The sequence below is a fragment of the Xyrauchen texanus genome, chromosome 7, assembly GCF_025860055.1.
Source record: "Xyrauchen texanus isolate HMW12.3.18 chromosome 7, RBS_HiC_50CHRs, whole genome shotgun sequence".
NCBI classification, from domain to species: Eukaryota; Metazoa; Chordata; class Actinopteri; order Cypriniformes; family Catostomidae; genus Xyrauchen; species Xyrauchen texanus.
In genome coordinates this window covers 34482540-34626718 of record NC_068282.1, presented here as the reverse complement: position 1 = coordinate 34626718, position 144179 = coordinate 34482540, and the positions used below count along the sequence as shown (strand labels likewise).

Sequence of the window (144179 nt, the reverse complement as noted above, 5' to 3'; positions counted from 1 at the left end):
GCCTCTGTGACATTCAGAATGGAAGATATCCCTCTATGGATTTTGGTTGTTAAGGTGCTCGACAATGGTTGCTAGGGAGGGGCTAGGAAGTGTTGATTTGATGCATGATTGGCTGTTTGCTGTCCGAGTAAAGCGAGACCACCCTTGTGTTTCTATGACACTTCTATCCGGAGATATCCCTTTGATCTGTTTCAATAGAAGTCTATGGGACTTGTTGCTAAGGTGCTCTTAATGGTTGCTAGGGCGTGGCTTGATAGCTTCACAATGATCCTGAGAGACTGATTGGTCGTCTGAGTAAAATGAGCCCACCCCTCGTCTCTATGACACTGTGATCCAGAGCTATGTTCAATACAAATCCCTATGCCTTTTCATTTCATGGGCAGTCCTACACCATTATAAGTCAATTGGGGCATTTTTGGGCAGCTCCTGCCCCCAGGAGTGCAGCTTTTACCCCATATTGAGGTATGCTCTTACAGAGCCTGCCAGCCTCTTCAAATGTGGCAAATCACTGCGTTTCTCTGAAATCCTAAGCTTGGAGCTGTGGCGTCAAAGTTTGTCTCAATGTTAAGTCTATGGGATTTTTAGGCTGCTTTTTTGCCCCTGGGGCAAGTACCGTACCCGATAAGCTTATAAAAGTCATAGCACACGTGTCCTCAATAGGCCGTTCGATTTGACACCTCATTAGGTGGGTCTCACTAAGCGGTCTGTGGAGCGAGTTAGGTGCGAAGTTTTGTTAAGAGATATAAAAATAAGAAAAATAAAAATAAGAAAATAACTAGATAGGTACATTTCCTGAAGAAAATGTGAGTGGTGCTTGCCGTGGCAAAACTACGTCAAACAGCATGTTGTAACTTGAAAAGAACAAAAATTGTGGTCATAAATAAATCAACCCAGAAGTCTGTACGATTTTCTGGTGCAGAAATATGTGATTTGTTACTCGGTTGCTAGGGTAAGCCCATGTGGTTGCTATGCAGTTACCATAGGTAATACAATAAATGGCTCCTTTCCATCCTGAGTGAAATAAGTCAACCCGGAAGTCTGTAGTGTTTTCTGGTGCAGAGATATGTGATTTGTTACTCGGTTGCTAGGGTAACCCCATCTGGTTGCTAGGCAGTTACCATAGTGATACTAATCAAGTGTCCTTGCCATCCTGATTGAAATAAGTCAACCCGGAAGTCTCTACGTTTTTCTGATGCAGAGATATGTGATTTGTTACTTCGGTTGCTAGGGTAACCCCATCTGGTTGCTAGGCAGTTACCATAGTGATACTAATCAAGTGTCCTTGCCATCCTGATTGAAATAAGTCAACCCGGAAGTCTCTATGTTTTTGTGATGCAGAGATATGTGATTTGTTACTTCGGTTGCTAGGGTAAGCCCATCTGGTTGCTAGGCAGTTACCATAGTGATACTAATGAAGTCTCCTTGCCATCCTGATTGAAATAAGTCAACCCGGAAGTCTCTACTGTTTTCTGGTGCAGAGATATGTGATTTGTTACTCGGTTGCTAGGGTAACCCCATCTGGTTGCTAGGCAGTTACCATAGTGATACTAATCAAGTCTCCTTGCCATCCTGATTGAAATAAATCAACCCAGAAGTCTCTCTGATTTTCTGGTGCAGAGATATAGTTACTGCTAAGCGGTTGCTAGGGTACTCTGTGTAGTTGCTAGGGAGTGGCTTGGCAGCTGCCAATCATGAATCTCCAAAGGCTGCTTGTCAGTATGAATGATATAAACCAACTCCCATGCCTCTGTGACATTCAGAATGGAAGATATCCCTCTATGGATTTTGGTTGTTAAGGTGCTCGACAATGGTTGCTAGGGAGGGGCTAGGAAGTGTTGATGTGATGCATGATTGGCTGTTTGCTGTCCGAGTCAAGCGAGACCACCCTTGTGTTTCTATGACACTTCTATCCGGAGATATCCCTTTGATCTGTTTCAATAGAAGTCTATGGGACTTGTTGCTAAGGTGCTCTTAATGGTTGCTAGGGCGTGGCTTGATAGCTTCACAATGATCCTGAGAGACTGATTGGTCGTCTGAGTAAAATGAGCCCACCCCTCGTCTCTATGACACTGTGATCCAGAGCTATGTTCAATACAAATCCCTATGCCTTTTCATTTCATGGGCGTCCTACACCATTATAAGTCAATTGGGGCATTTTTGGGCAGCTCCTGCCCCCAGGAGTGCAACTTTTACCCCATATTGAGGTATGCTCTTACAGAGCCTGCCAGCCTCTTCAAATGTGGCAAATCACTGCGTTTCTCTGAAATCCTAAGCTTGGAGCTGTGGCGCGTCAAAGTTTGTCTCAATGTTAAGTCTATGGGATTTTTAGGCGCTTTTTTGCCCCTGGGGCAAATACCGTACCCGATAAACATAAAAGTCATAGCACACGTGTCCTCAATAGGCCGTTCGATTTGACACCTCATTAGGTGGGTCTACGCCAAGCGGTCTTGGGGCGAGTTAGGTGCGAAGTTTTGTTAAGAGATATAATAAAAATAAAAATAAAAATAACTAGATAGGTACATTTCCTGAAGAAAATGTGAGTGGTGCTTGCCGTGGCAAAACTAGATCAAACAGCATGTTGTAACTTGAAAAGAAAAAAAATTATGGTCATAAATAAATCAGCCCAGAAGTCTGTACGATTTTCTGGTGCAGAAATATGTGATTTTTACTTTCGGTTGCTAGGGTAAGCCCATGTGGTTGCTATGCAGTTACCAAGGTAATACAATACATGGGTCCTTTCCATCCTGAGTGAAATAAGTCAACCCGGAAGTCTGTAGTGTTTTCTGGTGCAGAGATATGTGATTTGTTACTTTCGGTTGCTAGGGTAACCCCATCTGGTTGCTAGGCAGTTACCATATTGATACTAATGAAGTGTCCTTGCCATCCTGGTTGAAATAAATCAACCCGGAAGTCTGTACTCTTTTCTGGTGCGAGATATGTGATTTGTTTCTCGGTTGCTAGGGTAACCCCATCTGGTTGCTAGGCAGTTACCATAGTGATAGTAATCAAGTGTCCTTGCGATCCTGAGTGAAATAAATCAACCCGGAAGTCTGTACTCTTTTCTGGTGCGAGATATGTGATTTGTTTCTCGGTTGCTAGGGTAACCCCATCTGGTTGCTAGGCAGTTACCATAGTGATAGTAATCAAGTGTCCTTGCGATCCTGAGTGAAATAAATCAACCGGAAGTCAGTACTATTTTGTGGTGCAGAGATATGTGATTTGTTACTTCGGTTGCTAGGGTAACCCCATCTGGTTGCTAGGCAGTTACCATAGTGATAGTAATCAAGTGTCCTTGCCATCCTGATTGAAATAAGTCAACCCAGAAGTATCTACGTTTTTCTGATGCAGAGATATGTGATTTGTTACTTTCGGTTGCTAGGGTAACCCCATGTGGTTGCTAGGCAGTTACCATATTGATACTAATGAAGTGTCCTTGCCATCCTGGTTGAAATAAATCAACCTGGAAGTCTGTACTCTTTTCTGGTGCCGAGATATGTGATTTGTTTCTCGGTTGCTAGGGTAACCCCATCTGGTTGCTAGGCAGTTACCATAGTGATAGTAATGAAGTGTCCTTGCCATCCTGAGTGAAATAAATCAACCCGGAAGTCAGTACTATGTTCTGGTGCAGAGATATGTGATTTGTTACTTCGGTTGCTAGGGTAACCCCATCTGGTTGCTAGGCAGTAATCATAGTGATACTAATCAAGTGTCCTTGCCATCCTGATTGAAATAAGTCAACCCGGAAGTCTGTACGTTTTTCTGATGCAGAGATATGTGATTTGTTACTTCGGTTGCTAGGGTAAGCTCATGTGGTTGCTAGGCAGTTACCATAGTGATACTAATGAAGTGTCCTTGCCATCCTGATTGAAATAAGTCAACCCGGAAGTCTCTACGTTTTTCTGATGCAGAGATATGTGATTTGTTACTTCGGTTGCTAGGGTAACCCCATCTGGTTGCTAGGAAGTTAACATAGTGATACTTATCAAGTGTCCTTGCCATCCTGATTGAAATAAGTCAACCCGGAAGTCTCTATGTTTTTGTGATGCAGAGATATGTGATTTGTTACTTCGGTTGCTAGGGTAAGCCCATCTGGTTGCTAGGCAGTTACCATAGTGATACTAATGAAGTGTCCTTGCCATCCTGATTGAAATAAGTGAACCCGGAAGTCTCTACGTTTTTCTGATGCAGAGATATGTGATTTGTTACTGGGTTGCTAGGGTAACCCCATCTGGTTGCTAGGCAGTTAACATAGTGATACTTATCAAGTCTCCTTGCCATCCTGATTGAAATAAATCAACCCAGAAGTCTCTCTGATTTTCTGGTGCAGAGATATAGTTACTGCTAAGCGGTTGCTAGGGTACTCTGTGTAGTTGCTAGGGAGTGGCTTGGCAGCTGCCAATCATGAATCTCCAAAGGCTGCTTGTCAGTATGAATGATATAAACCAACTCCCATGCCTCTGTGACATTCAGAATGGAAGATATCCCTCTATGGATTTTGGTTGTTAAGGTGCTTTCGACAATGGTTGCTAGGGAGGGGCTAGGAAGTGTTGAAGTGATGCATGATTGGCTGTTTGCTGTCCGAGTCAAGCGAGACCACCCTTGTGTTTCTATGACACTTCTATCCGGAGATATCCCTTTGATCTTTTTCAATAGAAGTCTATGGGACTTGTTGCTAAGGTGCTCTTAATGGTTGCTAGGGCGTGGCTTGATAGCTTCACAATGATCCAGAGAGACTGATTGGTTGTCTGAGTAAAATGAGCCCACCCCTCGTCTCTATGACACTGTGATCCAGAGCTATGTTCAATACAAATCCCTATGCCTTTTCATTTCATGGGCGTCCTACACCATTATAAGTCAATTGGGGCATTTTTGGGCAGCTCCTGCCCCCAGGGTGCAACTTTTACCCCATATTGAGGTATGCTCTTACAGAGCCTGCCAGCCTCTTCAAATGTGGCAAATCACTGCGTTTCTCTGAAATCCTAAGCTTGGAGCTGTGGCGTCAAAGTTTGTCTCAATGTTAAGTCTATGGGATTTTTAGGCGCTTTTTTGCCCCTGGGGCAAATACCGTACCCGATAAACATAAAAGTCATAGCACATGTGTCCTCAATAGGCCGTTCGATTTGACACCTCATTAGGTGGGTCTCACGCAAGCGGTCTTGGGGACGAGTTAGGTGCCGAAGTTTTGTTAAGAGATATAAAAATAAAAATAAAAATAAAAATAAAAAGTATAACTAGATAGGTACATTTCCTGAAGAAAATGTGAGTGGTGCTTGCCGTGGCAAAACTAGATCAAACAGCATGTTGTAACTTGAAAAGAACAAAAATTATGGTCATAAATAAATCAACCCAGAAGTCTGTACGATTTTCTGGTGCAGAAATATGTGATTTGTTACTCGGTTGCTAGGGTAAGCCCATGTGGTTGCTATGCAGTTACCAAGGTAATACAATACATGGCTCCTTTCCATCCTGAGTGAAATAAGTCAACCCGGAAGTCTGTAGTGTTTTCTGGTGCAGAGATATGTGATTTGTTACTCGGTTGCTAGGGTAACCCCATGTGGTTGCTAGGCAGTTACCATAGTGATACTTATCAAGTGTCCTTGCTATCCAGAGTAAAATCAGTCAACCAGGAAGTCTCTACGATGTTCTGATCCAGAGATATGTGATTTGTTATTTGGTTGCTAGGGTAACCCCTCCTTGTTGCTAGGCAGTTACCATAGTGATACTTATGAAGTGTCCTTGCCATCCTGAGTGAAATAAACCAACCCAGAAGTCTCTACGCTTTTCTGATGCAGAGATATGTGATTTGTTACTTGGTTGCTAGGGTAACCCCATCTGGTTGCTAGGCAGTTACCATAGTGATACTAATGAAGTCTCCTTGCCATCCTGAGTGAAATAAGTCAACCCAGAAGTCACTACTGTTTTCTGGTGCAGAGATACGTGATTTGTTACTCGGTTGCTAGGGTAACCCCATCTGGTTGCTAGGCAGTTACCACAGTGATACTAATCAAGTGTCCTTGCCATCCTGATTGAAATAAGTCAACCCGGAAGTCTCTACGTTTTTCTGATGCAGAGATATGTGATTTGTTACTCGGTTGCTAGGGTAACCCCATCTGGTTGCTAGGCAGTTACCATAGTGATAGTAATCAAGTGTCCTTGCCATCCTGAGTGAAATAAATCAACCCGGAAGTCAGTACTATTTTGTGGTGCAGAGATATGTGATTTGTTACTCGGTTGCTAGGGTAACCCCATCTGGTTGCTAGGCAGTTACCATAGTGATACTAATCAAGTGTCCTTGCCATCCTGATTGAAATAAGTCAACCCGGAAGTCTGTACGTTTTTCTGATGCAGAGATATGTGATTTGTTACTCGGTTGCTAGGGTAACCCCATCTGGTTGCTAGGCAGTTACCATAGTGATACTAATCAAGTGTCCTTGCCATCCTGATTGAAATAAATCAACCCAGAAGTTTCTCTGATTTTCTGGTGCAGAGATATAGTTACTGCTAAAGCGGTTGCTAGGGTACTCTGTTTAGTTGCTAGGGAGTGGCTTGGCAGCTGCCAATCATGAATCTCCAAAGGCTGCTTGTCAGTATGAATGATATAAACCAACTCCCATGCCTCTGTGACATTCAGAATGGAAGATATCCCTCTATGGATTTTGGTTGCTAAGGTGCTTTCGACAATGGTTGCTAGGGAGGGGCTAGGAAGTGTTGAGGTGATGCATGATTGGCTGTTTGCTGTCCCGAGTGAAGCGAGACCACCCTTGTGTTTCTATGACACTTCTATCCGGAGATATCCCTTTGATGTCTTTCAATAGAAGTCTATGGGACTTGTTGCTAAGGTGCTCTAAATGGTTGCTAGGGCGTGGCTTGATAGCTTCACAATGATCCTGAGAGACTGATTGGTCGTCTGAGTAAAATGAGCCCACCCCATTGTCTCTATGACACTGTGATCCAGAGCTATGTTGAATACAAATCCCAATGCCATTTTCATTTCATGGGCAGTCCTACACCATTGTAAGTCAATTGGGGCATTTTTGGGCAGCTCCTGCCCCCAGGGGTGCAACTTTTACCCCATATTGAGGTATGCTCTTACAGAGCCTGCCAGCCTCTTCAAATGTGGCAAATCACGCGTTTCTCTGAAATCCTAGCTCGGAGCTGTGGCGCGTCAAAGTTTGTCTCAATGTTAAGTCTATGGGATTTTTAGGCCGCTTTTTGCCCCTGGGGCAAATACAGTACCCGATAAACATAAAAGTCATAGCACACGTGTCCTCAATAGGTCGTTCGATTTGACACCTCATTTGTGGGTCTACGCTAAACGGTGCGGGACGAGTTAGGTGCCAAGTTTTGTACGGAGATAGAATAATAATAAAAGAAGAAAAATAAAAATAAGTATGTGAGATTACAATAGTGATGCTTTGCAAGCACCACTAATAATAAGTATGTGAGATTACAATAGTGATGCTTTGCAAGCACCACTAATAAGTATGTGAGATTACAATAGTGATGCTTTGCAAGCACCACTAATAAGTATGTGAGATTACAATAGTGATGCTTTGCAAGCACCACTAATAAGTATGTGAGATTACAATAGTGATGCTTTGCAAGCACCACTAATAAGTATGTGAGATTACAATAGTGATGCTTTGCAAGCACCACTAATAAGTATGTGAGATTACAATAGTGATGCTTTGCAAGCACCACTAATAAAAATAACTAGATAGGTACATTTCCTGAAGAAAATGTGAGTGGTGCTTGCCGTGGCAAAACTCGTCAAATAGCCTGCTTGAAAAGAACAGAAATTGTGGTCATAAATAAATCAACCCAGAAGTCTGTATAATTTTCTGGTGCAGAAATATGTGATTTGTTACTAGGTTGCTAGGGTAAGCCCATGTGGTTGCTATGCAGTTAGCAAGGTAATACAATACATGGCTCCTTTCCATCCTGAGTGAAATAAGTCAACCCAAAAATCTGTACTGTTTTCTGGTGCAGAGATATGTGATTTGTTACTCGGTTGCTAGGGTAACCCCATGTGGTTGCTAGGCAGTTACCATAGTGATACTAATCAAGTGTCCTTGCCATCCTGATTGAAATAAGTCAACCCGGAAGTCTCTATGTTTTTGTGATGCAGAGATATGTGATTTGTTACTCGGTTGCTAGGGTAAGCCCATCTGGTTGCTAGGCAGTTACCATAGTGATACTAATGAAGTCTCCTTTCCATCCTGATTGAAATAAGTCAACCCGGAAGTCTCTACGTTTTTCTGATGCAGAGATATGTGATTTGTTACTCGGTTGCTAGGGTAACCCCATCTGGTTGCTAGGCAGTTACCATAGTGATACTAATCAAGTGTCCTTGCCATCCTGATTGAAATAAATCAACCCAGAAGTCTCTCTGATTTTCTGGTGCAGAGATATAGTTACTGCTAAGCGGTTGCTAGGGTACTCTGTGTAGTTGCTAGGGAGTGGCTTGGCAGCTGCCAATCATGAATCTCCAAAGGCTGCTTGTCAGTATGAATGATATAAACCAACTCCCATGCCTCTGTGACATTCAGAATGGAAGATATCCCTCTATGGATTTTGGTTGTTAAGGTGCTTGACAATGGTTGCTAGGGAGGGGCTAGGAAGTGTTGATTTGATGCATGATTGGCTGTTTGCTGTCCCGAGTCAAGCGAGACCACCCTTGTGTTTCTATGACACTTCTATCCGGAGATATCCCTTTGATCTGTTTCAATAGAAGTGTATGGGACTTGTTGCTAAGGTGCTCTTAATGGTTGCTAGGGCGTGGCTTGATAGCTTCACAATGATCCTGAGAGACTGATTGGTCGTCTGAGTAAAATGAGCCCACCCCTCGTCTCTATGACACTGTGATCCAGAGCTATGTTCAATACAAATCCCTATGCCTTTTCATTTCATGGGCCGTCCTACACCATTATAAGTCAATTGGGGCATTTTTGGGCAGCTCCTGGCCCCCAGGGGTGCAACTTTTACCCCATATTGAGGTATGCTCTTACAGAGCCTGCCAGCCTCTTCAAATGTGGCAAATCACACGTTTCTCGAAATCCTCGCTTGGAGCTGTGGACGTCAAAGTTTGTCTCAATGTTAAGTCTATGGGATTTTTAGGCCGCTTTTTTGCCCCTGGGGCAAATACCGTACCCGATCAGCTTATAAAAGTCATAGCACACGTGTCCTCAATAGGTCGTTCGATTTGACACCTCATTAGGTGGGTCTACGCCAAGCGGTCTGGGGACGAGTTAGGTGCGAAGTTTTGTTAAGAGATATAAAAATAAAAATAAAAATAAAAATAATAAGTATGTGAGATTACAATAGTGATGCTTTGCAAGCACCACTAATAAGTATGTGAGATTACAATAGTGATGCTTTGCAAGCACCACTAATAAGTATGTGAGATTACAATAGTGATGCTTTGCAAGCACCACTAAAAAACTAGATAGGTACATTTCCTGAAGAAAATGTGAGTGGTGCTTGCCGTGGCAAAACTCGTCAAATAGCATGCTTGAAAAGAACAAAAATTATGGTCGTAAATAAATCAATCCAGAAGTCTGTACAATTATCTGGTGCAGAAATATGTGATTTGTTACTCGGTTGCTAGGGTAAGCCCATGTGGTTGCTATGCAGTTACCAAGGTAATACAATACATGGCTCCTTTCCATCCTGAGTGAAATAAGTCAACCCGGAAGTCTGTAGTGTCTTCTGGTGCAGAGATATGTGATTTGTTACTCGGTTGCTAGGGTAACCCCATGTGGTTGCTAGGAAGTTTCCATAGTGATACTAATGAAGTCTCCTTGCCATCCTGGTTGAAATAAATTGCTAAGGTGCTGTAAATGGTTGCTAGGGCGTGGCTTGATAGCTTTGCAATGATCCTGAGAGACTGATTGGTCGTCTGAGTAAAATGAGGCAGGCCCCTTGTCTCTATGACACTGTGATCCAGAGCTATGTATAATAAAAAATCCCTATTTCATGGGCCGTCCTACACCATTGTAAGTCAATGGGGGCAACTTTGGGCAGCTCCTGCCCCCCAGGGGTGCAACCTCTACCCCATATTGAGGTATGCTCTTACAGAGCTTTCCAGCCTCTTCAAATATGGCAAATGACACGTTTCTGCGAAATCCTCGCTCGGAGCTGTGACGCGTCAAAGTTTGTCGCAATGTTAAGTCTATGGGATTTTTCGGGCGCTTTTTTGCCCATGGGGCAAACACCATACCCCCGATCACTTATAAAAGTCATAGCACACGTGTCCTCAATAGGCCGTTCGATTTGACACCTCATTCGTGGGTCTACGCCAAACGGTGCGGGACGAGTTAGGTGCCGAAGTTTTGTACGGAGATATAATAATAAGAAGAAAAACTAGATGGGTACATTTCCTGAAGAAAATGTGAGTGGTGCTTGCCGTGGCGAAACTCGTCAAACAGCATGCTGTAACTTCGAAAAGAACAAAAATCACGGTCAGTAAATAAATCAACCCGAATTCTGTACGATTTTCTGGTGCAGAAATATGTGATTTGTTACTCGGTTGCTAGGGTAAGCCCGTGTGGTTGCTATGCAGTTACCAAGGTAATACAATACGCGGCTCCTTTCCATCCCGAGCGAAATAAGTCAACCCGGAAGTCTCTACGTTTTTCCGATGCATATAGTATCACTTTTTCCGATGCTTGATTAGTATCACTATGGTAACTGCCTAGCAACCAGATGGGGTTACCCTAGCAACCGAGTAACAAATCCAATATCTCTGCATCAGAAAAACGTAGAGACTTCCGGGTTGACTTATTTCAATCAGGATGGCAAGGAGACTTGATTAGTATCACTATGGTAACTGCCTAGCAACCAGATGGGGTTACCCTAGCAACCGAGTAACAAATCACATATCTCTGCATCAGAAAAACATAGAGGCTTCCGGGTTGACTTATTTCAATCAGGATGGCAAGGACACTTCATTTGTATCACTATGGTAACTGCCGAGCAACCAGATGGGGTTACCCTAGCAACCGAGTAGCAAATCACATATCTCTGCATCACAAAAACATAGAGACTTCCGGGTTGACTTATTTCAATCAGCATGGCAAGGAGACTTCATTAGTATCACTATGGTAACTGCCTAGCCACCAGATGGGGTTACCCTAGCAACCAAGTAACAAATCACATATCTCTGCATCAGAAAAACGTAGAGATTTCTGGCTTGGTTTATTTCACTCAGGATGGCAAGGAGACTTCATAAGTATCACTATGGTAACTGCCTAGCAACCACATGGGTTTACCCTAGCAACCGAGTAACAAATCACATATCTCTGCATCAGAAAAACATAGGGATTTCTGGGTTGGTTTATTTCAATCAGGATGGCAAAGACACTTGATTATAATCACTATGGTAACTGCCTAGCAACAAGGAGGGGTTACCCTAGCAACCAAATAACAAATCACATATCTCTGGATCAGAACATCGTAGAGACTTCCTGGTTGACTGATTTTACTCTGGATAGCAAGGACACTTGATAAGTATCACTATGGTAACTGCCTAGCAACCACATGGGGTTACCCTAGCAACCGAGTAACAAATCACATATCTCTGCATCAGAAAAACATAGGGATTTCTGGGTTGGTTTATTTCAATCAGGATGGCAAAGACACTTGATTATAATCACTATGGTAACTGCCTAGCAACAAGGAGGGGTTACCCTAGCAACCAAATAACAAATCACATATCTCTGGATCAGAACATCATAGAGACTTCCTGGTTGACTGATTTTACTCTGGATAGCAAGGACACTTGATAAGTATCACTATGGTAACTGCCTAGCAACCACATGGGATTACCCTAGCAACCGAGTAACAAATCACATATCTCTGCACCAGAAAATCGTACAGACTTCTAGATTGATTTATTTATGACCATAATTTTTGTTCTTTTCAAGCATGCTATTTTACGAGTTTTGCCACGGCAAGCACCACTCACATTTTCTTCAGGAAATGTACCTATCTAGTTTTTTTTTATTATTATTATATCTCTTAACAAAACTTCGGCACCTAACTCGTCCCGCACCGTTTGGCATAGACCCACGAATGAGGTATCAAATCGAACGGCCTATTGAGGACACGTGTGCTATGACTTTTATAAGCGATCGGGGGTACAGTATTTGCCCCAGGGGCAAAAAAGCGGCTGAAAAATCCCATAGACTTAACATTGCGACAAACTTTGACGCATCACAGCTCCGAGCGAGTATTTCGCAGAAACGTGTGATTTGCTACATTTGAAGAGGCATAACATGCTGTTTGACGAGTTTTGCCACGGCAAGCACCACTCACATTTTCTTCAGGAAATGTACTGTTGTAGAAAAATTATATTTTACTTTCTTTAAGACATTATGTGGATTTTCTTTCGATTCAATCGTGTTTCTCTATAGTATTTTACTTTTCACCTGGCAGAAACAGACACATACACACACACACACACACACAGTAAAACAGATGGTCAAGGAAAAGGCCTTTGAACTCCTCAATATGAGTGCGGGAAAGACTTTTGTTGAAGTTTCACGGACCACTGTCTTCAGGACGAGATAGTGTTTATATGGCCTTTTATGACCTCACAGATGTAAGCATCGTAAAACCCGGGGGGGCTTACACTGCAAAAAATGATTTTCTAGACAAGTATTTTTGTCTTGTATTCCTGTCAAATTATCTAAACTTTCTTAAAACACGATTTATTTACTTGTCAAGCAAAATGGGATAAGATATTATGTCTTGTTTTAAGATAAATCTAACTAAATTTAGTGAACTTTAGACTCAAAACAAGAAAAAAAATCTGCCAATGGGATAAGCAAAATAAACTTGTTTTCCTTTTAAATTAAGTTTATTTTGCTTACCACATTGGCAGATTTTTTTTCTTGTTTTGAGTCTAAAGTTCACTAAATTTAGTCAGATTTATCTTAAAACAAGACTTAATATCTTATCCCATTTTGCTTGACAAGTAAATAAATCGTGTTTTAAGAAAGTTTAGATAATTTGACAGGAATACAAGACAAAAATACTTGTCAAGAAAATCATTTTTTGCAGTGTAGAAGAGCCATTGGTATTTCTAAGACCAGTTAAAATCCGGTTTTAGTGGGATCAGTGGAAAATTACGGAAGAGGGGACTTTGAGGACGGGGGTATAAATAGGCCATGTGTTTTCTGTGTGAGTTAGGGTCTTGTTCCTATTGCGAGGTAGCTGTCATGATACTTTTGTGAACAAACCTCTTTTAAAAGAATAAACTATCTTTTAAAATATAATTTGGATCTTGATGTCTCTTATCTTGTTATGCATATTTGTTTAATGATTGTTTTTGCCACAACAATTGGTGTCAGAAGTTGGGATCTCACAGCAGTTTCTTCTGGTCCTGAAGACAGCAGATTTGACGACTGATCATCCCAGCAGCACCAGGCTTCTGGTCTTACCTCGAAAATTGAGAGAGAAGAGCCAAACTGCTTTCAGGGCCAGGAGTGACTCGACTGAGATCAGAAAGAACCCGGTGGCAGTAAAAACATCTCGGTAAGAGACAGTAAAATTATTTTATTTTGGGTGGTGTAATTTGATATGACTGTGAGTGAACTATAGTGGCTGGAACTATCTCTTTGGTATGGGCAGAGAAGGTTTTTCGAGGGGTGAATTGTAACCTGAGGAATTCGGTCAATTTTATGCCGAAAAACTAGCTCGTAAAAAGGTGCACGGAAGAGCCACACAGAGCATATTTGCTACACTTGCCGATTTGAGGTGACAAAATCGGATCTGTTGAAGACGTTTGACAGATTATTAGACGCGCGTCGAAGGGAAAATCCAGGAGAGATAAATATCAGCCAATATGGGGTCATCTAACAGTAGGCCTAAACTAGATAATTTTTACACACCAGTTTTCGGTCAAATGAAAAAAGAATTACGGACATAAATGCATGCTGGATATAGAAAAGTTGATCAAATATCATGATTTTCCTGAAGGAGGAACACTGAGCAAAATAAGACTGAATGTTGTAAAAAAAAGTCAGTAAACAAAAGCAGTGAAAAGCAGCAGAGTTGATAAGGTTGTTTCCGTCATGTGTGTAAAGAATGTGAGCAGACTATATAGATTGTTGGATTGAGGAAGCCGACAGAAGAGAACAAAAGCAAATGATGAATGAATTAAGCAAAGGAATGAATGAGGATGTGTGTATAAAAAAAAAAACGGCTCCACCAGAGCATCATGCTACTAATAAACTGTGTGTTTGTGTTTTCCAAAATGTAACCGAGGTTGTCTCGGTGCCGCCGGCATATAAACATCACTACCCCGTGGCGGAGCTTAAAGCCCTGAAACTGGACCACGATCTCGACTGCTCTCCGATCCGAAGACCAGCACAAGTAGCAGCACGAGCGCAAGAATTCCCACGAGCACCATCACCGCCAGTACAACAGGTGGCGGTAGAATCCTCAGCGCCCGCTGCCATAGGCAGCGAAGAAGAAAGGAAGGAGGACGAAGAACAGGAAGTTTTCGGGAACACGTCTGAAATGGTTCCCAGCACAACTGATTCAGAAAGACCAAGCACCAGCGGGCCGAGAGCGACAAGATCAAAGACGATTAAAAGTGGAAAGATCAGAGTCACACCTTTGAAAGTTACCGCTCCGAAAGACACAGTTTCGAACATAACAGCCCCAATGGACGAAGTTGCGGGACCGGAAGGGCCAATGCTGGTCTTTAGAGCTTGGACAGTTGCTGATATGAAAGACGCGATGGCGCATCTGCCGGACCCACAGAACGCGGGTGACAGATTTGCGAAAGAACTGTTTTTACTGTGCCAAGAGTTCAGCCCGACTTCACAAGAACTGAGACGGACGCTGGGTGTGAAAATGGGTCCAGCAAACTGGCATAAGGAGAGCAGGACGAAGAGGGTCTGGTTCGGGGCGATCAGTGGCTGACCACAAGACAGGGAAGTGACCATTTATTACTAACACGCAAACACAACACGCACACAAACACATACACTGATTTACTCTCTGCTATCTGCAATGAAGAATCTGCTTGCAAATCTTTGTGTGTTTTGAGCAATGTTGTGAATGATGAAATCTTGAGCAGTGTTTCCGATGAATGTTTGAAAATGTACAAAAGCACAGGGTTTTCTCAAATGTAAAAAAAAAACCAATGATAGTCGAGGGAGTAATAATTAACTTTATGGTCGATTCAGGAGCTTCAATTAGCACTTTACGACCATGTGACTTGCCATGTGTGCCGAAAATGACAGGAAAAGTGTATGAAAGCACTTCGGCTTCGGGCCATATGATCTCTGAACAATTCACCCAGCCCTTAGAGTGTGAGACAGAGGGAGGTCGAACTCTGAAACACGAGTTTCTCTGGTCGGCCAATTGTCCCACGCCTCTAATGGCCAGAGATTTATATGTTATTAATTATATATGTTATTAATTATATATTATATATGTTCTAAATTTGAGCCACAGTGGGCTTACGAATGGCAGATAAAAGATGTTGATTGGGCAGAGATGATTTTGAAATTGGCTAAAGATCGAATAACACCAGTCAACACAGAGTTTATGACGCCTGATAGAATGCATTGTACGTCACATGTCGTAAACGAGCGTGATTCACACTATGAAGAAACTTGGTTTAGTGGAGTGAAGAATGAAAGTGAGAAATTTGACAAGGTTTTCTAGACAGAAAATGTGTGTGCGTTGTATGTGTGTTTGAATGAAGAAAAAAAAAAAAAAAAAACACAACAATTGCAGTGTTATTTAATGGCAGGACACAGTGTTCCTCATTTATCCGTACCCAAGAGCACGAATAAGCAGTGGGCAGAATTGGGGCTTTTTGTGAATGACTGTTTGCAGGCTACAGACTGGGTTAAAATTGACAGACATAGCACAGAGCAAAAGTGTTGGAGCATTTAAATCAAACTGTGATTTTAATGTGTGGGTTTTGAGAACTGTAACTGCTATTGTGAACAATGATGTGACAAAACAGGGGGTGGGGGATATTTCTGCATCAGAAATTGATATTTCTCTGGCAGAAATACCTTCAAAATTGTGGGCAAAACACAAGTACAATGTGGGTTTGATAAAGGGATGCGAGCCGGTTGTAGTCACCCCAAAATCTGATTACAAACCCTGTCAGGCGCAATATCCCCTCAAACGTGAGGCATTGCAGGGCATAATGCCAGTATTTGATTCTCCGTTGAAGGAGGGAATAATTATGCCATACAATGATTCACCAGTACGCACACCAATTTTCCATGAAGAAAAAAAAAATACAAAATAAATAAAAAAAATCAACAAACTGGACAGAATAAAGTTGGTTATGCAGTTACGACTGAATTTGAAACTCTGATGTCTGGCAAATTACCATCACATTATTCTGCGCAGGCAGCTGAACTGGTCGTGCTGACTGAAGCATTTAAACTGATGTGTGACGATTTACACAGTCAGGCATGACTTTGGTGCTTTGTGGAAGCACAGAAAGTTTTTGAAATCAGATGGGCATCCGATACTAAACGCGTCTCAAGTATCGGACCTCCTCGAGGCCATTCTGTTGCCAGACAAAATTGGATTTGTAAGTGCGCAGCGCATACTAACGATAAAGGTTTAATTTCAACAGGAAACGGCAGAGCTGATATGGCTGCAAAAGCAGCGGCAGCGGATCAGACTAAAGATACCAGTAAAAACGCCACTTGCGCACAAGTTGACATTAACTTCTACATTTCTCCTTGTTTACAGAGCATGCAGTGTTTTTCCACAGGAGCTGAGAAAAAACACCTGGAAGGCGTCAGGCTGCAGCCTTGTAGATGGAGTGTGGACATCAGTTGATGGAACGCCCTGTTTACCCAAACATTTTTTCCAACATTATGCTAAATTGACACATGGTTTAGATCATGTGTCAAAAGGGGGAATGATTGCACAAATGAAAGAATTGTGGTTTACCAAGGGCTACACAATATTCGCTGAGAATTTTTGCAAAAGATGTGTTATTTGTAATACACACAATGTGGCACGAGGCGTTAAAACACAGCTGGTATCCCAGCCAGCCCCAGAAGGGCCGTTCGAGTACTTAATGATGGATTTCATTGAATTAACCCCTTTTGGGAAGCAGAAATATTGCCTGGTAATGGTTGACATGTGGTTCAAATGGGTCGAGGCTTTCCCAACCTCGAAACAAGACGCGGCGGCAGTAGCCAAGGCTATGCTGACCCAGATTGTTCCGAGATGGGGAATTACAAGAAACATCAGTTCTGACAACAGAACACATTTTGTCAATGAGGCAATAAAGCAGGTGGGTCAGTTCTTAGGAATTGATATAAGAACACATTGTGCCTATCGAGCCGCCAGCGGAGGCGCTGTGGAGCGTGAGAACCAAACGGTAAAAAACAAATTAGCAAAGTGTTGTGAGGAAACCGGACTCTCATGGGTGAAAGCACTCCCAACTGTGTTAATGTACATGAGAATGAGAGAGAAGAGTAAAAACAAATTTGAGCCCATTCGAAATTATCTTTGGTAAACCACCATTCATGGGAATACAAGGGGGAAAACACAGGCTTCCATCAACGGATGTGTGTGAAAATGAGATGTTGAATTACTGCAAAGAGATGTCGTGTCTGTTATCCAACATGTCTGTGCAGGTCAAAGCTGGCCAGGGAAGAGTTGCTGAGACGTTCCTGCATAAGATCAGGCCGGGGGATTACGTGGCAATTCGTGACCTGAGAAGGAAGAACTGGAGGGCAAACTGTTGGCGAGAACCGTACCAAGTCTTGCTGACAACACACACGGTGGTGAAGGTCGGAGAGAGAGCTACGTGGGTGCACGCCAACCACTGCAGGAGAGTTCCACCCTTATCGGAAGGGCAACAGGAGGAGGAGCCTCAGCAACAACAACAACAAATTCAACAACAAGTTCCAAGATCGAGCCCAAACACCAGGTGAAAGAGCAAGGTCACTCAGGAGGGAGTGATAAGGCCGGTGTGCAGAATAAAGCTATTTGTGCAGCCACAACCAGAGACATTGATCATTGCAAAGAGCTGCAATCACTAGACAAGATGGATCGTTCGATAATTTTGATCTTGATGTCTCTTATCTTGTTATGCATATTTGTTTAATGATTGTTTTTGCCACAACAGTACCTATCTAGTTTTGTTTAAAATCTTTCATTTCTTTTCTGTTAGTTTAAAAAAGGTGATTTATGTTGGTTTATTAGACATTATGAAAGTTCCTTCTCCTGAGAAAGAACAGGAAAAGGGAGAAAGTAATCATAAGGAAGTTTATTTACTTAAAAAACAAAAACATACATTTCTCAATGGTCTGAATACAAATGTGCATTATTTTCATTGCGTGAGGTGTTATAAGAGAAGGGATAAGAGAAGTAGAAATTCTAGAAGTTTTCTTGAAGATGGTTTAAAATGGGAAAAGTTGAAAGCAGATAATATAATGAAATATATTTGATTATATTATTTCATTAAATTACATTTATCACTATAATTACAAATGTGTTATTGTAATTTTCTAAGAAAAAAAAGGGAATAACTGTAACAACAGTGTGAAGGAGTGGAATCTCTCTCTCCAAATTCTTTCCCTCTCGCTCGCAGTTTAAGTTTTTGAAGTGGGCTAAAGGCATATCTTTAAATTGTTTTAATTTCTTTTGATTTGATTTTATGAAAAATGATGTGATTTGACAAATGTTAGATACAGTTATATGAAGGAAAGGTTCAAACAGCTTTCCTCATCATGATTAACTCTTTCCCCGCCAAACACAGAATTTTCCGTGTTTTATGAAAAACGCTTCCCCGCCAAACACGGAATTTTCCGGGTTTCCGTGTTTTAGGTGTTATACGGTAAGTAAGACCCCTCCGCATGTTTTGAAAGAGTACGCAACTCTTTCATCAAAGAAACAGACTGCGATCGTCTCAAGCATGAAGAAATGGAGTATTGAGAAGCTCAAAATATCAGACATAAACATGCCTTTTTATCAGCTTTTTGTCTGAAATGTTGTTTTTTGACAAAACCGACCTCTGTTCAAGTCGCAATAAAAAAAGAACAAATGAAGATAAAAAAAAAATCGTTTTTTTTGCCTAAAAGCAGAGGCTCAGATCTTTATTGTGATATATAGCATCTTCATATATTCATGGAAGAAAATATTCTGCGGGCCATTAAAATTTAGCGAAAATCGTCAAAAACGCTGGCAACTTTTTTTAAAAAACGCTGGCGGGGAAAGAGTTAAAGATTATTTAGAGGGCAAATTGAAGTGAAGTGTTCATACAAATGATTAGAGATTTGGTTGAATGTACATCTGGAAGAATAAATGTAGGTTCTAAAACTACCTAGAAATTATTATATTAAAGTGATGATTTAAGTTAAGCATCTTAGAAGCTTGACAGAGGCGACCCTGTATTTTGATTTGTTCTGATGGTTAGACTTCACCAAGAGACAAGGTCTTTGTGACCTTTGCTAAATGAGAAAACATTGAGTGAACTGTAGATGAGTTCAATTGTAATATTTTACTTTTTATTTGGACAATTTCAATAGATTGTTGAACTTTGAATAATGCTTTGTGAATTTAACCATGTTTTGGACTGTCTCAATGTTTGAGCAGTTGTAGATGGTTCCATTGGCTGTGACGGTTCTCAGGTGATACTCCCTGAAACAAAAGAAATGTCTGTTTACGGATACCAAATCATTAAAGATTAGATAATAGGACTGAGCGGTATCGAGACCAGAGACAAAAGATGATGACCCAATGATGGGTAAAATTCTCCAGTGGCAAGAGGTGACGACACAATGACGGGTAAAGACTCTCCAATTGCAAAATGAGAGCTGCCTAAGACAGGGTTCCACCGCCCTGGAAACATGCCCAAGAAGGGTGAACTGGGTTTAAGGAAGTGGATGGATGCTTTTAGGAAAGAAGCATCAAAAGGGAGGTCTAGAAGAAACCTGCCAGAAGTTGTGAGTTCCACTCAACCCGACTGTGTCTTAATAACCGCTTTATTAAAATATTTTATCACAGCGATGAATAACAAGCATTCTATCACTGTGTTATCAGTGGATCACACCCTGTGTAGAAGATCAATTATAGATTGATTTTGGAGGTAAAGCTTTGAGAACCGTTGCATACAAAGAAGTGCCTAAATTATTAAAGAAGTATTAAGCAAACCTGGGACTGTTTGCATGATGAAGGATTAAGATTGAAAAATTATTTTTGTTTATGCTTCTATTGAACTCATGTACATTTTAATAATAATGAAGAATGGAAAAAGAAAATATGGTGGTTACTAAAAATTAACATGGCCTGATTACTAAATGAAATGGGGTGCACAATTAGCTAAAATTAATATAATGTTTGGAATAACAACATTGTGGAAGGAATAATATTCTGTTGTGTGTTACCATTGGTAAGATCATTATGTATTCAAGGAACAGTGAAACAGATGACATTGATCAATGTGAATGGCCCAATGCAATGGCAACTACCCTGAATGGACAGAAAGGCCAAATTGGGAGGAAATTGATTCCTTCAATGAATATATAAGAAGCTATGAAGAACCACGCCCTGGGTGTAAGTGCTGGATAACCTCTCCCCAAAGGGTGACCCTCTACAATGCGCAACGTATCTGGGTTGAAGACATCTACACTACAAGCAAGAACTCTTAAAATGGATATTTCTATGGTATATATTTCGAGAAGATCTGAGGATGTCGAAAATTTCGTGCGTACCCCTTTAAGGTTTTTTGCGCAAAATGTTCGACTTCCTCAGATCTTCTTGAAACTCACCACATAGAAAGAGGAGGCTTGGAGAAGAACATAAACAGAGGTTTGAGCACACTAATCTGTCCAGAGCTGAGATCTGGACATCCCACATGCAATTTATTTGCATTGGCTAAAATCATCACTTTTTGGACATAATTTTTTTAACTCCTGGATAAAATGTATGACTTAAAATCACATTTAGGTGACTGCAGGATTCCCCCTGAACATAGTGCACCCTTCAAAACATAAAAATTTCACTGACCACGAAACCTTTATTTCTGTGAATGGAACAAATTGGAGGTGGGATGTCCAGATCTCAGCTCTGGACATATTTCGTTTTTGAGTCGTTTGGACCTTTCGGAGCCCCGTCCATCGACCCGTTGTAGAAAATGAATGAAATAAATTGCAGATGGACTTTTTCTAGAAAGCTCCTCTGGGCCCCAAACTTCACATGCTGGTAGTCTAGCCCCTAGTGTGTCATATTAAAAGCGCAAGTCTCTAGATTGAAAATGTTTTTTTTTTGCTTTAATGCGAGAATCAACCTCACAGGCCTCTTGCTCTCAAAGCCAGAAAGAGCCTCTTGCATGTGCAAAGTCATTTGGGTGTTAATTTAAGGTCTAGAGCATTCAGAAAATGTCTAGAGCGTCCAAATTTAAGGCACTGATTTGGGGGCCCCTGGGGCTCCAGAATCAGGGGGGTCTCACTGGTCAATTTGGGCAAAATAGTTGGTCTGGGGGATGAGAGTGTGTCTGTGGACAGCCCTGCCACCTCAGGGTGGTCATTGGGCATTATAAGTGGTTAGGGGGCAGATAGTGGGACCGTGGGACTCTGGGAGTCTCAGTGGGCAGTGGTGAGGCGCACCGCTCCCTTGCAGTCTCTTGCAGTCGCCCCCTACATGCGTCCGTTTGGCCATGTAAACCGGACCCCTCTATATTTGGCCATTCCTACGTCCGTAAAACGAACGTTTTCGTTTTCTGAAAGGAAATCGGCGGGCGCCATCTGCTCTCCCGGTCTGTGGCCCACCTTGAACTTAAATGGCTGAAGAGCCAGATACCAACGGGTAATCCGCATTGGTGTCTTTCATGCGGTGAAGCTACTGGAGTGGGGCGTGATCCGAACAGAGGGTGAAGGCCCGCCCCAACAGGTAGTTCATCTGATGCGCCCATCTGTAACACAAAAGGGAGAGAGAAATCAGGTGAATGTAAATGCGGCCCCCGCAAAGTGCGGCTTTAACTTGCGTGAACACCTGCTGACACTGCTTCGTCACTGGACCAGGTCTGGAGCTCCCTTTTTAGTGAGATCAGTCAGCGGGCTGGTGACGTCTGAATAATTCGGTATGAATCTTCTATAATAGCCAGCCAGCCCCAGGAACTGTCTCACCCCCTTTTTGGTCTTGGGCCTCAGAGAGGTCTCAACCGCTGCCATCTTATCAATTTGGGGACGCACCTGACCGTGACCCAAGTGAAACCCCAGATACCGTACCTCCACCCGCCCAACCACGCACTTCATTGGGATTGCTGTGAGTCCGGCTTGTCTCAGAACCGCCCTCAGATGCAGCATATGCCGCTGCCAATCATTGCTGTAAATGATGATGTCCCCAAACAAACCGAACGGAAGTGTTACGAATTGGTGGAATCCAAACGGCATGGAGAAGGCTGTTTTTTTGCGGGAAATTCGTGACAAGGGGATCTGCCAATAACCCTTCGTCAAATCCAATGTCGAATAAAAGCGAGCAGTGCCCAACCTATCGAGCAACTCATCAACGTGAGGCATTGGGTACGCGTCAAATTTAGACACCGTATTGACTTTCCTATAATCCACACAGAACCGCACCGTCCCGTCGCTCTTAGGCACTAGAACAACCGGGCTGGACCAATCGCTGTGGGATTCCTCTATTACCCCCATATCGAGCATTGCATCTAATTCTCCACGAACAATTTTCTTTTTATGCTCGGGCAATCGGTAGGGGCGGCTACGGACCACAGCCCCCGGCTCGGTCTCAATGTGGTGTTGAATGAGGTTCGTACGACCCGGTAGAGGGGAGAACACATCCGAAAACTCATGCTGTAACCTAGAGACCTCTGCGAGTTGGTACGGTGAAAGGTGTTCTCCGCGAGTGACTGGGGTGAGCTGATTAAGTTTCGAAACTACCTCAGGCCCGAGCTCCACCCTCTCCGGAACCACCGTAGCCAACATCACAGGGGCCGCCTCCCTCCAAATTTTTAGGAGGTTGAGGTGATATATTTGACGTGCGCCGCCTCATAATCGAAATCGAGATCCCCCAGTCGTCGTGTGACCTCAAAGGGTCCTTGACACTTGGCGAGTAATTTGGAGCTCGATGTGGGGAGCAATACGAGTACTTTATCTCCTTGTGCAAATTCCCTTAGCTGAGCACCCCTGTCATACAGCTGGCGCTGACGTTCTTCGGCTCGGAGCAAATTCTCCTGTTAGTTTCCCCAAAGTGTGGAGTTTTGCTCTGAGATCAAGGATGTATTAAATTTCATTCTCACTATTCGAAGGACCCTCCTCCCAGGCTTCGCGCAAGACGTCAAGCACACTGCGTGGGCACATACAGCACATACAGCAGCTCAAATGGGGAGAAGCCAGTGGAGGTTTGTGGGACCTCTCATACTGCGAATAACAGGGGGTTGAGCCATTTATCCCAATTTCTAGCATCCTCGTGCACAAACTTATGAATCACATTTTTGAGGGTTTTATTATATCACTCCACTAGGCCATCCGTCTGCGGATGTTACACGCTAGTTCGAATCAACTTAATGCCCAATAGTTCATAAAGCTTGCGTAGTGTACGCGACATAAATGTTGTGCCCTGATTGGTGAGAATTTCTTTCGGAATCCCCACCCGGGAGATTATTTTGAAGAGAGCCTCCGCAACACTATGTGCTGAGATGTTGCTCAGAGGCACTGCTTCTGGATATCATGTTGCATAATCCACTAGGACCAATACAAAGCGATGTCCGTGTGCTGTCCGTTCTAATGGCCTGACGAAGTCCATCCCAATTCTCTCGAAGGGGACCTCGATCAGTGGAAGGGGGCGCAATGGCGCTTATGGGGTGGCCAGTGGGTTTACCAGCTGACATTTGCGGCACGCCGCACATCACCTGCGGACATCGCCGCCAATGCCCGGCCAATAAAAACGGGCTATTAGAGGGTGTAGTGTTTTCCTTTCTCCTAAGTGACCCGCCATGGGATTATAATGAGCCGTCTGGAATACCATTTCCTGACGGCTCCGTGGAATCAGAAGCTGGGTTGTATTTTCTTTTGTTTGAGCATCCTGTGTCACTCCATACAACCACTCATTTATAATGGCAAAATAGGGATATGAAAGAGCGATGTCCGGCTGGAGTTGTTGACCATCGATTACTCTCACTTGGTTGAAGGCGTGCTTGAGGGTTTCATCCTGCAACTGCTCCAAAGGGAAGTTCCCCTCAGGGAGTTTCCTGAGAAGGGGAGGGGCTGTAGCCTCTCCCCTTCCCTCGTCATTCTGACATCAAGCTGTCGAGGATGGCCCAGGCTCCACCTTCCCTGCAAGAGCATCGCACATCTCACATCTCCCTATATTAGTGCAGGACTCATCCGCGCAAATCCCCTTTAATACATTTCTAAAATCTGGCCAATCAGTCCCCAAAATCAGCGGATGGGTGAGGCGGGAACTAACCGCTGCCTCCACTCTATGTTTTTTCCCATGGAATTTGATCACCAAGGTCACCATAGGATACTTGTGAATATCCCCATGCACACACTTCATCCTCACCAGTTTAACTGTGCCCGAAGCCTCGGGTTGAACCAAGCATTGTTGGATGGTGGTTTGATTACAGCCTGTATCCAGCAATGCTTGGTGAGTAGCCCCCTTGACACTTACCGGTATCCGGTACGCTCCGGCCTGATCACTGTCCCCACCCCCATCAGAGGGCACTGATCACTGAACCCCATCTTCTCTAACGCGGGCTGGGGTAAAGAGGAGCTGGGGTCCGGGGTCGCGGCTATTATGCTACATTCACTTTTAAATTAAACTTCACTGTTTGTACATAAACAGTAGTGTGTGTACACAATCACCCCACAATGTTAAAAGTCCAACCGTTCCTCTTACTTATATTTCTATTAATCAAAAACAGTGTGTCAAAATGAATGGTTTTTGTTTTTGCACGACTGGCAACGGACTCTTATTATCAAAGATCCTCCCCTTAGTGATCTACACAGTCTGCCATTTTTTCAGCGCTGGAGCAGAATAATATCTCTGCTTTGTAAGTGTCATAAGTGTTCTGTTGTTGTCTGTAAAAGTGAACATAAGAGACTTCATGTACTCCCGGCATCCACACAAACACGTGTACTCCATTCCATATTGCAACATGTAACCTGTTAATGTTTGCATATTTGTTTGTTTTTGAGTAGTCTATAGGCAATATAAACATTTTATTTTATTGAAAAACTTTCAATTACTATTAAAAATAGTAAATTATTTGTTTGTGGTATGGCTCTTTTTTTAAATTGGCTCCTTAGTGAAAAAAGTTTCCCGCCCCTGCATTATACGGAGGTAAGCTGAAAAGAAAATGCCATCAAAACTTTTCTGAAGACAGTCATTTCCCTTCAGTGATACATTTATATAAAATAGTCATAAAAAATGCATTTAAGGGCTTTAGTTAAAGTCTTTAGAGGTCATAATCACTATGAGAGCACTTGGATTTCGTCACAAGTCATTCTGTAAATTTTATGCTACGTTTTAAATAAAGTGTTGTGACTGCAAATCTACCTGTTATGTTTTTATATTGCCAACAAATGGTTATGGTATATTGGTGACTTGAGAAGGTTTAGAAAATGCACACACACATTTAGAGGCAATGTCAGGTCATTTCAAACTTGTCACGCTACAAAACATGAGAGTAATCGTGAATCATTTGAACAGTAATTTTACATATTAATCTTTCTGGATAATTGAATGAATCTTGCGTGTGGTTTTAAGATATCTGTCAATTCTTCATTATTCAAAATGCTGTTTGTTATTTTGACAGATAAAAAAGCAAGAAACTCCACTTAAATCATCTTGACTTATACTTAGTATTTACTCTCTCGGTTGCTGTGTGAAAATGAGAGAAAGAAAGACAAGAGAGCTTGCAGCCTTGAGTGAGAAAACTACACTTTTAATGCAAAAAGTAACTAACACGCCTCTTTTGATAGTACTTTGTATATGAGGCCATATGGATTAGGGATTTTTTTTACTGTGGTGGTAGGCTTAGACCCCGAAGCCGCCGCCAGGCGCCGCCATTTGCGCCATTTAGAATTTCAGCCGCCAGCCAGCCAATAATTTCGTAAGCCAAATTGAGCCGCCATCTGATAAAGTTTGGCTGAGCCGGCTAGAATTATTTGCATCAAATAATAATTATATCACATAGTGACATACACACACGAAATATATAAACAATACACGAGATCTATTTTCCCACTGGATTCATAACAGCACAGTCTTGTGCTCGTTGCTACGATACACAGACTCACAGTGAATTGACAACCAATTAAAATTGCTCGTTTTCCGTACAGAAGAAGCGATGCATTTTTTTCTCGCACTGAGGTGAAATGGCGGAAAGAAGCAAGCAAGGTAATTTTGATCTCACTTCTCACATACTATCCTAATTCCTACTTACTTTTTTTTTTTAACTTAGGCCTACCCAGACTTTTGTTAAATCTTCAGGGCACGGTTGCACAAACACCTGAATCAAATATTGATGTTATGAACCAAATATTCTGGAACGGAGAGATTTATAGCACTGAACGTGATATACTGCAGTAACAAACCACCGTTTCCACATTGCTAATTCACGACGCATGCTTCAGTGTACATTGAAGTGAAATGTGCAAAACTTTGTCCAAAATAATACTGATAGCAGTGTGTGTTTATATTAAGGCGAGACACGGCAGGCAAAAACATCGTTTGTTTTTTTTACTGGTCAATTTTGAGATTTTTGGATATTTGTCTTCAATAACATGTCTTCTTTCAGACTTGTGGTGAAAAAAAGTCCGAAATACACATTTATTACACTTCGTCTGTTTGCGTCTGTAGATTTCTCATAAATTCAACAAATGTTTGCGTTCTTAATCAACATAGCCTACTTCTCCGCGATCTCTGCCGTCGTCACCCTCTCATCACATGCACCGTTAGGAAACTCTTTTCTTCCGTACAATCCTGTTGGATCCAAATATGGTCATTTCCTTTTTATCAGCAACCAATCATGAAAGTAAAAAGACTGAATGCGCGATCTCATTGGCTGATGATAAATCTTTAAAGCCTGTTTTCTCAAAATAACCTCTCTCTCATACTCCAAGTCCGAAATCTCCACTTCAGTAGTACCTAGTTATATTATGAAGACATTTACAGAGGGATTTGTAAATATATTATTCCTAAAACATGGCGAAAATCATTATATTCTGATTTACAGGATAACAAAAGTAGATATCCATAAATCCCTCTGTAATTTCTTTCCCATCTAATATGTGAACACAATGAAAAAAAATATTTTTAACCTGGCTTTATCCAATACTCAGATTTCGTTTTTTAAAATATATGCAAATTAGCACATATTTAATTAGATATTGCCTAATTTGCATATTTAAACATTAAATTAAAGAAAACTTGTAATACATTTTTTTCTCATCATAATGTAACTAATCAACTGGGAAAGTTTCATGGTGATATCTGCTAGTTAAACATTTTACCCTATTCACCCGTAGTGTCTCGCCTTAACTATAAAGTTGAACAGCGAATTACTGTACAAGTCATAAATATATGCATAACGTTACTCCGTGAAGTTTGACAAGTGTGCATTCTTACACAGCATCAGGGACATTATTCACTAACGTTACAGTGGCTATTGAATGCGCCTAGCACTATAGCAAATATGTACATACGTTGTGAAAGTAAAATCTGGTGTTTTCTTTATTACATTGTATTGCATTTTGTAGAAATATATTGTAAGCCATGCATTGCTTGGAAATATTGAGATCTAGTAAATCAGTATAACATAGACATCTGTAGACATGAAGTGGCAGCTTCAGCCATTTGCAGCTATGAAAAGTTTGGCGGCTGCAGCAGCCATTTAGGTTTTGGCTGAGCCGGCTAGCCAGCCAATAACTTCATCAGCCAGCCATTATTCTCAAAACAAATGGCTTCGGGCTCTAGGTAGGCTGCAATAATAGGTTCACAACTTTGGGTGTTAGATCAGCTGTCATTCGCCGAGGACACTTCTGAAAGGGTCATATTGTGAGTAAAGGAATAATCCAGATTAATTATTTTAAATAAAAATAATCTTCAACTGTTTTAATGGCTGTTTACCATATCTATGGCGTACCGCTGAGGACATACATGTAATATTCAGTCCTTCATGTAATAAAGACCCCAAATGTAATCACTTTTTGACCTAAATATAAATAGTTGTTAACAGAGCTGCTCCATGTGTGGTCTTAGGTGTGGTAACTTTTATACCACCATCACCCCTTATTTTTAATGAAGTAATTTAAATGTGTCAGAATCCTAAAATGTTGAACAATATTTTCAAAAGATCTCAAAATTCCACTCTCATATAGGGCTGGTTATCGGCACTGAACAATTTGCCTCTAAACTATCAAGTATCAAAAAATGTCTTGTCGTTCGGTACCAAATTTCGATTCGGTTTAATCTCGTCAATGTCAGTGATAAGCATGTAGCATGCTAGATGTGCCCAAATCTAAAAGTGCCGGTGATTGGCTGTGTTTAGGCATCATGGAAAAACACTAGTTTATGCCGGTTATGCCCAGAGACACGGCTCACACGTGAGGCTGTAGTGTGTATGCGTCCCAACACCCATAGATGTAAAAGATGTGGAAAAGATCAAAAGTGTGGCTACATTTCAACAGGCTCGATGCCAACAGCGCGCAATGCAATATTTGCAACAAGATAAGTGCTGCCCAACAAACCTAATGAAGCATTTGACAGTGCACAGAATAAACTTAAGAACAGGAAGTTGCTCCGTTTTCGACTGCAAGAAGACCGAGCCAGTGCTGTCATCCTCTCGGCTAAAGGTCAAACAAAACAACAAACAAACAAAACAACAAACAAAATCGGCTAACTTGTAGTGATACATGCTTGTGTACTTGTTAAACTTTTCTGTGCACTGTGACATAGTCCCATAAACTGAGACCTACAAAACATTAGATATTGTTTGGATTGATGGCTATAAATAGCTAGCTAAATTGATGCTAAAAATGCTTTAAGGTTGACAGTGACTGATCAAGTTTAACTCACATTAAAATAGTTATCTTTTTAAACCATACTTATCCTTAGGGTTGGCTGAATTAACAGTTTAGCTTTCTTGGTTTTTTCCTCTTCACATTAATGTTATAGCCTCTGCCCCTGCCGACCCTGGCATGAGGAGACCAGAAGACTCAGGAGATGAGTCTTTGAGTTTGTAAAAAAAAAAAATAGTCTCTGAACCTGTAACGAAGACTCAGGTAAAAAGCAGTTTATTGAGAATCGCAGGTTATAACAGGCGAGGGTCAAGCAACAGGCAAACAGGGTAAATGTAGGCAGGCAGAATCGATGTCAAACAGGCAGAAGATCAGGGCAGGCAGCAAACAACAATATACGAGTGACAGGCAAGAGTTCAATGAAGACAGGTGGCAAACAGACGTGGTCAGATAAACAGGGCAAGGTTGGTACACAGCAGATCAGATAGAATAACCAATAATGCTCAGAGATGTAGCCGGGGCAAACAAGACTTCGCAATGAGTGAAACAACGGGCAGGGTTTAAATAGAGAGGCAGAGATAGGGAACAGCTGTAGTGCAATTAGATCAGGTATGTGGGTTTATGGGAATTGTAGTGTCAGAGTCAATATTCGGGTGATTCAGATCTCCGATGGCCGGTTGAGGAGGCTCCTATCTCGGCGTTCGTGACAGAGCCCCCCTCCTGTGAGTAGCTCCTGACGCGAGGATGCGACCGACATCAAGGTCTACCTCGAGGTTGAGGGGCCGGTCTTTCCGGGTTGATCCGATGGAATTCCGTGATGAGGTTAGGGTCGAGGATGTCATTAGCTCCGACCCAGGATCTTTCCTCCGGACCGTACCCCTCCCAGTCTACTAGATATTGGATTTGACCTCGGTGTCGTCTGGAGTCAAGCAGGCCTCGTACCAGGAAAGCCTCTTCGCTGTCCACAATCATGGGAGGGGGGCCGTGGTTCACTTCCTCCTCAGCCCTCGGACAATCGGCCGGTTTTAACAGAGAGACATGAAAAGTGGGAGAGATACGATAATTAGCAGGGAGTTGGAGGCGAAACGAAACAGGGTTAATTTTCTTTAAGATCTTAAATGGACCCACATAATTGGGACTGAGCTTCTTGCCAGGCAAACAAAGTCGAAGGTCTCGAGTTGGGAGTAATCAGGGCCGGGGCGACGATGGCGGTCAGCTTGTTCCCTGTATCTGTTTACAGCCTGTTGGAGGTGGACGTGAGCCTGATCCCATACAGCTTCGCTGCACTGGAGCCAATCATTCACTGCGGGGACCTCCGATGGTTCAACGGACCTGGGTAACAGGGGGGGTTGGTACCCCAGGATGCATTGGAAGGGTGTCAGGTTGGTAGAGGGTTTGAGGATGGAATTCTGGAAGGAAACGGCTCCAATCCGACTGATTGTGGTGGCAGTAAGTGTGAAGAAATTTGGTGATTTCTTGGTTGAGTCGCTCCATCTGACCATTTGACTGAGGGTTGTACCCTGATGTGAGGCTGATGTTAATGTTCTTTAGCCGGAAGAAAGCTGTCCACACTCTGGAGGTGAACTGAGGACCCTGGTCCGAAACGATATCCTCGGGAAGTCCATAATAGCGGAAGACATACTGGAATAGATGCGCAGCGGTCTCGAGGGCAGTGGGAAGCTTGGGTAAGGGTATCAGGCGGCATGCTTTGGAGAACCGGTCAATGACAGTTAGGATAGTGGTATGACCTTGAGAGATGGGTAGATCAGTGATGAAATCTACGGCGATGTGCGACCAAGTTCGTTGCGGTATGGGCAGAGGTTGGAGCAGACCTGCTGGAGGTTGTTTCCGGGTCTTAGCTACGTTGCAGGCAAGACACCCATTCACGAAGTCGGCAGTATCGTCCAGCAATGTCTCCCACCAGAAACGATTCCTTAGAAGGCGTACGGTGAGAGTAATGCCGGGGTGCCCAGAGTTCGTGGCATCGTGCACCCAGCGAATTACCCTCTCCTGGAGGCTGGGTGGTACAAATGTCCGGTTGGGCGGACATTCGGGTGGAGGTGGATCCGTTGCATGGGCCTGAGAGATATCCGACATGATGTCCCACTGGATAGGGGCTAAAATCAATGTGGATGGAATTATTTATTCGGCGACAGGATTCTGAGGCATGGCATCGTGCTGACGGGAGAGTGAGTCAGCCTTGACATTCTTCGATCCAGGGAGGTACGAAATGGAAAAGTTGAAGCATGTGAAAAACAAAGCCCATCTGTCCTGTCTGGGATTGAGTCTCTTGGCTGAACGTAAGTACATCAGGTTGCGGTGGTCAGGGAAAACCAGAAATGGGTGTCTGGCCCCCTCCAACCAGTGTTGCCACTCCTCCAGTGCTGCTTTCATGGCCAAGAGCTCGCGATTGCCTACGTCGTAGTTCTGTTCAGTAGGTGAGAGTTTGCGGGAGTAGAAAGCACAGGGAAATAATTTAGGAGGGTTACCCTGGCGTTGGGAGAGAATGGCACCAATGCCTGTGTTGGATGCGTCGACCTCCACCATGAAAGGAATGTCTGGGTTGGGGTGATGCAGGATAGGAGCTGAGGTGAAGTGCTTCTTTAACTGGTCGAAAGCCTGAAGTGCATCGGCGGACCAGCGAAGCTTGGTCTGTCCCCCCTTCACCATGGCAGTGAGTGGTGAGGCGACGGTGCTGAAGTTCCTAATAAACCTTCGGTAGAAGTTAGAAAATCCCAGGAAACATTGGAGTTCCTTCACCGTGTTAGGTTGAGGCCAGTTTAAGACAGCCTGTACCTTGTTCTCATCCATGGCCACCCCTTCTGGGCTGATGATGTATCCAAGGAAGGCAACTGATGTCAGGTGAAACTCGCATTTCTCCGCCTTGGCATATAACTGATGTTCAGCTAGGCGTTTCAGTACAGTTCTGACCTGAGTGATGTGTTCTTCAAGAGAGTTAGAGTAGATTCAAATGTCGTCGATGTAAACAATCAGACACTGGTTCAGCATGTATCATCACAAGATATTCATAGTGGCCACTAGTAGTAGAGAAGGCCGTCTTCCACTCGTCCCCCTCCCGAATGCGGATCAGGTTATAAGCACAGCGTAGATCCAGCTTGGTATAGATTTTTGCGGACCTCAGCTGTTCTAGAGCCGCGGGGACTAGAGGTAGCGGGTATCGAAATTTCACTGTGACATCGTTCAGGCCGCGATAGTCGATACAGGGACGAAGAGACCCATCCTTCTTCCCCACGAAGAAGAATCCGGCTGCTGCCGGCAAGGTGGATGGCTGAATTAATTCCTTGGCTAGCTCCTCCTCGATGTATGATTTCATGGCATGAGACTCGGGTTCCAGGGGAAAGATTCTGCCTCTGGGCGGTGAGGTACCAGGCATGAGTTCGATGGCGCAGTCGTTCGAGCGATGGGACGGTAGTTGTGATGCTTTGGTTTTGCTGAAAGCTTCGCTTAAATCAGCGTATTCAGAGGGTATCAGTGGAGAGACGCCAGATTCCTTCAAAACCCTGGTTGCTCCTACGGTGGTAGGCAAGACGGGTTTCAGACATCTTGCCACGCAATCAGTGCCCCATTGTGAGATCTGATTATCCCGCCAGGAAATTTGTGGGTTGTGTGCTTGTAACCAGGAATGGCTGAGAATGACTGGGTTGTGGGGAGAGTGGATGATGAAAAAACGAGTGGTCTCTGTGTGTAACACCCCCACCTGCAGAGTAATGTCAGTGGTGGTGTAACGCACTTGACCGGTTTCCAAAGGGCGCCCATCTAGTGCCACCACTGCCAAAGGAGGATTACAAGACATCAGGGGAATGTTATATCGTTTGCTTAAAGTTTCATCAATAAAGTTGCCCGCCACCCCCGAATCTATCATAGCATGGGTGTTAATACTGACTGATAGGTAGGTGAGTTTGATGGGCACTTCGAGGCAGGTAGGGGTTAGAGTGGAAGAAATTAACAGACTCACCCCGTGCCCATAGGCAAAAATCGCGGAGGGGTCGGGGGGGTCAGGACTATCTGAGGGTTGTCCCCCCCTAAAATATCATTAAAATATGTGTATTGTAAATAATATAATGATATATTCTTAAAATAATTGTTTAAGAAATAAAATAATACAAATGCAAACAGGGCAACAACAAAAAAACCCTTGGTGTCCCCTTCAAAAATTGCTCTTGAGAATTGTTATGTTTTTTGTCCCCCCCAACATTTTGATGAAATTTTCACCCCTGCCCGTGCCGGTGTGCTTGCGAAGGGCAGTTGGCTCGTAGATGTCCTGCTTGGCCGCAGTATAGGCAGAGATGATTGGAGAGGCGGCGTTCCCTCTCCTCTTGAGAGAGGTGTGTATGACCGACTTGCATGGGTTCTGAATCGTCGTGGTGCTGATGTACCGGACTTAGGGGCGTGGACCACCGAGCTGGTCGTCTGGAGCGAATGAGGTTATTGATGCGGATAGCCAGAGTGATAAACTGATTGAGAGAAATGCCTTCATCGCGACAGGCCAGCTCGGATTGGAGCTCCATATTCAGACCCTGACGGAAGAGAAGCTTGAGGGTGTCTTCTACCCAAATGGTTTGCGTGGCGAGGGTACGGAAGGAAAGTGCTAAATCCGCCACTGGACGTTCAGGATTTTTCTGAGGAGCCGACAATGAGGTTCGGCCGCAACAGTGGCTTGGTTTAGTGACGTGGCCGGGAGGACACAATGTCTCGTTCCCTCCATCAGGGAACGGAGGTTACATCCGTTCTTTCACTCACTTCGGCAACCGGTCCATGAGGACTGCCCAAGGGAGACGCGGGTCTGCTCGCAAGGGGACCGTACCGCAGAAAATACACACAGGGGGAAAAGTCCACGTGGGAGCCCGTCCTGTGGAGGTTTGAGAGGTCTGGGTGTGGATCCCAGAGCGTGCCCCATCCCTGAGAAAGAATTTTAGTAAATCTCACTGGTAAATAAAATAAGTACATTTTACTTAACTTTTTCAAAGCTGGTGTTCCCAACAAGCACTGTGCTTGAATAATTAATGAGCTTGCTTGGTGTCAATATTTGCATGTTTATTTACACTGTTTAATATAGTTCATTATGTTGTGCATTTGCAAAATCTTTGTTTTGTGCAGTCTGAAATACATTTTCTATTCAAAATTACCCATTCATGATCAAACAAATTATCTGCTGATTATCACTATTATCATGTTTTGTGCACAAAGTGTTGAGGTCTGCATGGATAGCTCTATTGTTTCTATCGCCAATAATGCAAGGTGATGTTGTTTCAGTAAAAACAAGAGTCCGAGGGATAAGAAACAGAGTCAGAGAAGCGTTTACGCTTTATAGCTGACTTGGGAGCAGTGCGACAATGGCCAGTCATACCCAAAATAATAAGAGTAACAGTGTTAGTGTTACTGTATCAGTCATATGAGAAATCGAAACAAACAATACATATACATTCATATACACCCACTTAAAACAGCAGAATCTGCGCGAGTCAAAATCATCTCTCTCTCTCTCCCTCTCTCTCTCTGTGTATGTGGGGAGCGTTTGGGTGTGTGCGAGGTGAATGTGGTGAGAGGGCATTTTTTTTTTCCTATTTCCTTTTTTTTTTACTTCTTTTACTTGGAAGTTACGACTGATAAGTAAGGATATTAATTATATTGGATAGGTGAGTTGAAAGTTTTCGTGAGTTGTTTGGAAAGTGTGACGGAGCCGAGATGACATCCCTTCCTGAGGGGAGTGCAGCATCTCTCTCGCTCCGTCATGGCGTCAGGTGCATGGCAGAACCTGGCGTAAATGTGGAGGATGAATTGATCGCGGCTGGGGAGCAGATCGGTTACGACAATATTTACTCGGCTTCTCGAATGAATAAGGCAATGGTGATTTTCGTGAAAGAAGAAAATTTGGTTAATCGTCTGATAAGCAACGGTGTTGTGGGAAGTGGTACTTATATTACTGTTTCACCGCTGGTTACACCCACTACTAGAGTGACTATATCAAATGTGCCGCCATTCATTAAGAATAGTGAAATTGAACGAGTTCTTGCAAGTTAAGGTAAATTTGCTAGTCCAGTTAAAATGATTTCTCTTGGATGTAAAAATGAGGCCTTGAAGCACGTGTTATCATTCAGAAGACAAGTTTTTATGTTTCTGAATGAACAAGATTTGAAAGTTTCCTTTAGACTATGGCATGAAGGAAAATCGTATATGTGAGTACAGGGAACAATAAATGTTTTGAATGTGGAGACATTGGGCATAAGAGTTTATTGCATGTCCACATAAGGCTCAGAATGTTGAGAATACGCAGCAGAATGTTGATGATGGAGATCATGAAATAGATCGAGAAATACAACCTCAGGCTGTGAGTGAAGTACATGATAGTGTGGAGTGGTGGTGGTGTAGTGGTACAAAGCACATAACTGGTAAACTGGTAATCAGAAAGTCGCTGGTTCGATCCCCACAGCCACCACCATTGTGTCCTTGAGCAAGGCACTTAACTCCAGGTTGCTCCAGGGGGATTGCTCCTGTAATAAGGGCTCTGTAAGTCTCTTTGGATAAAAGTGTCTGCCAAATGCATAAAAGTAAAGTAAATAGTGGCGTTGCTGTGGGTGATATGAGGCCTAGTGAGGAGCCTACTGTTAATGTGAACCAAAGCAGGGATATTGAGGGAATGATGAGGGCTGATGAAGTTACAGTGACAGCAGAAGTAAGTGGAGTAGGTGTAGAAACGGTGATTGGTGAAGTTGGTGGAAGTGAAATTGAGCCACAACCTGGAACATCACAGGGTTTTGAAATGAGTAACGATGACAATGAGATGGTGGATGACGATGCTTGTTCAGAAATTTCTGAATTTGGTTCCCAAGTTATGGGAGATTTGTATACATTGCAGGAAATAAATAATTTCTTGGATGTAACTTTTGGTAAAATAGTTGAAGTAAATGATTTTTTCCCAGATGTGGATAAGTTTATTTCTTCGGTTATTATGCTACAGAGAATGGTAAGCTATGATGAACTAAGTAAGAAAAAGAGATTTTGTTTGAAGAAATTCTTAACGAAATTACGTCAAGGTAAATCTCGTGCTTCAAATTATTAAAGTAATGATTAAGTTGCACAGGGTGTCTCTCTTCTTATGTTTTTTTTTTTCTGTTCTGTCCTTTTATCCTTTCATTTTTCTATAGAGTGTCTGAGGGTTGGCTCCTTAAATATAAATGGGGGTAGAGACAGGAAGAAATTGGCAATGGTTTCAGAATTCTTGAAATTGAAACAGATTAATGTTGCCTTTTTACAAGAAACGCACACTGATAATAATAATGAAATAGAATGGGGTATGTGGTGGGATGGAAAGCTCGTTCTAAGTCATGGGTCAAGTAATAGTGCTGGGGTTGCCATTTTATTTTCAAGGACCATGAATGTCAATATTTTAAATGTTGAGGAAATTGAAAAGGGGAGGGCTATAATAACAAAAATAGAGTTTGGAGGTTTTGTGTTTGCTTTTGTTAATGTATATGCCCCGAACAATGGGTCAGAAAGGGTGAGGATTTTTATGAAATTGAATGAATCTCTTAAAAAAAATGTATGATGGTGTGTGTATTATTGTAGGGGGAGACTGCAACTGTACAACAGATTTCACTGTTGATAGAAATGGTGAAGAACCACATAATCAATCTAGTTTAGTACTATCCAAAATAATGGGAAAAAGAGGTTCGGTAGATATATGGAGAGTAAGGAATGGAAGGGAAAGACAGTACACATGGGTTAAAGTGACTGACAATATTGTCTGTGGGGCTAGATTGGACCAGTTTTATCTTGGAAAAATATGGAACAACAGAATAATGAATGTTTTTCATTCACCAAATGCCTTTTCAGATCATCATATGGTTGGTTTAGATCTTAACATGAAAGAATTGTCGAGACGTACATATTACTGGCATTTTAATGTTAAACTGTTACAAGATGTTTTGTTTTGTGAAAGATTTACAATGTTTTGGAATCAGTGGAAAATGAAAAATAGTTTTTTTGAGAATATTAGCCAGTGGTGTGAAGTGGGAAAAGCCCAAATAAGAGTTTTTTGTCAGGATTATACCTTGCATTCTTCATCTCACATTAAAGTAACGGTACAAAGACTGGAAAGAGACATTTTGCAGTTAGAAAAAGAACTCCTCGATAATTCTGGAACTGTGCAGAAAGACTTTTTGGAAAAGAAGAGAATGGAACTTGGATCTTTTTTACAGGAATGGACTAAGGGAGCACTGATTAGAGCAAGGTTTTTCTCTATTAAAGACATGGATGCCCCTAGTTCTTATTTTTTTAACCTGGAAAAGAAAAATGTTCAACAGAAACAGATGTAGAAAAATGTTCAACAGAAACAGATGTATCATCTTCGTCGTGCAAATGGAACTATAACCTCTGATCCGGTGGATCAGAGGTTATAAATGGCAGTGTGAATGGCAAATGGTTATAAATGGCAGTGAATTTTTATGAGTCATTATATAGTAAAGAATCATGTGACTCTAAAAGTACTGAGGAATTACTGCATGATTTACCAAAGTTACCAGATGGACATAAAAAATTGCTGGACAAAGAAATTACTTTTAAGGAACTCACAGAGGCAATGCAGCAATTGTCTTCAGGTCGGTCTCCAGGAATAGACGGATTACCGGTCGAATTTTATAAGCAATTTTGGAATGTAATTGGAGTGGATTTGTATGAAGTATTTTTTAATTGTTTTAAAGAAAAATCACTCCCGTTAAGTTGTTGACATGCAGTCCTCTCATTGTTACCAAAAAAAGGGGATTTATGTTTATTGAAAAATTGGAGACCAGTGTCCTTACTATGTCTGGATTATAAGATACTGTCAAAATGTCTGGCTAATAGAATTAAGCATTGTCTAGAGTTTTTGATTGATAAAGACCAGACGTATTGTGTCCCAGATAGGTCAATTATAGACAATATTTTTTGTGTTACGAGATTTAGTTGACTTTAGCCACTTTAAAAATAGTGATCTTGGTATTTTATCATTGGACCAAGAAAAGGCATTTGACAGGGTGGATCATGGGTATCTGTTTAATGTTTTAAAACACTTTGGTTTTGGCGAAGCTTTTTTATCAAATGTTAAATTGTTGTATTCCAATGTATTTATCATGGTAAAGGCTGGTGGGGGTCTTAGTGCTCCAGTACCTCTTGGTAGAGGGATCAGACAAGGCTGTCTACTGTCTGGGCAGCTATATAGCCTAATGATTGAACCTCTCTTACGTAGACTAAAAAAAGATTTACAAGGTGTGTTATTTCAAAATAGAAGTGAAAGTGTAAAATTGGTTTTGTCCGCTTATGCAGATGATATTACGGTGTTTATCACAAGGCAAGAGGATATTAGTAGGCTAAATGAGGACATTAAGCTTTATGAAAAAGCGTCCACTGCCAAAGTAAATTGGGAGAAAAGTGAGGGTTATATTATGGGTCAGTGGGATGAGGTGGGATATCCAAAACTTCCAGGTGGCTTGAGATGGGGAAGGGAAGGTTTAAAATTTTTGGGTGTTTTTATAGGCAATAGACAATATCAAATGAAGAATTGGGAGGGTATGCTGGATAAGGTGTCTGCCCGATTGTCTAAGTGGGAATGGCTGTTACCACAGTTGTCTTATAGGGGGAGAGTTCTGGTCGCCAATAACCTGGCAGCTTCTACACTGTGGTACAGGTGTGTAGTCATGGATCCACCTGAGGACATTATATGTGAAATTCAGAGGAAATTGGTCAACTTTTTCTGGAGTGACGAGCACTGGGTCCGAGCATCAGTGATTTTTTTTGCCAGTTTGCGAGGGAGGACATGGCTTGGTGGATGTTAAGAGTCGTATCCACGCGTTCAGATTACAAGCAGCAAAAAGATTCCTTTATCAAAAAGACTTATTATGGACTCCTACAGCATGTGCCATCTTGCAGAGGGCAGGTGGGCTTGGTCTTGATAAACACCTGTTTTTAATGAGACTGGAAGTTATGAATTTGTCTGAAATTACACCTTTTTATCAGACAATTTTTCACGTGTGGAGGAGTGTTTTAAAGGTGGACAGAGATAGGAGAAGTTCTATTCACTGGGCTCCTGAGGAACCATTGTTTTTAATGACATGATCCAAACAAGACTTTTGTCTTCCATGAGTGTGCGAGCATGTCTGCTCAGGAATGGTATTGTGAAGCTGGGTCATCTAATGGATAAAGATGGATGGAAATCTGTCGAAACTATTAAGGAAGTGACTGGTTTACGATCACAGAGACTTGTTTCAAAACTGATAGAGGAAATTTCGCTTGCAATACAAAGAACTTATGGAGAAAGTATATTAATAGGACAAATGTCAAACCAGAGTGACATGAAAGTTTTCCAAGGATCAGTATTTCCTCACAAATGTGTGATGAGAATGAAGGGGAAGTTGCCGATTAAATTTTGAATTTCCAGACACCACAACTGGAGTATCTGGATTGTGCTTCAAAGAGAGCAATTTACCACACAGCAGTTAAGGTGATACATCAGAAGTCACTGAAGAGACAAAAAGCTTCCAGATGGCTAGGTTTGTTGGGACCAGACTTCCTTGTAAGAGACAGGTGGAGGACCCTGTACAAACTCCCTGTAGAAAAACGAACTGGTGATCTGCAGTGGAGGATCATACACGGGGCGATAGCTACGGACAGGCATGTGGCACACCTGAACCCAGCAGTGGGGGGGGCAGTGTAGGTTTTGTGGTGAGGGTGAAGATTTAGAGCATCTGTTTTTAAAATGTAATAGATTACATTTTTTGTTTGAATTACTTGCAACTTGGTTTCAGGGGTTTGCTGAAGATTTTTCAGACAAAATATTTATAGGGGGTTTGAAATATAGTTTTTTATTAAGAAGGAGAGTATGTTTATTGAATTATCTAATAGGAACAGCAAAATTGGCCATATGGAAGACAAGAAAGAATAAGGGCCTAGAGTTGGCAGCAACAAACTCTAAAGCAATGTGTATGAGTCTGGTGGCAGCAAGATTGAGAACAGAATTTGAATATTACAGTCTCACAAATAATGTACCTGCTTTTTGTGAAATTTGGTGTATTAATGAGGTTTTATGTGTTGTACATGATGATCAATTGGTCTTCGGTTTTTAAAAGAATATGGTTTTTATTTTATTTTTTTATTCCATTTCATATTGTTGGGATATGATGTTAGAATCAGGGATGTAAAAATGTGTCAAAATAAAGCGTTTTCTCTCTCTCTCTCTCTCTCTCTCTCTCTCTCTCTCTCTCTCTCTCTCTCTCTCTCTCTCGTGCATTTAGCAGCTGATGGTTGAGTTTAGTGTGAGTGCGTGCAGAGAAGCGCATTTTACTGAATTTACGATGTTACACGTATAAACCTTCATAAACCCATTAATCCGAAATGCAAATGCCGTTATTTTGCGTCTCTCGCTCCTGCTTGTAATCGACAAAGCTGTCAAATGGGACAATTTGCAACAGAGGCGTTTCCAGCATTGAAGGACGTCCGGGGCTTAGCCCAAACCATTTTATTTTCACACTAGCAACCACTTCCCTGTAGTCCAAAGCTGGTGAGAGGGTATTCTTTGAGTTTTGCTCTGGCTGGGCCTGTTTCTACAGTTCCTAAATCTTCCACTCTAGTACTATCCTCGATTAACTCATCCTCTCTCCTCCCTGAATCATCTGTGATGCAAAAGAACAGATACAGCACATAACTTATTGCAAATCAGCTTCAAACAACTAATTCATCAAGTGCTACATATGTCAAATTGTAGACCAATACCATTTAAGAAAATGTATTGGGAAGAGCAGATCAGTGGAATTGCCCTAATATCTATCATGATTCTTGAATTTTCATGTACATTAACATAAAGTCATTACAAAAGAGTTATATTATAGTGAGTAAAGTGAAGTAAAAAATTTTTTTAATATAAATAATTTATATTTTTTGACATAAATAGTCAAAATTATGTATAAGATCCTAAGTTAAAGCAATACATGAATGACTTTAGTCTAAGTTCATTGACACACCATGGCATCGAACGGTATATATTTCTCCATGTTCATCTGTCAAAATCCTTTCATTAGGAGCATTAGGATAAACAATGTTTCACTTTTAACTTTCTTTAAAGTAAAGTGACTGATTAATTGTTACCAGTTTCCATGCCTGATTCTGGCACATCTTTGCTACCCTCAAAGTGTATATTTACTACAAACTAATATCACAAAACAAGTCACACATACATTTTATGCTAATGCTTATTGGTTATCCTTAGAGAAAACAACACCTGATAAAAAATAAAATTATGCTTCAAACGGGACTCAAACCACAGTCTCCAGCATGAGAGGTGAATGCATTAACCACAAGGCTAGAGAACACAACATAATTGTTAGACTTTAAGGACAAAAACAAATGTGAATTCTTACCCACTGGCTTCTTTCGGAAATTTGATTTCTTCATTTTTTTGCTTCATTTTTGCTGTCTTTCCTGCTAACTGCTGTTAACTCGCCACTAAGTAACGTAAGTTGATGTCAGCTCCTCCCCTACCTGCTGCATATTCAACAGAGAGGAAGAAACGGAGTCGCCCATAGGCTACCGACAGCAAAGAAACTTATTCTATAGGCTAGATTATGCCTATGTCTATATTTACAGGCTGTATGCAGTATGTGCAAAGCCAAAACACAATGAAATAAGGCAACTTATGATTTCGGGGGTTTACATAGGCTTTTGTCCGGTTTCATATTTGTCAGTCAACTTTTCAAAATACATTCGGGCTACACTCAAAACATTCGGGGCTGAAGCCCCGGTAAAATCGGCTGCTGCCGCATCTGATTTGCAAGCGTGCAAGGTTGGATCGGTCTTTTCAGGTTTTAATCATTTGCAGTGTATTCAACATCTACGTTCAAAGCAAGCGGTGCAATATGCAATTAATCAAAATAATAAACGCAAATTCTTGATTAAAAATGAAAGTGTGAACGAAAATAAAAGCTATTAAATGTCTTATTATAATTAAAATATGAAAATTAAAATGACGGGTAATAGATTATGACGGAATTTTTACGACCCTGTGAGGGTCTAACTCTAGAGAGTATGTGATTTTTTTTTCTTATTTTTTTTCCCGCGTAGCCGAATTTCAAACATTACAAGTAAATACACTACTAAGGTGGACAGAAAACATGGACAAGTTATTGAAAAGGAAAAATATTGATGATGGTTAGCTTATGTGGGATAGTGGTGTGCCGTATAATATTTTAGTCCTAAAAAGTGTGCTATGGCAGAAAAAAGGTTGGGGAAACGCTGCTCTATTAGCCAATCTGAACGCAGGAGGCGGGACCTGCCAGAATATGGGTGGGGGAATAAAATAATGCGTTCTGACTGGTTCGTGCTGCCAGTAAGTTGGATAACCTCTCTGTAAAATTGTTGTGAGCAATGCACAACACATCGAACCTTGAAGCTGCTTTCACACTGCCAGCAACTAAAATAAAATATTAGGATCACACGAGCTCTACCATCTTCTCTCATATTGACTGTCGCTCTTCATTTGCATAAAGTTAAACGTTTATCAACTTTTCGCGTCACTGGACACGCCCACATCCGTTCGCCAGCTCTCATTGAAAATGAATGAGATGAGATCGTTTTGTCGCTGCGTGTTGCTGGTAGTGTGAACGCAGCTTGAAGTGGATAGGCTACAACCGCAGAAGACCACCGAGGCACTTTATTAGGTTGATGGTGTTCCTATCCTAATAAAGAGCTCATTGAGTGTATGTGGAGCGGAGGGGGGCGGGGCCGGGTCGGAATATCGCGTGTCCGGTCCCCAATCGGCCTGATGAGGCGCGCGAGGGATAAAGGCGGCCGGTGACGATGGTACGATAGAGAGGATTACGGGCGCGCGCGCGCGCGCTTTTGGTTTAAGTTTGCATTAAATTATGATTTTTGTTAACAAGCCGGTTCTCGCCTCCTCCTTGCCATCATTAACTGTGTTACAGTGTAATTTCTATGGGTTCCTGCTCATGTAAAAGCAGAGGGAGATCGTATATGATGCCGAAAAATAAAGCTCACTCAAAAATAAAGGAATTAAGAACTCAACATATCTTTACAATGGCTCTTACAAAATTCTGGAAGTCAGTCCAACGTGAATGATGCACAGATTTATGTAATAGAATCTAGCGCCTATGGTCTTCTTCCCATTTTCAATCGTCGGTGTTCCACACTTCCGTCCAGTAAGTGGCGGTAATGCAGCTAATAGTTGGTTTGCCAACTGCAAAAAGAAGCAGCAGCTGCAGCACATTTTTGTTCACTCTACCCCCTCGAAGGAACGAGGTATGATATTAGATTTGTTTCTGCCGTTAAATGTTTACGTAGCGCAATAGCAAGCAAACAAAGAGTTGGCCAAAACTGAAAAGTTTCAGTTTTTTTTACATTGTCAGTAGGTGTCACTTGCGTTTTCTAACGTAGTTATTAAATAATATTTAAATGACATTATCATGGAAACGCTGTCATACATGCAAAATAAATGATGTTTAGAGGATACTAGTGTAGTGGCTTAGTTAATTTTGCTTCCGTTTCTTTTATTGCAGTACATTCTGGATTTGAAAATGCAGGAGCTCGACCAGACTGTGACTATCGGAGCGACTGTTCCGACCGGATTCGAGTTTACAGCTGCGGAGGAGGTTCAGGAGAAGCTCGAGGCCACTGCCAGAGTTAGCAAAGACAGAGGCAGAATATATTTTAATATAACAACGGATAAACTTCAAAAGGTCAGTCATCTATAGATTTGTTGTATGAATTTTTATATAAGTTATTCTTCACCTAATTGTGACCCACTTGGTAAAATGCATTTTGGGTAATCCGATTAGCTGGACTACGCTAGACCCAGCAAGCACAACTACGTCGTGATAAGGTTTTTATCCAACGTACTTAAGACGACAGATTTTGTTTTTTTTGTTGTTGTTGTTATAAACTTATGACACCAGACTTATGATTTAACCCACATTTAGAATATATGATGGCAAACATAGCCAACAAGAGCAATAGAACAAATTTTCAATAAATTGTTCATAATTCATGGAATTTGAACCCCTTCTAAATTGTACTTGCCTATTTGAAAGTTTGCCATTGTTCTACCATTGTTTAACCGTGTCATTTGTAACGATAAGGCCATTACCACAGGTAAGACCATGGATGGCTCCACATTACTGTTATTAGCAGAGTTTCCGCTAGAAAAAAAATTGTGCCGGTCAAAGTGACCGGCAGAGGTTTAGTTTTACGGACATTTTGATCCCAGTTAACAATTTTTGGTTCCCAGAACGTTACTTTCAGGTTCCCAGAACGTTCCCTGAACAAACATTCTAACGTTCCCTGTTGGTTAGCTAGGAAAGTTTTCTTTACATTAATAGAACGTTTCCTATAGGTTAGGGGAACGTTCTCGGAACGTTCCCGGAAGGTTCTCGGAAGGTTCCCAGAACGTTCCTCGAACGTTTTCCTAACCTCTACATCCTGCCTGTACACAAATTATAGGTCTACAAACATCATATTCTACATTTTTATTCTCAAACACTTAAGAATCCTATGAATATATTATTATTAGCCTACAATATATTACAGAAAATAAGTAGGCCTAAATCAGTTTGTATTAAATAATTAAATCAGCACACAATCCATGTTTTTGTTGATTCATTGTTTAATTATCAACCTAAAATAAGTCACTAACACAGCGTTAACAAACTTTATTAAGGAACAGGAATATTTAACATGAAAATATTTCAATAAATAAAATTGCACAAACATTTTAATTAAAACTATCTTTTTGCAAACTGTAGCCTATAACTTACACCAAAATTGATTCATATACAATTAATTTATATACAATATACAATGTGCTGATTTTCACGATCCGCTCAAAACGTGTATAGCCTACTCCCAACACCGTTATCTGCAAATTTAACAAGAAAATGAAAAGACAACTCGTTACATGGACATTGGATGAAACAATTAGATGAACAATTAAAGAAACAATCTTCTGTCATGAAGTGACAGTCGCATCTAGTCTGGGCCGGGTTTCCGATACGATGTAGCTATCTAGCTTTTGAGAGCGCTCTGTACGTGCAAGGTTACTGAACGCCATGGCAAATCCACGTACGCTTCCCAAAAATGCACTTAACATGAACGCATATAATAAATAATAAATAAATAAATAATAAATTCTGATACAGTGTGTTTACCATTTTAAAGTCCTGTGTGGGGCAAATTTCAGGGCCAATCCAATTTGGTCTTCCACCTCAGTCAGCCTTCAGTGTTTTGAAGTTTTTTGTGTTGCTCCTAGAAATAGAATGAAATAATCTCTGTTAAAGTCTAAATAATCTCAGTAACGTTACATTGTATATACATTTATATTAGAAATAGAGTTAGATTTGAAGTGTAGGCATATTGTTGATCTGTAGGCTAGAAGTCCGTTTTAGCCCATAAAAATAATAATAATAATAAACATTAAATAAAATTACCATCTGACATTTTCAAATTACTCCAAGTTTTGACATGTGAACACAGGACCTGAAACCATGATGCTCTCAAGTTGGACCTGCCTAATTTCTCGAAATGTTGTATTAAAATATACATAAAAATGCATTTTAATAATGCATTTTGTACACCGAAAGACAAGATTCATTCTAATGTCTGCCGACATGTAAAGTATTTTTGTGCATTCACCACCATCCCATTTCATAGTGAATTTAGTAAACAGAAATCTTTATTAATTTTGTTCTGCAGATGAAAAACGTGAAAAAAATGGTTGAGTGGTATGCTATGGGCCTACAACTGCACCTGCTGATGCATTTGGGAAACGCAGCCCTTTATGCTGTTGGATTACAACATTATAGGCTATATTAAATAGGCCTACACGTATCATCAATATAATTCATAATAATACATTTCAGTTTCTGTATTCCCTTAAATCCTGAGCCTCGGTCAATTGCGTGATCCGTTCAGTCACATACGCTTTTGCACCTTGAAGCAGATTTTGCAAGATATACACTCTGTATTGTTAATAAAGTGGCAAAAACGGGCTTCCATATAAAATAGTTACTTTTAGATAACTCCACAAAAGAAGTTAGAAGAGTTAGAAGAAACTTTCCTATTATACTAGAGCAAATGTTGAGGCCTTGGAAGGCAAGTTTGTTCTTCCTCCCTTCAGGCTGTAGGCACTCAGCACTTCTTTCGATGCCACCTTACGCAACATTTTGCGTATAGCTGCCCCTGGATTTGCACCCCCAAGGGAGCGAAGGTAGTTCATCTATAAAACAACAACAACACCATTAACAACTAAAACAACAATGTTATATAAACAAAGAATACAATTATCTATTAAAATGGAACAATAGGCTTCTACAGATTAAAATAATGCAATTATCATGCAATAGCTGATTGAAAGGATTAAAGTGTCTGTTAATAAATGTGATTGTATATGTGCTGACAATCGATTAAAAAACTAACTTAGTTGCACATTATTTCTGTAATTAATCGCTATTATTAGCACCATTAAACTTTGTAATATATTTTTTATATTGTACCAATTTCACATATAATCTCGAAATGATTGTAGAAACATAAAGACATTTTTTTTTGGTCTTTTTTCTCCGTTTCACCTCGTGCCTAACGCCCTTCAGCCGTGAATTCACGATACAGCACAGCCTCTGCTTATTGCTTACATACATTACATTTATTACCATCTTTGTCCTTTTCTCCTTGTTGTTCAATGCAATGTCCAACTCTTTAAAAGCCTCAACATTTTGACATGGCCCAGCAAGGATTTCCTCCTCTGCTTCGCCACCTGGCACAGCCACAGCAGCCAGTATACTGCGTTGCAAGGAGAGGATGTCTTGCTGATTTTCACATAATTCCTGCAATCTCTGTAGGACTTTTGTGCGATAGTCTATGGAGAAATAATAAACATGACAAATTTCGTTCCTTAAATGTCTATGCAGTTTTTGCCATTAATTATCTAGACGTGGCCGCATGACAGTACACTTCTAATAATACCTCCTCCACTTTTTGGACTGGACCTTGCCCCCAGACCCTATAATATTTTGTGGGAAACACTATGTATGCATGCATGTTTGTGTCGAAGAGCTGCTACTGTAGCTTACTTTTTGTGGCTTCCTCAGTTAAATTCTGTGGCTCATTTAGGAGGAGATCTGACACTGCAACAAACAACAAAATAGGTTACAAAGTATTACATGCTAATGAATATAACACAATACATTTTGATTTCCACACCTTGATGGAGGGGAGACACATTTGTCTCTGAAGACTCTGGTAATGACTCTTCTGCTGTAAAAATAACAATTTATTATAGAGCTGCAGGTATAAATAAACATTGAAAAAGTTTAATATCATTCAAATGTTTACTGAATAAATCCGGAGATCTTGTCATTTGTCGTTCTGTGGGTGAGAGAGAGTAATATATTGCTTTAAATATATTTTGAATGATACCTTATATGTTAAATAAATAAATAAACTGGAGAGTATTATATTCTGCAAACCTTTGTCTTGTGGGAATGTTTGGGGAAATGGCTGATCTAAAAACACACCAGAAATGTGAAAAGTGTTAAATGTTAGCAGGTTGCTTTGAATTTTCAGAGTTTTAGAAAACTAAATAAAGCGGATGAGTGAATAACATGTATTATTACATGACTTACATTTGGGTGGAACAGGTTTTGACAATTTTTTTCTCATCTAAAATATATAGAAAAAGTATAAAAGATAAAAGTTATAGCAAAATGCATGTTTTATGTATAAAAAAAAGTAATTGACAATTTTGCTCTTCAGTGGACTTGGTATTTAGATATTTTTTTTATAAATTTTTAACAGTTTCAGTTTTAATTACTTTTTAATCACAGTTTTAATCACGTTGTAAAGTATAACGTTTCCAAATGTTAAAAAGTATAATTACTTAATGCTATAAAATGTCATTATGTTCCACTGGAGCACTCCTGTGACTTTCTGCAGACAGCCCTTACAATATAAATAAACTGACCTTTCACATGCATGTTGTGTGATTTAAACATTTACCATCTGAGGAGATGTCAGTTTCAGACTGAAATCTTCTTGGCTTTTTGAGCTGCCTCTTTTTATTTGAGGTGTCCTCCGTTTCCAAATTAGACGTCTCTGCAACAAGCCGGCATTTCTGGGATGCTTTTGTATATGAGTCTGGAAAATATAGATTGTTGCCAGAATATTACATTCCATAAAGTAATTTTAGAGATAAACCAAAAAAATGTAAACAACATTGTAAGGCTATTGTTTGGTAAATAGGCGGTCCTTACAACAACATATTCATGAGTTACAGACAATACACATAGTCTATAGACCTGTTTTAATCCTGTTGTACCTGTTCTTAGCCAAATTTTTTTAATACGGAACCGTTTCCATTTTTGTTTGTCAGGCATGGCACTTTTTTGAACCAACTGCCGTGTGTTCAGAAATGTCCAGTAACAGAATATCCCCTGTAAAAAAAAAAAAAGCTTTTTTTGTTTTGTTTGTATTTTATTAATCGGATTTTAATATTGTAAATTAATGTTACTTTAAAGTTAATTGAATACAAAAGCATACTTCAGTGGTCTCCTCCAGCCATGTGGTTGGGATGATTTCCACCAAACTGTCATCTGCAAATTCCACCACTGCAAATGTTTTCTTTTCCATCTGTTAAGAGATTAAAATAATAATAAAATTAAGCAATTAATAAAGGTGAACACATAACCAGTTCTGTACAGTCATTCAACAGCTTGCAATTGCTTGAATTATATTATTTCCCTTTTTGGCCTACCTGTTTGCAAGGTGCAAAACACGGTGATTTCGTGCGCTGTAAAATAACGGTAATCTAGCTGTGTTTGCCAGCAATGTACTGTTAATTTACAGTTCTCCTTTTTTACAGTATGGAGGTTACTTGTGTCATTTGGGAAACCAATTAATTAATTAAAAACATGACTTTAACTCAAATCAAAGAAAAACTAATATTAAAGTCAAGGGTCAAGAGCCCAACTAAAGCAAACACCAATCAGCATCATGGTAACATCAAACGAAAATAAAATAACATCTAAACCTGTCACGTTTTAATAAGAACTTCTGTAGATGTCTGACAGAAATAAAGTCAGTCTGGTTGGTAATAAGTGAAGCTGGTAATGCTGTTTGTGGAGTTGTTTAATACTCCTCTGGAAATTACCTTATTAACTATGTAATTATTTACCCAGTCAAGTGGACTATATTAGTGAACTAATGTTATAGTGAATGAGGGTATAGGCTGTGTGTGTGTGTGTGTGTGTGTGTGTGTGTGAGCGTGTATTTATCACTTTGTGGGGACCAAATGTCCCCATAAGGATAGTAAAACCCGAAATTTTTGACCTTGTGGGGACATTTTGTCAGTATATTTATAAATATTATTAAATGTAGTGGTATTAATAATAATAATATGACAGACAGACAGATGGCCGATTTCATTATAGATCTAATCTCATCTTTACAAGCCACGTCTCGCTCTCACAGGCTTAGCTGCGAGCGCTGGCGCGTACACCACCAGCGACGCGCTCGCAGCCAAACAACGAGCGCTCACGCGCTCGCAGCCAAGCCTGTGGACTTTCCATACAAAGTAAAGATGATAATATTAATAATTGTATATTTTATTTATTTTAAAGTAACGATAACATCACAGACATGATGACTGATGAAACGCAAAAGTTCATTTCAAAATGAGCGGGTTATTATCCCAAATGACGTCACACAGACTTAACGGCATTTAACGGTATTTAATTATAGCGACTAGTGGACGGTGGGGAAAAAAACCGGAAAACCATTGTTTATGTGAAAAGTAGGGGTACATTTACTGGAAAAGACAGTTAATCAATTTTGTGACAATTAAAAATGTTCATTTAGGTGAAAGCGGCAGTTATTTATCTTATTTATGTGGTTAGAGTAACTTAACGTTAGGGGCCTAACGTTATAGCCTATAACGTTAAGTTATACTAGTATGCTATAATTAGATTTTATTATTTACTTTCTTCAAATTTGTAAGTGTAATACCTTCAGTAGGGGGTTCAGTATGTTTTAAAAGTAAAATCAGTTACGTAAAAAGTACTTTACCTCAAAAATGCTGGTAGAATAGGATGTCCACTTAAAATGAAAACCGGGTTCTCTGCGCGCAGTGGTCACAACCCCTGCTTATATATGCCCGCTCATGGACAATGGCACGCAGCACAAATGTATATTTATATTATTATTATTATTTTTTTTTAAATGTAGGCTACATTTATATAATGATACCTTATGTTACCTTGTCAAAAAGTGATATACCACAATAATTTAGTAAATATAAGTTATATATAGACTTTTGAATATAAATATGTTAACTAAATTGGCTAGATTTACTGAAATTAATTAACAATTAAAATGAATCGGGTGTTGGGTACCTGCCTGGACGGGATGGGAAATATACATAACATATAATACATATTCAACAACCCATAGGTGGCGATATATGCTATAGTCGTCATAAGCATGCATGCAAGCGAAGAATTCTTAACTTAATTTGGTTAACAGCTACACGCGAGTTTACTCTATCAACGCGTGGCAGCCCTTATGGTGGAAGCATTCGGCTTTGATGTGCAAATGTTAGAGAAGTAAGTAGAATGATATGGAATAATATGTGGAAATGTATGTTTTTTTCATAGTGTGATCATTTGTGGGATTGTGAGCGCTTTCCCAGAGCTGTCTAACGCGTTTTGCACGCGGCCCTGTTAAAGGAGCTTTAAAATTTTTAAAATGCAGTGATGAAATCTATCTTATAGAATTTAAAGTAAATCAAACATGTAAGAGAAGTGCAAGGTGCATCATATGTTAATTAGTTGTGAATGAAACCGTTTTGCATACAAAAATAACGTACAGGAATCCTGCAGTTTTTTTAGTTTTTTTTTTTTGCAGGATATTGTTTTATTTATACATTGACAATATGTGCAGGAAATTTCTACAGGTTTTAGAATGAAACATGCAGGGACAGGCAAAGCAAGTTTATTAATATAGCACATTGCATACACAATGGTAATTCAAAGTGCTTTACATAGAAGAAATTAAAATAATCAAAAGAAATAAGAATAATTAAAGTACGAACAGTGGCACAGTGCTCATTCAGTAAATGCACAGCTAAACAGATGTGTTTTGAGTCTAGATTTGACTGTGACTACTGTAATAGCACATCTGGGCCCGTATTCATAAAAATTATAATTGCAAAGAGTAGCTATAGTGACAAAATCCTAAGAAAGTTTTTAGAAATGTGGGTGTTTACTCTTAAAATTAAATAAAAATCCTAGTAAAGTAATTCAGAAAGAGGTTAAAAGAGGTCTTAAGGTCAAAATTGTTAGGAGTAAGGACTTTTAAGAGGCTTAAGAGTTTTTTTAACAGGAGAAAATGACAGAAAGACGAAGAGGGAGAAGAAATGTTTTATGCACAATGGATGACAGTGAGTTGATAAGACGCTATAAATTAGATCTAAATGTAACTGGGAGCCAGTGTAAAGATCTGAGGACTGGTGTGTTCATATTTTCTGGTTCCTCAATATGGCAGCAGCGTTCTGTATGAGCTGCAACTGTTTTATGGTCTTTTGGGGAAGTGTTGTATTTCTATTCCACTGTAATACCTAGATACACAAGTGTGTTTCCTCTATATGCATTAAACAGAGGTGTAGTTGAATAGGGCATATACATACTCAGTCCAGCACACACACACAGTGTGTGCGCACAACAGATAAACAGGATATCTGACAAGGAAGAGCAGAAAGGTTTTACTTAATTTCTTTACCAGAGGCAGATGAAATACCATATAATGATACCTTGCGCTATATTACTAAATTACAAACAAATATATTTTACCCTGTGGTGCTCCTCATTTGTGTTCTTCATGACCGGACACCTGAAAATGAAACTTAAGCAAAATCAATGTAATATACTTTAGTTCAATAATAGTTTTGTTTTGTATTTTGAGAGCATTTTATATCAGTTCATATTTATGAAATAATTATGGTCCATTTTTGCCATTGAAAATAATAATAATTTTTTCATTTTTCAATTATTGCAGTATTTCAGATTAACATAGACTGGGCCTTTTAAATCCATTGTTTTTGAAGGCAGACTAGCGCCACCTGTTGAGAGAAAATAAAATAAAACATGTAATTTCATGGTGTAACCACTAGATCCCGTGCATACCATTCCGATGAAGCTATGTTTTAAAAAAATTCAAAATGCAAAACTTTTCGGTCAAAAGTGACCGAAGACCACCAGGGGTAATGTGGTCTTTCATTCACTGCAATACAAGTTTACAAGTATGACGTCCTGCTTTTGAGAAACCTGGAAATGTGAAGTCAAAATACTCGCAAAGTGGGACAATGGGTAAAGTGGGACAGTTAAGCTTCTTAATTTCTATCTTTACATGTAAATTATTCCATTACTAAAAATCAACATTGAGCTCATCATAAGCAAGTATGTGATTAAAAAAAAATAGGTTATATGGCTATGACATCACTTCCGGGGGTGTGGCACATCATATTCAACAACCTTACAGTAAACCGTGATGGTAAAGTAAAATGACATAGCATTCTGAGGTGAATAATGTTAAGATTCTAAAAATTAAAACACTCATGGATCATTTGTAATTGTTATATATTTTGTTATAGGATGTAATGGTGAATCGGATCTTTTAAAAATCACATTCATATGAATCTTTTTGTCTCTAACCTACAACTGGGTTATATTGGTCACATGGTATACATTGGCTGCCAGTGTATAAAGAGCAAACTAGCACAGGTCAGTTCTTTTCACTTTTCAGTGTCCCCTCATAAATGTACATCTCTTAGAAAATTACAACCTTAGTGATACTAATGTTGTGTTTTCTTTTTAAACACCTAGGCAGGTTTGATGCATGTAGTCAATTGGAAATTGCTTTATCCACTGGAAGCCTCAATGGTGCAAAGTGAGGTTATCCACCACTAGGTCGGTCCAACACCTATGTGTCCTTCTGTGTGCATTTATCACAACAATAGTAGCTACTTGTTTACTACTGGCAAATAACCTTAGGAGCTAATCTATTTTCACATCCATCCATTCGCCAAAACCTAGATGTATTTTTATGTTTTTAATCCAGTCTCTACTTTTGCAAGTGTTCATCTATTCCTCAGTTTATCATTTTGCTGATTTGGGAGGAGGCTGCATTACATGAAGGACACAGATGGGTGACAGGTGAATGATGCACAATAATGTTTCCCTGTATTCAGCAGTTGGGTTGGTGTCGAGAACACATCTGGATACAGAGTCAGTTTTTATTTTATTGTTCCTGTTGAAATAAAACCTCCCTCCCATTTGTTATTGTTTTAATAAAACTGTTAAACTCTGTAGTGAAATTGTAGTGTTGTTTTGTTCAGTCTTGCCAAATAGATTTCGGCCCAACAGTGTATGTAATTGTAAACCATAAAAAATGAAAAATCTTTCAAATAAACCATGAAAAATCTTTAAAATTTATATCATTTCTATATTATAATTTATAATATAGGTATAACATACCTGATTCAAGTCATCAGTTGAGTAGTAAATTACTTAAAGACCTGAAACATTCCAGGAAAATGGTAAGGAAACCCTATAAATATTAAATATGAGCCCTCAACTGCCTGTTAATGGTAAGTGATATTAAAATAATAACCTGCAGGGAACGTTCTCTTTAGGTTATAAAATAACAACCTGCAGGGAACGTTCCCAGAACGTTCTCTTTAGGTTATAAAAATTAAACCTAAAAATAACCTGCAGGGAACGTTCTGGGAAGGTTCTCTTTAGGTTATAAAATAACAACCTGCAGGGAACGTTCCCAGAACGTTCTCTTTAGGTTATAAAAATTAAACCTAAAAATAACCTGCAGGGAACGTTCTGGGAAGGTTCTCTTTAGGTTATAAAATAACAACCTGCAGGGAACGTTCCCAGAACGTTCTCTTTAGGTTATAAAAATTAAACCTAAAAATAACCTGCAGGGAACGTTCTGGGAAGGTTCTCTTTAGGTTATAAAATAACAACCTGCAGGGAACGTTCCCAGAACGTTCTCTTTAGGTTATAAAAAAGAAAACCTACAGAGAACGTTCCTAGAACGTTCTTATTTGGTTCCCCAAAAAATAACCAAATGAGAACCATATGGGAACGTTAGGGGAACGTTCTGTGTTTACTGGGATGATATGCCGGTCAAATATTTCGCCTCTTAATTAGTCAAGTTGAGGAAAACTGGAGGCAGTCTATGTAACTTAAAAAATGACATAATCAGGCCGTATAGAATGCAACATATTATTATTAGCTTAACTTTCAAATAGACGAAAAAAAAAAAAACCATGAACGTCCGATTGGCGTCAATCAACGCCAATTGTTTTTTACTGTGGTTTCACACACATTCACTTTTTGAAACATTGAGGCACGGATGTACCTAATACAAATAAATAAAACATCTCCAGTTAACTAGCAGATCATTCATTTAGTCCGTTACTAAATAAGAGATCTAGCGCTAAAATCTGTTGTTTTTGAAATCAAGCTGAGCGCTCGTGTCCGCTGCTATCAGTTGCATGGACGACGCGCTGCGCGAGTTGCGCAATCTTCACTAGGACGCGCGTTTCAATATATCGCCGTTGCGGAGACTATTAATTCCGGTGAAATCACAAAATAAAATGCACACAAACGTGTCCCTGCTTGATATAGACTGTAACCATGCACTGATGAACATAGGCTATTCAGTTTTGATGATCGAGAAAAAAAACTGCACGAATGCGCGGATTAGAAGCACTGATCTATCTATAATGAGATGTTCCTGATTCACCATCGTCTGGCCTCTGAAAAAAGCTTTTAAAGCTAGTCTGCCTGGGCCTGGCCATATTTGAAACGTCTCACTCAATCGTTCGTTGTTTAGGTCTATATTGCAGCCGTTTTAGGCGTGCGCTTTATTTGAAATGCAGCAATTACCGGACAACGGAAACCCTGGTTATTAGGTTAATGTTGATAGTCTTTCTTAAACAAAATATCTATAGTTTTTTTTTGTTATGAACAAATAGCCTACAAGAAAATTTTTGTAGTTCTACAAGATAATTTTTGTTTAGGAGCACTCCTATTTGCACAGTCAAAAATTTAAGGGCACAGTCAGTTAATGTATTTGTGTGGAACTGTTAATGCATCACAAAATATAGCGTACATATGTAATATGAATCTATACAAGCTACCAGTTAGTGGTACTGCATTAAAAATAAAATTAAAAAATTATGATGTGTAGCCTATTTTTAAAACCGATCATGTGTACTGTATCCTATAATGTAGGGTCTGTCTAGTAATTTTATAAGTTTGATTTTAAATGGCTAAAATCATCAAGCTAAATGTATTGGTTGGACATTTTCAGTGTACGAAAGGTTGTGGACAATACATAATACAATATCTCTTTCTAAACTAGAACAACTGATAAGTGGTAACGGGCAATTTCATTGTGGGCAAAATGGTGCTTTTAACATTATTTGCAGTAGTGCTTCGGAATATGGGCGCATCAACTCAGCCAACCTTCTAAAAATATATTATTTTTAGAATTGACCTCTTTGTAGACAATCAAGGATTAAAAATAGAAAATCAAGCAAAGATTTTTTGTCAATCATGCTGTCATAAATCTTGTAAACAACACTTTATATTGCATTGTTTGTTATGAGATTTAATTTTGTCTTTTTTTTTCCTCTTCAGAATCTAATAAGAATCAGAAAACAAAGAGACTGGAATTGATTGCAGAAATCAGAGTTGTTTCAAAGCAAAAGGTTTACCAACAAAATATGAAAGCAAACACAGCTACGTTGTAAAAAAAATTGTTCACATCGTGATCTTTATTTCTTACATACTTTAGACAAATGTAGGGTTTTTACAATAATTGAATCATATATGTGTTGCTGAAATGTTATGCCATTGTTATATCATCAGCACATCCTGCTGCAACATTTTAGTAACTTACCACTTCTTGGTGCTGTCATCAAAAATGTTTTTTTTACCACGTTGTCTTCCAAAGCAAAGGGTTAACCAACAACCAATTATGCAGATTTGGTTTGAAAGTTGGTAGGGCCATATTGTAAAGAGGATAATATTCAAAATGTTGGTATTAAGAAAATGCGAGAAAGTCAGTCTTGGTAATATAAGCAAAATAACATTATTTCCTCATATAGCAAGTCCCATTGCCTATTTCTTTGCCCCACCATCAGAGGTGGATTAAGGTGGTCAGGGGCCCCATGGCTGTTCTTTGTGTGAGGCCCCCCTTAATCATTATGCTTTACTGGAAAAATGTATTTAGTGCCATACATGGTCGACACACAAATAGTAAGGTGAACTGGCATACACATTGAGACAGCCAATACTACAGTGTTTTCCTCTGTTCCTTAAAGTGGTGGACCACCGCAGAAAGAAAATGAAGTATAATGAGAAATTGAACTTCACAACTACAAACAAGCACAAGGGCCCAGTGCTTAGAAGCAGCCCTTTAATTATGATTAAGAAACATCGGCACTACAACCAAAACTAACATCAACAGAGATGTAATTGTAAAGAATACCAGATACTACCCTCTGCCACCACAGCCACAAAACAATTACAAAGGAAATACGTAACTATAAACTGCAAAGCAGCAGAATTCCCTGCATTCACAGTTCAACTGCAAGCTGGTAACTGCTTTTAGCTTTATAAACCAACTAGGGTTGCAGCGGAATACCGGTTTCACGGTATACCACGGTTTGAAAATTGACGGTTATCATACCATGTACATTTGCTTGTTTACGGTATTGAGAAAAAAATGCAACCGCACGGAGAATCTCACATGCGCGTTCGCATCTCCTTTCTCCCTTGTGTGGAGCGGTAGTGTAGCGGTTAGTGCGCTGCGCTACGAACCTGGCGACCAGAGTTAAAAAAAAATATAAAAAAGCACCTGGTAAGAGTAAGTTATATTGCCTATATGCATTGTATAGTCTTTAAAACGACACCTATTTAGTGTTCGCTAAGCAAGTAGTTATTAATTAATTTAATGATTTCTTTTCCAGCACGGAACGTCAAAAGTATGCCAAAATATTTACTTATTATGTAAGCGATTCAAGAAAACATACAGTATTTTTCTCATTTCCTCATTATGTATAATTAATATGTACCTAAATTACAACATGCTCACATACTTAGATTTTTTTTTTTAATGCTACAATAATTTTACAAATACTTTTAAATCCTTAAATTAAACTGCTTTTTTTTTATTTATGAATTTATAATTAGAATTTTGGCTGTGTATGCAGAACAACAGAGAAACCGACGCAGAAATGTAAATGCAAACCTACGTGTTGGCCACTACTGTCTGCTGTAGGTTCAAAAGAGACGTATAAATCAGCCTTTAGATTGAAAGCATTTGCTTTTGAAAAGTATGCTTGTTTAAATCTATTAATGACAAGGATTGGACCTAAGTTACAAGTGTAAACCGCTTTACTGTCATCACAAAGGACTGTGATTGTTGCATCCAGAACAATGCTGAGAAAAACTGGTGCCTCATGACAAAGCTGTTTATGTGCCGCTTCAGAAGAGGTTGGACAACAATTTACACTTAAGTAGTGATTAGAGATGCTCCGATCGACCGGCCAGGGACCGGAATTAGCAGATTTTCCGCATGCTCGGCCGGATCGGTGACCGACCGGTCAGCCTCACGTCTTTCCGATTCCAAGCCAGTCCGTTTTGTTGCCAGCAGCGCAGGCAATAATGTCACAGCCGCCCGTGCGTAAACATGTCATTGGCGTGGAAGATCTTCACTGTGAGTGAAGAATATATAAAGTTCGAAATGTGTAATAATTGTAAGGCCAAAGTAAACCATGGGGGAACCACCACAATAACTTTCGGAACAACAAACCTAATTAGACATTTAAAACACCATCACCCAGCTGAAAATGCCCATTTTAAAAAAGAAGCTTAAAAGTGAAAGCGGCTAAAGCTAGCCAGAGCTCAGAGCCAGTCACAAGTCAGCAGCCTCTCCTATCATCCCTTGGAATGAGCAGCGAAAAGACCAAAGCAATTACGAGGAAAATTATGGAATTCATGGCCCTGGATGACCAGCTGTTCTCCATATTTGAGGACAGAGGGTTCAGAAATCTGATACATTTCCTCGATACAGAGTAGGTGGTTATTTTCCGACGTCGCGTTGCCCGAGTTGTTTAATCTCATGTCATGTCACACGCAGTCTGTTATCTGTCAACATTTGGGTACACAAATCCGGGAGATGGGAAGTGGGGTGCTGGATGGCAGAGGCAGGCTAAATACTATAGAAATTGTGCCGTTGTGATTTAATGTGCTGAGTAACGTAATTTTTCCCACCGTGTCCGATATTAAAATCAGTGCGACACACATTGCAAAAGGCGTGGGCATTGTCGATATGGTTTCGGGATATGAAATTAAATTCTTCCATCCAGCTGTTGTTAAATGTACATGTATTGTTGTTTTTCACCGGAGCACCAGCTGAGTCTTCTCCTCCCATCTACCAGTGATGCTTGATTTAACATCCCGCGTCTACTGCCTGCGCAGATATCAACAGCGCGAATGGGTTTTAGGTTGCCAGGTTGAGGTCATAAACCTAAATAATTGTTTTGATAGATGAGTAATAGAGAAAAAGGTCAATTTATAAAAATAGTGGAAAATGACATTTGTTATATAAAGCAACTCATTTGCAGTTAATTGTTATTTCTACCTCTTTCCAGTCACAGAGCACTTTATTTTGAGAGTTGTTTAAGTGAGATGATCCTGTAACTTAGTGCAGTTTGGGGGAAATTGTAATGTTTAATAATTTTATTATTATGAAAATAAAATGTTGCATTGAAGAAAGGTAGATTTGGTTTGTATATGTGGTCAATAATAGTTCTTAGAAAGAAAAACGGAATCGGAAAAAATCGGTATCGGCAGGTTACACTCGCAAAAAATTGGAAATCGGAATCGGCCAAGAAAATTGCAATCGGTGCATCTCTAGTAGTGATACTGAGAAACTTTAATAGTCAGTAAAATGAAAATATAGGCAAAATGTAAAGTTGCCTAAATGTTGGATGACACATCCGGGCCTATCTAAATCTATGCTAACATATAAACAATACTGAGAAAAAGTGATGTGATTCAGGTGTTTTTTTTTTTTAAATAATTTATAGTAAAAATTTTCTAGGCTACATGATTCGTGTAAATCTGAATAATTGATTTTTGTTTAAAATTCTGCCTTACCAGGTATGGTTTCAAATTGTTAACCTAAGGTTGAAATACCTAAGGTTGTTAGACAATCAAAACAATTTCGAATTAGCTTACTTATCAAAATGTATAAATCAGCCTATGTAAATTGTTAAAGATAAAAACACACTGCCTGGCCAAACAAAAAGTTGCTGTTTGGATTTGGAAATAAGCAGATACTTATGAACCTATGATTGGATCATTGTTGCAGTGAATAATGTTTCAGCTGGTAACAATTATTTTAACCCTAACTGATGCAGTGTGCGGCTTCTTCATTTCCTAGGGAGCATAAGATTGGACTGGAGCAATGGAAAAAGGTTAATTGAGTACAGATTTACCCCTATTCCGAAGCGATGGGCAGGTCAGGGTAAGAAGCACCCGTTATGTATGTTGCCCACTGTACAAGCCTCTGGAGGCAGTGTTATAATCTGGGTTTGCTTTAGTTGATCAGGTCTAGGCTCAGCAATGTTATGCTGACTACCTGAATGTACTGAATGACCAGTTTATCCCATCAATGGATTTTTTCTTCCTTGATGCATGGGCATATTCCAGGATGACAATGCCAAGATTCATCAGACTCAGATTGTGAAAAAGTGGTTCAGTGAGCATGAGGAACCATTTTCACACATGAATTGGCCACCACAGAGTCCTAACATTAAGCCCATTGAAAGTCTTTGGGATGTGCTGGAGAAGACTTTACGGAGTGGTTCGATATCAATACAAGATCTTGGCAAATGAATGCAACTCTGGACGAAAATATGTTGTGATATTGCATAAGGTTGTTGAAACAATTTCACGATAAATGCATGCCATAATCATGTAGCGTGGCCACATAAGGGGAGGTTTTATATCTGGTTCAATTACTCAAAACTAATTATGTTTGTCATTTTTGCCTATTTGTTATATTGCTTTCCCCTGTATTTCTGTTAATCCCTCAGCTGTTGTGTGTTATTCCCCGATCTCTGTTCACGCGAGATCTTCGCGTGAATTCATCTACGTGTTTTCCTGCCACGTAAACAGGAACTAACTTTCAGTTGCTATTTAAAGAACCGCTATGCCGGTTGTCAGCGCTCATTTGCGAGTACGCACATCATCAAACTTCACTCATTCACAAATTGGATTACGCTGGTGACTGACCTGGAAGCGCTGAGACGCCGTTCCTCCTGGAGGTTATTCGTTTGGCTCGCAGCCAGGATTACCTTTTATCAGAGGACATTGTTCTGCCATCATTTCATCACTTCATCACTTGGTCGTGCTCACGGACTATACAAACACCCGGTGAGGCTGATCTGGACACTGTAAATAACTCTGTGCACTCTGGACTTCACTTTTACATGTATATACACCTTGTTTGTTATTGTTGTAAATATTGTTTATGTGGTAAATACACTTGGTTTATTGGTATTTCATCAGTGTGGATATATTTATTTTCTCCACTCCATTACCTATCAATAGAAACGGTACGGAAGATCCCATAATAGTGTGATACTCAACTTTAGTATTGGAGAGTGTTACATAGTGGTGGCCCGTACGGGGAACGAACCCGCGACCTTGGCGTTATCAGCACCATTTCTTTTTCATCATCATCATCATCATCATCATCATCAGAATTATATAAAGAACTCAAAACAGATGCTATTTCATCTGTAGGGTTCCGTCTGGTAACAAACGGGCCCGCAGTGAAATCAGCATCCTCAGTCTCAACCGAGCTACACCTTAACTCATTCACATCAGTCTCAATTTCATCAGTATTTACATTCATTCTTCCTCCATTTGCTTGTGTCATGTCTTCCATATTAATGAACACAAAAAACACTATCAATAAATAGAAACAGCACGTCCCCGTGCTGGCTCGATGATATGGTCCCGTAGCATTTGTTCCACTTGTGCATCTACCAATCTTCTGATTCAAAAAAAAGATTATTGATGCACAAGTGGAACAAATGCTACGGGACTATATCATCGAGCCTTCTTTCTCTCCCTGGTCATCACCTGTAGTCCTGGTCCCCAAACCTGATGGTTCCTACAGGTTCTGTGTGGACTATAGGAGACTGAATAGTAAGACCGTACCTGACGCTTATCCAATGCCAATCATTCATGATATCTTAGAATCCATGGAAGGCGCCTCCTGGTTCAGCACATTGGATTTGCAGTCAGGGTACTGGCAGGTTGAAATGGAGGAAGCCAGTAAAGCCAAAACAGCCTTCATCACCTCCCAAGGACTATTCCAATTCTGCTCCATGCCATATGGATTACGGAATGCCGCTGCCACCTTCCAGAGGCTGATGGAGAGGGTCCTAGCAGAGTTGAGAGGGAAGTTTTGCTTAGTCTACATTGATGACATCATAATCTATTCAAGGTCTTTATCAGAACATGTCCAACACCTGAACACCATTCTACAGAGACTAAACCAAGCTTCACTTACACTAAATATGAAGAAGTGTCACTTCTTTAAGAAGCAGCTGAAGTTTCTTGGACATATAGTCTCAGAGAAAGGGGTGGAGGTCGACCCTGAAAAGACCCGAGCGGTAGCTGAATATCCTCCTCCCAAAGACATTAAAGCCCTCCAACGCTTCTTGGGATTAGCCGGTGGTACCACAAGTTCATTCCCCATTTTGCCCACATCACAGCTCCCTTAAACAATCTAAAAAAGAAAGGAGTTAAGTGGGATTGGACTCCTGAGTGCCAAACCAGCCTTGAAAACATCAAACAGCTGTTACAAGACCCACCTGTATTGATGCAGCCTGACCTCAATCAACCGTTCCAGGTTCATACAGACGCCAGTGATGTGGGCTTAGGAGCCATCATTACCCAGCACACTCCAGAGGGGAACGGGTAATAGCTTACGCATCACCGAACATTGCGTGGACCTGAACTGAATTATTCTACGGCTGAAAAAGAGTGTCTGGCGGTGGTCTGGGCAGTGGAAAAGTGGAAACATTACCTGGAAGGAAGACACTTTGACATCTATAGTGACCATGCTGCCTTAACTTGGGCCTTCAACAGTCCTAAAACCTCCTCTCGGCTGACCCGGTGGACTCTTCGGTTGCAGCAATTCATCTTCCAAGTACATCACAGAAGAGGATGTCTGAACCTGGGACCTGATGCCTTGTCACGAGTCTGTGAAGCTCCTGAAAGTGAAGGTGTGCCCTGTCTAGCCATAATACAACCAAAATGTGCCTCTGACATACCCCACACGTTACAGGAAATCTCACAAGCACAAAGTCATGACAATACGGTGTCTCTCCTCCAACTGGCCCAAAAAACCAGAAAGGTTCAGGAAAACCAAATTACCTTTGAGGTCCACCAGGGGGTGCTATATCGCCGAAGTTCCTGTCAAGAACAATGGAAATAAATTCCAACTGGTTGTTCCTCAGGCATTAATTCCTGGTTTCTTGCACTACGTACATGATAACCCACTGGGAGGACATCTGGGACGACTAAAAACACTGCTGAGGCTCTTGGAGGTGGCGTGGTGGCCAACTGTCCGTAAGGATGTCTGGGAGTACGTAAAAGGATGTGAAACATGTCAAAAATACAAACATGACAATACAAAACCCAGCGGTTTCTTACAGCATACACAAATGACAGAACCAGGTCACACTTGGGGGATGGATTTCATGGGACCTTTCCCGACCAGTAAGAAACGAAACGCTTACTGGTGTTTGGGGATTATTACACCAAATGGGTAGTGTTGTTTCCCCTTCGAGACAGTAAGACCCCTAAGATTGTCAAAATTCTCAGGGAAGAGATCTTTACCCGATGGGGGGTCCCAGAATATCTCATCTCGGACAGGGGGGCCCAATTCACCTCCAATGTGCTTGCTGAGCTCTGCAAATCCTGGGGAAGTATTCAGAAACTCACAACCAGTTATCACCCTCAGACAAACCTGACGGAGAGAATTAACAGGACGTTAAAAACAATGATTGCGTCCTATGTGGGACAACATCATGAGAGATGGGACCAGTGGTTGCCTGAATTAAGGTTTGCCATCAACACCGCACATCAGGAAACTACAGGTAGAGCACCTGCTGAATTAATGATGGGCAGACAGCTACATGGTCCACTGGAGAGGTTAATCTGCAAAAACCCCACACCTGACCAAACCTCATATAATATAGTTGAAAGACAGACCATCATGGCAGAGGAGGTAAAGCACCGAGTAGGTGTGCAACAATCTAGACAAGCTAGATACTACAATGCCCGACGGAAAGATGCGCAGTTCCAGCCGGGAGATCTAGTCTGGGTTAGAACTCACCCTCTCTCGTCTGCCTCGAATAAATACTCTGCTAAGCTAGCGCCCAAATGGGAGGGTCCAGCTGAAGTATTAAAAAAAATGGGGCCAATAAATTACACCGTTCGCAGGGGAGACCCATGTAAAACAGACATTATAAATGTGGTTAACTTGAAACGCTGGTACGGACGATCTCCTCCTATGCCGAAGGCTGGGGGGGGGGATCTATGTAGCGTGGCCACATAAGGGGAGGTTTTATATCTGGTTCAATTACTCAAAACTAATTATGTTTGTCATTTTTGCCTATTTGTTATATTGCTTTCCCCTGTATTTCTGTTAATCCCTCAGCTGTTGTGTGTTATTCCCCGATCTCTGTTCACGCGAGATCTTCGCGTGAATTCATCTACGTGTTTTCCTGCCACGTAAACAGGAACTAACTTTCAGTTGCTATTTAAAGAACCGCTATGCTGGTTGTCAGCGCTCATTTGCGAGTACGCACATCATCAAACTTCACTCATTCACAAATTGGATTACGCTGGTGACTGACCTGGAAGCGCAGAGACGCCGTTCCTCCTGGAGGTTATTCGTTTGGCTCGCAGCCAGGATTACCTTTTATCAGAGGACATTGTTCTGCCATCATTTCATCACTTGGTCGTGCTCACGGACTATACAAACACCCGGTGAGGCTGATCTGGACACTGTAAATAACTCTGTGCACTCTGGACTTCACTTTTACATGTATATACACCTTGTTTGTTATTGTTGTAAATATTGTTTATGTGGTAAATACACTTGGTTTATTGGTATTTCATCAGTGTGGATATATTTATTTTCTCCACTCCGTTACCTATCAATAGAAACGGTACGGAAGATCCCATAATAGTGTGATACTCAACTTTAGTATTGGAGAGTGTTACAATCAAAGCTAAAGGCGGTCCAATTAAATATTAGAGTATGCAACTTTTTTTTTGGCCAGGTACTGTACATTTAGTAAATCATTATAATAAGTCTTCACACTGTAGCACTCATACACGGGTGTCATCATATGTGACAGTATTATTGCCAAATTTTCACTCCAAGGTGCTTAAGTGCTTACTACCAGCTAAAAGCATGTTTTTGTTTTTTCAATTATGGGTTTGTTTATGGTAGCGAATTGTCACTGCATTATATATGTATATTAGGGATGCACGATATGTCAATATTGAACATTGTCAAGTGGAATACAAAAAGATATCACTGAAATAAGTGTCTTAAGGTATCTCACTGGTCACTATGACCGCACTAGACTATGAGAAAATCTAACAAATGGTCCACGGTCACATTCTTTGATCAGGAGTTGTTGAAACGGCTCATTCAGCTTAAATGCTATATTCAGATTCTAACAGTTGGCAGTTGAGTGCACTTTTTTGCTTAAGTTGTTTTAAACTGTGGAGGGTGGGGTTTTCGGAAGAGTAGGTGTCTATTTCAGCGGCTCTTCTCTGAAGTTCCCTAACAGCTAAAATTAAAGCTAACAGCACCTTTTATGACTGCTTGCACAGTCACTTCTGCGTTTAGCCCCAGGGACTACAGTGACAGCTGGCGTAGACCAGAAACCCTGTGTTCCTATGCTGAAAAACAACTTCAAGGTGATTTTGGAGAAATTACTAGTTGTTTAAATGTTTTTGCGGATGACGGTGGAGGATATTTATCTTACAGTTGGTGCTTCATCCAGTCAGAAGAATTTTTTTTTTTATATATAATTATTTCAATTAAAAACTAAGTGTTGCCTCTAACTAATTTGTGGCACTTAGAGGAATACTGGCTATTATAAGAAATTAACTTTCCACACTCCTTGTGAATTCCTGATCCATCTTGAAACATCCTGGCCTAGAGCATCTCCTAATCGCATAATTTATGACATCTACTTTTCATCTACAACATCACTAAAATATTTAAAGAAATAGTCCAATTTCAGTACAAGCTCTGGACATTTTATTCTGAAAATATACAGAGGGAAAATACTGTGTGGACATGATTAATTCTCCAAGAAAAAAAAAAAGAGTGTAAAACCTCAACTGAATAATGGATTGTGTCCCCTTAACATGAATCACGTGTGTTGTAGTATGTTGTAGCATTAACTTGTAAATCGCTGGATTTAAATATAAGTTAAACACCTGGCACACAGAGGAAGCCTCGCACAACATGACAGCAACACTCAACCATTCTGCAAAGTTTTAAGTTTCTGCAAATGTGTTTATTCATTTTTTAAAGGTGCATCGCCTGAAGTCTGTAGACAATCTATTCGTTGTTGTTCAAGAATATGATAACTACCAGTTCAAGGACACAAAGGTATGTGTGATTTTAGTATAGTTATGCTAATCTGTTTTTAAAAATTATAATGGCTACTGTAGGCGCTTAAGTGTTTTCATGGATTTAATGGATTGATTGTTTAATGGATTGATTTACTGAATAATGCTTTTCAATAAAACTTGCATAAAATGTAAACAGTATTGTAGTACACTGTGTTCTAACCAGCCACGACAAGCGACAGTGACATTGTGTTGATTGTTACTGTAGGTTTCTATTTCTGTGGCGTAGCGCTGGGTAACCCCATCTGTTGTGAACTCTCATTTGGCAAAATCCTTCCCATAACAGTATATTAAAGCTGGCATCTCACTAGCTGGTTCAAAACAGCTTGATTTATTTTTTTTAACCGAGGGTGTCACACCAACTGACTGTATTGATAAGATCTTGCTGTCTTCAGGTGGAGGTCAGCTCACATGGCGATTCACAATAGAGGAGAGGTTACAGAAATAATGACTGGCTCTGACATTTTTCTCTGATGCCCTATTTGTGACGTGGATCTCACCAAAATAACATGAGTACTGCGTGAATACAAAACGTTGTAATAGACAGTATTAGGATGTAATTCATAGAGTGACCTTACCCATTTGATATGGCTGATTGCGTATTTATCCTTTTGAGGTTTGCCTTAGAAAGGGTATGTCCATATGCAACTTCAGTGAGAATAAGAAATAATTTTAACATATACAGACTGTCCCGCTTGACTAGTTTGTAATTTTTGTATTTTATTAGTAATTTAAGCGTAGTAGATCCCCACAGCATCACGCAGCCTTGTCACTTGAAATTTATCGTGTTGCGTCTGGATGGAAACGGTGTAATACAAAAAACAAAAAGAGCGTCATAAGAACAGTCTCGAATATAGAGATGCTCCATTATATGCTGATGTGAAGGGTCTGTCTGTATACAGGATGTATTTTTTTTTGCTGATGTGAAGGGTCTGTCTGTATACAGGATGTATTTTTTTTTTAACAGGAGGAAGTGGAATTGGAGCTGCAAGAGCTGGCAAACAGGCTGCCTTGGACAAATGCCTTAGAAGCCTGGAAGTTGAACAACTCGATAAAGAAGAAGAAAGGACGTCAGAAAAAAACGAACTCCACAAAATTAGATAATTGTGGCATTGTTGACACCAAATGTACTCATACTGTCACATTAGACCCAGAGAGCCTCTGGGTAGATCTTGACGATCTTCAGGTGAGCGAGAACCAAAGAGATGTCCCTCATTCAGAAAATGGCCCACAGGAAGAAAAGCTTTCTGAAATCGTGGGATTTGGTCTGGATTCGGAGGCCATGCCTTTAAAGTTTCGAGTGACATGCAGCCGAGCTGGAGACAAACACTGCTTCACCTCGAATGATGCTGCACGAGACTTTGGAGGAGCAATACAAGAGCTCTTTCATTGGAAAGCAGATATGACCAAATTTGATGTTGAGGTAAGGTTCAGAAATTGTGCAACACAACTTTGCCCTTCTGTTTCTCATTACCACAGCAAACATTTTGGAAAGTATATAGACCTGCTTTGCATTGAGATTTCATTCTTTGAGCAATGTCATAGGCTTAATCTCATATTTTGGTGTGAGATGTCTAGAGTTGGGTAATGTCAAAAATATATTCAGAGCTTTCGCTGCATGCAAATTGAGTGACTCATTTTAGCATTTCAAACCACACTCGGGGGTACAAATCCTTGAGACTAAGAATTGTTCTAATGACGATGAAACAAATACGTGCGGGCCTGGGTAGCTCAGCGAGTATCGACACTGACTACCACTCCTGGAGTCCTGAGTTCAAATCCAGGGCGTGGATTTTAATAGAAGAATACATTTAATTGCTTTTATAAAATTATAAGCTTTTGCAGCACATTACTGCCTTTAACCCTTTAAAAATTGGCCCCATTCACTTCTATTGTAAGTGCCTCACTGTAACAAGTTTATTTTGGTGTGAGATGTCTGAAGTTGGGTAAAGTCAAAAATATATTCAGAGCTTAATTAGCATGCAAAACAAGCAACTGTCCTTTTGGATCTTTTTAGAGCTTATTGACCATGACATCTATTTTAGTTTATTTACATTAGATCTATAGGCGTATTATTTTAGCCTTACTGTATTATAAATATTATTTAATATATTTTGTCTTGCCCTATTTATATAGGATAAATTAGTTTTAATCTGGTAAATTTTACATTTCTTATGTTTACATCTCAGACTCCATCATAAATCTGTTAACATTACCACATTTTAGTCATGTTATAAATTCCCCATATTTTTATATCCGCTGCACATCCAACAAATTTAGAACTCTTTAGCTGAAATACACTGCCTTGCCAAACAAAAAGTCACTGTTTGGATTTAAATAAGCAGATACTTAAAGAGTCTATGATTGGATAATTATTGAAGTGATTCATATATTTTAGCTGGCAACAATTATTTTAACCCTAATTGATGCAGTGTGTAGCATATAATTTCTTTACAATGTTGGAAGACGTATCCCGTGGAAAAGATGTTACGGTGTTCCAGAAGGGGCAAATTATTGGCCTGCATCAAGCAAAGAAAACAACTATGGAGATTGCTGAATTCACTGGAATTAGGTTATGAACTGTCAAACGCATTATTGAAACCTGAAGGGAAAGTGGTGAACCATCAGCTTCGCAGAAGAAATGTGGTTGGAAAAAAATCTTAAATGATTGTTATCTGACGTCACATTGTAAAAATAAAATTACAGTAGAACTCACAGCTATTTTTAAAAGTGAAAGTAAATGCATTTCCAATCACACAATGCAGTGAGAACTTACATGATTGGGACTAAACAGCTGTGTGGCCACACTTGTTAGTGAGGCTAATCAGAAAAAAACACCTTCAATTTGCTAGGGAGCATAAAGATTGGACTGTGGAGCAAAGGAAAAAGGTAATGTGGTCTTATGAGTCCAAATGTACCCTATTCCAAAGCAATGGGTGTGTCAGGGTAGTAAGGGAAGCAATCATTTTCACACAAGAATTGGCCTTCACAGAGTCCTGACCTCAACTCCATTGAAAGTCTTGGGATGTGCTAGAGAAGACTTTATGGAGTGTTTAAATCTCCCATCAGTATATCAACTTAACATTGATCTACTTAGTAGCATGACTTAATTAAACGGTTAATACATTTTTGAGTAAATAATACACAGAAATCGCACTCAGGGGGCTGCAAGCATTTTGTGGAAGCATGGAAAGCTGGCGGTACTGAGATTTGGGGCATCATTTTGAGCACCCATTAGGAAAAAACAACCTGTTCTTATATGGAATTATTTTCTTGTTGGTTACGCTACTGGTTGTTTGACGTGAACATCATATGAAACTATTTTATTCTTTTTTCCTTTTGAGTTTTATGCAGTTTAATGGCATTAATTGTGAGCATTAACCCCATTGTATAATTCTACAACTACTACACAAACTAGCACACACACACACACACACACAGGTTAGCACACAAGGCATGAACTTTGAAGCACCGAAAATTTACAGAATACCGACAGTATATGGAATTTAGTAGACCTTGTCTTCAACAAACATTCATTTCATTCATTTAAACCCCGCACATTCATTTTAAATGGGGTTGTGAAACTTAATGCACCAGTTTAGTGAGAATCTGGAGGTAATGTACTTGCGTTGTCTTGGTTCATTGGAAGGGAGATTCTTAGGTTGCGCTGACAGTCTGCAGGTCTTGTTTTAGATGTATGGAGCCAGAAATATGCCAAAACAATTTGAATTGTGTAAATTTGAATTATAGACTTTTGAATTTGAATTATAAGTGTGATTTTGCCAAATTAAATATTACGTTGTATTTTAAATGGGTTTGAATTTGATTTTTTTTAAAACTCCAATCATGGACATTTCATATTTAACCAAATTGAAGAATAATTTTTTTATGGCACAATTTTATAAATATGTATTTTCAAACAGCAAATGTTTGGTTCTGAATGCAGCTTGATCTTTGACTCACTTTCTGTAGATCTGAATTTCTGGGGTTTGAATTTTAGAATATTGAATTTGGTGTTCTGAATTTCTTCATCTTGATAACTTGAAGCTGTATTTTTTAAAACATGATATTTACAGTGTAAGAATTCAGAACCAAAAATGTGCTGTTTGAAAATACACATTTATTAAATTGGAGTTTAAAAAATTCAAATTCAGACCTATTTAAAATACAACGTTATATTTCATTTGGCAAAATCACACTTATAATTCATATTTCTGGCTCTATAGATGGAGTAATGTAAAAAGACTCCAGATGAAGAAACTGACTCAAAACTGAAAAAACAAAAGACTAATTTGGTTCTTTAGGGCGTACTTCAAAAGTACTAATAGGATTGTTAGTGGAACAAGGAACCAGAATCTTTAAGACTAATCCGATTCAGGGGCCGGATTCACAAAAATGTCCTTAAGATAAAGTTCTTAGGATAGATTATAAGGCCTTGTTCAGACTGACACTAAAAATCTGATTGTTTGCATATCCGGACTGTATCCAGATAAGTTTTTGATAGTCTGGACAGCAAAAAAACACTTGAAATCAGATTTTTCAGAATCTGATTCAAACCACATCGGGAGGTGGTTTCAAATGCGATTGAAATCTGATTTTCTTCAGATGCATCTCAGACCGGACGCTCTGGCTGCTCAATTCGGATTTCAAATGGTTTTTTGCATCTCTTTTAACGTGACACACAACGATGATGTCAAAAATTGGTGACTGCAGCATGGAGCATCACAATATTTACCAGTCTCCAACACACTAAAAATCTGATTTGCCTGTAGTCTGAACATAGCCTATGAAGTTCATAAAACTAAGTGCAATTCTTGAAAAATTCTTAAGTTCTCAGATATTATCTTAAGAGCATCTTAATTTTTTCCTTAAGAATAAAAAAAACATTGTTTGATAAATCTTTAACTTAAAAAAAAAAAAGCACCTCATGATAATATTTTTGAATATGAAGTGCAGGAGGAGGAGGAGGAGGAGGAGGAGAATTTAGTTGCTGCTAAACATTTGATAACTTTAATTTGACGTGGAGGAAAATAAATAAAAACTTTAGTAGACAAGAGGTTCTTGTTGAGAATTACTGCAAGGATAGTTATTTTTTGGGAAGCTTGATAATTACATCACATTGGAAATTAAGAGGCGAATAAATGGGAAAGGGTGGCGGAGGCTGTATCTGCTGTGGCCAATTCTGATAGGGATGTGGATGGGGTGAAAAAAGTCTCAGCTTTCTAATGTTCTAATTATTATGTTTCTATGAACTCTAAAGATTGCGGAGAAAGAGAATTATATGCAAGCGCTTCCGTTTGAATTGGCATGATTGGTCACTGCATTAAGGATAACATTTATTGTTTGATTTGGTGATAACATTTACATGGTTTGAAAGATGAAAATAAAAATGTCATTAATCACAAGTCAGAAATGTTTTTGTCAAATTACATTTCTACATAAAGCAGCCCATTGAGACTTAAGACTCAACATAATAAAACACGTCACATTTAAAACCAGTACAATTAAACATCTTACCTTTTAGAATTTAAGACAACTGTGAGGTTATCCTTACTTTAAGATGTTATTTATGAAGATAAAATTTGACAACATATTCATTTGTAAGTTTTTTCTTAAGTTAGAATTTAAGAAGAAAATGATAGTTAAGAAGAATTTTGTAAATCCGGCCCCTGAATCGTTAATTCCTTACAATTCCCACTCTAAATTAATTCCTCCTACATATGTAGCAACACATATACAGTGTATCAACTTCACCTACCTTTGACTTAGTTTATAATATTTCCTGTTACACCGTAATGTTTGGGCTGTATTATTGTTGTTGTGTCGACAACCAAGGCAAACTCTTTATAAGGTCATTGGTTAATGAAGAGTTTTTTTTTTACCTGTTGTGGCAAAAAATTATTAACCAACCATTATCACTGCGTAAGAGACACTCTGAATCAAACAGTCTTTTAAAAGAATGTATTCTTGCAAGAAGGACCCAGTCATTACACAGGAATTACTCTGTGCCATGAGTGAGACCCTGAAGGGGAGGGCTGACTTGTTTTTTTATACCTCTTTTCCCCAAGGTCTCCAACAGAAGCAGATCCTCCCCCTCTGCATTCCTCAGTCACAGGGGCATTCCCTTGCAATGACTGTTACTGATCAATTAGTATAAAGATTTCTACAACATACCCTAGTCTACCTTTTTTAAAAGTGTGAAGTAGTTCCTAAACAGTCCAATATAGTGTTGTATGAAGTAATGCAAATACACTGATCAGCCACAACTTTAAAACCACCTTCCTAATATTATGTAGGTCCCACTCATACCGCCAAAACAGTGCCAACCCACATCTCTGAATAGCATTCTGAGATGATATTCTTTCCACAATTGTGCAGAGCTGTTATCTGAGTTACCGTAGACTTTGTCTGTTCGAACCAGTCTGGCCATTTTCAATTGACCCCTCATCAACAAGGCATTTACCTCCACAGAACTGCCCCTCAGTGGATGTTTTTTATTTTTGGCACCATTTGGAGTAAATTCTAGAGACTGTTGTGCGTGAAAATCCCAGGAGATCAGCAGTTTCAGAAATGCTCAAACCAGCCCATCTGGCACCAACAGTCATGCCACGCTCCAAATCATTGAGATCACATTTTCCCCATTCTGATGGTTGATGTGAATATTAACTGAAGACCCATATCTGCTTGAGTTTAAGCACTGCACTGCAGTCACCCAATTGGCTTATTAGACAATCGCATGGCTGCAGTTGGTGCCAGATGGGCTGGTTTGAGCATTTCTGTAATTTCTGATCTCCTTTCACACAACAGTCTCTAGAATTTACTCAGAATTGTGAGAAAAACAAAAAACATCTAGTAAGGGGCAGTTCTGCGGATGGAAACGCCTTGTTGATGAGAGAGATGAACAGAGAATGGCCAGACTGGTTCGAAATAACAAAGTCTATGGTAACTCTGATAACCACTCTGTACAATTGTGGTGAGTAGAATAGCATCTCAGAACACAATATTAGGCAGGTGGTTTTAATGTTGTGGCTAATTGGTGTATACTAAACATTTTAAATCAGAACAAAAGAAGGGACTGTAATGTCATTGTTTCTCTGTTAATTACCAGGTGCTGTTGAATATCCACAATAATGAAGTTGTAATTGGTATTGCTCTCACAGAGGAGAGTCTGCATAGGAGGAACATCACTCACTTTGGCCCCACAACTCTACGGTCTACACTGGCTTATGGTATGCTTAGGTAAGCTACAGTTGTGTAAAAAATTGCTTGCAATCATTACAGTATATTAAAAAAAAGTCCATATTTAGTAGTCTGAGTCAAACTCCTGATAGATCATCTGATTGTCCCCTTATTAATGACCATCTCACTTCAGTAACTCAGTTCATATCAAGTTTATTGTTGTTAATGAAGACAAAGATGAAAACTAGCAGTCAAATAATATTTTCGTTAAAGGAGCTGTAAGCTATTCATTTATAAAAAAAAATCATGAAAAGGTGTTCCTACTCCTTGAAAAATATTAATGAAATAAGTGCCCTTAGATATCTTACTGGTCTCTGTGACAACTTTAGACGTTATAAACATCAAACAAAAATGTGTCTGTGGTCCACGGACAATGATGCTTTCTGCCTGTCAATCATTTTGTGCGTTCTCATAGTGTTGCAAATTATTGAGGCATAATGCATTTTTATGCCATGTTGTTCATAACAGTTGTCAGTTGAGGGTTTTTAACAACCATTTCTGCTGATTTTAATGTAGCTCATTTTGGTATCTTTGGAGTTCTGGGTTTTGGAAAGAGGGGGCGTGGTTAATCCAATGGCTCAGTCTCATGGAAGTAGAATGGTTTTTAACGCTTTCCCGGTCCGACGTGCCGAACTCGACCCACGGTGTGTTTCAGAGGTTTATGTTTTTGAAAGATAAAACTCCAAAAAAAAAAAAGTAAACATAATACATATATTTGGAAAGCTGAGATACTCGTGATTCGAACGATGTAAACCTTTTTAAGATACAATCACAACAGCAGGTACAATCTATATCTTTGTCAGACCACCAACATATAAACAACCAAAAACAAAATTTAGGCAACTCACCTATGAAGCCTCATAGTAGTCCACTGAGCCATAACTTCCCGACAAAAGCGGTGTTGTTTCATTGTCAAATGTCCAAACGATCAAATCAAGTAAAATGTTTAGTCCAAATCACATTATTACATCAATAAATATCCACAGACTCTTGTTGCATCATTTCAAAGCACCTGGCAGCTGTGCCTAATCTTTCACATATTATCGGTAATAACTTCAGTTCAGATGTAAACATTTCCTATATCCGGTATCAAAATGGAAGCACGCACTCTGACCTTTCGATTGACACCTCATTTGACCCAATAGGAGCTTCCATGTCCTATCCAAAGCCTTCAATACCCAACCACAGTCTGTGTCGAATGTAAGGGCATACCCACATTCCTTTGTTTACTGATCAAACCAATTACATCGAAGAGTGGAAATGACTGACGCATCGTATAGCCAATGAAATTCTGAAAACAGTGATATGCGGCTTTAGTGGATTGATTAGAGCACGATTCTGTTATGCGTGTGTGTAAGCAGCCTCGAAGTTTACCGACAGTTTTACGCCTCAGCGCATAAAGCCATTGGAGAACTGTTTTGGAACTGTTTACACATTTGGCGATTTAAATATGGTGAAACGGACGCGAAAAACAGGATTTTCACCCCAGGATGTGATATAAGAAGGCATTCATTGTCAAAATTCTGAGTTTGGAGATGAAATTTCTGAAAACAATACGGATGATTTGGAGGCAGAGGAAATATGGAGAGATGAGACATGGCTCTGGACAAGTAAGTGTTTTCTTGTGTTTTATAACATATATTACTGTATATTCCGCATAAATAAGCTTTAGTTTGAATAATGAACACATTTTGTAATTACCCTTTGTCGTGTGTTTCCTCAGTGAGTGTTTGAACCGTTTGTGCGTGTTTTTTGTATTTGTATGTGCGTGTGTGAGGTTTTAGTTCATTGTTTGTTTCAGATCTATTGACATGCTATATAGATGTTTTGTATATTTACTGTAAATATATATATATATATATATATATATATATATATATATATATATATATATATATATATATATATATATATATATATATATATATATATATATATAAATGGATATATATATATATATATATATATATATATATATATATATATATATATAAATAAATATAAGTTGAAAATAAGAATATATGTTGTGTTTGAGAGTCTATTTGTTACAATGCGGGGAGGTGGGGGAGGTGTAGGCCCATCTATTTGTTACAATGCTGAATTGATGGGGGGAGGTGTAGGCCCATCTCTTTGTTCCATAGTACATTGGCAAAGTATACAGTATTTACAGTAAATATACATACAATAATGCATATTTACACACTCGAAAAGAAAAACTATATATATATATATATATATATATATATATATATATATATATATATATATATATAATACAGAAAAGATGGAAAAGTTGTGTCTAGCTTTGTAAATTACATTTATTTATTCTCCCCACTCAGCAAGCGGCCACATAAAGTGGAGCAGCAGGACAGCACCTCATCAAGAGAGGAGGGCTTTCAGAGAGACCCTTTCTGAGGAGCTGGCAGAGTTGGGGTCTCACTGCACAGCCAGACCCGTATCTCCTGCTCCACGAAGAGCAGATCACAGGCCGTTGCACATCACCAAATCTTGCACCGCTGGTCGTCTGAAGTGCAGGCAGTGTCATGCAAAGACACCAGTGAAGTACTCTTCCTGTGTTCTGCCTTTGTGCTTTGTACCCAAATGTGACTGCTATAATGACTGGCATGTTGCTAGAAACATGTACAATTTTATAATGGTTTGTAAATACTTTGTGTAAAAATTCATGTAAATAGTTTATTGTGTATTTTTTATATAAACAAATTGTCCACCATAGCACTAGTTTTGACTCTTTTATATGCACAACATTTAGTTTCAAGAAGGGAAAAGGCACTCTAATGTGTTTATGCATCAGTTACTCTGTGTCAGCAAAACTAATAGTGGATCTGGATATGGAATATGATAGCTCTAAGTGTCATCTTTCATTAGAGCCCAAAATTATGACTGTACGTTGAAGCGTTCAAAAGTAGGAGCCTTTTTGTCCTAGGTTACCAAAGGGTCCTTTTGGAGTATCCAAAAGGCACTTTTGTAAAACGCCTGGGTGTACCCTTAGAAAAACATGTGTAAAATATTCATTTTTTATGGTATTGTTCTAAAATTTGAACTTGGACTAGGTAAGGCTTCATGCTGTGATCCCATTGTGTTCTCAAGCTAATAGCTACAAGTTATAGTCATCTGTATGCAAAAAAAATTTCAGGCGGGAAAAAAAAACTTCTATTTCATTGTGTTCAAACTTCTATTACTCAGAATCAGTAGCACTTACAGTAATTCTGACTGCTGGGGAAAAAACTTCAGAGTGTCCCCTTTCAAATGTGACCAAAACCATGCATGTACTCCAAACGGTTCAAGAACAGCTTTAAATTTACTTTGGGTATGCCTTGATTAGGCGTTTTAGGCTAATTTTACAGGATTGGGAAGAGGTTAACAAGCTGAAAAATTAACAATTCAGCAATTTCAGCAAATTGCTGAAATTGCTTACAATTATTCCATCAAAAAGAACTTACGAGTAGCTGTCTGATTGACATATAAAAACAACCAACCAATCTTCACTTGCATACGTGACGTTTAAAAGCACATACATCCGGGGAAGGGGCTCTGGATGACAACACAATAAATTTAGCACAAGGCAAATAATGAAAAAAAAAAAAAAAAGACAACGAATAATGGCGCTGCCATCTTGGAAACATCGCAAAAGAAATTGAGCACATGTACAGGTGAAACTCGAAAAATTAGAATATCGTGCAAAAGTTCATTAATTTCAGTAATTCAACTTAAAAGGTGAAACTAATATATTATGTAGACTCATTACAAGCAAAGTAAGATATTTCAAGCCTTTATTTGATATAATTTTGATGATTATGGCTTACAGCTTATGAAAACCCCAAATTCAGAATCTCAGAAAATTAGAATATTGTGAAAAGGTTCAGTATTGTAGGCTCAAAGTGTCACACGCTAATCAGCTAAACACCTGCAAAGGGTTCCTGAGCCTTTAAATGGTCTCTCAGTCTGGTTAAGTTGAATTCACAATCATGGGGAAGACTGCTGACCTGACAGTTGTGCAGAAAACCATCATTGACACCCTCCACAAGGAGGGAAAGCCTCAAAAGGTAATTGCAAAAGAAGTTGGATGTTCTCAAAGTGCTGTATCAAAGCACATTAATAGAAAGTTAAGTGGAAGGGAAAAGTGTGGAAGAAAAAGGTGCACAAGCAGCAGGGATGACCGTAGCCTGGAGAGGATTGTCAGGAAAAGGCCATTCAAATGTGTGGGGAGCTTCACAAGGAGTGGACTGAGGCTGGAGTTACTGCATCAAGAGCCACCACACACAGACGGGTCCTGGACATGGGCTTCAAATGTCAAACGTCTTACCTGGGCTAAAGAAAAAAGAACTGGTCTGTTGCTCAGTGGTCCAAAGTCCTCTTTTCTGATGAGAGCAAATTTTGCATCTCATTTGGAAACCAAGGTCCCAGAGTCTGGAAGAAGAATGGAGAGGCACACAATCCAAGATGCTTGAAGTCCAGTGTGAAGTTTCCACAGTCTGTGTTGGTTTGGGGAGCCATGTCATCGGCTGGTGTTGGTCCACTGTGCTTAATTAAGTCCAGAGTCAACGCAGCCGTCTACCGGGATATTTTAGAGCACTTCATGCTTCCTTCAGCAGACAAGCTTTATGGAGATGCTGACTTCATTTTCCAGCAGGACTTGGCACCTGCCCACACTGCCAAAAGTACCAAAACCTGGTTCAATGACCATGGTATTACTGTGCTTGATTTGCCAGCAAACTCGCCTGACCTGAACCCCATAGAGAATCTATGGGGCATTGCCAAGAGAAAGATGAGAGACATGAGACCAAACAATGCAGAAGAGCTGAAGGCCGCTATTGAAGCATCTTGGTCTTCCATAACACCTCAGCAGTGCCACAGGCTGATAGCATCCATGCCACGCCGCATTGAGGCAGTAATTAATGCAAAAGGGGCCCAAACCAATTACTGAGTACATATGCATGATTATACTTTTCAGAGGGCCGACATTTCTGTATTTAAAATCCTTTTTTTTATTGATTTCATGTAATATTCAAATTTTCTGAGATTCTGAATTTGGGGTTTTCATAAGCTGTAAGCCATAATCATCAAAATTATATCAAATAAAGGCCTGAAATATCTTACTTTGCTTGTAATGAGTCTATATAATATATTAGTTTCACCTTTTAAGTTGAATTACTGAAATTAATGAACTTTTGCACGATATTCTAATTTTTCGAGTTTCACCTGTGTGTGTTCTACTGTCTACATGACAAATTGCATCTTGAAAATTATTAATTTGAGCACAGTTGTTTCTGATCCTCACAGGCTGATGTTCCCGGCCAAATTGAGAATAGATACTAAGGATGGCCGCAAAATATTTACATGCCCACAACAAGCAATGTTCTTCATAAAGTCAATGACTGAGTTATTTGTGGTTCTGAGTTATTATGTTGCAGCCGAATGCGCCTGATTTACTGACTGTTTGGGGATCTGAGCACTTTTTTTGTTTCTTTTTGTGCTGGTTCCACCTAGCGGCTGGAGTTTGTTTTGTGGAATAGCAGTCCGTTGGGACAGTTGTGGATGAATCTGCACCTTATTTGTGATTATGCCTCCTATTGGCTCGTTTGTTTTGTGGAATATTTCTTGCAGGACATTGGAGTGATTAGGTCAGTTGTTGCAGTCACGTAACAGCCGAGTGTGTCTGACTCGCTGAACATTCACTTGACTGTTTGGGAAACGGAGCGCCTTTTTTCTTTTTGTGCTGGTTCTGCCTAGCTGCAGGAGTTTCTTTTGTGGAATAACACTCCTACGGGACAGTTTGTGGATGAATCTGCATGTTCTTTGTGCGTATGCCTCCTATTGGCTGGAGTTTGTTTTATAGATTATTGTAACGCATTCAATGGAAAGGAGGAGGCGAGAACCGGCTTTACGATATAAATAATATTTTAATGAGAAACTTAAAAGACAACATAAACACACACGACGGACATGTCCGCTAACGATCTCTCTCTCCCGCACGATACTCTGCAGTTGACCTTTAAACCTCAGCGGCTTGATTAGCCCAATACGGGACCGGGAGTGTATGATCACGACCCGGCCCCGCCCTCCGCCCTGCCACATTCCTCCCTGGTTCTCTCAGGCTGGGGACCCCCGGCCTGACGTACACCCCTCCCTCTTTCCCTGGGGGACGGCGCGCCTTCTGCGCTGTCTGCTGGCAGGTCATCCCCATCTACCTGGATGGGGGAGGGAAACAGAAATAATTAAAATGGGGGGTACTTCCTCTAACAGTGTAGTACCCCCCAAAAAACTGTAAAATTTAAAACAGGGAAAAGGCCAACGCAGAGCAACAGTGAGAGAGAGAGGGGAGAGAGATGAAGAAAAAAAAAACTCTTACTCGCCAGTTCTCCGATATGTCGCAGCTTGTTCCTCAGCCACTCCTCCACCCTCTATCGGACAACAGCCGCGCCTCTCCAGGCGGATCCGAGGCAGTCCTCCAGCCCTTGGCAGACGGAACACCCCGGCGCGTTCTCGGGGAACAGAAGGGGTCTCCCCCGCCCCTGGCAGCGTTTCTCTCGCTCCAGGCGGTCGGCATTGAGCCCCTCCCCGTTCGCGGTCGGCGGTCTTAAACCCCGCCGCGTTTCAGCGGCCGGTAGGCGGCGACTCCGCGCCTGGCAGCGGCCCTTACCGCTCCAGGCGGTTAGCTAGGAGCCCCTTCTCCCCTCGCGGTCGGCGGCCATCATCCTCATTCAGGCGGCTGGGCTCCTCGTCCCCCGGCAGATGGCCGCGGCTGCTCCGTTGGGGTGGACGGTAGTGGCGAGATCTCTGCGACGGGCATCCCTCCTCCTTCCCGGGTTTCGGCACCAATGTAATGTGTATGATCACGACCCGGCCCCGCCCTCCGCCCTGCCACAGTTATATTCTATACACATTTTGTGAAACAGAATTACACAACAGAAAATAAACACTGGACTTGAGCAATCCATCTGCAAAATTGTCACAGGGACTCTGGCGTACATGGACTGTTTGAGTTTAGAGGGACGGATGCCGTTTGGCGCTGTTGTGCGCGGGTTAATGCACACGTTTTTCTCTTTTTTTCGGGGTTTCATTGTTGCACTAATGTTGGAATGTGGTTAATTTTATTTTTGACTATCTATTTTTCTGTCAAATGTTAATGAGAGGATTGTCTGTCTCCATGTGGAATGTGAATGGTTGGGGCACCCCATAAAAAGAAGGTTATTTCTTAAACGTAAGAAATATTATATAGTGTTTCTTCAAGAAAGGCATCTTGGAAGCTGAAAAAATTGGGAAGATATGGGGTGGACATGTTTTCTTTAGTGCTGGCTCAAGTAAGAGCAGGGGAGTCATTACATTGATAAGTAAGCATCTACAATTCAAATGTCAGAATTTCAGGGGCCAAGGTTGATTTTGGCTAATATTTAAGCAGCTAATGCTGATGATCAGGGCTTTTTTATATATCTTGAAGGGATGTTGGAAGTCCCTCGCACCCCTCATGATACAATATTGGGAGAAGACTTTAATCTATTGATGTACTCCGTCCTTGATCATAGTAAAGCAAAAATGTGTAAGGCCCCTAGAGAAATAATGACACTTCATGGGATGTGTAAAAAATTTTACTGATATTTGGAGACTTTTGAACCCATCTGGTAGGGAATATAAATCTTTTTCATCAGTCCATAAGATTTATTCTAGAATGGATTTTTTTAGTCCATTTCATCTGTTGTTGATTGCTCAGTGGGAAACATCTTAGTCTCATATCACGCCCTGGTGAGTTTGGAGGTGTTGCCACATACAGATAAAATTAAATCATATAGTTGGCTCTTTAATATATCCCTTTTGCAAAATCATGATTTCCAACAAATGCTGAAGTCTGAAATCAATGTCTAGGCTATATGGAGACCTGGCCCTCAGTATCCTTTTTTGGGCATGGCTAGGGAGGAACTTAAGGTGGTTCTTAGGGTTCGGATCATAGAGTATGCCTCATTCGTCAAAAAAATCCAAAGCACGAGAACTCGTGGAGTTGGAAGGGAATATTAAAAGTGCAGAGGCTGAAGTGCCGAATGTCGTCTGATGGCCTCACAGAATTGACCCAGTTGAAATACAGATATAATACTATTTTGTCATGGAAGGTGGCGTTTTGGCTATTCAAGGCATATTTGGAGTTGGGGGACAAAGCAGGGAATCATTCCTTCATTAAAATCTTCTGGAGGTGAAATGTTTACCTCAGCCATTGATATTAATAATGCTTTTAAAGAATTCTATCTTGATATCTATAGTACACGTCTTCGTCTACTGATGAAGATATTAGAAATTTTGTGGAACCATTAGAACTTACTAAACTGATGACTGAGCAAAAAAATTATCTTGATTATGAGATAACCTTGGAGGAGCTTGATGAGGTAATTAAGGCCTTGCCTTCAGGCAAGGCTCCCCGGAGATGACTTTGACACTGAATTTTTTTAGATATCTGCCATCTCACTTGACGCTGAAAAGGCCTTTGATATGGTAGAATGGGAATTCTTCGTGAATACTTTTATTGGATTAGTAAATTACTTTAGACACCCGGTAGTGGCGGCACAAACAAATGGAGGGGAAGATGATTTTCCAGGGGTGGTGGCGGGAGGTGTGGCACATAAGGTTTTGCTTTATGCAGATGATATTTTATTATTACTCCAACCCCATTAGCCTTGCCTCCATAGAATTATTAATTCCTTTTCCAAGTTCACAGGATGGAGAGTCAATTGGTCTAAATCAGAAACTTTGGCTCTGACAGCGTACTGCTTTCTGGGCAGTAAGTAAGCTCTCTGATGGAGTCTGCCAACACGACTCAACTCTCTCTTTGGCACTCTGTACTGCCTTTGTGAGGTTTTCACAGTAAGCGATCAGGGCATCTGAGGCAATGTGTACATCAGCATTTCTTTCCCATGTAGCCAACCTGTCTTGGTTACTTCTGAGATTTTTGTTAGATCTAGGAATGGCAAGGATCTTCTATACTCATCTACAGGACCATCTGACCAGATGCGGACTGGGGTCCCTTGTCATCGAACACACTTTCAGAATCATCAACTATTCCACTAAGTTACGGCTGACTGACAAAACCTCACTTACAGTTTCTTCTTTCCTTTGTACACCGTTAGTGATTCTGGACCAGTCTATTTTGGGTCCCATGATATTCTTTAGAATTTTCAAATTCCTTCTCTCAAATCGCTTTTTACTGGCATGTCGCTGTTCAGAAGTAACGGCAAACACAAAACTGTTGAATTCAGATTCAGTTAGAATTTGTTACATCAGCTGTGTGTCTTCTGCCAACGACATGTCGTGTAGACTCATTTTGCTGATCAATGCTCTTCTAAATTAAGAAAAATGTGTGCATGCTGAGGGTAAGCTCTGGGATGGTCTCTCTATATCTTTAGGTCTAGCGCTTTGGCAACAGTTTGTATTTGGACAACAGAAGAGTTGGGAGGAACACTTTCAGTTTCCTCAAATCCCTGAGATCTTCTCCTAGTACCACATACCCTTACTGAATCTACAGGCTCATCAGTTACTGTTTGGATGGCTACATCTGTTTCGAAGAAAGCTTGTAAGTCAGGATAATTGTTATCAGTCTGACTAACTTCTTCCACATCAGTTTTTTCTGCAGCTTTGTTGCAGTTTAATTTCTTAGTCAAAGAGGATTCTCTAGCATGGAGCACTTTGTTCTGTTTCTCTAGCTGTGAGTTACACTGAGACTGTTGTGTAGCTAGTGCTAGTAGTCAAATTCTCTGTGGCAGCAGATAATGCCTTTCACGTTGTTCTTGCGAATACTTGCTCCTAGTACATTCATCTACTGACCAAGTCTTGTCTGGATGAATCTCATATTTCTGAGTTAGTTCTTGTCTAACTTTCTCAGTGACTATTAGATTCATTTGTACTCCTAACAGTGATTTTGAATTCACTATCTGACCACAAAGGAGTCGCAAGACCACCTTTTTCAGTTGTGGGGATCAGTCTGGCATTTTTCCTAAACATTTGAGTTTCTTTGTTACCACACAATTAAAAACACTAAAACTTCTCGGATCAACAGAGGGTACACTTGTTAACACGGATCAACTATTGTTAACCTTCCTTGGCAGAGCAAAGGATAACACAAATTACTAGCACTTTACGCCAAACTTCCCTGCCTGAAACGGAGGGTAACCAATGTTCTTCTCTGCAGGAACAGAGGATAACAATATATTAGCATGTGATGCTAAATCTTCCCTGCCTGAACAGAGGGTAACCAATTCTTCCCTGCCAAAACAGAGGATAACCAATATTAACACGTAATGCTAATCTTCCCGGCTTGAACAGAGGATAACTTTCATCTCTAAAAGAACATTTTAGAGGATAACTTGGTTAACCAAACCCTAAAGCTGTCTGTGAACTCTTCTCTGACGGTGCAGAGGATAACAGCTTTGTTCTGGTCTTAAAGGTTCTTTTGGATAGAGTGGCACTCACCAACCTTTGGTTGTACAGAAAGATTCAGTCTGGAACTATTTTCATCAGTTTCGGATTTTTCATTTTTAACCAATATTTAAAATGAAACATAATAATAATAATGATACATTATTATTATTATTATCTTTTTTTATTATTATTATTATTATTATTTTTTTCTATTTATTTTTGTCTTCTTTATTGTTTTGGTTGATATTATGTGATGTACGTATGCTTTCTCTTTTGTATTTTCCTGTTCTTTGCATTAAATAAAATAATTAAAATTAAAAAAATAAATAAATAAATAAAAAACAAGAGGAGGAGGAAGATGATGCCGCTCCGTGTCTCTCCTGAGAGCTCATCTTTACAGACTGATCGAAGACGATTATTAGACGATCGAAGGTCTCATATAATATTAAATTATATAATTATAGGTCAAATATTATTTACATATTGTTAGTAAGTAATACAACAAAGCACGACGTATTGCATAACTACAAATCACCGCGAGAGCTTTCCAATATGCGCGCCACTGAGTGACGTCTGTACATCCGGGTCAGAGAGCACCTGTCCATCAAAAGCTCACTATCCAATCAGAGTAGATCACTGTTAAGCCCACCCCCACGAGAGGTTTGTCTCAAAACAGCAAACGAAAAACTGCGGCGTAAGCGTAAATCTGTGGCAATGTATTCAGAATCCACGATTTGCGAAAACGAATCTTTGAAAAACATTAACAAAAAATGAAGCATATTTGAAGAGCCTGTTAAATTCGTGCGACTGAGTTCATTTTTTTTTTCATTTTAATTGTGTTTTTCTTCTTTTGTAATGGAATATTTTTGATAGTTTATAAAACTGAACGTAACTTTTTCAGAAAATTACGTTCAGTTTTATAAAGTTACATTCATTATTATTGACACAATCGTAATTCCATAGTTTCATGCCGGGTAACGTACTGTGCTCCAAAACATTGGTGCTGATTGGCCCAAGAGGAGTCCTGTGCGCCAATGAACGCTATCTATCGATCTGCGCTCGATTGCTCTTCCTTCATCCTCCAACTACCCGGATGTCTGTCTCAGTAACTTGAAATTGAATTTGAGAACTGAATCTGAATTGTGAGAAGTGAATGTGAAGCCATATAGAGAGTTTAATTTTCAGTGAGGATCAAATTTTATTGGACTTCAGTTCCAAACGAATAAATTCAATTTCAAATGATACAATTCAGATACAGTTTTTGAATAAATTCAATTTTAATTAAAACTGCGAGCAGCGATGACGGGCCCAAGCCGGTGGCACCGCCACCCCCGTGCCTTTAGGGTTGCTGTGCACGATGGGCAATAACGTAACCTCGCTTTGACTGTCGAGAAGAAGATGTGTGCTGTAGAGCTCCAACGAACATTCGCAACGACAGCTCTCGACCTAGTTAGAAGCATTTCTTGTTTGCATGACATGTGGACTTAATAAATCCTTATCTTGAGCCAAATAAACAAGCTGACATTCAGTACAACCTGTGTCTTTTGTTTAGAACACATACAAATGTTATTTATGTACCGTTTTTGTACGGTACATAAATAAATAAAGCAACCGTTTTTGAAGACTGCGCATGTGCGAACGTGCTCTACTATGTAAGAACGAGCCGATTATTGAATCTGGAAATGGGTGGGGCCTGTAACACCTTTAGGAACCAAACGTGCAACACTCATAAATACCGGTTGTAAATCACATTCCCTCACTGCGTCTTTGAGATGGCTTCACGTGTTTGGATCGTCGGCAGTTCCATCATCCGCACACTGCATACTCGCTTCTGTGAGCAGCGCCTGGACGGAAACCTCGGTCTTCAGTGTGAGATCACCTGGGACGGCAGAGGAGGCAGACTCTGGGAGCAGCTGTTTCCAGCTCTGCGCTCTCTCAGGGCCAAAGCTACAGCTCCAGATATTCTCATTATTCACCTGGGAGGGAACAGTTTGTGTCGGGTGGGCCGCAACCGCCTCGATTTTCTTCGGAAATAAAGAGTGACCTGACCGAAGTCTTACAAATGTTTCCCAGAACCAGGCTGGTGTTTTCTGGCATTTTACCCCGTCTAAATTGGAGAGGACAGACTGGCAGGACTGGCTATGGCATTGAACGAAGCCGGCGGTGGATCAACGGCGCCATGTCTGGCTTCTTGGCAGAGAGGCAGATGCGCTGCATTCACCACAGAAACATCGGCTTGTTCCATCTGTGCAGAGACGGAGTCCACCTGAGACCAGAGGGAAACCAGCTTCTGCCGAGCAACCTCCGAGAAGCTCTGCAGGTGGAACTCAGAAGATGAAGCAACAAATGTCCTTTTAAGGGCAGCAACAATGGCTCTTTTAAGAGCCACATTCACTCATTCAAATAAAAAGCATTTTCCAAGTGTGTGAAATTGTTGTTCCTCACCTTACTTGATGTCAGGTTTCAGATGACTTGTTTTTAAATAAAAATGTCGATTCCTCTTATCCATTCCTTTGTAAGCATTTCAATATAACTTTCAAACCATTTAAGAATCGTGCGCTGTTTTCTGTGCTGACCACAATCCAAAACGTGCCATAAAGCAGCGGTGCTCAAACTTTTTTGTTTTGGTTTATTTATATAAAGACACAGAGAATATTACTTGCCTTACCTGATTAGAATTATAAAAAAAATAACTAGGGAATCACTAAAACGAGAGAATTATTCTTATTTGATGATACTCTCAAAACATTCCACAACAAATCCTTGAAATTGAATGATATTCAGAACAGAACACGAATAAAAAAAACGGTCTCTTTACAATCAAAATGTTTTTACATTTGCGATGTATTTGGATGCTAAACTATTCTTTATTATAGGCTTTGTACTTTACTCACGCTCCAATACCGACATAGAAAATCATCCGCTTTACATGCTAAAAATATGCTTGGAAACATCACAGTGGAGCGGTGCTTACTGTGAATGATACTGAATTGTACTACTGACTATTTAAACTAGGGCTGGGCGATATGGCAAAATATATTATCACGATATTTTTTTCCATATTGATCGATATCGATATTTGTTACGATATATAATTTAATAATGCTGCCCGTTTGAAAAGTATACTGATAATGATGCCTGAAGAAACCAGAAGGTTCAATAGTTGAACTATATAGTTTATTAACATAAATAAATAACAATGCAAACATTTAACTGTACAAACATGGATTGGTTGAGAATATATTTTGTTATAAAAGAATATTGATAAACTTTAAATCTAAATGTTAACATTTTACTTTTAGCAAACATGCTTTATCTGCCTTGACAAAACAATGCAAGTTAGCTTGCCTTGTAACTGATTATAAAATATCAAATTAAAAGCTGTGACTACAGTACTATCACATCAAATTTCTTTGGCAGGGCAGCAAATATTTCAAAATGTTTGCAGAGGTACAACCAAGACAACAAATGTAAACAAGTGAACCACAAAGTCCCTGGCAGATTTAAGTACTTAACTGTCAGATAAATAAAATATTAATTGTGTACTGGTTTTAAATATCTCAAATGTTTTAGAGGTAGCAATCTGAGTAAAAAGTGCAAAATGTAAACATTGTAAACCAGTCACTATGCTACACCTTTTAGGTAGTGCTCATGTAACCCTAATTACCCTATTATAGGTTTTTTGCCAGAAAGACTAGTCTGCAAAACTTTTGGACGGAGTAACATTAACATGGGCCCGCATTTTCATACTCTCGGTGTGGTCGCTGGGATGGTACCTTTTCAGGTGACCGAAAAGGTTTTATTTGTGTTTCCGTCTTGGTTATCACCGACCGACGGCATATTTCGCAGACCGTCTTTATTTGCGCGTCGTCGCTTTTCAGATATCCAAACCATATAATTGACGTCTTGTTACCTTTTTTGTCAACAATTTCCTCAGCTTTGGAAGATAGTTCGAGTTCGTCGTTTCCACTCATTTTTTCTTTACACTCACTTTCTTCACTGCCGGTAGCTCAAACAGTGCTCTGCTAGCAAATGGGCGTGTACTTAGACGCACAAGCCAAAATCTGCGTTCTGACTGGCTGTTGTCCGTTTATTTCTGCTTTGTAATAGGCTGTTAGGTCTATCCATATCGAGTAAACATGTCAAAAGTTTATCATCGTAGTCTAAATAAATATTATCGCGATGCCATATCGAGATCGTTTTATCGCCCAGCCCTAATTTAAACAGAGTAATTTTTATATGTTAGGTTTACTATTTTATTATTATATTTTATTGCGGATATAATGAACAGGCTGCGATGTCAAGATTGCAATGATGGAGTGTGTGTGTGTGTGTATTTGTAACCTTAAGTAATCATGGTTTATTTATTCATTTATTTATTCATTTGTTCTTTTATTTATTTATTATTTAACATGCATGTGTGCATTATTAAAAGTACCATTGCAGCAACGAGAACGGGTCTGAGCCAAATTATGTTAAAGATGTGTTCTGGTGACTGGCGTGTTTTTAAACCAATCAGATAAGAGTAAATCGAGAGTTAGCGATTAGCTCATCTGATTGGCTACATGAAGAAGGTGGACCCGCCCTCCACTTCGCGACTCCCGTTGGAACTACGTCATTTCAACAACAAATGGTAGATTTATCAGAAAATTAATCAGAAAGAAAATCAATCGCAAAGATCGCAAAACAATAATTATAAAAGTGGTTTGTTTGCTGCCATTTTTTTTTGTTTTCTTAAAAATGTAAAACACAAGCATATATGTTTTATCACAGGTTTACAATAAAAATAAGAGTGTGATTTCAAAGCATTTTGAAATTTGATCATCATTCTCGGACGTTTGCCATAATTTCGTTTCCTCGCCACGGCCAAACCGTTCGAGATATCAAAAATCCGCCGGCAGTTTTTCATACTCAATGTCTTGACTTCATGCTGACCGAGTTTCGTGGCGATTGGTGGGATTCTCTAGGAGGAGTATTTCACATTCCATTGCATGTGTTTTCCAAAGAACCCTAAATAGACGATTTCCTGTTGGGCTGGGGTAAAAAGTAAAAGTATAAAGGATATATGAAACGATGAGATCTATATGTGTACCGAGTTTCATATTATTACATACAAGCGTGTTTGATTTATGGACCAAGTTTTCGGACCTTGTTTCAGGGGGTGCTGTCGAGCCCCCCTGCCACGCCCGGGTACCAGCTTCAGCCCGGCCCTAATGGCCGCGGGTTCTGACCAGTGTGCAAAGTTTCAAGAGTTTTTGAGCACGTTAAGAGCCCCAAAAGTGCCCCAATAGTCGTAAAAAATAATAATAATAATAAATATAGCTGCGAGCAGCGATGGCGGGCCCAAGCCGGTGGCACCGCCACCCCCTGTGCCTTTAGGGTTGCTGTGCACGATGGGCAATAACGTAACCTCGCTTTGACTGTCGAGAAGATGTGTGCTGTAGAGCTTGCACTGCAAAAGTGCGCATTGAGGGCACATATCGACCACAAAGTATGCGTGAGCACCCTTCCGATACCTAAAATGAAAAATGAGACACCCTACGGTCTCATGGAGTTAATGGACACATGAAATGAGTACACAAGACTGAAAATACATATGAAGAGTGCCATTTGGGACAGGGCCTATGACCGTGAACCACAATAGTCACATCTATGAGATAATTCAAATGTAGAATAATTTTTAGTGTCATAGGATGTCATAGGTCAATATCTTTTGCAGCACTTAAATGTGTTAATCCAGAAGACCAGTATTTATCTGGAGGTCTTTGTACAGGTTTATCAATGTAATTATAATGTACGCTTATGTGTTCCTATGATATGCAATGGAAGTACATTTTTATGTTTAACATGGGTGTATTCACAATACATAGCATACGATATAATATCTTAAGATTATTTATCATTATGTTAAGTACATCACACAAATGTGACTGTATTCACCTGTAATGTCTCCAATAATTACAGTATATTGGCCTGTATGGCCATGATATATTGCCTTAGCTAGACTTTAGCTAACCTATTACATTAGCTAGTAGCTCATGAGTCATGAATGTTAGCAAGACACAAGTTAACTATCGACAAAATCTCATCTACCGACCTGATGTTTTGATTTTTTATTTAATAAATATATTTGTTTGACAGGGAAGCTGTGCGCAAACAGGAATATACATATTAATTTATTTATAAAAATAAATAAAAAACACCCCAGAAAAAGGGCACTTTCTCTCGAGGAAGAAAAAGGGCAGGTGCTCAAGCCCCTTTGATGTCTATGTGTGCACGTGCCTGAGGGTGAGTAAATGATGAGAGAAATATCTTTTTGGGGTAAACTCATTTTATTTGAAAGACTATCTAGGTACATAACAACACTGCATTGCTGTGACTGTTTATAACTATTTCAAAATGTACAAGCTCACACTTTAAATGGTCAGTGCTTTGATTTTTAAATCATTAAAATAGCAACAGATCAGAGAAAAAAAATGGAGATTGAGTGATTATTTTTACATTTTACATGCCATTCAAAAACGTGGCATTTTACAACGTAAGAGAGAAATAAAAAAACTTAAAATAATACCATTTGTACTTTTCAATGACTTGGGATGTCTATGTTCAGGGCGATTTGGAGCTTCAAAGTTCCAACAGAGAAATTCCCTCCCCCTCCCCTCCCACACACACACACACACACACACACACACACACACACACACACACAGACAGAATGGCAGGGCCACTCTGTCTGTCAGAGAGAGAAAAATTCCAAGAAATCCACATTCAAACCACAATATCTGACTTTCTGTTGGTCGGAGCTAATGACTGTAAATTAGAAAGTTGTTCGGCTTGATGAGAACAATATACATGCCGAGTTTTGTAACTGTAGATAGAACTAACTAAGTTATAACACACTTTATGTGTCCTTTTTTAGTCCTAAATCAATTTCCTCGCCACGGCCAAACCGTTTGAGATATCAATAATCCGTCCGGAATGTAGCATCCTCAATGTCTTGACTTCATGCCGACCGAGTTTGGTGGCGATTGGATTCATTCTCTAGGAGGAATATATATAATTCCAGAGCATGTGTTTCCAAACAACCCATAATAGCAGACTTCCTGTTGGGCTGGCGTAAAACTTAGAGCACGAAAGTTGTTCGGCCCGATGAGATCTACAAGTGTACAGAGTTTCATATTATTACATGCAAGCATGTTTGATATATGGACAAGTGTTCGAATCCCATTCCAGGGGGCGCTGTCGAGCCCCCCTGCCACGCCCGGGTACCATCTTCGGCCCGGCCCTGATGGCCGCGGGTTCTGACCCGTGTGCAAAGTTTCAAGAGTTTTCGAGCACGTTAAAGGCCCCAAAACCTTGAAAAACAAAAATAAAAGCATTCTCACTCAACAGCCAAATCATCCCCCTCATGACGTAGGGTCAGTGGGAGAGGCAGAGAAAATGCTCCAAAACATCCACATTCAAACCAAAATATCTGACTTTCTGTTGGTCTGAGCTAATGACTGTAAATTAGAAAGTTGTCCGGCTCGATGAGAACAATATAATTACTGAGTTTTGTGACTGTGGGTCAAAGTGTAAAACCAACCCCCTCACTTTTGTCAAAAGGTGGCGCTACTGAGCCCCTGCACCACGCCCGTTCTGAAACTTTGCACATGTCTACTGGCTAATAAATGTGATGTGTCTGTCGAAGTTTCATGCAATTTCAAGAATGCTAAGAGTCTCAAAAGCATCAAAAAAGAATATTCGAGTTTGAAGCATTGCCGCGCAACGGTATCCAAGATATCAATAATCCTTTCACATGTCTACATCTGCCGTGTGTTTACATTACACACCAAAAGTTTTAAGTAAATCGGGTAAAAATAAGAGGGTGATTTCAAAGCATTTTGAAAGTGACACACTTCCTTCTGCCAGTTGGTGGCACTATAACTTTGACTCACAATAGTCACATCCATGCGATCGGCCTGTTACAGCGAACACACTGCTGAAGTTTCATCGAGATCAATTAATGTATGCAGAAGTTATGACACACTTCCTGTTTCTCTTTTCGCGCCATCATTTCGTTTCCTCGCCACGGCCAAACCGTTCGAGATATCAAAAATCCGCCGGCAATTTTTCATCCTCAATGTCTTGACTTCATGCTGACTGAGTTTCGTGGCGATTGGTGGAATTCTCTAGGAGGAGTATTTCAAATTCCATTGCATGCGTTTTCCAAACAACCCTAAATAGACGATTTCCTGTTGGGCTGGGGTACAAAGTAAAAGTATGAAGGATATATGAAACGATGAGATCTATATGTGTACCAAGTTTCATATTATTACATGCAAGCGTGTTTGATTTATGGACCAAGTTTTCGGACCCGTTCCAGGGAGCCGTCGAACCCCTGCCACGCCCCGGTACCAGCTTCAGCCTGGCCCTAATGGCCGCGGGTTCTGACCCTTGTGCAAAGTTTCAAGAGTTTTAGAGCACGATAAGAGCCCCAAAAGTGCCCGAATAGTCATAAGAAAAATAATATTCTAACGAAAACAATAGGGCCTTGCCTTTTCAAGGCTTGGGCCCTAATAATAATCCTAACGAAAACAATAGGGTCCTACGCACTTTGTGCTTGGGCCCTAATAATCCTAACGAAAACAATAGGGTCCTACGCACTTTGTGCTTGGGCCCTAATTAAACAATACAATTTCAAATGATGTGATTCAAATTCAGTTTTTCAATGCAATTATTCAAGTTTAGCCATTCAAATTCAAATATAAATGGTTCAAATTCAGTTTCTGGTGGCACATATTTCAGCCCATACAAGTCTCTCTTCAAAATACAAATGTTCATCGGAGTCCCGCTCTTCTTGTGAGGAAAATGTTAACTCTTCCTTCATATCCAGGAGATTCCTCGAATGTGTATTGTTACAAACACGCAGAAAAGTTGTGTTGTGTTTACATTAAACCTCACAGTCGGGGGCGTGTACATTTGCATTGATCGTCTCAGCACATTAGCGTATGAATGGCGCGCTCTGCTGGTGGGTGGGATCACATTACAGATAATGAGATGGACCGGTAAAAACTGTACATCGCTTTGTTTCATACAGATTGCATTGGAGGAGAATATTTGTTTTATTAGGGCCCCAAGCACAAAGTGCGTAGGACCCTATTGTTTTCGTTAGGATTATTATTATTATTAGGGCCCAAGCACAAAGTGCGTAGGACCCTATTGTTTTCGTTAGGATTATTAATATTATTAGGGCCCAAGCACAAAGTGCGTAGGACCCTATTGTTTTCGTTAGGATTATTATTATTATTATTATTATTATTATTATTATTATTATTATTATTAGGGCCCAAGCACAAAGTGCGTAGGACCCTATTGTTTTCGTTAGGATTATTATTATTAGGGCCCAAGCACAAAGTGCGTAGGACCCTATTGTTTTCGTTAGGATTATTATTATTATTATTAGGGCCCAAGCACAAAGTGCGTAGGACCCTATTGTTTTCGTTAGGATTATTATTAGGGCCCAAGCCTTGAAAAGGCAAGGCCCTATTGTTTTCGTTAGGATTAATATTATTATTTTTTTTACGACTATTTGGGTACTTTTGGGGCTCTTAACGTGCTCGAAAACTCTTGAAACTTTGCACGTGGTCAGAACCCGCGGCCATTAGGGCCGGGCTGAAGCTGGTACCCGAGCGTGGCAGGGGGCTCGACGAGCCCCTGGAACAGGGTCCGAAAACTTGGTCCATAAATCAAACACGCTTGCATGTAATAATATGAAACTTCGGTACACATATAGATCTCATCGTTTCATATATCCTTCATACTTTTACTTTTTACCTCAGCCCAACAGGAAATCGTCTATTTAGGGTTTTTGGAAAACGCATGCAATGGAATTTGAAATACTCCTCCTAGAGAATTCCACCTATCACCACGAAACTTCGGTCAGCATGAAGTCAAGACATTGAGGATGAAAAATTGCCGGTGGATTTTTGATATGTCGAACGGTTTGGCCGTGGCGAGAAGCGAAATGATGGCGCGAAAAGAGAAACAGGAAGTGTGTTATAACTTCTGCATACATTAATTGATGTCGATGAAACTTCAGCAGTGTGTTCGCTGTAAGAGGCCGATCGCATGGATGTGACTATTGTGAGTCAAAGTTATAGCGCCACCAACTGGCAGAAGGAAGTGTGTCACTTTCACAATGCTTTGAAATCACCCTCTTATTGTTACACGATTTACTTCAAACTTTATGTGTATAATGTAAACACCCGGCAGATGTAGACGTGTGAAAGGATTATTGATATCTTAAATACTGTTGTTGTGGCAGCTCTTCAAACTTCAATTTTCTTTTTTGATGCCTGGTGCAGGGGCTCAGTAGCGCCACCTTCAGACAAAAGTGGGGTATTGGTTTCATACTTTGACCTAGAGTCAGATATTTTGGTTTGAATGTGGAACACATTGCAAATGAACTTTGAAGCTCCAAAAAGCACACAAAGGAAGCATAAAAGCAAGGAAGTGTGTTATAACTTTTGCATATATTAACTGATCTCGATGAAACTTCAGCAGTGTGTCACATGGATGTGACTACTGTGAGTCAAAGTTATAAGCGCCACCAACTGGCAGAAGGAAGTGTGTCACTTTCAAAATGCTTTGAAATCACCCCTTATGTCTCAATTGAACAAACAGTTGATAAAGAAATCGGGTATCAATATATTGAATTATGAATTATTGCAGTGATCAACTTTAATGTCCGGTTAAGATGAAAATAAACTATTGCTCTGTCTAAGCCATTATCTTTCTGAAACACGTCACAAAAACTTACAGAAACTGATAACACAAACATGATGTTGGAAATATACACTTATCAGAATAGTTATATTAAACTTTAGTCTATTTCAGTTAAAGCCATTTCAGTTATAAAGCTGTCTCATGTAATTTCTCCTTTAATTCTATAATATAACCACTAGGTGGAGTTCTAAGCCTATTTTCTGTATTCTCGTTGTTTTAGCGTATGAAGAAGACTTACATGTTGTTGAGAACGCAGTAAAGTGTGACGCATATTTCGTTCTGTGAGTTTTATGAGTACTCCGAGTCTTTATTAAAACCAACACATGAAACATATGTCTAAAGAAAGTAGGGATGGGCTGATCGATCCGAGCGTATCAAAGCGTCCGAGAATGATGATCAAATTTCAAAATGCTTTGAAATCACACTCTTATTTTTATTGTAAACCTGTGATAAAACATATATGCTTGTGTTTTACATTTTTAAGAAAACAAAAAAATGGCAGCAAACAACCACTTTTATAATTATTGTTTTGCGATCTTTGCGATTGATTTTCTTTCTGATTAATTTTCTGATAAATCTACCATTTGTTGTTGAAATGGCGTAGTTCCAACGGGAGTCGCGAAGTGGAGGCGGGTCCACCTTCTTCATGTAGCCAATCAGATGAGCTAATCGCTAACTCTCGATTTACTCTTATCTGATTGGTTTAAAAACACGCCAGTCACCAGAACACATCTTTAACATAATTTGGCTCAGACCCGTTCTCGTTGCTGCAATGGTACTTTTAATAATGCACACATGCATGTTAAATAATAAATAAATAAAAGAACAAATGAATAAATAAATGAATAAATAAACCATGATTACTTAAGGTTACAAATACACACACACACACACTCCATCATTGCAATCTTGACATCGCAGCCTGTTCATTATATCCACAATAAAATATAATAATAAAATAGTAAACCTAACATATAAAAATTACTCTGTTTAAATTAGGGCTGGGCGATAAAAGCGATCTCGATATGGCATCGCGATAATATTTATTTAGACTAAGATGATAAACTTTTGACATGTTTACTCGATATGGATAGACCTAACAGCCTATTACAAAGCAGAAATAAACGGACAACAGCCAGTCAGAATGCAGATTTTGGCTTGTGCGTCTAAGTACACGCCCATTTGCTAGCAGAGCACTGTTTGAGCTACCGGCAGTGAAGAAAGTGAGTGTAAAGAAAAAATGAGTGGAAACGACGAACTCAAACTATCTTCCAAAGCTGAGGAAATTGTTGACAAAAAAGGTAACAAGACGTCAATTATATGGAAGTGGTTTGGATATCTGAAAAGCTACGACGCGCAAATAAAGACGGTCTGCGAAATATGCCGTCGGTCGGTGATAACCAAGACGGGAAACACAATAAAACCTTTTCGGTCACCTGAAAAGGTACCATCCCAGCGACCACACCGAGAGTATGAAAATCGCGGGCCCATGTTAATGTTACTCCGTCCAAAAGTTTTGCAGACTAGTCTTTCTGGCAAAAAACCTATAATAGGGTAATTAGGGTTACATGAGCACTACCTAAAAGGTGTAGCATAGTGACTGGTTTACAATGTTTACATTTTGCACTTTTTACTCAGATTGCTACCTCTAAAACATTTGAGATATTTAAAACCAGTACACAATTAATATTTTATTTATCTGACAGTTAAGTACTTAAATCTGCCAGGGACTTTGTGGTTCACTTGTTTACATTTGTTGTCTTGGTTGTACCTCTGCAAACATTTTGAAATGTTTGCTGCCCTGCTAAAGAAATTTGATGTGATAGTACTGTAGTCACAGCTTTTAGTTTGATATTTTATAATCAGTTACAAGGCAAGCTAACTTGCATTGTTTTGTCAAGGCAGATAAAGCATGTTTGCTAAAAGTAAAATGTTAACATTTAGATTTAAAGTTTATCAATATTCTTTTATAACAAAATATATTCTCAACCAATCCATGTTTGCACAGTTAAATGTTTGCATTGTTATTTATTTATGTTAATAAACTATATAGTTAAACTATTGAACCTTCTGGTTTCTTCAGGCATCATTATCAGTATACTTTTCAAGCGGGCAGCATTATTAAATTATATATCAGTAACAAATATCGATATCGATCAATATGGAAAAAAATATCGTGATAATATATTTTGCCATATCGCCCAGCCCTAGTTTAAATAGTCAGTAGTACAATTCAGTATCATTCACAGTAAGCACCGCTCCACTGTGATGTTTCCAAGCATATTTTTTAGCATGTAAAGCGGATGATTTTCTCACGTCGGTATTGGAGCGTGAGTAAAGTACAAAGCCTATAATAAAGAATAGTTTAGCATCCAAATACATCGCAAATGTAAAAACATTTTGATTGTAAAGAGAGCGTTTTTTTATTAGGTGTTCTGTTCTGAATATCATTCAATTTCAAGGATTTGTTGTGGAATGTTTTGAGAGTATCATCAAATAAGAATAATTCTCTCGTTTTAGTGATTCCCTAGTTATTTTTTTTATAATTCTAATCAGGTAAGGCAAGTAATATTCTCTGTGTCTTTATATAAATAAACCAAAACAAAAAAGTTTGAGCACCGCTGCCTTATGGCACGTTTTGGATTGTGGTCAGCACAGAAAACAGCGCACGATTCTTAAATGGTTTGAAAGTTATATTGAAATGCTTACAAAGGAATGGATAAGAGGAATCGACATTTTTATTTAAAAACAAGTCATCTGAAACCTGACATCAAGTAAGGTGAGGAACAACGAATTTCACACACTTGGAAAATGCTTTTTATTTGAATGAGTGAATGTGGCTCTTAAAAGAGCCATTGTTGCTGCCCTTAAAAGGACATTTGTTGCTTCATCTTCTGAGTTCCACCTGCAGAGCTTCTCGGAGGTTGCTCGGCAGAAGCTGGTTTCCCTCTGGTCTCAGGTGGACTCCGTCTCTGCACAGATGGAACAAGCCGATGTTTCTGTGGTGAATGCAGCGCATCTGCCTCTCTGCCAAGAAGCCAGACATGGCGCCGTTGATCCACCGCCGGCTTCGTTCAATGCCATAGCCAATCCTGCCAGTCTGTCCTCTCCAATTTAGACGGGGTAAAATGCCAGAAAACACCAGCCTGGTTCTGGGAAACATTTGTAAGACTTCGGTCAGGTCACTCTTTATTTCCGAAGAAAATCGAGGCGGTTGCGGCCCACCCGACACAAACTGTTCCCTCCCAGGTGAATAATGAGAATATCTGGAGCTGTAGCTTTGGCCCTGAGAGGCGCAGAGCTGGAAACAGCTGCTCCCAGAGTCTGCCTCCTCTGCCGTCCCAGGTGATCTCACACTGAAGACCGAGGTTTCCGTCCAGGCGCTGCTCACAGAAGCGAGTATGCAGTGTGCGGATGATGGAACTGCCGACGATCCAAACACGTGAAGCCATCTCAAAGACGCAGTGAGGGAATGTGATTTACAACCGGTATTTATGAGTGTTGCACGTTTGGTTCCTAAAGGTGTTACAGGCCCCACCCATTTCCAGATTCAATAATCGGCTCCTTCTTACATAGTAGAGCACGTTCGCACATGCGCAGTCTTCAAAAACGGTGCTTTATTTATTTATGTACCGTACAAAAACGGTACATAAATAACATTTGTATGTGTTCTAAACAAAAGACACAGGTTGTACTGAATGTCAGCTTGTTTATTTGGCTCAGGATTTATTAAGTCCACATGTCATGCAAACAAGAAATGCTTCTAACTAGGTCGAGAGCTGTCGTTGCGAATGTTCGTTGGAGCTCTACAGCACACATCTTCTCGACAGTCAAAGCGAGGTTACGTTATTGCCCATCGTGCACAGCAACCCTAAAGGCACGGGGGTGGCGGTGCCACCGGCTTGGGCCCGTCATCGCTGCTCGCAGCTTTAATATTTGAATTATGTTTAAAAGTAGACATTTTAAGCTTTCTTTAGACCTATGTTTCATGTTTGTGTGATAAGTATTCGCAGAGTTTGTTCAACAAAAATTACGAGTTTGTGACGTGTTTCTGAAATATGCTAGTGAACACAGAAAGCTCACCCTTTTTATTTTCTTTATTTTACAAAAGCACAAGATTTTTTTGTTATTGTGAGTGTACACAAATAAAAGTAGACCCTTTATAGTCTCTAATGATGTCTTACACTTATCTGTATACCCAAAAAAGGAGTATTTTAAATAGTTTCCGCTGTAATGACGAAAATATCCAGCAGGACGCGCCGCGCGTCCGTCGATCCAATAGGTAAATGTTTGCTGTCAACCTGTGAGTCTTTTCCCTGATGCTCAAGCTATGAGAATAAATTATTTAAATGCTGCAGATCTTTGTTGAAGCCTAGTTGAGAGAAGCTGTAGTTTCCTTTTGAAAGTGTTATGCTGCTAATGTCGATAACATTTTTGTTTTGTCCCTGCAACTCAACATTTTAATTCATTATGTTGTTCAGTTAGGTCTGTGATGAATGCCAAATCCAGAAACCACTGATCATCCACTAATTAAGCATATTCGGTATGTTTGGAGGAATTTAGGAACTCTTTGATTTTAGACTTGTTGATCACAAACTACGGTTTGGTCACCGCTGCCATAGATTGTTACCATATTTTTCGGACTATACTTTTTTTTTTCGTCATCTGAAAGGTCCTGCGACTTATAGTCCGAAACAACTTTTATACAGAATTAATGTCAGCGGTTCAAACGCATCCACACTAAAACACATATGCTAACACATAAATGGATGAAAACATCAGTTAAAGAGACAGCTAAAGAGTAGTGACTTAATGTGGCCAATTCAGAGTATTTTGCCTTTAAAAACTATTTTATGCAACCAGTTTAAATATGCTTTCCTATCAACATTATTGTTAATATCTAGACAGTTGTTAAATGCAACTTCTCACATGCCCACAAAATGATGTTTCATCACATAGTAAAAACATTCAGTTAGTGAACCGGATAGGTAGTGCAAAGCAAAGTTTTCTAATGTCCACAGATAGATTCAACAGGCATACTGTTTTATTTACAGACTAAAAGCTGTTTATTTGTATACAGCAAAGAGTTACAACACAGTTTGATAAGTATTTGCTGAGGAAATCTTCATAACAGAGCATGTCTGACATGTTGAGCAGCTGAAGGGACTCGGACGGCTGCTCCCGGGTCCTAGTGCCTGCCTAATTTAACCTATGTCAGTGCGACTTGTACAAAAATGAAACTTTGTTTATTTATATTTTTCTTTTCTGAACGTGATTTTGAACAGGTGCCACTTGTATTCAGGTGCAACTTTATTTCCAGAAAATATAATATGCTATATTAACTGTGAGAGGCAGAAACTGTGATCGTGGTTAAAATTCTATGAATTTTGCAGCACTTGCTTGGGCTTTGCTGGTGGATGTCTCAGAGTCATAACGTGCTATTTTCATGTTGATTTGATATTATTTATTTGAACATTTACATAACCAAGATATTACATGTTTTGAGGAAGATAAAACTCTTTCTTACATATTTTAATGATTATTTAAATGTTTTATCCACTACACATTAATGTTTGTATTGTACTACACTCCAATTTAAGAGGTGAACTTGTTATATGGCTGATATGCTGATACTTTATTTTTATTTTAGAATCTACAGCCTCAGTGGGCAATGCGAGTGACCTTTAATGCTACATTAATAGGTCTATGCACTGCAAACAATAAGACTGTAACATAAAAACACAAAACAAGTATTCAAGAATGTTGGAGTTTAAACATTATTAAACAAAAATAATATGCAAAAACATGCAATATAAAAATGTTAAAAAATAAACCCTGTTGTTAAAGTTTTTTAAAGTTATACAGGTGAAACTCAAAAAATTTGAATATCGTGCAAAAGTTCATTAATTTCAGTAATTCAACTTAAAAGGTGAAACTAATATATTATATAGACTCATTACAAGCAAAGTAAGATATTTCAAGCCTTTATTTGATATAATTTTGATGATTATGGCTTACAGCTTATGAAAACCCCAAATTCAGAATCTCAGAAAATTAGAATATTGTGAAAAGGTTCAGTATTGTAGGCTCAAAGTGTCACACTCTAATCAGCTAAACACCTGCAAAGGGTTCCTGAGCCTTTAAATGGTCTCTCAGTCTGGTTCAGTTGAATTCACAATCATGGGGAAGACTGCTGACCTGACAGTTGTGCAGAAAACCATCATTGACACCCTCCACAAGGAGGGAAAGCCTCAAAAGGTAATTGCAAAAGAAGCTGGATGTTCTCAAAGTGCTGTATCAAAGCACATTAATAGAAAGTTAAGTGGAAGGGAAAGGTGTGGAAGAAAAGGGTGCACAAGCAGCAGGGATGACCGTAGCCTGGAGAGGATTGTCAGGAAAAGGCCATTCAAATGTGTGGGGGAGCTTCACAAGGAGTGGACTGAGGCTGGAGTTACTGCATCAAGAGCCACCACACACAGACGGGTCCTGGACATGGGCTTCAAATGTCAAACGTCTTACCTGGGCTAAAGAAAAAAAGAACTGGTCTGTTGCTCAGTGGTCCAAAGTCCTCTTTTCTGATGAGAGCAAATTTTGCATCTCATTTGGAAACCAAGGTCCCAGAGTCTGGAGGAAGAATGGAGAGGCACACAATCCAAGATGCTTGAAGTCCAGTGTGAAGTTTCCACAGTCTGTGTTGGTTTGGGGAGCTATGTCAGCGACTGGTGTTGGTCCACTGTGCTTTATTAAGTCCAGAGTCAACGCAGCCGTCTACCGGGACATTTTAGAGCACTTCATGCTTCCTTCAGCAGACAAGCTTTATGGAGATGCTGACTTCATTTTCCAGCAGGACTGGGCACCTGCCCACACTGCCAAAAGTACCAAAACCTGGTTCAATGACCATGGTATTACTGTGCTTGATTGGCCAGCAAACTCGCCTGACCTGAACCCCATAGAGAATCTATGGGGCATTGCCAAGAGAAAGATGAGAGACATGAGACCAAACAATGCAGAAGAGCTGAAGGCTGCTATTGAAGCATCTTGGTCTTCCATAACACCTCAGCAGTGCCACAGGCTGATAGCATCCATGCCACGCCGCATTGAGGCAGTAATTAATGCAAAAGGGGCCCAAACCAAGTACTGAGTACATATGCATGATTATACTTTTCAGAGGGCCGACATTTCTGTATTTGAAATCCTTTTTTTTTTATTGATTTCATGTAATATTCAAATTTTCTGAGATTCTGAATTTGGGGTTTTCATAAGCTGTAAGCCATAATCATCAAAATTATATCAAATAAAGGCTTGACATATCTTACTTTGCTTGTAATGAGTCTATATAATATATTAGTTTCACCTTTTAAGTTGAATTACTGAAATTAATGAACTTTTGCACGATATTCTAATTTTTCGAGTTTCACCTGTAATAGAGAGATGGTTACACACTAAAATTAATATATACTTCAATGTTCTATAAAATATGTACATTATAAAACTACTTTAAATTAGTCATTCATGGGGAAATACCTTGTACCTATTGTGTCTTAGATGCCTTTTTAAATGATCTATTCTGTGTAATCTGCTAAAAGGGCAATGGAAAGTGACAAGATCTTACATTTCAGTGACAGGGGTAAAAGAAATGAGACAACAGGGGAATCTTAGGGAATCTTGAAACTGCAGCAATGTTATAAAATACTCAGGTTGTGAATATTAGTAAACATGTTACAGTAACAACAGTAAAATCTTGTTTAAGCACGTAAACTTAGTACCCTGAGACAAAGGGAATGAGGCATTTATTTATTAACGCGTAAGGGGGAGTACCTTCTTACACAACCTAGTTGAAACCTCTCTACAATAACACCAATATTCTAATATTGGCTATGGTTTTTGAGCCCCGCCTGTTTTGCTGTGAAACTGCCCGCTATAAAAACAGTTGCACAAACACAATTTCTGACTGAGAACAAGGAGCGCATTGCTCATGCCTTAAGAATTCTTGAGTCTTGTAGTTTCGACCAAGCGCCAAGAATCAAGCAACACAAAGAACGCAAGGAAACACCACAAAGACACGCAAGTACATCTCCGATATTGTGCTCAAAGTGCTGGCGTATTAATTAAATAATTTAAGTAATCTGATAGCAAATCGTAGTAGACTCAAAGAAGGATAAATGTTCTTAAGGTATTGTCAACAGACTCCATAAAGTTCATTTTCACTGTACTGATCACTCTTTTCACCAACCTGTCTTATGTATTTATGTGTTAGATTAGATTTATGTTTAGAATAGTAATAAAGTTTGTTTGGGTTCAAAGACGATGTGACTGTGGTATATTTTGATAAATAATCTCATCCCTGTTTCTAAAAGATTTCACTTCAAAGCTGTACCTAAATACGTGTGATATTATTTTCCATAAGCCATGAGAATAATATCACTCCAATAATATTCACTTATTAAAGCTAATTCCTTACAGTAGAAATTGTGAGCTGATACAACTATACGTTGTATTACGAATTTAATGGTGGAGAATCTTTTAAGACAAATAATTTAGTTATTTGTAATTTCTCATTTATAGTGGTTGTCGAACGCAACGAATTCCGTTATGCATTTCATTACCTAATAAGGTACAATAAGGACAGTTTAATTTAGTCCATAGCTCACATATTTCGAGACCCTAAATTTCCTTCTATATTTAGCATACCAAATATCCTAACATATGGTGTGAGAATGAGATCAATTTAAACTTCACTTCTAAATATCGCATTTCCTTTATTCCCTACACATAATGGTGGTAGAATGCGTGCAAAATACGCTACATATGGCGTGAGAATGCGGGCATTTTAACTTTTCCCATCCACATCTCTAAATTATATATGTAATACCCTACAGCGGCTAGCATTTGCAATATCTTTTTTCCGTCATATCTGGGAACCAAGGATACATACGTAACCGAGACGTACAATTACGACTCGGTACACTTGACATTGCGTTTATTAACGCATATGGGGAACAGAATCCCATCACGCCGCACTACACAACATAACCTCCCAGAAAGGAAGCATGAAGCCGCAGTCTCGTGGGACGGCAACCATCATGAGTATTCTGCAGTGAGTGACCCTCGTGTTGGGCCTGGAGGGGTGCGCACAGATTGAATATATGAACTATAGTCATATAGTATGAATTAACTCCTTCACGAACCCAGTGGGGAAACGAGTTCATAATGCAAGTTCTTGTTACTTATGGTGAATAAGTAACAAGAAATAGGCCTGAATGCAGGCGGTTGTGTAAAAGATGGGGAGCTTGTCCTTAAAGGGTGGAGCATAAGTAGATACACTGCATGCCCAATTATTAGGCAAATTGTATTCCTCAGAAATAATTTTATTGTTGATGCTCTGTCAATCCAAAATGTTATTGAACCTCAAACCTGAATGTTTAACTAAGAAAAAGGGAATATATGTGGGAATATATGTGTGCGCAATTTATTAGGCAACTGTTAGTGTGCAGAATTATTAGGCAACTAAATTACAAAAATAATTTCTCCCAACTCAATTGTTTATTCTCAATATTTAGAGTAGGTGCAACAAATAAGTAACACAAAATGTCAATTAAATAAAATGTTTGGCCTTTCAAAAATATTCAGTTACAAATATAGCCACCCTTCTTTTAAATAACTGCCATGAGCCTTCCATCCATGGAGTCTGTCAGTTTTTTTTTTTTTATCTGTTTATGATCAACTTGCTGAAGCAGCAACCACAGCCTCCCAAATGCTTTTCAAAGAGATGTATTGTCATCCCTAGCTGTAAATCTCACATTTGAGAAGGCCAACAAGATCTCAGTAGGATTTAACTCATGTGAGGAAGGGGGCCAAGTCATTATTTGTGCATCTTTAAGGTACTTGCTGGCTAGCCAAGCAGTGGAGTACTTGGATGCATGTGATGGAGCATTGGCCTGCATAAAGATCATGGCCTTCTGGAATGTTGAGAACTTCCACCTGTACCACTGCTTGAAAGTACTGTCCAGAAATTGGAAGTAGGTTTGAGAGTTAAGTTTTCTCAACTTGAAAAGGTCCAACTTCCTCATCCATAATGATAGTAGCCCATACCAGTACCCCAACTCAACCTTGCTTGCACCAGACTGGAAGTGGTGCCCTGTGTCCATTAGTGATCCAGCCACGGGCCCATCCATCTGGTCCATCAAGAGTCACTCATTTCATCTGTCCATAAAACTTTTGAAAAATCTGTCTTCATGTATTTCTTTGCCCAATCTTGATGCTTCAACTTGTGAATATATTCAGTGGTGGTCGTGTTTCAGCCACCTTGTCCTTGGCTGTGTCTCTGAGCACTTGACGCCTTGTACTTCTGGACACTCCATGTAGGTTGCTGTTCTAGAATATGGTAGCATTGGAGGATAAAGGGTTCCTGGTAGCTTCACATTTAATTCTTAAAATCTTTTGCAGTTTATTTGCGCCTTCTCCATGCGTTTTTGCACCCCAGTTGACTGTTCTCAAAAAAATTTTTTCCGGTGGTCACGCCTCAATAATTTAGCTATTTCAAGATTGTTTCATTCGTCTGAAAGGCATTTTACAATACTTGACTTTTTTCATTGTCCGTTAAATCTCTTTTTTGGTCCATTTTACCGTAGGTAATGAAGCTGCCTAATAATTATTCACACCTTGATATAAGGTGTTAGTCACTTTCGCCACACCCTTCCACAAATACATACCACCTGAAAAGGATTGAATCCAATATGCATTAAAGTTTATATGGTTTGGAGTTGGAAAATATGCATGGAAATAATAAGCTCAGAATACTCACTTGCCTAATAATTGGGCACGCAGTGTATATTTGGCCAATGAATAGCAAGCACTCTAAACAGAGAGGACTTGCATCTAGGTTTTACAACCTTGCTAATGTGTTTTGATAGGACCATCCTGCTGCAAAATATATGTCTTATAAAGACCCACCATTCGTCCATGCCCATGAGGAGGCCATGCCTCTAGTTAAATGTATTTTAACAGGGCAACTCTTACCCTGTGACTCTCAAACCAGGGCAATTGCATCGATAATCCAACGAGAAAGTCTTTGCTTGGAGACGGACATTCCTTTCGTGCATCCTCCATAGCAGAGTATGTGAGTGAAGTGGAGTGGGAACAATTTCCCCTCCGCGCTCAAAGCATTCTTTAATCACTCCGCTCCAGCTGCACTCCGGGTTGTCCATTTCCCGCTCCTCGCTCACTCCGTGCTCCTGGATTAGAGAAACTCCGCTCCGTGTTCACTCCATGGCAAAATTAGTGCCTAACTACCTCTCCACTGTAAAGTTATTTCAGTATACTTTTTAATATCACAACCTTCCATGCAGAAGGTGTATTAAATGAAAAATAAATACACAATACTAGAAGAAAAGCTACAATGTGCTTTATTAGAACACTAACATTAGTCCAAGACTAAATTAAATAATTTTTATAGCTTTTGAAACATATCGGCAGCATTCTCTGGGTTTGATCAATTACATAAATTGCTAAATGCAAAAATCAAAAACAAAACATTACATACAAAATATAAATTACCAAACAAAATCAATTTATAAATTACCAGAGCAAAAACAAAACACAAAATTAAATCAAATTATTAAATTACCAAAAAAAAAAGGCCTATGCATTATTGCCTATTATTTTATATTATTGCACTTCTTTTAATTAATTTTGCCCTATAATTCTGTGAACGAAAAATAAATAATACATTCTCAGTATTTTCAACACTTTTTTTCCTCTTCGCATTTGCTGAGCTTTTTCATCTGCAAATGTATAATGCATAAATGAGCCTATGGCACTAAAATAAATTTAGATGGCAATCGATTAAAGTTCAATTCTATTTAATGTGGGACATAAAAGCCTACAGTTAAGATTGAGATACATTAGATTAGAATGTTGATATGATTATTCCAAATAATTCATAGGGGATATATGTATTACTGACCTTTTTAGATTTTCTCTCCTCATGTGAATGGATTATCATATTTTTTGGACACTTTTAGGATTTCACAACAAACCTTTGATCGTGGCAATCACCTCCCCACTTGTGTTCTCCTTCGCCATCCCATCATTAATTTTCACTATATGCCTGTTAACGTAAGAATAAAGAGACAAGACACAAGCATGTAGTGAAGTCTAGCTTTAAAAGCTTAACTCAATTATAGGGAGCATGAAAACAGAAAACGAAAGTAACTTTCGTGCTGGAGGTTGAACATTATCAAGTCGTGCTAGATTTTAAATTTAATATTTTTTTATTTTTATATCTTATTATTTCTGGTTATATCAGAAATTCCATCTTTCCTTCATGCCAATAGTGTTTAACACTGCTTAACACATGGTGCATTATTACATTTAGGTCTGCTAACAGGCATTTTGCCCGTGATAGAGCATTAGTGGAGCGCTCTTGGAGCAAGAGAAAACAATGACAATGATGCTGAATGTGTGTATTGCCCGCATAACAAATGCAATGATTGTTCTTCATCCTAATTAAATGGAGGAGGGAAGAATGCTTGAAGGTGAACCACCTGCCCTCTGAAGGGTGTGGTTTGGACCTTAGGCACATAGCCTTTTCTGGGTTTGATAGTGGCTTTTGAAAGACCGGGCCAAATTCCAGACATGAATTGACAATTAATAGTGCATGCAGTATCACAGTTCACTATTTTTTACTGAAATGCCCCCAGAGCAAGGGCGAACTGGCTGTGATGTACTCCGTTTGGGCAGAAAGTGTGATGGCCTGTGACTGCTGCTGAGTTGCAAACTTATTCACAGAGCCACCAAAGAGGCTGGCTGGAGACACTGGAGAATCCAACAGAGTGGCTTTTTCCTTATCACTCATGCAGCTCTAAGTCTGTAGCGGTGTGGGCTCTTTGAATGTCTCTGGATGGAACCCGTTCTCGTCCATTTGCTTGAGGAGATTGGCTTGAAATACCTGGAGCATCACTATTGCATTGAGTGTTGATCCAGTTTGTCCTGCCGCCGAGTAAGCTTTTCTCACCAGTGTGAACATTTGTCGATATGGTTTGGAAGGATGTATGGGGTGTTTTCTCCACTGCTTGTTACTCAATGGGCAGAGGGTGTGCTGCTACATCCACCTAAACAGGGGGTAGTTGGTCATAACCATTTTCTTCCCCGTGATCCACATTAGAGAGGATGGCGTCACTGCTTGAGTGTGCCAAGAAGGGTGCGTGCCAGGACTTCATTATGAACTTCAGGGAAGAATGGGGCAGATTTGTGGGACGCTGCCATTTGACAACCTCCACAGGAACCATTCATCAAGGGAGACCACTTAAGGTGAAGCTCTTCGACCGCCCTTGTAAGTACGCGGAACATCTCCGTCAGTGGCAAGTGTACATTCCTTGCCCCCGCTGGGGGTAGGGGCGGCAGCATCTCATCCACTGACCACTCGCCTGATGCAGTGGGAGACATTATATTGTCATTATTATCCCCAGCATTAGAACCGCTGAAATACACGAGGCAGGTGGGAGGGCGCATAAGGCTGAATCCTCCCTCAGAACGAGGGTGATTCATTAGCGAAGCCTCTTGAGACTCATGCCCTCACAGTGAGGACAGTCTGTCTCCATGAGATCTGTCTCTGCGTGTGTACAGCAGTAAACCGCTCACGCTGATCTGTTGGCTGGATGTGCCTCTCGCACAAGGAACACTTACGGGACAACCTCTTTTAAAAAGAAGCGAACATGCAAGGGAACCTTTTTAGATTTATAAATGTATATTTAAATCACACAATACACAATTGCTTTGTAAGGATACACAAACTCTGCCGAAGCGCTGTGGGAAATCAAGCGGCGAGGCGGCTTGATGTTCGCTGGAGCACTGCTGGGGAGGATAACGTTTTCTGCGAAGATTTTAAAAATGTTGGCGTGACTGTAGAGAGGTTTCAACTAGGTTGTGTAAGAAGGCACTCCCCATATGCCTTAATATATGCGGTGTCAAGTGTACTGAGTCATAAGGGAACTGGAAAACAATCTACTAAACACATCACAATTGGTAAACGCATGATTCACTACAGCATCTCAAGCAATATAAGCTTAAAAAAACATATTCAAGCATTATAACAAAAATAAAAAAAACTTTGCCTAACAATTAAACGTCTAAGATATTTATTTCCTGGCACCGCTGTCCTGTACATTGAACCACCTTCCCCAGCCAACAAACAACCGGTCATTCATTCTGTGCTTACAGACAAGCCTGTGTTTTTGCGTTTGGATGCCGTGGAGAATAGCATGAAGCCTCCACACGTGCTAAATCTCTGCGGTTACATGCTCGAGGCACCTGATAAGATGCATGGATTGATGGTCTCAGACACAGAGGCAACTGAGATTCGTCCTCCGCCACCACGAGGACTTGGAGCGCATTGGCAATTGGGCATTCCAAATTGGGGAGAAAAGGGGAGGGGAAAAAAATCCTTTTAAACTTTTTACCTAAACATTAAACATTTGTTATAACAGTTGCATTCATACCTTTCCCCAAATTTCAAAAGAATTAATTCAGCAGGGCTATTCAGTTCTGTTCCTGGAGGACCATATCCTGTAAAGTTTACTTCCAACCCTACTCTAACACACCTGTAATTTTCAAGTAAGTCTTAAGACCTTGATTAGCTTGTTCAGGTGTAGTTAATTACGGTTAAAGCTGTTTAGGGTTAAAACTCTTCAGGCCATAGCACTTCAGGAATGGCATTTAATAGCCCTGCACTAAAGATGTTAATGCCTAAGTATACTTCGTGTGTCCACGTTGCAGATCGCAGCGCACACATTATGCGTGAAGCAAATTGCGTCATCAGCACAGCCGCGCAGCTCATCCGTGCTGCGCATAGATTCTTGACCCGCGCACGTGGTCCTCGGCTGTGCACTTCGCTAATGCATGCGCCTGCTATTGACTGTACTAAAAGAGTATCACAAAGAAGTTGCATGTGTTAAATGCGTTCGTATTCGCTCACTTGCAAAGGCAATGAGGTTGACCAGACGTGAGCCGATCCGGAATTTGCAAAAACAAATTACAGTGAGGAAAATAAGTATTTGAACACCCTGCTATTTTGCAAGTTCTCCCACTTAGAAATCATGGAGGGGTCTGAAAGTGTCATCGTAGGTGCAGGTCCACTGTGAGGGACATAATCTAATAAACAAAATCCAGAAATCACAATGTATGATTTTTTTAACTATTTATTTGTATGATACAGCTGCAAATAAGTATTTGAACACCTGAGAAAATCAATGTTAATATTTGGTACAGTAGCCTTTGTTTGCAATTACAGAGGTCAAACGTTTCCTGTAGTTTTTCACCAGGTTTGCACACACTGCAGGAGGGATTTTGGCCCACTCCTCCACACAGATCTTCTCTAGATCAGTCAGGTTTCTGGGCTGTCGCTGAGAAACACGGAGTTTGAGCTCCCTCCAAAGATTCTCTATTGGGTTTAGGTCTGGAGACTGGCTAGGCCACGCCAGAACCTTGATATGCTTCTTACAGAGCCACTCCTTGGTTATCCTGGCTGTGTGCTTCGGGTCATTGTCATGTTGGAAGACCCAGCCTCGACCCATCTTCAATGCTCTAACTGAGGGAAGGAGGTTGTTCCCCAAAATCTCGCAATACATGGCCCCGGTCATCCTCTCCTTAATACAGTGCAGTCAGCCCTGTCCCATGTGCAGAAAAACACCCCCAAAGCATGATGCTACCACCCCCATGCTTCACAGTAGGGATGGTGTTCTTGGGATGGTACTCATCATTCTTCTTCCTCCAAACACGGTTAGTGGAATTATGACCAAAAAGTTCTATTTTGGTCTCATCTGACCACATGACTTTCTCCCATGACTCCTCTGGATCATCCAAATGGTCATTGGCAAACTTAAGACGGGCCTTGACATGTGCTGGTTTAAGCAGGGGAACCTTCCGTGCCATGCATGATTTCAAACCGTGACGTCTTAGTGTATTACCAACAGTAACCTTGGAAACGGTGGTCACAGCTCTTTTCAGGTCATTGACCAGCTCCTCCCGTGTAGTTCTGGGCTGATTTCTCACCATTCTTAGGATCATTGAGACCCCACGAGGTGAGATCTTGCATGGAGCCCCAGTCCGACGGAGATTGACAGTCATGTTTAGCTTTTTCCATTTTCTAATGATTGCTCCAACAGTGGACCTTTTTTCACCAAGCTGCTTGGCAATTTCCCCGTAGCCCTTTCCAGCCTTGTGGAGGTGTACAATTTTGTCTCTAGTGTCTTTGGACAGCTCTTTGGTCTTGGCCATGTTAGTAGTTGGATTCTTACTGATTGTATGGGGTGGACAGGTGTCTTTATGCAGCTAACGACCTCAAACAGGTGCATCTAATTTAGGATAATAAATGGAGTGGAGGTGGACATTTTAAAGGCAGACTAACAGGTCTTTGAGGGTCAGAATTCTAGCTGATAGACAGGTGTTCAAATACTTATTTGCAGCTGTATCATACAAATAAATAGTTAAAAAATCATATATTGTGATTTCTGGATTTTTTTTTTTAGATTATGTCTCTCACAGTGGACATGCACCTACGATGACAATTTCAGACCCCTCCATGATTTCCAAGTGGGAGAACTTGCAAAATAGAAGGGTGTTCAAATACTTATTTTCCTCACTGTATACCTGAGCCTTTAGGCAGAATGTTAGCCTCAGTCACAGTTCACTATCTTTGCAATGGTGTCTGAGGCTTACATTCTGCCTAACATCTATCTGTGTTCAAAGGAAGAAAATCATACAGATTTTGAACAACATGAAGGTTAGTAAATGATGACAAGAGTTTTCATTTTTGGGTGAACTATGTTTGCTACACGTCCATAACAAACTGAGAACTCTGTTTGTGAATTACTTCATTGCTGTTTTAGATATTAATGAACCAAGACTTCACATGGAAAACAAATCTGTTGAAAATTTTAATAAATTATGTACAGAAATATATATATTTTTTTAATAAACAACCAAAGTAAAAAAATTACGTAAATAGTACACTTTGACGCAGCACAGGATATGACGTGGTGCACAGCATCTGCTTAACCCTCTGGGGTCTGAGGGTATTTTGGGCCCTGGAGCAGTTTTGACATGCCTTGACATTTGTGCTTTTTTCAGTTGCTTAAAAACACATTAATGGCTAAAGTCTGATGACACTGTATTCAGCACAAACTGGGCTAAAATAATATGTGAGCAGCATGTGTGTACATGTTTGTATTTTTGAGAAAATAACGTTTATACATGGTTTTTGAAAAAACTACATTTAAGTCATTGGAATAAGGCCATATAACACATTCTAAACATTTGTCCACAAGCCTTTTGAGAACTGGATCTTGTAGCCTAGATTTTTGCAAAACAATTATGTGAAAACCTCCTGATCACTCATACAAAACAATCTAGTAATTGAACTTTTGTAAGACACTTTGTGTTGGAAAGGTCATATGCGAGGAGGCGCGAACTATAATGAATATTGATTGTAATTCACACCTGTGGAGACAAAAGACCCCTCCCCTGGGCCTATCAATGAGGAATGTTACAGAAAGAGAATAAATGTGTGGAGACTTGATCAAAATCAAGTTTTAAATTAAGAGATGATCTGACTACATTTTTTTTATGTAAAGACGTTACAAAATTTTAGACCTACACTATCATTTAAAAGAAGTCTCAAGGCTGCATTTATTTGATCCAAGATACAGTAAAAATTTTGATATTTTGAACTCTTTTTACAATTTAAAAGAATGGTTTTCTATTTGAATATATTGTAAAATGCATTTGTGATCAAAGCTGAATTTTCAGCATCATTACTGCAATCTTCAGTGTCACATGATCCTTCAGAAATCATTATAAGATGGTGATTTTCTAATATGGGCATATTTAAAGTGCCTTTTACTCATTTAACCTGAACACATATTTGCAAGCACAAGCTTTGTTGATGATAATGAGTCAGGATAAACACTAGTTAAAATATAATCTAAACATTCATATTATTTTTATATTATATTACATATAATACAGTATACAATTTAAATACCTGCTTTAGCAGAAACAGCATTTAAATGTAACAAAAACTTGCCTAATTAGGACATATTTCAATACTCTGAATCCTGGCTGGCAATTTTGGAAACAGTCCCACTAGTAAAATATGTATGCTTATATAAAATAGCATGTCAAATAATGAAAGCTGGATCAAGTCTCTCTTCAAAATATAAACATTCATCGGAGTCCCGCTCTCTTCTGCTGAGGAAAATTGTAACACTTTGTCAATGTCCAGGAGTTTTCTCACTTGTATATCGTGCTGTCTTTCAAACGCAGGCGCGTCCGTCGACCCCAGAGGGTTAACTTAACTGTTCTCGAAGCTTTCATTTTTAATCCCCCGAAAATATGATTTTGTAGTTTGTACAATTGAGTTTGTTGGTTTTGTTTATAGTTTTGAGAAATGTGTCCTTTGGAAGCAAAATGCAATCAGTAAAATTTTATAAATGCTTATCTCTAATTTTTTGTTTTTTTTTATAGACTTTGCAAGCCACAAGTGTCAGATGTGATTGTGGATCCCATGTGTGGCACTGGAGCTATACCTTTAGAGGCAAGTGAAATTGTGACCTAAGCTGCTTGTCTGTATATTTCTATGTAATAAGAGGTTCATTATTTTTACAAAATCATCTTTTCTGCTTTATCAGGGAGCCATAGAGTGGCAGAATTCTTTCTTTTTAGCAGGAGACAACAATTACACCGCAGTCAGCCGAACGGGCAATAATGTCAAGCACTTTCTAAACAGAAGACATGATGAAGGAAGGTGAGGCTCTGGGTAGAGTTCTGCTACCATAACTTGTGCAAAGAAGTGCAATAGACCTGTGGCTTTCAACAGGTTTTGTTTCAGGATCCAGATTTTACATTGGACATCAAGGGTGCTTTCACACTATCACTTTTGGTGCGAACCCAGGGTCGAATGACATCAAAGATGGGTTTGTTTGGATAATGTAAATGCTGTTTTCCGAACTCTGCTTCTCTTTCCGTTTGCGCACCCGAGTTCAGAAAACAGCTTGAAAAGGTGGTCTGGGGTAAGGTTCATGTGAACTCTGGTACGTTTCACTGCTAATATGAATGCAATCATGCCAAATCATTTAAGTGAACTGCTTGTGATGACATATAATTTGTGTCTTTGCAGTCTTGCGATCGCAATTATTATGGTATAATGCATTTCTCCTACCTGCTTTTGTCCAAATACATCGAAAGTAGATGACATTCCTCTCATCTCTTGCATCCTTGGGCTTGTGGTAGACAAACGCTAATATTCATCACATAATTGCACATTCATTGCATCCGTGGGAGACAAACACGTGTTATAAGCATGGCAAGTTTTCCTGCACTTAACACAGAGATGTCGTCTTGTTACAGTGGTAAACAGCTGCCGCTCATGCACTCATTAATGTCATAATCAGACCACGGTTCAGACCCGAATAATATGATGTGATCACAGACCAGCGCGGGCAGTAGAAACAAATTCTGGTTCGGTCCAAGCAATCGAACCAAGTGTTAAAGCACCCTAAGAGGGTGAACAAACACATGTTAAAGTTATCATAGAAAAGTAAACCATTTTTATTTATTTTTTTTAAACCAAACATTTATTAGAAATATATGAATATATTTATTTGTTAAATTGTACTGTATTTCCATTAAAAACATTATAAAAGTTCAAAGACACAATAATTTTGTTGGCTCGAAAAAGCCAGCAAACTGTTCTACTGTTAAAGGTATGGTTTACTCAAAAATGAAAATTCAGATTATATACTCACCCTTATGCCATCTCTAACTCATATTTTTTTTTCTTCTGTGAAACACAAAGATATTTTCCTAAACATATTATGTGTTTAAATTCACACGAGAGTCAACAAGGTCCAAATATTTAAAGTTTCAAAAAGGACATATATAGGCTTGAGTGTAAAGCTACCACCGACCAAAGATTTTCCTAGTCGACTAGTAGGCATTAATTTAAGCCATTATTTAACAAGTCGCACATTTATTATATTAATTTAATTATATGTATGTATGTATGTATATATGGGGTCATCAGAAAATTATTTGAGTTCCAGGTCTGAGAAAGAATGCAAGTAACATTGCTAACACTGTTCTACAATACAGAAAAATACTGAACTGTAATAATGAGCCTTTAAAATATTAATTTTATAATTTTTTTAAAGTGCATGCACAAAGGGAGCCACAGTAACACCGGCAAAAGTGGTATTGATTCTGAATGTGACGAAAAACCAGCAAGGAGGTTGTCTGAACATTTTGTTAATTTATAGAGAGAATTGCACATTAGGGTTGTGCCGACAGACAATGATCTCGGGGATCAACGATGGTCAGAGTGATCACCAATAGCTGATGCCTTTGACGATTTAAAGACGATATTTGGCTCATTTTCCCATTCATTTTATTATTAATTTAATAATACTAATAGTCTAATAATAATATTACAAATAATTTGCCCCGCGGCACCCAGACACGCGCTTGAAGAAACACTTTATTTTATTTAGAATATATGACAGAAAAGCCATCTATGTGCATGTATGATGCACTGATATGGAAGTGTGCACGTGGAGTACGCGCATGTAAAAAGTTCTCACACTTTAAATGTTTTTGTAAGAACAGTATCGTCCATGAGAGTGCTGTAAAAATGACCTCCGACATCTCAGCTCAGGAGGTATTTTGTGTTCAGTTCACTTTATTTCCACAGAACAGTTCATTGTGACCACAAGCTTTGTTGATGATAATGAGGCATTATAAACACTAGATCAAATATAATCTAAACATTCATATTATTTTTATATCATATCATATTACATACCATATTTATATTATACTGCATACTATTTAAATACCTGCTTTAACCGAAATGGCATTTAAATGTGACTAAAACTTGCTTATTTGGAGTCATATTTCAAATGTCAATACTCTGAATCCTGTCTGGCAAGTCTGGAAACAGTCCCACTAGTAAAATATGTACATGTTTATATAAAATAGCATGTCAACTAAAGAAAACTAAATGACTTACTCGTCCGAAATTGTATCCTCGGCTGGATCAAGTCTCTTCAAAATACAAACGTTCATCGGAGTCCCGCTCTTCTTCTGAGGAAAATGTTAACTCTTCCGTAATATCCTGGAGTTTCATTGCCTGTGTATCATTACAAACATGCAGAAAAGTTGAGTTGTGTTGTGTTTACATTAAACCTCAGATTCGGGGGCGTGTACATTTGCATTGATCGTCTCAGTACATTATAGCTTATGAATGGCGCGCTCTGCTGGTGGGTGGGATAACATTAGAGATAATGAGATGAACCGGTAAAAACTGTACATTGCTTTGTTTCATACAGATTACAGGTGCTGGTCATATAATTAGAATATCATCAAAAAGTTGATTTATTTCAGTAATTCCATTTCAAAAAGTGAAACTTGGATAATGTATACATTCATTCCACACAGACTGATATATTTCAAGTGTTCATTCCTTTTAATTGATGATTATAACTGACAACTAATGAAAAACCCCAAAATCAGTATCTCAGAAAATTAGAATATTGTGAAAAGGTTCAATATTGAAGACACCGGGTGCCACACTCTAATCAGCTAATTAACTCAAAACACCTGCAAAGGCCTTTAAATGGTCTCTCAGTCTAGTTCTGTAGGCTACACAATCATGGGGAAGACTGCTGACTTGACAGCTGTCCAAAAGACGACCATTGACACCTTGCACAAGGAGGGCAAGACACAAAAGGTCATTGCTAAAGAGGCTGGCTGTTCACAGAGCTCTGTGTCCAAGCACATTAATAGAGAGGCGAAGGGAAGGAAAAGATGTGGTAGAAAAAAAAAAGTGTACAAGCAATAGGGATAACCGCACCCAGGAGAGGATTGTGAAACAAAACCCATTCAAAAATGTGGGGGAGACTCACAAAGAGTGGACTGCAGCTTGAGTCAGTGCTTCAAGAACCACCACGCACAGACGTATGCAAGACATGGGTTTCAGCTGTCGCATTCCTTGTGTCAAGCCACTCTTGAACAAGACACAGCGTCAAACACAAAAAGGACTGGACTGCTGCTGAGTGGTCCAAAGTTATGTTCTCTGATGAAAGTACATTTTGCATTTCCTTTGGAAATCAAGGTCCCAGAGTCTGGAGGAAGAGAGAGGCACAGAATCCACGTTGCTTGAAGTCCAGTGTAAAGTTTCCACAGTCATTGATGGTTTGGGGTGCCATGTCATCTGCTGGTGTTGGTCCACTGTGTTTTCTGAGGTCCAAGGTCAACGCAGCCGTCTACCAGGAAGTTTTAGAGCACTTCATGCTTCCTGCTGCTGACCAACTTTATGGAGATGCAGATTTCATTTTCCGACAGGACTTGGCACCTGTACACAGTGTCAAAGCTACCAGTACCTGGTTTAAGGACCATGGTATCCCTGTTCTTAATTGGCCAGCAAACTCGCCTGACCTTAACCGTATAGAAAATCTATGGGGTATTGTGAAGAGGAAGATGCGATACGCCAGACCCAACAATGCAGAAGAGCTGAAGGCCACTATCAGAGCAACCTGGGCTCTCATAACACCCGAGCAGTGCCACAGACTGATCGACTCCATGCCACGCTGCATTGCTGCAGTAATTCAGGCAAAAGGAGCCCCAACTAAGTATTGAGTGCTGTACATGCTCATACTTTTCATGTTCATACTTTTCGAACATTTCTAAAAATCCTTTTTTTGTATTGGTCTTAAGTAGAGATGCACCGATTGCAATTTTCTTGGCTGATTTCGATTTCCGATTTTTTAATTTTTTTAAAGTGTGACCTGCCAATACCGATTTTTCCCGATTTTCTTTCTAAGAACTATTATTGACCACATATACAAACAAAATCTACCTTTCTTCAATGCTAAATTTTATTTTCATAATAAAATAAATTATTAAACATTACAATTTCCCCCAAACTGCACTAAGTTACAGGATCTTCTCTCACTTAAACAATTCTCAAAATAAAGTGCTCTGTGACTAGAAGGAGGTAGAAATAACAATTAACTGCAAATTAGTTGCTTTATATAACAGATGTCATTGTCCACTATTTTTATAAATGGACCTTTTTCTCTTTATTACTTGTCTAACAAAACAATTCCAAAGATCTGAAAAACTGAAGTATCCAATACGCTCAACTTACGTTAGATGTACAAATATCAGTTGTAAAACTGAGCACTGCTTCGGGAACGGCTTGCATACCTGTCAACACTCCCGTTTTTCCCGGGAGTCTCCCGTTTTGTTATTTCTCCCAAAAAAACTCCTGTAATTTGTATGGCCCAAACCACATATGAATAATCACATCAATATATTATTCCAAGGTGTCCAGTTGCCAGATCTTGAATGAAACGCACCCTACTCGCACAATCGACACATCATACAAATTACAAATAATGTATGACCTCAATCTGGCAACCTACAACCCAGTTGCGCTGTTGATATCTGCGCAGACTGTAGACGCGGGATGTTAAATCAAGCATCACTGGTAAGATGGGAGAGGAAGACTCAGCTGGTGCTCCGGTGAAAAAAACTAAATATACATGTAAATTTAACAACAGCTGGATGGAAGAATTGAATTTCATATCCCGAAGCCATATCGACAATGCCCACGCCTTTTGCAATGTGTCGCGCACTGATTTTAATATCGGACACGATGGGAGAAATTACGTTAAATCCCAACGGCACAATTTGTATGTATTTAGCCTGCCTCTGCCATCTAGCACCCCCCTTCCCCTCTCCAGGATTTGTGTACCCAAATGTTGACAGATAACAGGCTGCGTGTGTGACATGACACGAGATTAAACAACTCGGGCAACGTGGCGTCGGAAAGTACCTCATACTCTGTATCGAGGAAATTTATCAGATTTCTGAAGCCTCTGACCTCAACTATGGAGATCAGCTGGTCATCCAGGGCCATGAATTCCATAAATTTCCTCGTAATTGCTTTGGTATTTTCGCTGCTCATACCGAGGAATGATAGGAGACGCTGCTGACTTGTGGCTGGCTCTGAGCTCTGGCTAGCTTTAGCCGCTTTCACTTTTTAGCTTCTTTTTTAAAATAGGCATTTTCAGCTGGGTGATGGTGTTATAAATGTCTAATTAGGTTTGTTGATCCGAAAGTTATTGTGGTGGTTCCCCCACGGTTTACTTTGGCCTTACAATTATTACACATTTCGAACTATGTATTCTTCACACAGATTTGCGGAAACAAGGACTTAATGTAATCTACTAAAGACAATAGGTTCAGAGTAACTATTTATTTACCAGGTAAAATAATAAAGTCATCAATTCCAATTAGACAATAAGTAGTCAAATTTAGACATTTAGACATAAGAAATTCAAATTGCAATTACCTGATATAAACTACACACAGTAAACTGTGTCGGATCATCTGACTACAGAGAACCATGAACAATGTGTCACATTTCCTTAAATACCCAAACCATGAACATGGGAATTTTGGGATTGGTTAGGTTTGGAATTTCTGGGGACATACCTCATTATCATACAGGCATGGATGGGGACAGAACTCCAGAATTATACAGCATTTGGCAAAGACCTTATAACTTTGTTACTGACAGATTTATCAACATGGGAAAGAGACCATATACCAGTCATGCTGAGACATTTTAAAATGATACCAAACATTATGCCTAGTCACATTATTTGTATACATCAGACATGATATTTTGATGCATGTGGCTCTTAGGTGAGTTTGAAGTGATTCTGAGCTGAAGGAGGAGTAGAGGGGGGCAGATTTTTGTGAGTTTTAGGAGAATAGGCCTAAATTGGCCTGAGGTGAGATAGAGGTCAGATGTGAGATAGAGGTCAGATGTGAGATTTGTGTTTTATTGTCCTTGCTCAGTAGGATGTGTTGACTCTGGTGAAAATTTTCTTCTGTGTGAGAGTTTATATGACTTTAAGACATCTTGATGTCAGCCTTACAAGTCGTTTTTAAACCATCAATTTTCACGTTCTTTTGTTTTTGGCGATTCACATTATTTGTGCATATCACCACCTACTGGGCAGGTAGAATTTATAGTAAAGAAGGACTTTAAATATTGATGCCTTCCTCACCCACACCTGCCATATCTATTATGAGGATATTAACCACTGGAGTTTTAAGGATTACATTTAATGCTGAATTGGTGTGCTTCTGGAGCTTCAATTTTGGTATTGTTGGAAACCCTTAGAGAAGATTAGGAGAGTCAGGTAAAGCTTCAGCAGGGTTCTTTATTGTAGAATATCAGGAGCATCAGTCTACATGTTAGAACATGCTTTCTTGTTCTGCAGTCATCAAGACTAACTTGAAGTATTGTAATTTATAGGCAGTACTTCCAGGTGGTTACAAAGCATTCAGGTGAAACTAAAGCATCCAAATGGGTGAAAACTCTGAATTCTACTAACCCTAATCCAATTAATATGACATCCATCCATCAATCTTCAACGATTATCTGGGAATAGTAAAGTAGCCCATACGTTCTTTTCCCTGGCCATATTCTCCAGCTCATCCTGGGGGATCCTGAGGTGTTCCCAGGCCAGCCGAGAGAGATAATCTCTCCAACATGTTTTTGGTCTTCCCCTGGGCCGCCTCCCAGTTGGAAATGCCCAAAACACCTCAGCAGGAAGGTGTCCAGGAGGCATCCTAATCGGATGCCCCAACCACCTCAACTGGCTCTTTTCAACGTGAAAGAGCAGCGGTCCTAATCCGAGCCCCCCTCAGATGTCAGAGCTTCGCACCCTATCCCTTAGGGTGAGCCCTGACAACCTACAAAGAAAGCTCATTTCTGCCACTTGTATTTGCAATATTATTATCATTGCTGTTACTACCCAAACCTCATGACCATAGGTGAGGGTTAGAACATGCATCGGCTGGTAAATTGAGAGCTTTGCCTTCCGGTTCAGCTCCTCCACCACGATCCGGTACAGCGACCGCATTACAACAGACCCTGCACTGATCTGTCTCATGAACAAGATCCAGAGGTACTGTCCTCCACTTGGAGCAGCTGTTCTTTTCCTACCTGAAGAGAGCAATCCAACCTTTTCCTGCAAAGAACCATGGCCTCAGACTTGGAGGTGCTGACCCTCATCCCAAATACTTCACACTCAGCTGCAAACCTCCCAAGTGCACACTGAAGGTCACATCAGATAGCAGGGATGTATTCCTGAGGCCTCCAAATTGGACCAACTCCCCACCTCAGCTGCGCCTTGAGATCCTATCCATGAAAATCACAAACCGGATCGGTGACAACGAACAGCCCTGTCGGAGTCCAACACCCACTGTGATCAAGCTTGAATTAATGCAGAGAATGCACACACCGCTCTCGCAACAGTTAGACATGGACCAGATGGCATGCACTAGCAACACCTGTACACCATACTCCTGCAGCGTCCCCCACAGGACATCCCGGGAGACACAGTCATGCCTTTAAGTCCACAAAACACATGTAAACTAGATGAACAAAAGAAGTGTGATCCGTCGATAGTTGGAGCACACCCTCCGGCTCCCCTTTTTAAAAATGGTAACCACCACACCTGTCTGCCAATCCCTAGGAACTAGGTTTAGGAGTTCATCAAAGTTTTCCTTCCACCGCTTGACTAGATCACCAGCCAAGGCCAGCAGTTCCCCGCCCCAGCCAACAACAGCCTGGACAAATCCCTGCTTTCCATGCTTTAGCCATCTTAAGGTTTGCCAGAACCTCTTTGAGGCTGACCAAAATTCCTTCTCCATGGCCTCCCCAAACTTCTCCCACACCTGGTTTTCACTTCCACAACCGCTGCCCCTCCAGTCCTTCTGGCCTGCTGGTACCTGTCTGCTGAGTCCTGAGTTCCATTAGCTAACCAATCCCGAAAAGCCTCCACCTTCATCCTGATGGCTTCCTTGACTGCAGGTGTCCACCAGCGGGTTCTAGGATTGTCAACCCGATGGGCACCAACAACCTTCCTGCCACTGCTCACAGCTCCCTCTGCAATGGAGGCCTTAAACAGGGTCTACTCGGACTACATGTCTCTAGCCTCCTCCGGGATGGGGGAGAAGCTCCTCATTGGTGTGATTAAAAAATCTTCTGGACAGGGTTCTCTGCCAAATATTTACCAGTTCACCCTCACAATCCGTTTGAGTTTCCTAGATATATCTGGCAGTTTCCCCACCATCTGATCCAACTCACCACCAGGTTGTGATCAGTTGGCAGCTTAGCTCCTCTCTTCACCTGAGTGTCCAGAACATATAGCCGCAGTTCTGATGATACAATGACAAAGTAGATTATCGACCTTTGGTCTACAGGTACAATTGTGAACAATCTAATGTGCAAAGAATGTGTTTGTTATGGCCAATCCATGACTAGAACATACAGTGCATCTGGAAAGTGTTCACAGTGCTTCACTTTTTCCACATTTTATGTTACAGCCTTATTCCAAAATTTATTATTTTCCTCAAAATTCTACAAACAATACCCCCATAATGACAATGTTAAAGAAGTTTTATTTTTTTATTTTTTTTATATATATATATATATATATATATATAAATTTGCAAAGATTAAAAAAAACTTCTTTAACGTTGTCATTATGGGGGTATTTTTTGTAGAATTTTGAGGAAAATAATACATTTAATATAAAAACCATTTTAAATCACATGTACATAAGTATTCACAGCCTTTGCTCAATACTTTGTTGAAGCACCTTTGGCACCAATTACATCCTCTGTAATATAAAGTCTTTTATAAAAAAAATAAAAAAAACAATTTGACATTTCACTTTGTAGGGCCTTGCCCCACTGAAAATGGCAGCATAGACAGCATAGCCTTTGTTCTATGATCAAAGGTGAGACTTTGAACTCCATTTCCCAGAATGCATCGCACGGGACGGAAGTCCCGCCCATGGACTCCATCTCAGACGTCATTGGTCAAAAGCGACCGATGACGTCATCGTCTTAACAAAACCAGCGCGCACATTTGAGACGCTCTCTCTCTGCATTCAGCTTGACTGTTAACACCTACAGATTCGCTGCGCTCTAAAGAGACACATCTACACAAAGGAATTTCCCCCCTTCTGGACAAAGACCACGTTTTCTAAACCTCACCATTTGGCCACGGTAGAGCAAGATTAACTTAGCTTTGTTCCAGTTGTGTAGTGTACAACCGGTTCATTTAATCTTCACTGTTAAACAACAGTGAATGTATTAGGAAACGGAAAAGGCGACCAGCTTCCCTTCTCAATCGTTTTCTCACAACGTTGACCACCTCTCACGTTTCTCGCGATCACCGGACCCGAGAACCAACGCAGAGACGCGTCTTTTCGCTGACGAGCGTGAGACCAAGGACCGAACCCGGTTTCTCCTGACCGCTCAATGCAACAGGAATCCAACAGACAACCCTGCTGAAATCACACAGTATTTCACAAGTAAGACTTGATATCTGGGCAGATTTAGTGTAGAAACTGTGACTTTTCTTATAAATCTAAATCATATATATTTGATTGCTGAATGTTTGATGTTTTTGTTTTCATTTACATGTTAACTGCGATCGCTGAAAGTTAATGTTTTGTTTACAACTGTACATTTAACTACGATCGTTGATTGCTGTTTGGAGTTATGAGATCGTCATTTTTGGGGAAATGTTTATTTATTGAGTGATCTGAATCAACGATTCAATCGCGCTGTTCCCAGCGTGTCTGTTAAATTGCATGAACCCCTGTTTGTTCGTTCTCTCTCTCTCGCTCTCTCACACACTGAAATTCACGGAGCGAGCAGCACCGCGGTTTATGAATGAATCAGGCTGGTGTTTTTCAAATTCTCCCGCCTGTTTCGTTCAGTTCCTTTGTGTGTCTGCTCATTACCACCCTCACGTGGTATTAGCTCTATTGTGCTGGATCTGATCCATCCATCTTGCTTTCCCTACACCTTCACGTAATCGTTGGCTCCGCCCTTTCCAGCCTAGCCCTCCATTTTGACTAATTCCTCACGAGGAGTTTAGTCCGCCATTTTGTGTCTTGGTTACCGACTCGAGACACACACATTCACTAGCATATAGCTCAACCATTTAGTTAGGGTTTCCACCTTATGTTTTTGTGTTATTTTCATTTAGTATTGGCAGTGTTCATTACTGTTTGATTATAATAAATCTTGTTATATTATAATAAGTATTCCTGGTTCGTTTGTTTGAATATTGTGTTGAAGACAGCCTCTGCCACGTCAAGAACTCCTACATTACTTCAGATTGTTAAATTGTTGTTGTTAGAAGCCAACTGTAACCAGATTACTGTTGGGTTCATATGGCAACCATTTGACTAACTCCTTCCCCTTTTGATTATTTTGATTCTCAATCAAAATACTCAATCTGCAGGGTAGAATTTTATGAGACTTGATCAGTCACTTACTATCATTTTTCTCTTGTTTCCCGAGGATAGAATTTAACGAACTAAATTCTATTATTTAATTTAATTATTAATTAATAATTAATAAACATCTAACCAACCTGTGAGCCTACATAAATTGGTGCCCGTGTAACATTGATTCTAATCAATGTTCTATTAATTAATGATTGATGGTTGTCTATGATAACTATTAATTATTGCTAATAAACACAGCAGCTCCAAAACTTGTGAGCCCTACAACTTTATAACTTACTGTAATTTCTGTAAACTCCGTCAGATGCACTTAAAGCATGATGCTCAGTGAAGGTGATACGTGTTAAAATACATTCTCTAATATTTTTTTTCCATTTGACAAAATATTATATTTTTCCATCTTATCGATGTGTTGTATATTGGAGCCATTTTGTTTTCTTAGTTGAAGCTGTCTCTATAACCTTAACAAAAATGCCATCAGTCTTCACAGAATTTAGCACAATAGGATGATTTTGTTGACCTGTTTATGCTGAGGCTTTTATTTTTTGATTAAAATATATAAAAAATGAACGGACCATGTGTCATACTGTTGCATTTGTAATGAGCAGGAAGTGGGAAAGAGATACTCAGAGTTATAGCTTACTATGGTATTGTCTGGTTTATTCAGGACCTTATCAAGAATCAGTGAATATAAAAATATCACCAATTCAAGGAAGATTAAACATTTCCAAGTTTAAGTGGGAGATTGACTAATTGAAAGAACTAGTCTCCACATTGGTTGCATTTTCATTGTAATGGGCATTTAAATCTCTTAAACTCTCACCTCAAACAAATGAATGTTCCAGTAGACTGTGGCTATTTGCTTTGTTACAGAAATCATGAAGCTGTGTTCATGATTCTCCTCAGTGTCGAGCGCAGCTTTGAACTCACCATATGCCTAACATAGGCTGAAAAATACATGATTTCTATTATAAGTGCCATCTGGGCTTGTTTTGTACATCAAAAAGCGCTCCTTTCTCATAAAGAGTAGAGGTGTAATCCCCATGGGCTCTTATCAATTATGGCCTCCTAATAATCCCCACCTATGAATTGGCTGTATCACTCTACTCTCTCCTCTCCACCAATAGCTGGTGTGTGGTGAGCGTACTGGTGCATTATGGCTGCCGTTGCATCATCCAGGTGGATGCTGCACACTAATGGTGGTTGAGGAGAGTCCCCCGTTCATGTAAAGCGCTTGGATTGTAGTGTTAGAAAAGCGCTATATAAATGTAATGTTCATTCATTAATTTCTCTATAATTTTATCACTAAAAGGGAAGTGCTGTCAGATTATTTTATTTACAGAGATGACCTCCGTCACTCTATTATAGGAAAGAGTACTACAGTGCCACCCATAAAATGTTTATGAGACTGCCGCGTTATTCTTTTTTATGTTAAGCTTGTAGGCTCCCTTTGAAGAGCAGCTCTGGCGCTGTTTTGTGTCTATTTATGGCGTGTGGCAGTGTAATTACTCCAAGTGGACAAATTACAAAGGTTCCACCCTTCACATCAGCATTTATGCTGTATTAATGGTAAATGTGTTAATCTCGATTTAGAAAAATTAACATGTAAAACTTTTAATAGCATGCATTAACGCGTAAATTCAGAATATTTTTTTCAGATATAAATAAGGCTGCTCATTGCACAACTTTTGTGTTTAAAGTGTGAGCGGCAGGGAAAATTAAAGGGGTAGGCACACCGGATGCATCTGGTGGATAACATTCTAAAATGAGAAAAAATTATGTTTTTTTTACAGTATGCACACTGATAGACGTCGAGCTACGACTCTGGAGGCTGCACATTCTGCAGTGCTTCTGACTGCAACTTGCTTAATTTTCCATTAAATTCAACCCAAATCATTATCAATGGACAAAGATTATTTACTCCAGCCGTCATTGTGTATGTGTCTTTCATATAGAATGCATTTTCAGTTATAAGTACGTCTTTGTGGTTTGACCGCTTGAATGAATCTTATTCAATACACACAATCAATTTCATTATAAATGTCGTCATTTCTGACTTGCCTGCAAACTCATCAACATTGTTTATTCTTGAAGTACAAAAACCTTACTTTTGTGTTTATAGTAATCCACCAAAACCTAGTTTGGACTGCAACTGTTCCTCTCCTATCGGCGACCTACTTCAATAAATGTTATATCTCCTTGCTGTTTCCCAAAACTATTATGCCATTGGAAAAAAACACAAATTAGGCTTCTAATGTTAATATATCGATGCCTCAAATATATTTTTTAAAATAACGGGCCAATTAAGAATCGATATATTGGTATTTTATGACATCCCTTATAATAACGTATAATTTATTCATTAAATTTAACACAATTACGACATTTAACTGAATAATCTACACCTGTCCGATTTATATATGTTTTTACTACAAGTATAGTCCAATTGTTGGACTAGAGTGGTGAAAATGCTAAAGGGAACAGACACAAAAGAATGTTGATGGGGATAAATCCTTTCTCATACACAAGGCAAAAGTGGGAATGTTTACTTATTGTTTGCATATTTATAAACAATATTTGCAAACAACTTGTATTAAATAGTTGCAAACCACTTATATTAACAAAATACCTTACTTTCCAAACTTTCGAACTTATTTTTTTAGAAAACTAATTCAGATTCCTTCTGATGTTGTTAATGCCAGTTGATGTTTTTGATGTGTCTCAAAGCAGCTTTACAGAAAATCATGCATTAAAAAAAAAAATTAAACCGTAATATCTATGAAGTCTTGGAATGATCATTGTGTAACGTAGCTCTAATGGTTACCTTATCGGTACTATGCACAAAATTGAGTGCTGAGTCCATTGCTGAAAGCAGGTCATCCTAAAGAGATTGCCTTTTTAAAACATTACATTAGAAAAGCAGAGAATCTTAGAGTATATGCTAATTAATGTTGTTAAAAAATGAGAAATGCTCATTTGTTTCATGCGTTTTTAAGTTTCTCTTTAGGTTTACCAGTAGACATAGTTCAGTGGGACTTGTGCAACTTACCCATGAGGAGCAGTTCAGTGGACATCATCATTACGGACCTGCCTTTTGGAAAGAGGTACTACTGAACATCTGTATCTCAGAGCTTGAAATTTAGAATGATTCATTGCAGTAATGATGGTTGTTTATTAATACAATTATATTAAAGTGTATTTATATTTGAAGCATTTGTGTGTTTACATAATTTATGATATGTATGTGGGCACATGCTTTAAAGAATGGGGTCCAAGAAGAAGAACTGGGAGTTGTACCCTTTATGTCTTCGGGAAATGGCTCGAGTTTGTAAACCTGGCACAGGAAAAGCTGTACTACTGACCCATGACAAAAAGTGTTTCTCAAAGGTATGGCTACTGAGTTTTTAAATTATCATTCATAGTTCTTAAACCAAGAGGTAACGTTTTTGATCAAAAGCCTTACTTTGTTTAAACTGTCATCCTAATAAGTAATTAAGCCAATTTTAATTCTGTCTTGTGCAGGCATTATTGCGAATGGAAGGGCTGTGGAAGAAATGGCACACGGTTTGGGTGAATGTGGGGGGATTGCATGCTGGTGTTTTCGTGCTCAAACGCACAGCGATAGTTTTTGGTACCACTTCTAAAGACATCATAGAGCCGAGTAAAGTGAAAATATCACAAGAAGAGAATATAGAGGATACATGGCTGTAAGAGGATTGGAAGGCAAATTCCAGCAAATTTCCATATATTCTGAAATGAAATTTTGTTTTTGTTGTGTTCCTCATGTTTATTGATGCTTAGGTTTGTTATCTTTTTCCACCTTATTGGTTAGTCTGGGACATAATGCCAGACCTTTGATAGCCCTGACAATCAAGGAGCCCAAAATTAAAAAATAAAAATATAATTAATGTGTGATTGTCTCATGAGGCTCCTTTAAGACTTCAGCATCACTATCATGTCATCAGGTGTGTTTGGAGGGAACACTGGCAGAATTTTCCCTCCACACACACATTCTAAGTAAAAAACTATGCAATTTGGAGTGCCAGTTTGAATCCAGGGGTGCAGAGGTGACTCCAGCCAGGTCTCCTAATCAACCAAATTGGCCTGGTTGCTAGGGAGGGTAGAGACACAAGGGGTAACCTCCTCGTGGTCGCGATTAGGGGTTCTCTATCTCAGTGGGGCACGTGGTAAGTTGTGCGTGAAATAAAAAATTTGTGAGTTTTTTTGATGGATTGTGACAGTTGAGAGAGGGTAGTCTTCATCCCATTATACACTGCAACAAAAATGTTTTTGATTTGTTTTAGTTTTGGCTTGTTTTACAATATAAATTTCTATATTTTGTCTTTACTGCACCAGCAGTAACCAAGTGAAACATTGCACTTAAATTGGTGCCCAAAAATTTGGAATAATGTCTGCTCTTATGGAAAAATTGGTACTTTTATTCACCAGAGTGGCATTCAACTGATCACAAAGTATAGTCAGGACATTAATAATGTGAAAAATTAATATTACAATTTGAAATAAATGTTCAGAACTTCTTAAACTACTTCAAAAATCTTCCACGTGCAGCAATGATTCTCAAGTAAATGTATCTTGTTTTAAGGATTTTTAGGTGATTTTAAATGGAAAACAAGACAAAAAACACTTGATACAATTTTTTGCAGTGAATTTCTTTACACTAAAATATTTCTTCCCACTTTAATTCATTGAATGTCATTTAGAGGTATTTTTTAAAAGATGATTTTGTCATCTTTATTGTAAGCATGTTTAATACAATAATTTAATTCTGGGCACAATTTGAATAATTGTTAAGAGCTAATGATTAATTGTTGCAATAATTTCAGAATAATCTAATAATCGTTAGATTAATCGATTATCAAAGTAATCGTTTATTGCAGCCCTAATTCAAATGGTTATTAATTCATACAGAACTGAATCCAAACCTCAATTTGCAGAATATAACCTCAAATCATCTGGATTCCATAAGATTAACTGAAAAGAAAGTGTCTGTGTGTGGAACTTATCACATCCTTGTATCAAGTTTAAACCACTGAACAGAAGAATGCACAGAATTAAGATTACAAATCTTTACTGAACCTTCTATTTATTTTGGAAGTACTGGGAGATTTGGTTAATGTGTGACTGCAAATTTAAACAAAAAAATAATACCAATGTTTAACTAATAAAGAATTGAGCCAATATGAATAAAGGATTATGTGTATGACTAGATGCACACGTACACAAACAGACAGTAAATGGACTAGATTATGCACTGTGAAATGTGGTAACCTGCAATAGTTACTTGAAAGAGACATTTCCCTGATCTAACCTTTAGACTAGACTATTTAGAATTTGTGTTGTTTGTGTTACCTAATGTATTCAGGTTGATTCAGTGATGTTAAATAAAATGATTGACTTGAGTTTAACATGGTTTTATTCTTTACATTTCCATCAAATCAAGTAATCTAACAAACGTTTTGCATATAAAGTGTATTTACTTAAATATTACACTAATTTAATTGAAATTTATAAAACGTAAATGCATTAATTCTAAAAAAAAAAATTGGCATATACCATATGAAGCATGGTTTTTAGGATAAAAAATGTTTTCAGTCTGCTTAATAGATATCTAATATTTTGTATATGCCTACTTTAAGGCCTATTCTGTTTTGTTTAATTATCGATTAACCAACCTACATTATTTTTGTTAGCAAAACATAGGCAACAGCTATTTATTTTATATGGGAAATTCAATTAACAGTGACTGAGCTTAAATATTACCAGTTATGACAGAGCTGTTGATAAAGGTCAAAAGATTTTGATCAGTATCGTCTGATCAGATGACAAAATCGGCATGTCTTTGGGTTCTCCACAACATTGAATAAAGGAATGCATTATTATTATTATTATTATTATTTTTCATCTTTTTTTTTTTTTTTCTTGCAATTTCTTGTTTATATTCATGCTGTCAAACTTTTTGTCTATACCTTTTATGTTCGGGTCAAATCTGACCCAGGGGTAAATAATGCTGGTTCCCTATCTGCCACTCACTCGACATTGTTTCGATGATGTGATGCTAGGGGTCACTCTTGGGAGCCCGAGACACCTATGATCTTTGATAAAAGGCCAAAGGGAATGGTATTTGCATGCCACTCCCCCAGACATACGGGTATAAAGGAGCTGGTGTGCGAACCACATTGACCAGGAGTGGTCAATGTTCAAAGAGCTGAATTCCCATGGCTTCCCATTCTGCTGGATTACTGATGGTGCATAACAGCGGCTTTCTCCCCTTGAAATGGTGCACTGCAGAGATCGCCCCATGGCGCTTCGGTAGAACAAATCTAAAAGAGTATAATCTAAAGAGCAGCACGCACGGAAATGTCTTTTTTAAAGATGCCTTTCCGCTTGTGTGTTATTCCTGGGTGTGGTCGTTGTATTTAGTGTCTGAGCCCTGTTCACATGGAGACTGCTTTCGTGGATGCGTTATGTCCTCACTGCGAGGACATGGCCATGGCAACGTTGCGGTCGAGGCTCGCTTTCATAATAAAGCAAGCCACTCGCGGCTTCCCGCCTCAGTCTTTCTACCTGCGGTTATGAGGCCAGCGTGGCTAGCACTGGGGATGATTTGGGGACCTCAATGGGACCACCTCCGTAAGCTCATTTGCCCCGGTTAGGCTTCCGGATGAGTGCACCGGCTCGTCTCAGGGTGAGTTCGACCTCTTGTTCGGGGCCCGCGAATGTGATGAGCACAGCCACACCCCGCCCCAGTTCCTTTCTTCCTTGAGGTGCATGAGGAGCTGACAAGGCACCTTTTACTGCCCGGTCCCGATCTTTCAGCTCCCCCACCCTCACTACCCTCGATGGTGGGGTGGCCAGGGATTAATCAGCGATTTCCCCCAGTGGATTGATGCATATGAGACCGCTTCAGCGCTGGCTCCAGACTTGAGTCCCGAGATGGGCATGGCGCCGTGGGACACATTGCGTTGCTATCACGCCGGTCTGTCGTTGCCTCTTCAGCCTTTGGACCGACCTCACTTTTCTACGGGCAGGTGTTTACCTAGAACAGGTCTCCAGGCACGTTGTGGTTACAACCTATGCCTCCAAGTCGGGCTGGGGCACTATGTGCAATGGACACGCAGACGCCGGCTCCTGAACGGGCGCATCCTCGAGTTGTTGGCAATACTGCTCGCCCTGCGGAGGTTCTGGCCCTTGATCCAGGGCAAACATGTGTTTGCTCGGACAGAAAACACGACGACGGTGACATACATCAACCGTCAAAGCGGTTTACGTTCCTGTCGTATGTCACAACTCGCCCGCTGTCTCCTCCTTTGGAGTCAGCGGCACCTCACGTCGGATTCGCTGTCATGACAAGTTACCCTCAGGTGGTCTAGCTGATTTTAAGTCGATTCGGGCAGGCACAGGTAGACATGTTCGCCTCCCCAGAGTCCTCCCACTGCCCGCTTTGATATGCCCTGACCGAGGCACCCCTCGGTATAGACACGCTGGCACACAGCTGGCCGCCTGGAATCTGCAAATATGCGTTTCCCCCAGTGAGCCTACTTGCACATACCCTGTGCAAGGTCAGGGAGGACGAGGAGCAGGTCATCCTAGTAGCAACCTACTGGCCCACCCAGACTTGGTTCTCTGACCTCACGCTCCTCGTGTCAGCACACAACCCCCCTTTATATCTGGTCACTTAAATTTGTCTCCGGTGACCACTTGTGGTTGGATTTCAAGGGGAGGTTTTCTGATTTCATGACAATACATCAATCAGTATGTCAGTACTACTGCATGATAAGAAACTGCAAGTCATAAGAAAGCACAAATAAAACCTAATAAATTGTATGCATGTATGCACTTTTTCAAATGTTCTGATTGAATGGTTATTTCATTTTTAAGCAACACATAACTGGCAAAGTTAAAAAAATTTCACTCTAGAACTCACTGGTTTCACAACACTTAATCAAGAATGAGGAGTCAAAAATCTGTTTATCTACTGATTTATGTATTTCCCATTATAATAGATGCTATGCCCCTGAATGTAGCCTTAGCACACAAATGAAAACAAATTTGATAATGACGGAAAAACTCAGTACGTCAGAGTTAAAGACCTCTGAACATGACACCATGCACAAACAACCCTAATAATTTAATCTTAGCACAGAAAATGTACACATCAACTTAAAGCGCAATTGACCATGAAATCAAACCAGATATAAGCAAATTGTCAAAGGCTGTGCAAGCATATTATCTCACTCTCTTGGAAAACTAATCAGACAAGGAGGGTGTATTTTATTATAAAAATAATAAAATTAATTTGATTAAAATCTATTGTAATTATAAACAGATAAACACACTCACACAAATGTAATTGAAATGGGTGGGGAAAAAGTGTAGAAATGAGGCCTGACTGTCTGCCCCTGGTATCATTTTGCTCTTCAGTGGCCTTTGTTTGAATCTTTGAGTGAGCAAGTTGAGAGAAACAAGATGCACACTACACGTCAGGCTTTGTAGCAAATAATAGCTTATGAAAGTTCTGGTGCTGATAGTGTGGTAGAAAAGATGGCATCAGAAGAGGAAGACAACATTTAATGCAATCCTGAACACAGTCCTCTTCTGATATGTATGTGGGAGCTGTTCGTCAAGGCTAGATAATTACATCTAAAGGCCTTTTTTACAAGGTGACGCAACAATGAGAGACGAATTGCTGATGAATGACATTCACATTAAAAGCAAAGCAAATGATCACCTTTAGAACATTCATGCCTGTACAATACAGGTGAAACTCGAAAAATTAGAATATCGTGCAAAAGTTCATTAATTTCAGTAATTCAACTTAAAAGGTGAAACTAATATATTATATAGACTCATTACAAGCAAAGTAAGATATTTCAAGCCTTTATTTGATATAATTTTGATGATTATGGCTTACAGCTTATGAAAACCCCAAATTCAGAATCTCAGAAAATTAGAATATTACATGAAATCAATAAAAAAAAAGGATTTTAAATACAGAAATGTCGGCCCTCTGAAAAGTATAATCATGCATATGTACTCAGTACTTGGTTTGGGCCCCTTTTGCATTAATTACTGCCTCAATGCGGCGTGGCATGGATACTATCAGCCTGTGGCACTGCTGAGGTGTTATGGAAGACCAAGATGCTTCAATAGCAGCCTTCAGCTCTTCTGCATTGTTTGGTCTCATGTCTCTCATCTTTCTCTTAGTAATGCCCCATAGATTCTCTATGGGGTTCAGGTCAGGCGAGTTTGCTGGCCAATCAAGCACAGTATTACCATGGTCATTGAACCAGGTTTTGGTACTTTTGGCAGTGTGGGCAGGTGCCAAGTCCTGCTGGAAAATGAAGTCAGCATCTCCATAAAGCTTGTCTGCTGAAGGAAGCATGAAGTGCTCTAAAATGTCCCGGTAGACGGCTGCGTTGACTCTGGACTTAATAAAGCACAGTGGACCAACACCAGCCGATGACATGGCTCCCCAAACCAACACAGACTGTGGAAACTTCACACTGGACTTCAAGCATCTTGGATTGTGTGCCTCTCCATTTTTCCTCCAGACTCTGGGACCTTGGTTTCCAAATGAGATGCAAAATTTGCTCTCATCAGAAAAGAGGACTTTGGACCACTGAGCAACAGACCAGTTCTTTTTTTCTTTAGCCCAGGTAAGACGCTTCTGACGTTGTTTGTTGTTCAGGAGCGGCTTGACAAGAGGAATACTGACATTTGAAGCCTCAGTCCACTCCTTGTGAAGCTCCCCACACATTTGAATGGCCTTTTCCTGACAATCCTCTCCAGGCTACGGTCATCCCTGCTGCTTGTGCACCTTTTTCTTCCACACTTTTCCCTTCCACTTAACTTTCTATTAATGTGCTTTGATACAGCACTTTGAGAACATCCAACTTCTTTTGCAATTACCTTTTGAGGCTTTCCCACCTTGTGGAGGGTGTCAATGATGGTTTTCTGCACAACTGTCAGGTCAGCAGTCTTCCCCATGATTGTGAATTCAACTGAACCAGACTAAGAGACCATTTAAAGGCTCAGGAACCCTTTGCAGGTGTTTTGGATTAATTAGCTGATTAGAGTGTGACACTTTGAGCCTACAATACTGAACCTTATCACAATATTCTAATTTTCTGAGATTCTGAATTTGGGGTTTTCATAAGCTGTAAGCCATAATCATCAAAATTATATCAAATAAAGGCTTGAAATATCTTACTTTGCTTGTAATGAGTCTATATAATATATTAGTTTCACCTTTTAAGTTGAATTACTGAAATTAATGAACTTTTGCACGATATTCTAATTTTTCGAGTTTCACCTGTAGGTGGTGTTAATAAAAAAAAACTATTTGACTCCTGTACATTAAAAGTGCAATGCATCAGCTGGTTTGCCCTCTGCCCATCACGGATGAGAAAAAGAACTTGGAAAAGTTCAATAGGAAACAACTGTATGAAAGACAACCAAGTTCTCAAGTGAGACGTTTGAAAAATTAAAATGCATTTCTTTACAAGCTGCAGCATTGATGATGAGTTTGTTGTTGATTTGTTCAAAGAGAAAAAACATTCAAACCACTTTCACAAACCATATTAATTCACCTGCAGGACAAGTTACTGAACCTGTAATGGCTTTACCATAGTTTGAGGGGCCATTAGTAAGAATTGAGTATAAAAATAATACTAACTTGCAAACAAATATTATCAGTTGGAACAATACTGATAATATACCTTTGACAAGCACATCTAAGGCTATCTCTATTTGTTTAAAATCACTCCGTAATTCACACTGTAGAGTTTGGAGGCAGAAGAAAATTAAGAGAGAATTACACAGAGGCCCGTAATCCACACTGGAATACCTCAAAGCAATAAACTAAAGACTCTGCCAAAATGGTGCCCTAAAGTCTGGGACAACCTAGCATAAATAATATAAAAGTGCACAGATGACTCACTGTCATACAAACGGCTTGATTTGTGGAAGCAACTCAAAACCCCTCGTTCTCTGGTGTAAATTAGATGTACCCCCAACATAATGGTCATAACATGACTGGTACAGCCATCTTGACCATCTGCTGAAGGAGTTCTTCACTAGAGTTTATGACTCCAAGAGAGAGAGAGAGAAATAAATAATTGCCATGGAATCCAGAACTCCTTTGTTTTTCGTTTTGTTTTTTCAAAATGACCCAACTTCCTACACTTAAAATTATACTAATAAGAGATCATGAGACATATTCTGCACAAAGGAACATTTATCAGACAGAGTCACTGCTGATCTAAACAAACTTTCTTAGGAAGAATGCATAGAATCTCTCTGCAAATACAAAAGCTGGACCAAATTAAATGATAACCCTTAAAAAATGTGGTTATGACTTGTAATCACTCTTATAGCTGACAATGTTGAACAGTTTGATCTTTAATCTTTTATTCCTCATATTTTGTAACTAAAAAGTTCCTGCCTATGAGATCAATAATTCATGTCACTCCTTATGTAATGATATAAATGCATGATTAAAATATTCCCTTCTCTTTGAGTGGAAACATGGAGAGCTTTGCACAAAGAATAATTAGAATAACCTTGATTAAGGAGAGAACTGATAATATGACATAGCAAAAAACACTTCTGTTTGGGTAGAATTAATTTGGGGGTTGGACTAAAAACAGTCTAAAGACCATACCTGACAAGCAAACGATGAGTTCTCACCACGTTCCATCCTGTCCGAGTTCTCTAGACTTAACAAAATGCTGAGTCCTCGTTTTCGTCAGTCCTTGTGTTCAGAGGTCCTCTAAGTTTCTGAAGATGTAGAAGTCTGAACTTTCTTCTGCAGCTGCCTCCGAGACCCATGAAACAGCACCTATCCAGCATGCACGACTCAACATTCTTCAGTGGAGCTTCAAAGCATGGACCCAGCACAAATAAAGACTTCCAAAACATGTTTTTGACTGTGTCATGTTTTGTGTTATTTTTATTGCAGATTATAATCAATATAAATGTTATCACAAAATTCAAACAGTAGATGCTGTTTTGAAGTTTCTTAATGTTAATGCTTGTCAGTTCATCTGGCTGTGCTGCATAGCACTCTCTCTGCCATAGAAACATAATAATTATATAATTAGAAAGTTAAGACTCTTGTTTTCACCCCATCCACATTCGTAACGGAGTTGGCCACAGCGGAGACAGCCTCTGACACCCATTTCCATACCTCCCTCTTTCTGATGTTTATCTAATTATCAAGCTTCCCAGTAATTTTTGCTGTAATTTCCTCAAAAAGAGCCTCCAGCACTAGTCTACTGAAGTTTTTGTTTCTTTTCTCGAATTAAAAGTTGTGAAATTGTTACCAACAAGACAAGTAAATTCAATGACTGGTAGTGTCATTTAACACATCAAGCACTTTACATTCAAAATAAATTGTGTGCTTGCTACTTAAAAAAAAGATTTAAGATACATTTATCGCTACAATTTGCCAGTGAAGAACTGAATTTGTTGTAGGTTATTAGACAAGGCAACTTTATGAGCAGGCTAATACAGAATGATCAGACTAATATCAAAACCTCTCATTTTATCTATTTTTTTGTTGTTGTTCCTAAGAAAATATTTGAGAACTTAAGATTTTTTTAAGAATTGCACTTAGGAACATTCTTATAAGCTTCTTATAGTTTATCCTAAGAACTTTTTTTTTTTTCTTTTCTTGAGAACATTTTCGTGAGTCCGGCCCCTGTGCTATAAAACAGTATTTAAATATATTTGTGATATTATGTCCAATGGCCATGAGAGTAATATTGCTAAGAATGAACAAGTATGTTCATATTGACTCGTTTAATATTCCCTTAATTAATTATAATTTCCTTCTTGATTTAAGTTCCTTATATATTTTGGTAGAAAAACACATGAAAGTTGAACCTAAAAAGTAAGCAGGTAAAATGAGCCTGTTGCGCTACATGTATTGGTGGATAATGCAGGCAGATTTCCAAAACTTATTATTTATCATTCTACACAGTCAATCTTTTCTTTGAATCCAGATCAGAAACAGATTAAACTAGTCTATAGTTTTATGTGTGTGATGTATGTATTGTGCGTCGGTTTGTTGTGTGGAGACAACAGCTAAAACTTATATTTTCCTCCCTTTATGATTGAGAGGCTCATGAAAAGTCACAATATTAGAGATGAACTGCCCCTTTTGAAGAAAACCCAGACTCAGTTTATGGAATAAAGTTAAAATCTCATTGTGATTAACTGCAACCCCTGCAAGGATGAAGAAATCGCCTCAACGTTCAGTAAGAATAGAACAATTGCCAATATTATCCAAAATAGCCTTATTTTATAGCAAGATTGATGACATTGTGAGGTTCCATAGCATTCAACTAAGCTATATATCTGTCTGTTTTTTAATTGATAGGGTAGCAAATGTTCTAATCTCTGCCCTTTCGCTCCTGCTCACCAAACAAATTTTATATTTTACTTGTGTAACACTGCATTTCAGTGTCCGAGTGTAATTTGAACGGGAGTTTTTAAATCCTTGATCAAGCTAGAGATTTACAGTAAATCTGTGTACCGACAGATGATAAACCTTTCTGTGTAACAGAAACTGGCATGAAAATTCAAGATCCACTCTGATCATATTGTTGCTGTTGTTTAACAATTGCACAGAACCTGACGCTTAAATATGTATTAATCTTGCTCTGAAGGAGTTAAAATTATAAGCGCCACTCTGTAAAACAATTAAGTGTAGTGTGTTACTTACATTGTTCTAAATATGAGGTAAAGACCGCTACCTGTGCTGTCTTTTATTTTTACAGTGCTTAAACGAAAATTCCGGGTTCAATACAAGTCAACAGCATTTGTAGCATAATGTTGATTACCAAAAAAAAAAGAAAATGGTCTCATCCCTCCTTTTCTTTAAAAAAAGCAAAAATCGAGGATACAGTGAGGCAGTGGAAGTGAATGTGGCCAATATTTGGAGGATTTAAAAGGCAGAAATGTGAGGCTAATAATTTAATAAAAGCACTGACATTAATTATTTTGTTAAAACGCATATACATGTACAGTGCATTCAGAAAGTATTCAGAACCCTTCATATTTTTCACATTTTGTTATTTTAGCCTTATGCTAAAATGCTTTTTTTTTTATTATTATTATAATGACAAAGCAAAAAAAAGATTTTTGATAACTGCAAATGTATTAAAAAAGAACAAACTGAGCAGCTAGGATGCTATGTGAGATCGGACTTGTGAACGGCGAGCTCTGCGCACTTTGCTAGTTTTAACACTTTTAATGATATAAACCAGTGAGATTCGCTACACTATTTCATAACTGTTCTAGGAGGACAATATGTCAAAGAATTCAAAATTTTCGGGCTCTGGAGACATTAAAAGACACTTACGTGCTCAAGCTGATAGGAGTCAATTTGGTCTGGAAATGAGGGAAATGCGGTGAGGGATGTTGAACATGTTGGCAATGCTGACGAAGGTCATTGCTGACTTGGAGGATCTTGTTGTGATATGTCGATCAATCACTGCCATGGAGGCAAAATGTACTGATATGGTTACAAGAGTGGGGGATATTGAGAAATGGATAAATTATCTGGAGTCAACAGAGAGGGAATTATATACTAATCTGCAAGCAAACAAAGTGGATTTGGAGCATGTCTTGCAGAAGTTGGAGGACATGAAGAACCATAGCTGGTGGAATAATGTCAGTTTCGTCATAATTCCTGAGGGCGAAGAGGGACAGGATATGGTGAAATTCCTAGACGGGACCTTCCGAATCTGCTCAACATAGCAGACCATAAGCTGGAAATCGCTCAAACTCACAGGGTTGAACTGCAGAAGTTCACATAGATGCAATTGTCCTTGTTAGTTGGCTGATGAAGGGTTTTGCTGGCAATTAATTGATAGTCTATGTAGTCCATTTCTAGAGCGTAGTCCATCATTAGACTGAGGTGATATAGGCAGAGATCAGTTAGGTGCACTGCTTTTCAACCTGGCCAGTAATTTCAGTGAGGTCTATCCTAAGTCCAAGGTTCAGGCAATGGCATATGAAGTATCCCATGTCTTATGGTTGGAGTTGGCATCAGTTCATCCTCTGAAGTCCATCATAATAGACTGAAGTGAAGAGCTGGCTGGCAACAGCTGCTATTAGTCATCATCACTCAGGGACATGTAGCAGTGGAGTCCAACACAAAGCAGGAATGGAACTGGATCCAGCCTGTTCTGGTGACCTCAGAATAGGAGTCCCGAAGTTGAGACAGGGAAACAAATAGAATAATATTAGCATAGATGCCATACAATTTATTGTTATAGAGTTATAGATCATGATCAATGTATCTGGTTTCTGGTTCCGGCAGACCTAACTTAAGCAGCCTAATTGTGAGTTGAAGGATAAATTAGGTGTATGCCTGGCTAAATAGATGAGTCTTTAATCTAGACTTAAACTGGGTAAATGTGGCTGCATCTCGAACAGTGTTAGGGAGACTATTCCATAGTTTAGGAGCCAAAAATGAAAAGGATCTATCTCCTTTTATGGATTTTGATATTCTAGGAATTATTAACATCTCTATTTCAATCAGGTCAATTCCCTGAGGCCATTAGACGACATTCGGCATTTCAGCTCTGCCTCGGCACTTTTAATATTCCATTCCAATTCTACAAGTTCTTGTTCTTTGGATTTTTTGGTGAATTCCATTTGTTGGAATTCAGGATTTTGCAAAAGGCATACATTAAAACACCAACTATAATGATTTATTTTTCTCTGTATGTGGAAACACCTCTAAACACACCAGGGTGTGATCTGAGACTAAAATGTTTCCAATTGAGCAATCAGCGACTGATGAAATGAGGGACTTAGATATAAAAAATATATATATATATTCTAGAGTAAATCTTATGGACTGATGAAAAAAATGTATAGTCCCTACCAGATGGGTTCAAAAGTCTCCAAATATATGTAAGACCAAATTTTTACACATCATGTGAAGCGTCAATGTTGTTCTAGGGGGTTTGCACACTTTTGCTTCACTATGATCAAGAACTGAGTCCATCAAAAGATTAAAGTCTCTTCCCAATATTATACCATGAGGGGTGCCAGTGGCTTGCAACATCCCTTCAAGATCTTAAAAAGCCCTGATCATCAACATTAGGTGCATAAATATTAGCCAAAATAAGACTTTGCCCCCTGAGTATAAGCTTAAACTATAATGACTCTTCTCAATTTATCTGTACTCTGTTTGAGACATTTTAATTCATTATATATAAAAAAAAAATTATATATATATATATATTTCCTTCCCATGTTCACGTACCCTCGACGTCATTATATTCGACCATCATGGGTGCTGAGGCACGGGGGTATTCAGTGATGCTGCCGGTCGAAGAGACGCTTGCGGGCTATCTCTCGCCGGGCTCGGCATCGTCACTTAAGAAGCCCTCTCTCCCCTCAAAGCCTTGTAGGACAACCTCCGCTTTAGTGGGAAGGGCTTATCAAGCAGCATGTCAGGCTGGTGCTGCTCTGCACACTATGCTGTTTTACAGGCGTACCAGGCTGACCTCCTGGACGACCTGAGTGTGGGTTCTGCGCTTGACGAGCAAGCCTCAGACCCGCCTCGGTCCTGTCTGAAGGGAGGCTCAAAAGCAAAGCGTGGCGAGTCGTGCTCCTCCTCCCAGGGATTGGGGACAGTCTCGCCTCCCTCGCCAGCCCCCGAAGCAAGACCTCAGGACTATAATTTCTAGTAAGAGAAAACCCTGACGGTTTTGCGCCTAGATTAGGGGTTGCTCCCCTCGGGACGGGGCGCGTGCTTCACTTCACCCCTCCCGGTACCCCCTCGAAGCCCCTCCATTCCCGCCACCTCTTGGTGTTTCGGGTTGCAGAGGCTTCCGTCAAAATTGGGTGTTTTCGCTGTTCCTGCATTTTATTCAGGACGCGAAACACTCGACAACCCCTCAACAGGGAGTGTTCAAATATAATACCCATCTCAGAGATCCTGGCAGCGTGGAAACTTGCCAGATATATTCTTTTCTGTGGGTCTTATAAGGGCGTCAGGATTTAATTCACTCACCGCTTTTCCGTGTTTCAACGGCGTGTTCTCACTACCGTAAACCGGATTTCTTTTGTATGTAAAAAAACTCAATCTCCTGGTTAAAGGGGCCATGGTATGTGTTCCCTTCCAGAGAGAGGGTTAGGTTATTACACTAAATACTTCCCGTTTCCCATGGAGGGTGAGGGATGGCATCTGGCTTAGATCTTAAAGCTTGAACTGCCCGTGGGTGTTCAAGTCCAAGACGATGCCTGTCAAGACGGTCGTGTCTCAAGCCCTACAACTCGTTTGGCTGGTCACCATCGATCTTATGACGCACTTCTATACTTCATTTAGAAGTTCTGCCACAACATGGAAAGTTCCTGAGGTTGAATTCCGGGGGCGAAGTCTTCAAGGGTCAGGTTCTTTCACTCAGCCTAGCCCTTTTTACCCACACATTCACAATGCATGATGTAGCGCTGGCTCCTTGCGACTCCGGGGCATCTGCATTCTGAATTATGTAGACGACTGGCTGATCCTAGCGCAGTTCCAGGAACTGGCAGTTCAGCACAGGGATATCATCTTAGCTCATCTGTTTCTCTGGGGTTGAGGCTCAACGCCAAGAAAAGCGTCCTCTCTCCCACTCAGAACACTGTCTATCGGGGCATCGTATGGAGTTCAATCACAATGCAGGCACAACTGTCTCCCGCTAGGATTGAGTCCATTCAGATCACCCTGAGCAAAGTCAGGCTAGGTCAAGGTTGCACTGTTATCAGTATCAATGATTTCCAGGTCTCAGGGCGACCGCGTCCACGGTGATCCCTCTGGACCTTCTGCTCATGATGATGTTGTTGTGGCCAAAAGCCAGGGGATTTCTTCCAAGGGCCAAAACCCCTTACGCGCCTCAGGCTTCGTTCCCTTTCTATGTGGTTCAGACCCCGGTTTTCTGCCTTGGGTCCCATTCTAGGTGCGTCTTGTTGTCGCAGACTGCTAATGACAGACGCCTCCCTGACGGGCGGGGTAGCGGCCTTAAGTGGTCGTCCAGCTTAAGGGGATTGGTGGGTTGTCCCTAATTTGGAGGGTTTGGTGTCTCTTTTTCGTGTGGCCAGTCCAATCTGGCAACCGCTTAAGTAACAACATCGAGCAATTCCTCCGTAGATTTTTTTATCGTGGACGGAAAGCTCGGAGGCGGGAAGAGAATCGCGATCCTCCTCATGATCCGAAGAAGTGTCGGAACGCGCTTCGAGATCATGTGAAGGACCAGCTGGGTTTGGGGAGAGAGTGAGAGAAGGGGATCAACCCGTCTCTTGCTCCTCAGCCAAATCCATGCAAGAGCCCCACGAACGATCTTTATTTTTTTCTTTTTCGTGAGTGCTCGCACCCGCCCTGCTGCAACGCGAGAGCAGCGTGCTCTTACTCCCAAACAAACAGAGCAAAAGCTGATGTGTGTCCTCTTCAGCTATAGAGCAAGAAGAGGGGAACACGCACCGTTTGCGGCTTTCAGTCATTCTCTCTTTTTTTCTTTCTATTTAAGACAAAACAGTCATTCAATTGAAGAAATCTGTATGTCACAATAACTGGAAAATCTTGTTGAAAAAGATCTCAAGCAACAAAGCTGTCTTTACAAGATTAAAAAGCATTTTGGAGTCTTTAAACGTCCAAATTCAAGTAATTACCCTGAAACATGACATTTCTCTAATTTCACTCACTAGCAGCTGTGCATTTGAAAATAAAGAATTACAAGCCAAAATACATCGTTACAAATTTTTGAATGCAGTACAAGACAAAACAGTCATTCAATTGAAGAAAACTGTATGTCACACAAAACTGGAATGACTGGTTGAAAAAGATTTCAAGCAACAAAGCTGTCTTTGCAAGCTTAAAAAGCATTTTGTAGACATTTTTCCTCCAAATTTACTTATTTACATTGAAACATTACATTTCTCTAATTTCACTAACTGACAGCCATGCATTTGAAAATAAAGCATTACCAGCCAAAATACTTCATAATAAAAAGTTTGATTGCAGGATAAGACAAAACAGTCAATTAAATGAAGGAAACTGTATGTCACAAAAACTGGAAAAACTTATTGAAAAAAATATAAAATTCCCAAAGCTGTCTAGCTTCCAATCTTAAAAAGCATTTTGGAGACATTACACGTCCAAATTCACGAATTTTACTCTGAAACATGACAATTCTCAATATCACAACACAGTGTATTAGAAAATAAAGCATTTGCAAGCCAAAATACATCATTTCAACATTTTTGAATGCAGGATAAGACAAAACAGTCATTTAAATGAAGAAAACTGTATTTCAACACAACATTGGAAACTGTGTCACACAAAACTGGAAACATTTAGTGAAAAAGATCTCAAGCCACAAAGCCTACTTTCTAAGCTTAAAAAGCATTTTGGAGTCTTTATTCGTTCAAATTCACGTATTTACTCTGAATCATAACAATTCTCTAATTTCTCTCACTGACAGCAGTGCATTTGAATATAAAGCCAAAATACATCATTTCTAAATTTTTGAATGCAGTATAAGACAAAACAGTCATTCAAATTAAAAAAATCTGTATATCACACAAAACTAGAAACTGTGTCACAAAACTGTAAACATTTATTGAAACAGATCTCAAGCACCAAAGCCATCTGTCTAAGCTTAAAAAGCATTTTGAAGTCATTTCTGACCAAATTTACATATTTTACTCTTGAAACATGACATTTCTCTAATTTCCATCACTGACAGCCGTGCACTTGAAAATAAAGCATTTACAAGCCAAAATACATCATTTCAACATTTTTGAATGCAGGATAAGACAAAACAGTCATTTAAATGAAGAAAACGTCTCAGATTACGTCTGTAACCCTAGTTCCCTGAGAAGGGAACGAGACGATGCGTCGAAGACGCTTTGGGAACGCCTTTTCGTGATTACCTCTGAAGCACGTATGTCAACTAGTCAATGGAATGAATGAACGCCACGGGTGGGTGACGTCATGACCAGGAAAGGATATAAGCACATCCGATGCGTTACTCGCGTTAGCTTTTAGAGCCGAAGCAAAGTCGATCGCAGGGATGCAGGAAGTATGGCAGGGCGACGCATCGTCTCGTTCCCTTCTCAGGGAACTAGGGTTACAGACGTAACCTGAGACGTTCCCTTACGAGGGAACTCGCGATGCGTCGAAGACGCTTTGGGAACGACAATACCCAATCTGCCTTAGTTACAAAATGCCAGATGACAAAAACTGTCGGCAAATTAAGTAAAAATCACCTGGGATCCTGGGGCAGCTTCCAGGTCCAGGCTATAAAACCTCACAAAAGTTAGCGGCGAGTACCAACCTGCCGCATCACAAACCTCCTGATAAGAGGGCTTTAGAGGCCGCCATACTTCGAGTAGAGTGAGCTCTGACCACCAAAGGGCACGGCTGGCCAGAGGACTCATATGCAAGAGAAATAGCCTCAACTATCCACTTACTG

At 39.7% G+C, this 144179-nt stretch overlaps 1 protein-coding gene across 1 annotated transcript; it reads left to right on the top strand.

The window, feature by feature from the left end:
• Positions 1-43232: 43232 nt before the first annotated feature.
• Positions 43233-129099, top strand: thumpd3 (THUMP domain containing 3). The gene is made up of 10 exons (XM_052131152.1): positions 43233-43286; positions 43544-43723; positions 65760-65837; positions 66825-67280; positions 72966-73096; positions 112805-112874; positions 112969-113084; positions 126681-126788; positions 126948-127071; positions 127207-129099. The coding sequence occupies exons 2-10, from the start codon at positions 43562-43564 to the stop codon at positions 127393-127395; spliced, it is 1434 nt and encodes a 477-aa protein (XP_051987112.1). The 5' UTR covers positions 43233-43286; positions 43544-43561; the 3' UTR covers positions 127396-129099.
• The last annotated feature ends 15080 nt before the right edge of the window (positions 129100-144179 follow it).

Excerpts from the sequence above, each read along its gene's own strand:
- thumpd3 (XM_052131152.1), top strand. The coding sequence starts at position 43,562 with ATGCAGGAGCTCGACCAGACTGTGACTATCGGAGCGACTGTTCCGACC. Across the intron at positions 113,085-126,680 it reads AGAAGACATGATGAAGGAAG|TTTCTCTTTAGGTTTACCAG; the intron begins GTGAGGCTCTGG and ends TGCGTTTTTAAG. Across the intron at positions 127,072-127,206 it reads ACAAAAAGTGTTTCTCAAAG|GCATTATTGCGAATGGAAGG; the intron begins GTATGGCTACTG and ends TGTCTTGTGCAG.